Source organism: Curcuma longa, unplaced genomic scaffold (assembly GCF_044706935.1).
Source record: "Curcuma longa cultivar G26 ecotype Majalengka, Jawa Barat unplaced genomic scaffold, ITB_CL_G26_1.1 contig_11566, whole genome shotgun sequence".
In the NCBI taxonomy this organism is placed as follows: Eukaryota; Viridiplantae; Streptophyta; class Magnoliopsida; order Zingiberales; family Zingiberaceae; genus Curcuma; species Curcuma longa.
The window spans coordinates 1-135,783 of NW_027428906.1; the positions used below are offsets into that span (position 1 = coordinate 1).

At 37.7% G+C, this 135,783-nt stretch overlaps 22 protein-coding genes, 2 long non-coding RNA genes and 1 other non-coding gene across 29 annotated transcripts in view; 9 read left to right on the forward strand and 16 right to left on the reverse strand.

Annotated features, from left to right (window-relative positions):
* Positions 1-4,629: 4,629 nt before the first annotated feature.
* Positions 4,630-5,207, reverse strand: LOC141815878 (uncharacterized). The gene has a single exon (XM_074703745.1). The coding sequence runs from the start codon at positions 5,172-5,174 to the stop codon at positions 4,854-4,856; it is 321 nt and encodes a 106-aa protein (XP_074559846.1). The 5' UTR covers positions 5,175-5,207; the 3' UTR covers positions 4,630-4,853.
* Positions 5,208-7,566: 2,359 nt separating this feature from the next.
* LOC141815881 (protein IQ-DOMAIN 3-like) lies at positions 7,567-10,753 on the reverse strand. Its single transcript, XM_074703749.1, has 6 exons — positions 10,537-10,753; positions 9,952-10,073; positions 9,640-9,855; positions 8,726-8,947; positions 8,482-8,601; positions 7,567-8,390 (listed from the first exon to the last, which is right to left on the reverse strand). Exons 2-6 carry the CDS (start codon positions 10,024-10,026, stop codon positions 7,728-7,730), a joined length of 1,296 nt encoding a protein of 431 aa, XP_074559850.1. The 5' UTR covers positions 10,027-10,073; positions 10,537-10,753; the 3' UTR covers positions 7,567-7,727.
* Positions 10,754-11,700: 947 nt separating this feature from the next.
* On the forward strand, positions 11,701-16,911 carry LOC141815874 (2-methoxy-6-polyprenyl-1,4-benzoquinol methylase, mitochondrial). Of its 2 annotated transcripts, none has more exons than XM_074703740.1 (9): positions 11,701-11,774; positions 12,541-12,666; positions 14,906-15,032; positions 15,125-15,186; positions 15,521-15,676; positions 15,765-15,909; positions 16,167-16,238; positions 16,441-16,549; positions 16,725-16,911. In XM_074703740.1, the coding sequence occupies exons 2-9, from the start codon at positions 12,570-12,572 to the stop codon at positions 16,824-16,826; spliced, it is 870 nt and encodes a 289-aa protein (XP_074559841.1). In that variant the 5' UTR covers positions 11,701-11,774; positions 12,541-12,569; the 3' UTR covers positions 16,827-16,911. The 2 variants fall into 2 exon arrangements, with proteins under 2 accessions (XP_074559841.1, XP_074559842.1); XM_074703741.1 differs by having other exon boundaries at positions 11,742-11,774; positions 12,552-12,666.
* Positions 16,912-18,676: 1,765 nt separating this feature from the next.
* LOC141815853 (uncharacterized) lies at positions 18,677-20,051 on the reverse strand. The gene is made up of 2 exons (XR_012600621.1): positions 19,856-20,051; positions 18,677-19,029 (listed from the first exon to the last, which is right to left on the reverse strand). It is a non-coding gene; the product is annotated as an uncharacterized LOC141815853 (long non-coding RNA).
* A 2,464-nt stretch (positions 20,052-22,515) lies between these two features.
* Positions 22,516-22,596, reverse strand: TRNAL-AAG (transfer RNA leucine (anticodon AAG)). Its single transcript has one exon. It is a non-coding gene; the product is annotated as a tRNA-Leu (tRNA).
* Positions 22,597-24,090: 1,494 nt separating this feature from the next.
* LOC141815873 (uncharacterized) lies at positions 24,091-29,620 on the reverse strand. The gene is made up of 7 exons (XM_074703739.1): positions 29,536-29,620; positions 27,166-28,870; positions 26,795-27,040; positions 25,684-25,764; positions 24,942-25,080; positions 24,418-24,848; positions 24,091-24,276 (listed from the first exon to the last, which is right to left on the reverse strand). Exons 2-7 carry the CDS (start codon positions 28,417-28,419, stop codon positions 24,220-24,222), a joined length of 2,208 nt encoding a protein of 735 aa, XP_074559840.1. The 5' UTR covers positions 28,420-28,870; positions 29,536-29,620; the 3' UTR covers positions 24,091-24,219.
* Positions 29,621-32,072: 2,452 nt separating this feature from the next.
* Positions 32,073-41,155, forward strand: LOC141815854 (uncharacterized). Its single transcript, XM_074703718.1, has 8 exons — positions 32,073-32,293; positions 33,263-33,357; positions 35,579-35,671; positions 36,139-36,386; positions 37,418-37,564; positions 39,862-39,897; positions 40,372-40,399; positions 40,504-41,155. Exons 1-8 carry the CDS (start codon positions 32,073-32,075, stop codon positions 41,070-41,072), a joined length of 1,437 nt encoding a protein of 478 aa, XP_074559819.1. The 3' UTR covers positions 41,073-41,155.
* Positions 41,156-41,643: 488 nt separating this feature from the next.
* LOC141815852 (uncharacterized) lies at positions 41,644-42,300 on the reverse strand. The gene is made up of 3 exons (XR_012600620.1): positions 42,206-42,300; positions 42,075-42,134; positions 41,644-41,998 (listed from the first exon to the last, which is right to left on the reverse strand). It is a non-coding gene; the product is annotated as an uncharacterized LOC141815852 (long non-coding RNA).
* A 1,846-nt stretch (positions 42,301-44,146) lies between these two features.
* LOC141815871 (uncharacterized) lies at positions 44,147-48,304 on the forward strand. Its single transcript, XM_074703737.1, has 6 exons — positions 44,147-44,251; positions 45,830-46,101; positions 46,202-46,308; positions 46,426-46,558; positions 46,837-47,031; positions 47,776-48,304. The coding sequence occupies exons 2-6, from the start codon at positions 45,844-45,846 to the stop codon at positions 48,049-48,051; spliced, it is 969 nt and encodes a 322-aa protein (XP_074559838.1). The 5' UTR covers positions 44,147-44,251; positions 45,830-45,843; the 3' UTR covers positions 48,052-48,304.
* A 220-nt stretch (positions 48,305-48,524) lies between these two features.
* On the forward strand, positions 48,525-49,614 carry LOC141815862 (non-specific lipid transfer protein GPI-anchored 1-like). The gene is made up of 3 exons (XM_074703727.1): positions 48,525-48,917; positions 49,191-49,250; positions 49,337-49,614. The coding sequence occupies exons 1-3, from the start codon at positions 48,578-48,580 to the stop codon at positions 49,471-49,473; spliced, it is 537 nt and encodes a 178-aa protein (XP_074559828.1). The 5' UTR covers positions 48,525-48,577; the 3' UTR covers positions 49,474-49,614.
* On the reverse strand, positions 49,585-55,889 carry LOC141815861 (CBS domain-containing protein CBSCBSPB1-like). Its single transcript, XM_074703726.1, has 14 exons — positions 55,632-55,889; positions 53,740-53,908; positions 53,511-53,643; positions 53,257-53,427; positions 53,037-53,115; positions 52,804-52,917; positions 52,652-52,718; positions 52,117-52,222; positions 51,982-52,040; positions 50,835-50,938; positions 50,621-50,757; positions 50,460-50,545; positions 50,285-50,374; positions 49,585-50,025 (listed from the first exon to the last, which is right to left on the reverse strand). Exons 1-14 carry the CDS (start codon positions 55,757-55,759, stop codon positions 49,837-49,839), a joined length of 1,632 nt encoding a protein of 543 aa, XP_074559827.1. The 5' UTR covers positions 55,760-55,889; the 3' UTR covers positions 49,585-49,836.
* Positions 55,890-56,637: 748 nt separating this feature from the next.
* LOC141815859 (C-type lectin receptor-like tyrosine-protein kinase At1g52310) lies at positions 56,638-60,529 on the reverse strand. Of its 2 annotated transcripts, none has more exons than XM_074703723.1 (4): positions 60,213-60,529; positions 58,918-59,343; positions 58,255-58,825; positions 56,638-57,410 (listed from the first exon to the last, which is right to left on the reverse strand). In XM_074703723.1, exons 1-4 carry the CDS (start codon positions 60,322-60,324, stop codon positions 56,831-56,833), a joined length of 1,689 nt encoding a protein of 562 aa, XP_074559824.1. In that variant the 5' UTR covers positions 60,325-60,529; the 3' UTR covers positions 56,638-56,830. The 2 variants fall into 2 exon arrangements, with proteins under 2 accessions (XP_074559824.1, XP_074559823.1); XM_074703722.1 differs by having other exon boundaries at positions 58,255-58,828.
* A 3,738-nt stretch (positions 60,530-64,267) lies between these two features.
* Positions 64,268-66,546, forward strand: LOC141815860 (uncharacterized). The gene is made up of 7 exons (XM_074703725.1): positions 64,268-65,087; positions 65,158-65,355; positions 65,428-65,493; positions 65,561-65,629; positions 65,721-65,795; positions 65,883-66,107; positions 66,197-66,546. Exons 1-7 carry the CDS (start codon positions 64,581-64,583, stop codon positions 66,257-66,259), a joined length of 1,203 nt encoding a protein of 400 aa, XP_074559826.1. The 5' UTR covers positions 64,268-64,580; the 3' UTR covers positions 66,260-66,546.
* A 1,460-nt stretch (positions 66,547-68,006) lies between these two features.
* Positions 68,007-85,470, reverse strand: LOC141815863 (MAP3K epsilon protein kinase 1-like). Its single transcript, XM_074703728.1, has 24 exons — positions 85,324-85,470; positions 85,106-85,240; positions 83,612-83,632; positions 81,950-82,023; positions 81,767-81,857; positions 81,603-81,686; positions 80,390-80,491; positions 79,728-79,859; positions 77,192-77,263; positions 76,989-77,095; positions 75,204-75,312; positions 74,764-75,057; positions 74,096-74,374; positions 73,795-73,839; positions 72,709-72,888; positions 72,491-72,574; positions 72,317-72,408; positions 72,157-72,240; positions 71,266-72,080; positions 69,579-69,973; positions 69,351-69,485; positions 68,834-69,240; positions 68,627-68,741; positions 68,007-68,306 (listed from the first exon to the last, which is right to left on the reverse strand). The coding sequence occupies exons 1-24, from the start codon at positions 85,381-85,383 to the stop codon at positions 68,130-68,132; spliced, it is 4,089 nt and encodes a 1,362-aa protein (XP_074559829.1). The 5' UTR covers positions 85,384-85,470; the 3' UTR covers positions 68,007-68,129.
* A 1,460-nt stretch (positions 85,471-86,930) lies between these two features.
* On the forward strand, positions 86,931-93,436 carry LOC141815879 (uncharacterized). Its single transcript, XM_074703746.1, has 8 exons — positions 86,931-87,000; positions 87,400-87,423; positions 87,557-87,662; positions 89,145-89,213; positions 90,713-91,206; positions 91,649-91,910; positions 92,516-92,724; positions 93,183-93,436. The coding sequence occupies exons 1-8, from the start codon at positions 86,996-86,998 to the stop codon at positions 93,247-93,249; spliced, it is 1,236 nt and encodes a 411-aa protein (XP_074559847.1). The 5' UTR covers positions 86,931-86,995; the 3' UTR covers positions 93,250-93,436.
* A 1,066-nt stretch (positions 93,437-94,502) lies between these two features.
* On the reverse strand, positions 94,503-95,220 carry LOC141815877 (photosystem II reaction center proteins PsbY, chloroplastic-like). Its single transcript, XM_074703744.1, has one exon. It carries the CDS (start codon positions 95,130-95,132, stop codon positions 94,572-94,574), a length of 561 nt encoding a protein of 186 aa, XP_074559845.1. The 5' UTR covers positions 95,133-95,220; the 3' UTR covers positions 94,503-94,571.
* A 955-nt stretch (positions 95,221-96,175) lies between these two features.
* Positions 96,176-100,549, reverse strand: LOC141815865 (E3 ubiquitin-protein ligase RGLG2-like). Its single transcript, XM_074703730.1, has 11 exons — positions 100,125-100,549; positions 98,748-98,832; positions 98,517-98,657; positions 98,324-98,437; positions 98,140-98,237; positions 97,622-97,701; positions 97,359-97,464; positions 97,159-97,286; positions 96,872-97,061; positions 96,681-96,737; positions 96,176-96,452 (listed from the first exon to the last, which is right to left on the reverse strand). Exons 1-11 carry the CDS (start codon positions 100,437-100,439, stop codon positions 96,372-96,374), a joined length of 1,395 nt encoding a protein of 464 aa, XP_074559831.1. The 5' UTR covers positions 100,440-100,549; the 3' UTR covers positions 96,176-96,371.
* A 3,922-nt stretch (positions 100,550-104,471) lies between these two features.
* LOC141815866 (uncharacterized) lies at positions 104,472-105,589 on the reverse strand. The gene is made up of 2 exons (XM_074703731.1): positions 105,076-105,589; positions 104,472-104,891 (listed from the first exon to the last, which is right to left on the reverse strand). The coding sequence occupies exons 1-2, from the start codon at positions 105,587-105,589 to the stop codon at positions 104,812-104,814; spliced, it is 594 nt and encodes a 197-aa protein (XP_074559832.1). The 3' UTR covers positions 104,472-104,811.
* Positions 105,590-106,963: 1,374 nt separating this feature from the next.
* LOC141815864 (uncharacterized) lies at positions 106,964-110,139 on the reverse strand. The gene is made up of 4 exons (XM_074703729.1): positions 109,917-110,139; positions 108,965-109,473; positions 107,445-108,341; positions 106,964-107,379 (listed from the first exon to the last, which is right to left on the reverse strand). The coding sequence occupies exons 1-4, from the start codon at positions 110,094-110,096 to the stop codon at positions 107,097-107,099; spliced, it is 1,869 nt and encodes a 622-aa protein (XP_074559830.1). The 5' UTR covers positions 110,097-110,139; the 3' UTR covers positions 106,964-107,096.
* Positions 110,140-110,443: 304 nt separating this feature from the next.
* On the forward strand, positions 110,444-114,274 carry LOC141815875 (uncharacterized). Of its 2 annotated transcripts, none has more exons than XM_074703742.1 (8): positions 110,444-110,550; positions 110,828-110,940; positions 111,812-111,855; positions 111,924-112,006; positions 112,189-112,297; positions 113,156-113,169; positions 113,857-113,958; positions 114,086-114,274. In XM_074703742.1, exons 1-8 carry the CDS (start codon positions 110,506-110,508, stop codon positions 114,218-114,220), a joined length of 645 nt encoding a protein of 214 aa, XP_074559843.1. In that variant the 5' UTR covers positions 110,444-110,505; the 3' UTR covers positions 114,221-114,274. The 2 variants fall into 2 exon arrangements, with proteins under 2 accessions (XP_074559843.1, XP_074559844.1); XM_074703743.1 differs by having other exon boundaries at positions 114,091-114,274.
* An 801-nt stretch (positions 114,275-115,075) lies between these two features.
* LOC141815872 (tryptophan--tRNA ligase, cytoplasmic-like) lies at positions 115,076-121,166 on the forward strand. The gene is made up of 12 exons (XM_074703738.1): positions 115,076-115,341; positions 115,416-115,535; positions 116,065-116,250; positions 117,097-117,148; positions 117,278-117,343; positions 117,457-117,543; positions 117,770-117,862; positions 118,357-118,437; positions 119,282-119,353; positions 120,013-120,081; positions 120,310-120,420; positions 120,974-121,166. Exons 1-12 carry the CDS (start codon positions 115,130-115,132, stop codon positions 121,022-121,024), a joined length of 1,200 nt encoding a protein of 399 aa, XP_074559839.1. The 5' UTR covers positions 115,076-115,129; the 3' UTR covers positions 121,025-121,166.
* Positions 121,167-121,668: 502 nt separating this feature from the next.
* LOC141815870 (large ribosomal subunit protein uL18-like) lies at positions 121,669-125,206 on the forward strand. The gene is made up of 9 exons (XM_074703735.1): positions 121,669-121,763; positions 122,504-122,573; positions 122,651-122,742; positions 122,848-122,974; positions 123,043-123,122; positions 123,204-123,320; positions 123,978-124,112; positions 124,618-124,787; positions 124,883-125,206. The coding sequence occupies exons 1-9, from the start codon at positions 121,761-121,763 to the stop codon at positions 124,992-124,994; spliced, it is 906 nt and encodes a 301-aa protein (XP_074559836.1). The 5' UTR covers positions 121,669-121,760; the 3' UTR covers positions 124,995-125,206.
* Positions 125,207-125,576: 370 nt separating this feature from the next.
* Positions 125,577-129,630, reverse strand: LOC141815869 (ribonuclease 2). Its single transcript, XM_074703734.1, is given in 10 exon segments — positions 125,577-125,703; positions 125,832-125,928; positions 126,627-126,788; positions 126,890-126,981; positions 127,849-127,852; positions 127,964-128,065; positions 128,280-128,353; positions 129,200-129,228; positions 129,465-129,585; positions 129,588-129,630. Coding segments are annotated over 10 exon segments (786 nt in total). The 3' UTR covers positions 125,577-125,641.
* A 1,314-nt stretch (positions 129,631-130,944) lies between these two features.
* On the reverse strand, positions 130,945-132,740 carry LOC141815868 (uncharacterized). Of its 2 annotated transcripts, none has more exons than XM_074703733.1 (3): positions 132,488-132,740; positions 132,124-132,401; positions 130,945-131,712 (listed from the first exon to the last, which is right to left on the reverse strand). In XM_074703733.1, the coding sequence occupies exons 1-3, from the start codon at positions 132,738-132,740 to the stop codon at positions 131,107-131,109; spliced, it is 1,137 nt and encodes a 378-aa protein (XP_074559834.1). In that variant the 3' UTR covers positions 130,945-131,106. The 2 variants fall into 2 exon arrangements, with proteins under 2 accessions (XP_074559834.1, XP_074559833.1); XM_074703732.1 differs by having other exon boundaries at positions 130,945-131,715.
* Positions 132,741-134,779: 2,039 nt separating this feature from the next.
* Positions 134,780-135,783, reverse strand: part of LOC141815856 (2-C-methyl-D-erythritol 4-phosphate cytidylyltransferase, chloroplastic-like) — a 4,888-nt gene continuing 3,884 nt past the window's right edge. The window contains 2 exon segments of the mRNA XM_074703720.1: positions 134,780-134,998; positions 135,115-135,205. Coding sequence (XP_074559821.1) covers positions 134,930-134,998; positions 135,115-135,205 — 160 coding nt within the window. The 3' untranslated portion in view covers positions 134,780-134,929.

The following is a 135,783-nucleotide window of genomic DNA, read 5'->3' on the forward strand; positions in this document are numbered from 1 at the left end:
AGATGACTAGAAAAATAGATGGGATGCTGAGACTGCCCTTCTTGTTTTACCAGAACAGAGCTGGCGGCAGCTTTAGAAGCCGACAGGTACATCATTAGCGGCTCGCCTGGGGAAGGCTTAGCGAGCCTGGGGAGCTGGGACAGGTATTCCTTAAGCTCAGCAAACGCCTTGTCACAGTCTTCATTCCACTCAAACCTCTGCGCTCTCTTCAACACTTTGAGGAAGGGAAGGCTGCGCTCTGCTGATCTGGAAATGAATCGGGAAAGAGAGGTGATCCGGCCCATCAACTTTTGTGCTTCTCTGAGATTGCGAGGCGGGGACATCTGAGCCAATGCTTTCACCTTTTCTGGATTGGCTTCTATGCCTTCTTCCGTAACTATGTACCCCAGGAATTTACCCACTCGGACTCCGAATAGACATTTGGAGGGATTCAGCTTCAGACCGGCCTGGCGCAAAGTGATGCAGGTTTCTTCTATGTCGGCGATGAGAGAGCTTCCTCTTCGGACTTAATTAGTATGTCATCAACATATACTTCAATATTACGCCCTTGCTGATGGCGGAATATTTTGTCCATCAGCCGTTGATAGGTTGCTCCTGCATTTTTTAGTCCAAACGGCATAACATTGTAACAAAAGGTTCCGTCTGCTGTTACGAAACTGACCTTATCCTGGTCATCTACAGAGAGGGGGATTTGATGATACCCCTGATAAGCGTCTAGCATACATATATATTCGCACCCAGCGGTGGAATCTACTAACTGGTCTATTCTAGGCAAGGGATAACAATCTTTCGGACAGGCCTTGTTTAAATCCCGAAAATCTACACATACACGCCATTTGTTGCCGGGCTTTGGCACCAGCACCACATTGGATAGCCAGGTAGGGAAGTGTACTTCTCTGATGTATCCTGCCTTCAACAGTTTTTGCACCTCTTCTCTGATCACTTTGTTCTGTTCGGGGCCGAAGTGCCGTCGTTTCTGCTTGACGGGGCGAGCACCTGGCTGGACATTGAGGCGATGAACGGCTATGTCTGGTGCAACTCCCGTGAGGTTAGTCGGGTCCCAGGCAAAGACGTCCTGGTTACGGTGAAGGCATTCGGCCAGTGCCGCCTTCAGTTCTGCTGGCAGCTCTGCGGCAACGTGTACGGTTGTCTCCGACCGGTCAGGACATACTTGCAGGAGTTCTTTCCCGGCCATGGCGCGAAGATTCGGCACTTCTTGAACGGCATGCACTTCAGCTCCTAGTGTCCGCTGCATCTTCCTGGCTTCAGTCCGGACCGTATCCACGTAGCATCGTCGCGCCACCAGTTGGTTACCCTTCGCCTCCCCCACCAGACTTCCTACCGGGAACTTGATCTTCTGATGGTGGGTGGAAGCGACCGCCGAGAAGGCACCAAGTGTAGGCCGCCCTAGTATCACGTTATAAGAAGACGGCGCATCAACTATAGTGAAATAGCAGTACCTGGTCCTTCGGGCTGGTTCCTCGCCAAGGGAGATAGCGAGGCGAGCCTGTCCTAAGGGGCGGACTTCATTTCCTGTAAATCCATACAGAGCAGTGGCCATCGGCTCCAGACCACCTTCCTCAATGTGCATCTGCTCGAAGGCCTTCTTGAAGATGATGTTGACGGAGCTGCCAATATCTACCAACACCCGCCTTATATCATAGTTAGCGATGGTGGCGGTGATTACCAATGCGTCGTAATGAGGAGTATCTACTCCCTCCAAGTCCTGCGGTCCGAACCCGATGGTGGGTCCATCTTCTCGGTTTCCGGTGGTTACGCCGCAAACCTCCAGTTGCCTGGCGTACGCCTTCCTTGCCCGGTTGGAATCTCCGTCAGTGGTGCCTCCTGTGATCATGAAAATGTTGCCCCTAGGGGCGTTGTCTTGGTTGCCGGCTTGAGGATCACGGGTACCGGATCCCTGTCCTTGATCTCCTTCCTTATGTGTTGGGGCGGCGCGTTCTCTGGGGGAACGGTGACGCTCGTAAGCGGCACGAGGAGAAAGAGGCGGTGGGGGAGGCAGAGCTTGGTTTTGTCGCGGTTGGGGGACCGGTGCCGCCCTTCCTTGGCGCTGCCCTTCTGTTCCCCTGAGGACTCGGGCGTACTGATAACAATCCTGGGTGTCATGTGTCCGTGACTTGTGATAAGCGCAGAAACGAGGCACCCATCGCGAAGGCCCTGAGGACTGCGTTGATCTGGAGTTTACTGCTTGTATCACCCGGGGGCCTGCTTCTGGCCTGACATGATGTTCCAGCTCTGGTCTTCGTAATGGCTGAGGCGGCGGACGGCGTTCAGTCCGAGCTGCTGGGGCCGACTGTTGACCCGAACCTCCAGGCTGTTGGGAATCGACGTTGATGCGCCGAGCCGACTGGGCCTCCTCCACATGTATGTATTTGTCGGCTCGAGTAAGCAATATGTCAAAGTTCTCGGGCGGCTTCTTAATGAGAGATCGGAAAAAGTCTCCTTCAATCAACCCCTGAGAGAAGGCGCTTATGAGGACTTCCGATTGAGCCGCCGGGACCTCCCTCGCCTCCTGATTGAATCGGCGGACATACTGCTTGAGTGATTCTTTGGACTTTTGCTTGACAGAGAACAGATCCATGACAGTCTTCCGATAGGCTCTGCTGGTGGCGAACTGCCTCAAAAAGGCACTCCTGAAATCACCGAAAGAACAGACGGAGGCCGGCGGTAAGTGGTTAAACCATCGAACTGCGGCGCCCGCCAGAGTGGTGAGAAAAACTCTACATTTGATGGCGTCAGTATATTGATGCAGGGTGGCAACATTTTCGAACTTCCCCAAATGGTCCTCTGGGTCAGTCGTTCCAGTGTAATCCCCCAGTTGGGGCCCCCGAAAATGGCGAGGGAGCTCTTCCTCCAAAATCCATGGAGCAAAAGGGGATTTATTAGAACTGCTACCCTCACCGGGGTACAGGCCCTTTCCCTTCGAGCGGCGATGAAGTGGAGCTCGAGCCGCGGCAGACTCTACGGACATTCCTCCGTAGTCTTCGTACTGCTGAGGTTGAGTTTGACCGGGACCTTGAGGGGCGGGTGCTCTGTAACCCGGAGTATGATGAGCCGGGTCTTGCTGGGCCTGAGAGTAATGGGCCTGATGATGATGAAATTGATGGGCCTGATGGGCCTGAGAAGGATGGGCCTGTTGATGATGAACCGGATGGGCCTGATGGGCTTGAGAAGGATGGGCCTGCTGATGATGAACTTGATGGGCCTGATGGGCTTGAGAAGGATGGGCCTGCTGATGATGAACTTGATGGGCCTGATGGGCTTGAGAAGGATGGGCCTGCTGATGATGAACTTGATGGGCCTGATGGGCTTGAGAAGGATGGGCCTCTGCGGGCCCAAACAGTTGGCGTGCCGGCGGTGAGGGGGCTTCGCCGGAGATAGATTGAGGACGTGAGGGACCAGCTAGTACCTGCGGCGGTTGCCTGGAAACGGCTAAAACGGCAGCGGCGGCGGCTACAGCTGCGTCAAACTCCTCCTGCGTCATGGTGATGAGGCGAGGCTGAGGAGGTTCGTCCGTCGGCATCTCAAATCCGGGTAGCAATGTGTTCCCACAGACGGCGCCAAAATATGTTCCGGTTGAGAATGGCTCCTGGACACGTCACCGGACCTAGCTCGCCGTGGAGTCGAACAAGTGGAGAAGAAGAACTGGAGAAGAGCTTCGAGAGGCCTCTGAGACTTCCGGACCTGCGAACACAGAAGACGTCAGTTGGACGGCCGGAGGTTGCCCCGGCGCGACCACTCCGACGCTCAAGTCAGGAGCAGAAAGAGAGGAGGAAGAAGATGAACAGTAGGAGGACTTGAGCGTGTATAAAGAGTAGAGGTTTTCAGGGTTCGAGAGAGAGCAAACCTATACGCCGGAGTGGCTTTTAAAGAGAAGGTGAGCGTGCGCGTGTGTCACGTCACCATTAAAGAATGTCTTATCGCGATTAATGAGATGTCAGAGCCACTTGAGTTTTTTATCTTGTCGCTGTAAAAGTATTATCCTGTCAGCCTCAGCACATAGGCATCAGAGAGATAACATTAATGAGGGGGGGGCGTGGGCTTGTCAGAAGTCATGATAAGGTGAGCCGAGGTGTCACCGAATGGTGCGGGAAATGTCATGCTCGAATAGGTAGTCGGCTAAGGTTATGCCCGAATGAGGGTTCGGCTAAAGGTGGTGGCCGAATGACTACGCGGCTAAGGTAGTGACCGAATAACTATTCGGCTAGTGTGGCGGCCGGCTGGTTGTTCGGCGGAAGGAGGAGGCTGGATGGTCCCTTGACTGAGGAAGTGGCCGAATGGTCATTCGGCTGAAGGAGGGGCCGAATGACTATTCGGCCGAAAGGTATGCCCGAGTGGTTATTCAGCTAATGGGGCGGCCGGACGACCAATCGGCTATGACTTGCCTAAAGGGAGACGCGAAGTCTTTTGCTGGCCCAGATGAAGCTACAGTGAAGGGGTGGCTTGGGCTTACGGAGCGGATCCGGGCCAAGCCGGGATCAGACTCGAGCTCCGGCTGACGTCATCAGGGATATATACCGGAACAGGAGGAGTTATTGACATTTAAACCGAGTTGTAAAACTGAATTCAGTTCAATTATTGCGAGGAATAAAGAGCTGATTAGCGAAGTGCTAATGCAAAAAAGATTAAAGAGTACAAGATTCTTATCACAGAATTTTGCAAAACACTCTTCCTTCAAACCCTAATTTCAAAGCAACAGCATACTTGATCGATCAATAAATAGAGGGGAACCAAACAACGATTACAGCATGTTGAAAAAAAAAGGAGAAAGAGATCGTGAAATTTTACTTGATTTTCCCGTTTTCAGCTTGATTCCCTAGATCGAAGATGGCGGATCAAGAACCGCCGGCGGATCGGAAGCGGTAAAGCTTACCGAAGACGTGGAGGGCGGTGACGAAGCCGATGAAGCAGAGGCTCATCGCCAGGACGACCGTGGGGGTCATCTTGAGCCCGGGCGCATCGTCGGTGTAGAAGCGCAACATGTTGCTCCCCCCACCGCCGAACCCCCCAGCCGAGCCGCCCCCGCCCCCACCGCCGAGTCTCCGCCTCCGCATCCCGGCAGCCGCCGCTGGCGTCCCCCGCGGCCCCACCGTAGTCGGCCGCCCTGCGCCCCCCGACGACGCCGCCGCCTGCGACTGCGAACTTCCTCTAGCCATCCTCCTCCAAATCGACGATGGATCGACGAAGAAGCGACAATCAACTCTTTTTTCTCATATACTTTTCGTTTCTTCTTCAGCGTGAGGCAAAAATCCACACAATATTATGAAAATAAGTTACTCTCAATAGTTCACACAAACTTATACCTAGTAATTTATTGCCATTTAAGATTTAGTAGGCCCCACAACAATCTTTGATCGATCTCCCAGGCAGGCTGGTAATTTTCGGAGTACGTTTGGCAAGTCTGATATCCAGCTACGCACTTTATTGTTCAAATATCGTAATAATTCTCTAAACACTTAAATTTGGAAATATTTTAATAATCTTTTAATTCTTAAAATCAGCCCCAATATAAATATATATATATATATAATTGATATTCTGCGCGACACAGTCGTCCTCCGCTGCTTCCGGCCGACCTCGTCGCGCCGTCCGATCACCGCCGACCATCGGACCGGGCCTGATCAACGCGCCACTCACCGGCGTATCGGCCGGCGTCGGATTTCAATCAGATTGTGGTCAGAATCCAGCGCAATTCGGTCGGAACACGGCCGACAGTGGCATGCGACGTTTCCAGCCAAATCGAGGTCGGATTCTGACCAAATCGCGATCGGAGACCGGCCGGAGAAGGCCAAATTGCGCCAGATTCTGGCCACAATCTGGTAGGAATCCGACGCCTTTCGACGCGCTGGCGAGTGGCACGTCGATCGAGCCTGATCCGACTGCCGACGGTGATCAGACGGCGAGGCGAGAGTGGCTGGAAGCGGCGGGGTCAGGCGGATAGATCACCGTGCATTCCTACATTTGGACGGTTAAATCTAACTCCCGATAGCATGATGGATGGTGGATCGCGAGTCGCGCACGAGGCAGTCACGCAAAATATCAAAATCATGTATATATATATATATATATATATATATATATATATATATATATATATATATATATATATATATATATATATATAGAGTTCGTCTACGCTGAGCACCCATTCCTACGCACCCGTGAGCACCGACCGCCGACCTCCACGCGCTTCCGCCGTCCGTTCATCGCCGTCCGACCACCGATCACTGCCGGACCGGACCCGTTGGAACCGCAACTCGCCGGCGCACATTCCGGCATCGAATTCCGGCCGGATTGGGCCGGAATCCGGCCGGAATTCCGGCCGAAACAAGGCAACAGTGCCTGGCGCCACTGTCGGCCGTGATTTCGACGCGCCGGCGCCGGGCGCGTCGACCGCGGCCGGTCTCCGGCCGTGATTTGGCCGGCCGATTTCGGCCGGAATCGGACAACAGTGTCTGTTGGCCGATTCCGGCCGAAATCCGGCCGGATTCCGGCCAAATCGCGGCCGGAATCCAGCCACCGCCGGACCGCCGGCGAGTTGCGGTTCCAACGGGCCCGGTCCGGCGGCCGACGGTGGTCGGACGGCGATGAACGGGCGGCGAGAAGCGGCGGAGGTCCGAGGAGAAACACTGTGCAAGGGACGGCTGAGATTGAACGCGCGATCGGATGAACGGTCGGGATTCCGGTGCTCACGGGTGCTCAGGACGACGGTGCTCAGGATAGCCGTTTCGTATATGAGTTCGTCTACGCTGAGCACCCATTCCTACGCACCCGTGAGCACCGACCGCCGACCTCCACGCGCTTCCGCCGTCCGTTCATCGCCGTCCGACCACCGATCACTGCCGGACCGGACCCGTTGGAACCGCAACTCGCCGGCGCACATTCCGGCATCGAATTCCGGCCGGATTGGGCCGGAATCCGGCCGGAATTCCGGCCGAAACAAGGCAACAGTGCCTGGCGCCACTGTCGGCCGGCATTCGGCCGGATTCCGGCCAAATCACGGCCGGAGACCGGCCGCGGTCGACGCGCCGGCGCCGGGCGCGTCGACCGCGGCCGGTCTCCGGCCGTGATTTGGCCGGAATCCGGCCGATTTCGGCCGGAATCGGACAACAGTGTCTGTTGGCCGATTCCGGCCGAAATCCGGCCGGATTCCGGCCAAATCGCGGCCGGAATCCAGCCACCGCCGGACCGCCGGCGAGTTGCGGTTCCAACGGGCCCGGTCCGGCGGCCGACGGTGGTCGGACGGCGATGAACGGGCGGCGAGAAGCGGCGGAGGTCCGAGGAGAAACACTGTGCAAGGGACGGCTGAGATTGAACGCGCGATCGGATGAACGGTCGGGATTCCGGTGCTCACGGGTGCTCAGGACGACGGTGCTCAGGATAGCCGTTTCGTATATATATATATATATATATATATAATTTAATAACTATTGGTCATATTTAATCTTTTTTTAGCCACTGAAACAGGTCACTAGGCAATAAAAGAGTTTACATTAACAACATTTGTACGAGCAATCCTCTAAAGTTGTAGTTTTTATTCTCTTGAGGTTTATGGAAGGGTTAACTATGAAAGAGAGGCAAAGATCGAGCACAGTCCACAAACATACACAACAAAACACAGCAGACAAGCCGCAACAAACCACACACAAACCACACAAAATTAGTAGCTAAGTTTCATTTAAGCACATCGCCAACTGCCTCTCTGGTTGCTAGTTCATGCTTGTACTGGCTGTTACTTGTTCCTGGCCGATGGCAGCTTCATCCTTCAATGGAGAAATGCCTGCCTCTGGAGGCCCTGAAAGGCGCCTAGCGTTTGCTGCATATATGCTGCTGTTGATGCAGTCGACTGATGAAAAGGAGAGCTGTCTCTTAGCCCTGCGAGTCGATCCCTTCTCAGGGGTTTGAACCTTGTTGCATACTGGGCTGGGGGACCGCGATTTGGCTCTAGATGACACTGTAGATGCCATGTAGTTGGGAAGGGTGAATGAGCTCGCTAGGCTTTCATCATCTCCGATTGATGCGATGCTGCGTCTCCTCGGCCGCTCAGATTGGACACTGAACATGCTCCTGGAATCGCAATCGATAGAGGACCGACGACCTCTCGGGCTCTCTGATTTCTTTCTGCTCACTGTTGGTGATTGCTGCCACCTTGATTTCCAAGCTGCTGATGGTGTGCATTCCAGGCTATGTTTTGTTGTACTAGCAATGGAAGAGCCACTGATGCTCTTCATGGAAGCATGACCCTTAGTTTCCTTTGAGCTTTGTTTATCCCATGGCTTTGCAGGCGTCCGGCGTTCCAACCAGCTCCAACCCCATTGTGGATTGCTTGGGTCTATGAATGTCGGAACTATGGATCTGGAAGTGCTCCTCCACTGAGAAACGAAAAGGGAACAATAACAACGGTGAGTTTCAAACTAGTCGACAATGCTAATGCCAAAAGAAAGGAGTAGCAATATGCATCACCTGATGAGTAAATGCATAAGCTAGTGCTCTTTCTCTTCTTATGGCAGCTTCCTGTTTATTCCAGAGGTTCGATTCAAATTTCTCTTTGGACTGAAGACTTGCCTCCCATTGCTCAGCAATCTGTCATGGGGGAACAAGAAGGCCAGGTCTCAGATACCGAAACTCAATTGAAGTCATGTGGTTCAAAAATCTTCAGTCTCAAATTAAGATAGCAGTTCTTCAAACCCTTATAAGATGCACACACCTTTACATTCTCTAGTTCCTTTCCATGCTTGCGTTGCAGATGCCTCTGAAGCGCCTGGTTTTCCTCGATCATTCTCACCCGCCTTGAAGGTATGAGCGCTTGCAGTCGAGCCAACGTTTGCATGCATTTCAATGTGTTGGTAGTTTGAGATTTGACAGCATTTCCATCGAGCATTCTCTTCAACCTAACCAGTCCCCTCAAAGTTCTCAATTTTCTTCTTGCCTTGGCAAAATTGTCAAAAAGATGATACATTCAACCATAGGAAACAAAAGACCAACCAACAGAAGAAATGTGAAGATAAAGAGTGCAGTAACATAAGGACTTCATTTATTCAGAAACTACGACATGAATGTGAGAATTTATGCCTCCGGAAAAAATCAGTCTTCACAGCAAAAGTTGCAAGGCGTATTGTTCTATTATATGGGGGTAGTGAACACTTATGTAGCTTCCTCTTTGTTTATTTGCACAATTTCTAGAAGGTTTGGTAAGTACCGAAAGCGAGCATTTGCTTATGATACTCATTGCATCAAAACATCTTTTTCCATCCATCAAATTGTTTCACCAAAGAGGTTGATAAATAACATTTACTATCAAAATTGTGCTAGCCTAAATGATACTGATACATTTAAACATGGGCACAAACCCTCAAAAATGTAGAATTGATAAATTTTAGACATCAAGTTGTTTTGCCAACAATTTGATGAGTAAGATTTTGTATCAAAACTGTACTAAAATTAACCTAGATGATACAATATACTCAGACGAAGGCATTGGCTAATTTTGATAAGACAATTAACAGAGCTTATTGTTTTGATCAAGAATTGTTTGACCATACAAATGGTAGATGTCTATGGAGAAACTGAGAGAGTAATAAAAAAGGAAAGCAGGAAAATAAATGAAGGTGTAAACTATACCTGATATCCTCGGTATGCAGTCTGAATCTTGACAGCTGCAATCTCTTCTCTTGATTCAACTGTGTGCCTAGTTGCAGAAGTGGCAAGGTGAGCAACCTCCGCTGCAGCCTGAGCTGCGATAACTGCAGCTTCGGCATCAGGGGCACTGGCAAGTGCTGCCGAGTCGGCATGCTTCCTCTGTTCGTCCCCTTTCTCTATCAGCTTGGACTCCTGAACCTGAGCAAGAAGCAAAGGTTGATCAACACTCACAGCAGTGGTTTCCACTATTTTTGTGGGAAGTCAGTGTGAAGCTTTTGAATTATCAAGCCTCACCTTTGGATTCCCTTGACAGCAGTGGGGGATGAAGGCTCTCTTGACAGCTCCAAACCGCTTTCCTTTTCTTCCCATCTCCACCTTCTTCCTCTTACACAGCTCTGTTCGTTGTTAAATCACTCCTGTGAAAGGAACCACAAAAAATAAGCAGCAAAAGAAGAAGAAGAAGAAGAAGAAGCAAGGATAAACCCTAACTCCCATGTCCTACCGTAAATCGAGTATTTAAGAAGTTTTTACATGGACGGGAACAAAAGCAAAAGAAAAGGAACAAAGATGAAACCAAATATGTGTTTCCAATTTACAGTTTCAAGGACACACCTACGACAAAAAAAATCATTTTTAATACAAAAGATCAACTCTGAGGAAAGCTGAAGCAAGTATTGAAAATAGCAAATGATGAACGACAAGGTTCTGAAAACCTCGAGGAGGAGAAGCCTGCAAATTTCTCTTACAACTGCGAAGAAAAATATCAACAACTCCAAAACGACGACTTTAAAGCAGCAGAGGTGGGAACAGAAAGTGGGAGGCAAAAAGGAAAGGGGAGTCGTATTGGCAGCAGCAAAGTGAGAAGCTTTCTATCATTACCCTGGTAGTCCTTGCGAAATGGGAGGCAGAAGCAACAAAGGTCCTCGCTTTCTTTCGCAAAATGAAGCCAAAGAAAAAGAAGAGGTCCAAAGTGGGAGGATTGGACGCAGAATCACGGCAAAGACCTCAGATAGCCTTTTTTTACCCTCGCTCCACTTCCTTTTCCACCGCCCATCGGACGAGAGGAAGAAATCGGAGCCCCCCAAAGGGTCATGATCTCGCCTCGGCGACGGGAATGACGTAGAGGCGGCTGCTTCGCTCGCGACCACCATCGCCACGCCCCTCCCCTCACTGTCCGCCGGGTCCCACTTTGGCGGAAAAGTTGGGGCCCCGCCTCCATCGTCCTTTTCTTCTTCCTCGGTCCTTCGAGTTATCCACTTCGATTGCGTTGCGATCGATGCCATTCCATTCCTCGTTCGCTTGATCGATTTCTTCCTTCCGTCGATTCCACGTCTTGATCTCGTCGGATGAACCGCCGATGCTTAGGTTCGAACTGGCAACGGGAGTGGGGTCACGTCTCAGGTACGATCGGGTCAACTCTCACGAGGTGCGGTTCAGAAAAACAAAAATATTTTACAAAATGCACCATCAATAATTCGTTTTACCAAAAGGCCCTCGCTCCAGTATCAGTTTTTTTACCAAATAATACACCTTTACAATTTTTTTCACCTTAAAAATTTAAATTAATACCTTTCACATATTTAAGAGAATTACAGGCACATAATATATATATATATATATATATATATATTAATTTAACTATATCTTGGTAAATTAATTAATTTAATTATATCTTGGTAAATTAATTTGTAGTTATTTTATCACATAACATCTTAATTTATTTATTCACATATTTGAGATAATTATAATCATTTGTATTGATTTTCAACTAATTTTAAAAACAACTCAATTTTTTTATAAATTAATTTACAGTTATTCAAGTGTATAATGTGCAAATTAGTGACGTGAAATTTAAATTAGCTTGAGATCTAAAATTGTAAATTAATAATAAATCTGTGTAAGGGTGTTTTAAGTAGAAAAATAAAAAATTAGAATTTTTACGGAAAGTAAAATAATATTGGGTGTCTTTTTGTAAAAACATTCTACTCTTTCCTTTACCTAGGTCGATACTGTAACCTCGTCAGCTTTCTCTCCCAGATTACCGTCGCCGCTGCCGCCGCCGCCGCCGCCGCCGCCGCCGCGATACTGTATCGAGAAAGTTCGCCCCCGCAGCCCAGGTGGGACTCTCTTTCTTGTTTTCGTGTTCTTCTTCCAGTATTCCTCTTCTCGGTCATTTGATGCGCCTTCTCCTGATTCTCCTTCTGTTAAAAGCTATTCTTTCTCTCCATGTCCCTTCAATCACTCAAGAGACTAATATAAAAAGAATAATTTCGAATGGCATCTGATTTGCCACCATTTTCACAACGCATAACCGATTTTCATAGCTCTTACTACGTTTTCATGACAATTATCTGTCATTTGTGTTATGGTAAGTCGTGTAGACTTAAAAATTACACCGTCTGACTCCTATCGCAAGTTGATATTTACTTGGTTCAATGATCATAAATTCAATATAGCCTGGCAACTTCTCATTTATTTACAGACACTGTGCTTCTGTGAAATTGTATGGCATCTAATTCAATTATGCTGTGTGATAGACAATTTTATGGATTTTCCTTCTTCCCTAGGTAGGAAAGTTTAACGTACATTAGTTCATTTGAGTATATTCGCAGGATTGGCATGTTGGGTCTGCTTTACTTGTAAATATGCATGCTGTCCAAAAATTGTAACCCTGAGACAAACGAGAAGAAAACATGATTTGTGTGTGTGTGTGTGTGTGTTTTAACCTTGTCCAAAGCAAGAAAAATATGTTGTTGTTTTGGTAGTTTTATCTTTTCCATACAGTAGAGCACATTCCTATCAGTCATATACTTCTTTGTTTACAGATCTACTGTTTTTGGAGAGAATAATTGTCTCATTGTTTTCTTGTTTCATCATTTGAAGAGGGATAATAGAGTGGCAAAAATCATATCATGGCATTGCAAAGGACCATCAGAAAACTAATCAACAGTCAAAATTACCTCCTTCCTCGAGGGGCTGCATTTCTCCATTCACATGCAACCAGCTTTGGTATCAATCAAACAAGCTTTTATTACTTCTCTATTTCCATTCTTAACTCAATGTATGTGCTTAAATTTTATGTTCAATTCTGCAATTTCAATGATCACGAAATACAAAATTTTACAAAGATATCTCAATTTTTTTGATTTGTTATTTGTTTTGAGGCACATCTTTCTTAATCTTTACAGCATGACTTCTTTTCCCCGGGTATTGTCTGACAGGATTGTGGTTAAGTTAATGTGTGACCATACAGTTCTGAACCCTAAACTTTGCGCGGCTATAGGATCTGTAAGCTTCACTCATGTTGTACGTTTAAAGAGATTAATTTGAGAATAATGTCTATGGCAAATGATGGTTTGTTGTGGGTGTGACAACCAAAGTCTAAAACTATGGATGCTTATCATCCAGTTGCTGAATGCTTGATGTGCTAAGAGGTAAGGGTTTAGTATTTTTCCTGTGTTCATTAAAAATTCTCTCCGCTCATCTTTGTTGAGGACCTTGAGGTTATGGTGAGTTAGGTGGCCTCTTTGTGATTAACTCATAATTTTAGTAAAAAGTGCAGTTCTTTAGTATGGAAATAGCTTAGCCAATGTTGCTAATAAAAACAATAAGAAAGGTTCTCATTACTGAAAATCCAAATTTGTAAGAGTTAACTAAATACTGGTCAAAATCAAATGACAAAGCATTGGAAAGATTTTTGAAGCAAATTGTTCTAATTTATCAATTAGAAGTAGCATGTCTACTCAAAAGAGATTGTCTATGAAACACCTTTATGGACAATTCTGGAACACTAACAACTTAAAAAGATGCTTGTCTTGATCATGCTTTCACGCTTGCTTTCCAAAGCTGATGGATTTTACAATGTCCATTGTGATACTTAGCTGGATAGACTTGTGAAATTTTCTTATTTGATTGCTCTCCTTCCATGGTAATTAAAAAGTAAGTTGGAATTATGAAACCCTTGAATTATTCTGTTCTTATTTGCCTCTTGTTGATCTGCACTCTTATGATGCTTGGTGTGATACAGACATACAGTAAATCAATGAGATGTGTTACTTTATTTTACATGCTATAAATTAAAAAAAGATCAAGTTTTTGAAGATTTTAACAAATCATAGTCTTTGTCAATTAGAATTTGTGGACCTTCTGAAAACATATTCAGTACGCTGCGCATTTCAGAAGAATGATACAAGAAACTGTAGGATCTGTATTGTTAATCCAACGATCTGAACCTTATATTGCTGGAATGGTATAACTTATAATACAGTCAAACTTAATTGATTTTTCAGTACATGTGTGGGCAAATTTATCTCAACCGCTTTGGCACTACTAGTTGTTCATAGTTAATTGTTTATCAACTTCTTCCACCTCTATGTTTTCTCCATACTAGTTGATGAGTCAATATTCTTAAACTAGCTCATGTTTTAAAAGAATCTAAATGACCTGTCTTCTAATATCATCAATCTATGTGCTTATTCTTATGTACTCCCTATTGGCTAAGCCTGATGCATCAAAGTTTGTCTAGAAGTATGCACATTTATTTAGGGAGATGAATTGATTCTATGCTCTATTCCACTTGTCTTCATGACTGCTTAAACATGATCTGCTGTAATGTTGATCAATTGAGACATCAATGTTTTCATGACATGTAATGAAGCATGTGCATATTGGCAGCAACTATTGCCTTATCCATATTCTGATTTTAGTACTATTGTGTCACAACTGCAAAAGAAATGCATCACCATCTTATCAAATTAACACAATCAAGTTCATGTGATATTTAAGGTGGCATTCTATCTACGATTATAGGAAACAAAATGAAAGAAATGCATCTTAGTACTGATATCTACATTGATGGTAGTAAGCATTTTTCCATCATTTGCTTCATTTTTCAGACTAAAGGCATTAAAGCTTCCTCCGATATCCACTTCTTGATGTATAGGATTTGTTTGAGATTTTAGCTTCACCAAGTCTGAATTCATCTAACTTGCAAGAATTTATTCTTTCAAGGTGGAAGGAATAAATAAATAGTTCATGCATCCTCTTCGTTTCTTTGAAAGCTCAAAAATTACCAACGCACATGCCCATGGAAACAGGAAGAAATCATTTCAGAAGTATCATATTTCAAAGATACATATTTTGTAATTTTCCCACTTATCATATTAGTCAACGCAAATAACTCAATTTTTTTTATGAAACTGACCTTATGATTTTTTTTCTTTTGTTAATAATGTGGTATCTAATGCAGGATTTACAGAAGTCAACGAAGAAGAAAAAAGAAAATTGGTCGGCAATGTCTTTAGTAGTGTGGCTTCTAATTATGATCTGATGAATGATTTGATGAGTGTGGGATTGCACAGATTGTGGAAAGATAGGTTGGGGTCGTTGGACAACTTTTCATTTGATTTATGATCCTGAAATTAGATTCTTCTTAACTGAGCAATGCATTCTTTTGAGGAAAATTAAGATTGATTTCAAAGCTGGGTCCTTTTCCCGGGATGAAGCATCTTGATGTAGCTGGTGGCACAGGTAATTGCTGATGTTACCAACATAAATGCATTAAACTAAGCTGAGAGTAAGGAACTATTCTTTATGACTAACAAACACTACCACCATGAGCTCCTGAGCCTTTCCTACCACTGAGGCAATGGCAATACTAAAGCAAAGATTGTTCTCGAACAATGACTGTAAATTTTTTATATAGATTTATATAATATATATTGTATTTTACATTATTGGCATTTTTCTTCATTTTAGAATATGCATAACTAATGTATGTTGATCTCGGAACTGTATATCTCGACTCTTCTTTAGTTGGCATGAGAAATTGTAGGCCTTAGTATGCTTGTTGCTTCTTATGCAGGGGATATAGCTTTCCGCGTGTTGGAAAGCATTAGAGGTGCCAGTCATAAAGCCATACATGAAAATTTTGCTGAAACAGAAGGACAAACACAAATCTTTATATGTGACATTAACCCAAATATGTTGAATGTTGGCAAGAAGCGTGCTACTGAGAGAGGTATGCATACCATGTTATTGGAGCTTGTTTTATAAACTGCTTTGTTACTATCTCTTCCTTTTACCACATACTTATTTTCTTTATGTAGGATATACAAAAGGCAGTTATCTGCATTGGGTGGAAGGAGATGCAGAAGCATTGAGTTTTGAGGATGGGTCGATGGATGGTTACACGATTGGATTTGGTATTAGAAATGTAACACACATTGAGAAAGCTCTTGCAGAAGCCTATAGGTGCGTTTTTGAAGCTACATATAGTACTCAATATAAGCATTTCTTTTAAAATCATCCAAGTTTTTGGTGGAGACAGACGTTTGTTGAGAAATGGATCTATTCTGTAGTTCTTAAATGTCAATTTTTAGTGGAATAATGAAATGATCACTTACATGAAAAAATTGTATCAATGATGTTCAAAATGGATTGTTTGCTCACAATAGAAGTATTCCTCTGATGACATGTTTACTAATAATATCATTTTCTATGCTCTCAAGGGTACTAAAACAAGGAGGCAGGTTCTTATGCCTGGAATTAAGCCATGTTGAGTTGCCCATCTTCAAAGAGCTGTAAGTAACAACAGTCGAATTACTTTTATCAAGTTTCTCCACAAGTTGTGGATTTCCTTTCAAATGCAATCTACTTTTGTGCACCAAGTTAATGACTACCAAAATGTAGATTGTCTTCTTTGTTAAGATGAAGATAAAACTTATTTTTAATGATTTTCATATTCTGGTCTGTTTGCTTGACTCAAAGAATCCCCTTTTGCAGATATGACTATTATTCTTTTTCGATAATTCCTGCTATGGGAGAACTTGTAGCTGGTGACAAAGAGTCTTACCAATACCTAGTTGAGAGCATCCGACGGTTTCCGAAACAAGTAATTTTTTTTCCTAAGCAATTCATATTCACAAATGCCATGAAAGTAGTGTGAAATCCCCCACATTGTCGAGTGTGTGATACGTAAAGCTAAAAAAGAAGAGTTCAAAATCAAAATGAATGATCAAACTCGTCTTGTTTGATGGATGATATTTACCAAATTCCTGTTTGTGCAGGATGTATTTGCTCAGATGATCGTGGATGCCGGCTTCCAGGCAGTGGAGTATGAGAATCTAGTTGGTGGTGTGGTGGCCATTCACTCTGGTTTGAAGTTGTAAACCACAGAGCTGACAACATTTTAGTAAAATTTACTGAATCAGTTGAAAACAAGTAAACCAGGAAATAAAAACACGTTCTTCCATATTTGCTTTGTTAAAAACGATCTTCTACTTCAATTGATCTTGCTAGTTATTTTTCTTGACTAATCTGTCAGTATCTTGCCACATTCATTCCAAATTCTCTTCATATAATATTATGGTGTTATACAATTTGTTGGTGCCCATTGTGTTATATTTATTTCCTTGTGAATACTTAAATATACAAGTACATGCTTTTAATATATTTTTTTCTTTCGTTCCTTTTGTGAATAGTGAGAGACGAAGACAACTATGAGAAGCTCACCGTTCGTCTAGAGCTCAAACTCAATTTATTTATTTATTTTCAAAATATTCTTGAATTTCTATATATTTTTAAAACATTGATAAAATTCTGACATATTAAAACAAAAAACAAAAAGACAAAAATAAAAGACAAAGAAAGTTTATCTTACCGTTAAAATTGTATCGAAGTCCTGCAAATTGTTATAATTCATACAATTTAAACAGCATTCTCTAAACAAAACTCTTTAATCTTACCAATAGTTATCACTCAATTATTGAAGACAGAAATAGTTGAAGCTGCCTTGAAACATCGAAAGGCTTCTTTCTGATCTTAATAGAGCTACGTTCTGGAGCACTTCAGGATACAGAATTTTCTTTCTGATCTTAATCGAGCTATGTTCTAAGATTGAGAATAATAGTTGAGAAGGCTGGGTTATGGAAATCACTACTTCACATTGGAATATTATGCGTCACCTTCGCAGGTCCCTAGAATGCATACAGCAAAAAAGTGTTGCGAAAAGAAAATTACAAGTTGCATTATCTGAAGAAAAAAACACCAGAAGAAACTAAAAGCAGCAGCATGTGATAATAAAATTAGCCACCCACTAGAAAAAAAAACTAGCCACTCGCTGGAGAAAATATTCAATGGTTGATTTCAAGACAATTAAAATTGAGAACAAGCAACAAATACCAAGACCCCAAAAAATACATGATGTTAGATTTCAAGTGGACCGACCGTGAGAAATCAAATTCAACATATTAGTATGTATTCATCAATATATGATAATAGAACTTGCATAAAATTATATGACAAGCCATCAAACAAGATCAATTGAAGTGGTATGATCTATACAGCTCGATTATATATGAATAGAACCTTGATACATACAAAATCAAGAAACATAGTAAAAGAGGGGGATAAAATATAAAAATGAATGCCATCTAGTGTACCCTCCATGAAATTAATTGCTTTCAAAGAGGGATAGCGAGTGGCAATGGTTTCTATAGCTTATGCTATTGTTATGTGCTGATGAGCCTGTTTCAGATCAACACTTGACCGTCCATAAGCACATTACTTTTTTAATTATCCAACAAATAAAGAAGAACCATTAGAAACTATTTTTTTGCACAAAAACATGACAGAGAAACAGAAAAAAAAATATAAAAATTATAAGTGACACGGAGGAAAAAGAAAACAAATGGCAGGGATCAAAATCAACTTAGCAATGTTGCAAGTAACCTATGGATATATGAGCATTTTAAATGACTACCACAAGTGCACTTTCAAAATTTATTAGTTTCTTGAAGGGCTGGCAAGTTGTTGTGGGGTTTGTGCGTTGATGTGTGCCTATTTTGTATCAACATTTGATCATTCATTAGCACTTACGTACACACCCATTTCCAAAAAAAATATATTTGGAGTCCATTAAAAAAAGCATAAAGATTTAATATAAAGTAAAAAATATGAAATAACTTGTTCAAAACATCTTAGTAAGAAAAACGGCAGGGATCAGAATTAACTTAGGTGATCTTCCAAAAAGGCCTAGGATATATGAGCTATGGTTAATTCATTTCACAGTTAGTCATTAAAATGGTATCAATCTCCTAAGCTAGCTCCCAACAAGATTTAAACCCACCCTATCTGTACAAAATCCAGGAAAAATGTCACAATGATAAGATAAAAGAACCAAGTAGCAGAAAAAATAACACTAAAATGAACACCACCAAGTGTATCTTCTTGACATTGATTGCTTTCAAGGAGGGATTATAAGTGGCAGATGGTTTCTTTAGCTTATGATATTGTGGTGTGCTGATGTGTCTGTTTCAGATCAGCACTTGACCTTCCATAAGCACACTCCCTTAATTCCTAATGAATAAGCATCTGCAGTAAAAAAAAAATACATAGAACATTAACATGAACATAATGATGAAAAATGAAAAATATTAAATATGAACTTCGAGTATCTTTGTGAGGAAAAAAATGGCAGAGATAAAAAATAACTTAAGCAATATTTCCCAATAACCAGGATTTCGGGTGGACTCTTAGAAATTGATTTGTTTCAAAAAAGATTTTGAGTGGCAAATGATTTCTTTAGTTAATGGTATTGTTACATTTTTGATGTGCTTGTTTTAGATTTCCCAAAATCTTGTAGGGAAGTCCATCAATTTTTTTTAATAAAAGGTTACATAAACATCTACCAAAAATTAGAAAAATTAAGCTTCCCCAATCAACCAGGATCAGCTAAATTATACTCACATTACAAAATTAAAAAAAAACAAGAGCCATAAACTGAAGTTAAAATGAATGCCACCAAGTGTAATCTCCTTGAAATTGATTGCTTTCAAGGAGGGATTGTGAGTGGCAAATGGTTTCTTTTGCTTATGATTGTGTTATGTGCTGATGTGCAAGTTCGGATCAGCATCTGACCGTCCATAAGCGCATTTGCATTTTCCCTTAACTTCTCAATTCTAATCCATTTAAGATCATAAACAAAAAATAAATAAATCTAAGTATCCTTGCATAAAGAAAAAGAAATAACTGCCTGGAATCAGATCAACCAATCAAGCTATCATCTCTAGCAGAAGAACATACCGATCAAGCATCGAAATACTGTAAATAATAACTTCATAAAACCGCATCATGTCCTCCATGAAACACCCTCGACACGAAGAAATAAGACGAGAATAAGAGTAGAGAATAGCATTACCACGGCAATCTCAAAGCCGAAGATTTTTGCGGCCACCGAATCTGCAGGTTGGTTTCTGCTATTTATAGGGAAGGCGAGCGAGGAAGGAGATGACGGCTAAATTAGGGCAACAGGAGATCGGACACACAGACGTATATCGTGCGGTGTGATTCGTGTGAACGTAATCCAACGGTCAAGATGAGTCCTTGAGTCTCACTTTGCCCCCTGAAGTTTAGATTATTTAAATTCTCTAAGTTTCACACCCATTGAAATTTTTTATATATATAATCAATCAAATATAAGAATCACTATTATTCCATAAAAATAAAATATTCCCCAATAATGCTTTTAATTTTTCCTACTTTTCTATATTTTTCTACGTTCACCGTTTCAAACACAAGATCTTGCAGCAAAATCCATCAAGCTTCTGTCACAATCCTCTTTATTTATAGATTAACTTGCAGTCATCCAAGATATTTCCACAAAACCACATTGTGTAACCAATAGGTTACGTGCAGATCGACATGAAGGAAAGTTCATTTGTTCTGGTCGGCAAGCAAAGCAAATAATAACATGAATAAAGTCATCATCAATCAATTTCAAACACGATACGATACGACAAGCAGCTAGCTGCCTTCTGAATAAGAATAAGATGATATTATGGAAACATGTTTCTTTTACATATTTACACCATTCACAAACAATCGGAGAAGTTTCAGGTGGATCTATGTTTGTAGGAAAATTGTGTACACTGGTATAGGAAAGCTACGGAGAGGGCTAACTATAGATCATGACCAAGCTGTCTGTTCTTTTATCAAACGACGAACTGCATGATCGGGGGCTTTGTTCTACTCTAGCTTGAGTCCTTGATTGATGGATTGTTGTTGGAGGACTAAATCCAATGTTTTCTTTAGCAAAGAAAGCATCCCACACTATAGGATTTGTCGTTCTTACAGGAGGCGAGCCGCAGAAAAAAACAGTTTGATCGTCTGCAGCTTCATCCTGAATAAATCGATCAATTTTGTTATCAGTGACACCAGTTGGAAGAATGCATTGGGAAGAGAAAGAGAGGGAGGTAGATAGCATACCTTATCCAAAAATGCATCGAAGAAATCAAGGTTGTTATGGTCTTCTTGCCGAACAGGTAGAACGCTGTGAAAGTAAGGAAGAATAATTATCAGCCACAGTTTCCATGGAAACTAAATAAGAACTACAAATATAGCATTCAATGTGCAGTCATCTGTACAACAAAGAAATGGTTATACGCATTAGTAGAAAGGATTCCCATGATAGTTGATGCTGCATAGTCTAATATCGTTAGATGCTCTAGAGATGTGCAGTCATCTGTAAGATTTTGTGCTTAAATATTTGCCAATCTCATCCATTTATAAATAGAAGTCTCAGCAAGAGACACAACTAACAAACACAGAATAGAACTAGTGTATCTTCACTTGCAGACCCTGTAAAACTCGTCCTCAGTTCAAAGTCATGACAAGCATAAGAACCATCATGAACGACAGAAAGGATTATTGCTTAAGAAAATAAAGAAAACGTTCTTCAAGCAAAAAAAGAACATATGCAGCAATCTTTAATCTCAGAAGGTGGTAACTCACCACTTTGTCGTGGACGGCAAACTGCCTGCACAATCTAACATGGTAGGTACTTTCACTGCACGGCGAGGTTGAGGATAGATAACTTCTACTCTTGGAACTCTTGCATCGGGAAAGAATTCAGTAAACAACTGCCCAATGCTGAGTGGCCGACTCTCCATCTTGTATGCCTCCTGCAAGACATTCAAAATACATTTGATTAGCATTTCAAGTAGCTGAGTTGGGAGAAAAAAGCATGAAGCAACAGGTCAGATATTAAGATAATGAAAGCATATGCCAGAGAACTACAGTGCTCAGCAAGATCTGTTCTTGAAACAATAGAATCAGCAATAATGTCATCTGAACATTAAAAAAAAGTTCCCTTTTTGTGAAAATGCATACAGGGAACGAGCCTCCACTGTATTCTGAACAAGTATTTGGCACTGAATTGCTTATAAGGAGGTTGGATGATTGACAAGATGGGCGGAATAATTTAAACCACAATTTGCCAAACAGCAAGAGCCAAGAAGACGGGGAATACACAAATTTTGGGAAAATATAAATATATTTTTCGACCTGAGCACGAGGGAGATAAACACGAAGATCCCCATTGTGCAATCCGAAAAAACAGCACTTTTTTAACCGCTAAACAACAACCACAGCAACAACGACACGATGATGTCAGGAAGAAGCGACAGTTAGCGGAGGAGGGGGTCAACTCTCACCTACCCTGGAGATTAACCGTCTCGATCTGTGACGAACTGGGCCAGATTCAGGCGGCGCGATCGTATTCGAGGTATCGGCTCCAGCAAAAGGAGAAGGGACACGGGAGCGTCAGCGATCTGCAGAAGCGGAAGACCCGGGGAGAGAGAGGGATTTGCGGTGGCGGCGTCGCCCACGCTACCGCTTTCCTTCTCTTCTCCTCGCGGCGGCGGCGGCGGCCGCGGTCATCATCCTCCCACTATTTATAGTTCAGCCGAGATTTTTTTTTTAAAAAAAAAAAGATACAGGCAGCCCACGGGCGACCCATTGGGCCGAGCATGGAGTTTTTTTTATTATTAACGTTTTAAAATTATAAAAACATGATTAAATTGTTGAGAGTGGGATTTGAACCCACGCCCTTTCGGACCAGAACCTTAATCTGGCGCCTTAGACCAACTCGGCCATCTCAACTGATGAAAATTAACTTTAACTTTTTCTTAATAGACAAATCTAAAAAAAAACCATCTTTAAAATCAATCAAATGTAATAGTGAATTCAGTAGTATGAAATGGCAAGGGAGGAAAATACATATATATCACAACGATCTCGTGTATGATGTACGGTGCACGACTACGTGTAGGTAGAATTTTTTTTTATTTTTTTTAATTTATAATTAAATTATTTAAGATTTTATTTTGAAGGTTAAGGATTGAATTTTAATATTAAAAAATTAGGGATCTACAAGATAACATTCTCTATATTTTATATAAAATATTGATTTGATCTTATAAACATATAAATTTAGAAGCGTAGTGAATCTTAAAATTTCTTAAATATAATATATTTTAGTAAGATTTGAATCTTCGTTATAAAAATATTGTTTCTGGAAGTAACTTTTTTTTTTTGACATATTCTGGTAATTTCATAGGAAGATAAATGTGCTGATTTATAAGCATTAGAACTGACACATTTGTGATGTGATCAGTGATGTGATGTTGATAAATTTCATTATTGTTTTTCCTCAAATATTAATAAAAATCAAGTTATATATTTCACGTTCTCATTCTAGAAAGTAATGTCGAACTTGATATCTACCCTGTAAAAAACAGTGGAATAAAAATTGAAAATTATGAATGATAAACAAGAAAGTAAATAAATAAGTTTATTCCATATTTGATTTTTATTTTTATTTTTTTAAAAACTGAAATTATAGATGGATAGGTAAGATGATTGCCATTATTTTTTTTAATCCAATTTGAATGGATCAGCACGCAATAAATACAATTAAATTTTCCTACCTAAATGTCTCTCAAAAAGTTTTCCATTTTGCCAAGGATTGATTCATTGAGTGTTTAAATGTTAAAGTTGAGTTTTTTTTTTACTTGGAGAAAAAAAAAGGACAAGAAATTGTCGGTTTCTTTATTTCATTTGATAGGAAGGAAGAATTTAAAGAGGTAATAGTTTAATGTTATTTAAAATATGATGAGAAAAAGAGGGGTATATTTTTATTTATTTATTTGTATAATTTTCATTGATATCTAACTGCAATATAGAAGAATCTAAAATGGATCGATCCTCTAGGAGATGTTTAACATTGAATTTAATAGATAAAACTCAGGTTGAGCGGCCATGAACTGAAGTACCTATGGATGAATAAAATCCACGAGTTTACTTTCACGAATAGAGTACTGATTCACGACGAACTTACATGGATGGAAAAAACCATGAGGGTGGATTGCCGAAGCTGCGCTTTCAAGATTTATTCTTGAGGACCGATGAAAACTTCTATAGAACCGGACCGACCGTCTTCGAAATTAATGAGAGAGTCATAAGAACTAGAAACCTAGGTTATAAAAAAAACATTGATGAGAGAGTAGACAAATATTCTTCGATTTGCTCCTCCATTTTTCACAAATCGGATTTCTTTTGCCTTTGATGAAGAGCAGGACCACGAGCAGTTGAGAATTTTGAAGATTAATTACAAATTTATTTACTAGGAAATGAAAAATATGTACAAGTAGCATTAGAGAAGCACAAGCGTAAGGTGAGTGTTATGTACAATTTGTGGGGGCACAAATGAGCCCTGTGCCCCAGTCAATTGCTCAAGTCGAAGTACTTTGGATCGGCAGGGAAGTGGTGATCCACCCGCAACTGAAACAAGAAATTCGATAGAAACATCGGTCAGAAACCAATGTAAGCAATCAATCCACGACAAAATATAGCATTCCTAGTGTTTTGAGATTCAAATAACTAGAGAGGTAATAGAACATGCACCATGTTCTGAGTTCATACCTTGCCCTCATCTGTATCTGAGTGCCGTTGTGGAAACACAACCCGGAGATCATTGTACAAGTAGAAACGACGCCCTTCCATTGCATCGGCTTGTGTTTCGGGAACAGAGTCAGGGTTAGATTTGCACCTGTTCAATGACCTGGTTGATTTCTTAGTAGCAGGGCATAGAAAGCGCAGATGAAGTGCATATCGGAGAGCACCAGCAGAGTTATCATTGATCTTTGAAGAGATATGAACAGACTTTTTGCTAGCGAGGGGGCAAAGATCTATCTTAGAGTTATCATCTTCAACTGTTCTAGGATTTATAGTATAACTAAAATCATTTGGAAATCCATGACGGTCATCAAGAGGGGCAAACTCTGAGTTTTTTCTTCCTTCTGGTGGATTAGCAGTTGGATCGTAACTGTCAATATCATCTTTGAGCACGCAACCTGAAAGGCAAAAGAAGTATTGATCTTAGCATTCAATTCTACATCTTTTCATCTACGAAACAACGAAGGTAAACTTAAATGGATGAACTCTACCGTAACACTCTCTCCGGCTATTGTCATTGGATTTCAGTTCAGTTGTAGAAGCAACTTTTGTATCTTGTTCCTCAATACCTTTCGCTGAATTATTTGGGGATCCATGAGATGCCAGAGTGGCCTTCTGGCGTAAGAATGTCTGTTTCAAATCCATAAACAAAGGCAATGTATATCACTAATCATTTTGAATGCTGTAAAAATTAACTGCAGATCAACATATTAACCAAAGGAACCATGCTAATACATTTTCAAAATGCCTAAAGCCTAAATTAGCTGACTATTTTTTGACAAAAATAGGCACAATAAAAAAAAGAAACAATGACAAATAGTTGAGAGTTGCAGTCATCTTCTTGTTCCTAATTTACTGAAATAATGTGTCATGACACCATGGGAATGGGTCAAAACAAATAATAGTAAAAGGCAACCTGGAAGTGAAAGTAAGAATTGTTAACTTCCTGCATCACACAACACCACACCACAATCATACAATCATAAATATCAGATTTGTAATAAATTCTCATATCCCTGACCTTATCCATACAAAACAAATAGCTATCCTTATGTTCTGATGCTAGTGCAATTAAGCAACTGATCCAGACGAGATGGTGTAAACATTTTGGTCATATAGCCATAGCTGTAGCTATTGCTATGTTTTAATGGTTATTGCTAACCTCGCTAATATTTACAGAAGAGCAAGTTTTCAATGACAGCGTTAGATAGCAAGAGTTTCCAATCTTCATACCTTTGTACCTGGCGGCATGTCACTCAAATCATAATTGCACAAAAACGTGTGGAGTGGGGTCATCTCAGGATTGCTAAGAAGCTGTTAAAAACACATATCAGGAATCCAGTTGCAAGAAAAATAACAATCTTTCTTTTCAGATAGTAAATTATCAATATTTGTCTTGGATGGGCACAAGCACACCGCTGGTGGAACAGCAAAAGCGGTAACAAAGAATATTTATGAGAGAAGTCAATGACTACAAATACTAACATAAGGCTGATCAGTGAAAACTTTTACTTGCGAAAAAACTCCATCTCAAAAAGCATATTTCAAGATGAATATATGTGCAATATCAGGGTCAATACAAGTTTTTTTTTTTAACAATTAGATCAACTATTTTGTTTGCTTGAGCACAAGTACCAATATATCCATTTTTCATTTAATCTCATAAAACTATCTATATGAGCACATCAGCACAATACTCTCAGGCAGAGTTCGAGTAATGTTCCACCCTAGTTTTATTAATACAGGAAGGAAAAGGCAGAACATCTGCCTTGTCTATTTTCAATCTAATAGACAGTATTAACTACCATTTTATTTTTACTGTAAATGTCTTGCTAGTTATCAAATTAAACAATATTTCAAAGTAGGACCAAATTGACAATGATGGGTTGGTAGATAATACACCAGAATTGTATATTTATCCAGCTTGACAAATTAATATCAATAAGCACAATCATAGAGTAGTTAATAAAATTTGAAAGGTAAAGAGAAAAGTTCCCATAACCTTTGTGTCCCACCAGGTATGCCCAGGATGAGAACCTCCAGTTTGTTTTTTTTTTTTTTCATAACTCAGTTGCAACGATTCATGAATGAATAGGAACTATGAATACACAATTCTTCCCTTGAAGTAGTAATTTATATCAAAAGCCTATTTCCATATTGCAAACAGCATACCATATGACTGAAAAAATAAGTATATTTGCATAAATGTTAGCCACGATACTAACAATGATACCAAGCCAATCTTTTATGTTGGTAATAAAAGTAGCCTCAACATCATATCAAGTTTAACAGACCTAACTTGTTTGAACATCAACAATAATTTTAAGTCTAGGAAATCCAATACCAGTTGTATGCAGCCTTTCATCGGAATGCGCAACCGACTTTTGACAACTCCAGAGTCATTGCTCAAACTTCTAGTCAATTTTGGGCCTCTACCCTTATTAGATTGCATGGTGCCAGCAATATCAATTGATGCATAGTACAATAATGATATATCATCAACACTGGTCACTGAGAAAGGAAGCTTCTGAGATTTTGGTGAAAAGGTACCACCAGTTACATTTAGTACAGCCAAAAAACCATCAAAGGCCTGTCAATATTTAGAAGCAAAAAAGGTAAATAGTCAAATGCAATAACAATGTGATCTCTATCTGAAACTTAGAATGCTCTAGTTTAAGGCATCAGCTGAATGAAGTAGAAATCTGATCTAGGTACCTGACAGACTTTTCCAGATGAGAATCGACCAGATAAGAGAGACTCTTCAAATGAGCCAACCAAAGACCTCCGCAAATGAGGCACAGTTGAGCCTCTAACATGATTCATGCAGTGGGTTACAGGAATGGACTGAGGATCATCATTTAAGCTCTTATGGCCCCTGCAAACAAGAGAAAATGTATCCATTTCATCATGCAATATGCTAGGTTCCTCAAATATTTTGTGCATCTTAGAACCAATCTCTTCATGCAGGGACATTGTTTTGGTTTCATTTACACAATTTGATCCATGAAATGCCTGTGAATCAAAGAAGTTACTTTCCATGTCCTTTTTTATGTCCCTTTGTGCTTCCTTAATTCTCATTCTTTCAGACCATCTAGGACCCAGAGGAGATAGGGAAATTGGTGTTGAATTTACCTTCTCTGGAGAAATAGCTAATGTACCAGTGGAAAGTCTTAGCTTATTCCTATGGTTACTAGGATTAACCTCCCATCTATGATGAGAATGAGAAAAAGTTTCCTTGTCAAGGACAGGTCCATCAGTGAAAAGATTGCTCCTCAATGTACTACTATCTGAAGTATTCGGAATATCAGAATTTCTTGAGAAGGGACAATCTGAAATAAGTTGAGAAACCCCAACATTTAATTTCTTAAGATCTTGTGAGGGCAAGAGACTATAATTCCTGATAAATTCACATGCTTGAGAATCAACAGCATCAATATTTAGCAAATCACCATGGAATTGTGTCCTAAGCACACTATTCAGAGGAGACAACAATCGCTTGCGTGGTTGGGATCCTTGGGAATAGATTGAAATGTTCAAATTTATAGAAGAATGGTGACTTTGGTCCACTGTCACATTCTCAAAGCCACTAGCAGAGGAACTCAACTGGCTTGATTCAAAGCCAACCACCCTAAATGCAGGTTTCTGGACAACATGCCGGAAATTAGGTAATAACCTATCATTTGAATCATTAGACTCGATCTTCAGGTCTTGAAGGTCTGCAGCTTCAATGATAGCATTTTTGTATTCAAACATCCAATTTGTTTTTTCTGGATCCGAGATGGATTTCCTCCGAATATCGCTAGGTGAAGATGAAAATTCTCCAACATCATCATAATTTGTGCTTTCTGCATGTACTCCATCCAAATTGCAATTGCAAAAACTAATACAGTGAGGTGGGGTTGACTCAAATGCATTCGCCAATCTCCTACCTTCATCAGCCTCTTCTAACTGTACTTGAGGCAAGCCCATTGAAATAACTAATAAGGTCAAAGCCTACTTCCACTACCTTCTGCCCTTGTTTCCCTTGTGCAATTTTGCAAGTCAATACTATCTCCAGATAGTAGCATGATTTTTCCTCCAGTCATAAAATTTAATCCATTTTCCTTGTGCCTTTCTGAACTAATCTAATTCCACAATGTTACCAGGCGAAAGCAAAGATCATTAGGCACTGAAAAATAATCCAAGACCTCACCTCAGCTAATCAGGAATAGCTAAATTACTGTATACATAATGCCTAGGCTGCAATAAGTTAGCACGCACCATCTCTAACTTAGTGCCAACGATAATGAAGCCCATGCAGAATTAGCAAGTAAAACTTGTAAAAGACTTGTTAATTCGAGGGAATCAAGAAAGGAGAACTGACTTAAAGTCAGCAACAAGATATGTTGATGAGCATCTATACAAGATTGCAACTGATACCCTGAAAGGCAAAAGAAAGAGAAATGGATCATCAAAGAGTACATATTTAGAAGAATCATGTTAAATAATGCAAAAGAGGAGAATATATACGGATGAAATAATTGAGGGGAAAACAGCTTTTTGCCTTAAGTTTTACTACACCTACTTCCAAAAAATACGAATACTGAGAATTTGGTACCAACGATAGGAACCAAATTGTCAGAAAACTCTCGATATATTCTTGTAAATCAAATAGTAGAAGAGTGAAAACGCGTGAACAGTGCAAAAGATGAAAAAATCATCAACAAAAATGAAATTTTGCCAAAAAAGGCAAACATATGAGGGAAGAAGAAACAAACTTCACTTCAACGCTGGAACAGAAAATGAAAAAAAAAATGCCAAAAAACTAAAAACCTCATGAATGCCAAATAACAGCTTCTTACATACTCCAAATACGAGAAAGAAAGGGGAAGAGGAACAATTGCAAAATATAAGGCGATGAAACCATCCTGTAGAAATCAAACAGGTGCCTTTCACGGCACACATTCCTCCTCTCTTAATCCCACGCCATGTCCGACACAGAAGCAGAAACTGAGCCGACGATCGGGAAAAAGAATAACGCAAAAATCCAGAGATCAAAGAAAAAAATCCAGAAACCTAGTGGTCAGAGACGAATTGTGCTCTCACCACCAAAAGTCCGATTCAATCACGAGAAAGCAGATTAAATTCCTCATCCAAAGAAGCCCCAAACCAATTGCGCTCTCTCTCTCTCTCTCCTTCTCTCTTCCATCCTTCCCTATTATCTCACACATACATATATATAATTTCGTGAAATTACCACTCTACCCCCGTGAGTAATTATATTAACCGGTCGATATAATTAGATAATTATCTTAATATTCTAATAAATGATAAAAAGGGAATACTTTATCGCCCCGGCGCACACTTTACTTGTTTTCTTCACCTTCCATATGATTGGTGACGTCGGTCGCACAATCCGGGCCCAGTAAAAGATCCAGGCCACGAAGCGCCACATACATCTGGGTAACAAGATGGGTTACAACTTAGCTGGTTCATTAGACCGCTAATCCTCGCTGAGTTGCTAATTGGGCAAGGATTTAACGAACGCTACTCGTTTCCTTTACCTTCCCTGCGATTGCTGGCGTAAAGGTTGGGCCCACTCCAAGATCCAGCCACAGTCAGACGCGTGCGCGACGCGACGTCCAGGTAACAAGCAACGCTAGCGGAAAAGATGCGATATCCGACCGGTTCACTAAACCGGCAACACTCTCTCATCCACAAATATAGCTGCCTTGCCAATCGGACCGGGTCCAGTAACCGTTTCCGTATCGTGTCCTCCGCCTTCCCTTCCCTGCGATTGGCCGTGCCGCTCGCATAGTTATGTGGGCCCCACTCAGAAATCAAGTCCGCAGAGACTGATGGGTCACAAACGATGTGCGGAAAAATGGTGGGCTCCCGGCTCCTCAACGCTTCCGCATCCACCACCATGGACGATTATTCTCAGAATATGTTTTGATGGAAATTTATTTATCTAAAATAATTTATGAGAAAAGCTTTTACATGAGCAAATATATTATTTTTTAATTTATTTTACATTAATATTAAAATTATTTGTGTAGCAGTTCTACGTAATGATGGAGATCAATGTGTTAGTGTACAATTTGTCTTCTTCTTCCCAATTAATGAATGGGTTCCGTGACCTAATTCCACTTTTGTTTAAATTATGACAGAAAATTAATTGACCACTTCTAATTGTTTATATGTCAGAGCATTATTTCTTTTCAAAAAATTATTAAAAATAGCAGATTACTTGTAATTGTTACTTGAAATACCTCTTTTATTCCATCAATTTTAATTAAATTGTATAAATATAGATAAAAATATGATAGAAGATTCCAACAATATAAAAAAAATCTATATACTTAATCTCATTTAGTAAAACAAATGTTTGATTATTATGGTTGCATCTTTTCTCTCATCCATTAACTTAATCAATGATTGCATCTCAATTGCTAACTAATAAAATGAGTAATTTGAGAAGAGTAGATATTCAAATTATAAGACTGTTTTAACTATTGTAAAGGTTTAGAATGTTTTTTTTAAATGATTAATTGTTGCGCCTAAATTAGGATCGTAAATTAGTCAAGTTATGTGTTGTTTAAATTTATTTGATAAGATAATTTAATTAAATCAAGTTTAAAATGAATCAAATTATTGAAATGATCATTCAAAATTTCTTTTTTATGAGTTTGAATTTGATTCAAGTTTAATTTGAGTTTGATTCATTTAGATATTATCAAGCTCTAAATTTAAATCTTTTTTAATTATTTAAATATTTATATTTTAAATTTATTTAGTTGATTATTGCATTTGATAATACAAACATATTTATTCATTTTAAAAAATTACTTATTTATTTTACATATTGATAAGAGTTTTATTGATAAACATGAACATTGTGCATGAATGTTGTTCTCAAATATTATTTATAAATATTATTCATGAATATTAATAAATTAAACATATATGTGTTAAAATTTATTCGTTTAGTTTAATGAGTTATTTAAGCTTGTGCATTTAATTGATATTATATGTATTAAACGAATATAAATAAATGGTTATCAAATTGAATATCAAATTTATTCATGCCTAAATGATTTTTTTTACTTAAGTAGCATTGTTTTGAGGAAGAATTGCCATTAATTTGTTAACCGCAATTGTGCATACCTTAATTAATAATATGAATAATATTATTTGCTAAATCTTTAAATACGATCAATAAACTACTATTAGTAAATTCTAATGGCATGCCGTGTGGCTTCCTAAGAAAGCATACACTATTAATAATTTTCCAAAAAGTGTTAAAGTTTCATTAAATAAAAACATCCATAATATTTATATTTTACTAAATATCCTTTTAAGGCTAATATATATGTTTTATTATTTAAAATTAGTATTCAAATTATTTTTTTATTAATGAAGGGAAACACACTGATGAAAAAATAAAATTAAAAGTGTTAAGGGTATTTTTATAATTTTGATGGGGGCATTTCAAAGAGCTGCTAAACCTTTGGGGGCGGTTTGAAATCTACCCCCGATTTACTAGTTGAACCGGGAGGCCTAAGCCGGTCTATTTTCAAACCCTGGTTGGATCGGTCAGTTGACCTTCTCTTTCGCCACGGTAGTTGCTGGTTACTCTTCCGATGACGAACTCCCAAATCCCAACTGCAAAGCCGAAACCCTTCGCCTTCGCCTTCCTTCTCTTCCCCAGAGCAAGCGAGAGATCTGGCGGGGAAAGGAGGCAAAACGAGCTGCCAGGAGGCGGAAACACTAGCCCCCATTCGTCGCGCATCAACTATGCGAAGGATGATGCGGCGCTTGCGGAAGCAAGGAGAAGAACCCTAATAACAAATCGGTCGCAGCGGTTAGATTCTTTTCCTCTCTCACACGGAACATTACCTTTTGTTTTCACCATCGTATAAACGCATCGTGCACCGCTGGAGGAGATAAGTGGAAATCCTTGTCGGAAGAAGTAATCTATCGCAACGCTTGCTTTACCAGGTTCGAATACCCTTTTACAAACTGTCTTTGCATCTGGATTTAGCCAAGGCAGCAAGTGTTCTTCCTTTATTTTTACGCTTTTTTTTCATGTTCAAATGGGGAGTTTTATTTACTATTTCATTTTATTTAACTCTAAAATTCGACTTTTTTGTTGCTCTCTGTTTGTTAGTTTCGGGATTGCCTTTGCTTTACTCGCGTGACAACTTGAGATGGCATGCAATTAGTTTGGAACTCACATTCTACAGAAATTGCACTGGCAGAGAGAGCAGACTGTCTTAAGGACTCCCCGTAGTTCAAGATGTGTTTTTATTTATTGTCAGATATCATAATAGTTTGTTGTATTATTGTTACTTATTAGCTATAAGTAGGTGTTAGTATCAAAATAACTTTGATTTTTGTAATGCTTATAATTATTTGATTTAATCATTATGTGTTAGTCTTAGCCACATGGATGTTAGATATCTAAAACTACTTTCTATTATATTAACTTATATTTTCTTTTGTCTTTAACCATTATTTACATTTTTATTCTAAATAGTTAAAAACTTATCTATTTGTATAATCCATTGATCGTTTTTGAACATATTTATACCATCTAGACGTATTTTCGTTTATTTTTTCTATTTGAGATACACAATTATAGCCTTGTAGTGTTTCAATGATATGAAACACCTGATTGGTTATTTGTCTAAACTAGGCAATCTTTCCCAATACCAATAAGGAAATTACACACTGAATCTTTACCTTAAGATAACCGTAATTAATGGCTCTCTAATCTCCAAAGGCCAATCTTAGGAAATCATGATTGACTCCTACTTCAATAATGGCATAGGAAGGGAATTAGGCAAGTGAGAAATGGTTCAATCACTACACCCAAATTGGGGAGGAGTGCAAGTGCTTGCATCACCTCATCAAGTGGTGGCATCAGTAATCTCTTTCCTTCCATGGGATGAAGGCATTTGGTTGATATTTCCAATATTGATTCGATGGCTTTCCCAGACTATGCTTACAAGCATACTAGGATTGATGATACCTACACAATAGAGAAGAAAAAATTGATCACTCAAACTATATGCCATTTTCTTCTATTTCAATTGAATTCCCCCTATGCGACAAACAGTATGTACATGGTAGCATGGTTTCCAACATCCAAAAGGTTGGTATCTAACATCCGAATGTGTATGAATTATCATGTCTTATCTAAAGGAACAAGTGAAAGAGATTAGAACATGCATCCTATCATGCAAGAAGTAATGGGGTGTATTGTGGTTACGTTGACTTATGGTAGTTGGAGGACATATGCAGATGAGCATTATCAACTTTTTACTATACTGAAATAGAAATGTGAGATATTTCACATATCCGATGCAATTGCATAATATCATGGTATTTTGTCATATGTCACCTAATGCATAGTAGAGCTTGGGAGATGATGTAGAACATATAGTGTGGATTGTCATTGACAATAGTGTCAATTTTATGTGGGCTAGAGAGTTGTTAGAGCAAGAACATCACATTATTTTGGACACCATGTGACAAAGTGCGTTTGTTTGGCAATGATGGACATTAGTAAACTATAGTGAAGAAGGTAGTGAAAATGGGCCAATAGTTAACAATATTTTTTATATAACTGTTGCATTCCTGGATCAATCAGTAAATTATTGACAGAAAGATTCTACTATTTGAAGGAACTAGGTTTGCAAGTCACTTCCTCATGTTGAGTTGTTTTCTTGGATAAAAGAATTGAAAGTCATATTCACTTATGGCGATTGGGAAGCCTCAATATTCTAGCACTACAAAGGATATAGATGCATAAAAAATTGATAAGTATGCTAGATTTTGTAACTACATTGCAAGATTCTTATGACAATATTGATTCTTAAGACTGATGTTTTTATCCTAGTTGGTTTCAATATTGATATCAACCAAGGACGGATCCACGAAAAGGAAGTGGGCTGGGCTTTGGGTGTGGAAGGGGTGGGCTAAGTAAAAAAACTTTTTTATAAAAAGAACCAATGTGTAATAAATCTAATAGCAAAAACTTTTTTACACTTTTTTTACAATAGGTAATAAAAAAAATCTTTGGGGTGGGCTAGAGCCCAAGACAACCCTTAAGAAGATTGTCTTTGATAACCTTGTGAACTATGATAAAATGAAAGAAGATAGAGATAATTGGGAATATTGAACTTCTTACTAATTGTTCTTTTTTAGAGTGCCTTTGGAGAATTTTTCTATTTTACTTGGACTCATCTACAAGTATTTGATATAGGCATATATTCAATTGCCCTACATAGTTCTTTCTAAAATATTTTACTCTTGAGTGACAAGGGTATCATGTGTCCTCTCAAAGTGTTGATGTCCGAGTTTTGTTGTTTGACAAAATGTAGATGGGTAAGATCATGAATATGGTTATTCACTCGTCAATACAAGACAACCAAAAGTTGCTAGCAATATGTTTGTAGTTTTGCCAAATGTAAATACTGAAGGTGTGGTAGGTACATCCCCTTATGATTGTCTACCAATGTGCATAAAAGTTTCTTTTTATGTGGTGCATTGTATTTTCTCCAGACAAGAGCTTTATGGAAGCAAATTGGCTTGTTTGGGAACTCATGAATGCGACGGTCGTGGCAAATAAAAAAAGCGCATATATATTAAAATAAAAAATACACGTACGTTTTTAGAATAAGGAGACTCGACATTCTATTTCTATCTCCCCCTTCAATGATTGCCACAATCTAAATTCCTGTTGTGCGAAACCGTCACTCTCGACAACCCTTGATTTTGTTTGTCACAGTTTTGTGAGAAACTTCCTTAGCAGGTATGCTACTCCTTTGGTGAAAATATTCTTCAACAATCTATCTTACCTAAAACGATTAATGATTTCATTTGCAATTTGGTCATCTAAGTTCATATGTCACCACTGTTAAATTCTCGGATATTTGTTTATACGGATTGGTATTTCACATGCTATTTTGATTTGTTCTGTTCTTTTTTTTTTATGTTCTTCTCATTGTGTTGTTCTCAGTCTGTCTCTGATTAGTTTATTTTTGTAGTTGTTGTGGTTGTTTGTTGTCGTCTTCAACTTGTCTTCGACATCGAATTGGTCATATATATCTTCTTTGAATCATCACTTTGTTTTGATCCTGAGATTTTAATCAGGAAAAAATGGAAGGTTCTTTCAACCAACAGATTTTGGCGGATGAACTTGCAAAGCTCTACAACTCACAGAGGCAAATTGATGGTATCCTTCATTTAGGTCATATAAGTTAGTATGGTAAGGTTGGGCTGTTGAGAATATGGTTAGATTAGCATGCCATTTTTGGAGAAAGGAAACATTTTAAGTTTTAATATTATTTTTATGGATCAATCTCAAAAGTCTTTTTTGATAATTGATCTATAGGGACCGTGATGAAACGGACTTTAGTCAAAGTTTTCTATTTCATGTGTCCTTTATGCTTGCTCTATATGTTCTTTTATCCATATTCATGGTGAAATGCACTGATATGAAGCCTTTTCTTCCATACCATCTCAGTTATTCCTTAAGTAACAAAAGTAGGAACTTTAACATAACTGCAACCTCGAGATCTAATACTTTTTTCTGCAACTCCTATTTAATGACTAAAGAATTAAACCTGTCTGAAAGTAAACTTAAACGGTTTTTCTCAATAATATGTTGAGGTTGAAGTTACATGCTTAACTCCAAACAAGATTTATCAAGTTGGTGCATTGGCTATAAGCAAAATGCGAAACAAGTTGTTGAAATATGGCTTCGACAATTACTTAGTTGCCCAAGAGAACAAAAGATAGTAGCTTTTCTGTATCTTGCTAATGAGGTTTTGCGAAAGAGCGGGAAAAATGGTATAGAATTCATTAATGAATTCTGGAAAGTTCTTCCCAAGGCTTTAAGTTTTGCTTTGGGTAAAGGAGATGAGTCTGCAAAAGCTGTACTAAAATTGGTAACTTTTCTTCAGCTTTAAATTTCTTGTTCATTTTTTATTGTCTGCAAAAGCCATCATAACATAACATGATTTTTTTATAGAAATATTGCATTCATTCAGTAGATTTCCAAATTTATACCTAATATTTTTGGATGCTGTTGATTAGATCTGCATAAAACCATGATTACTAAATTTGATATGTCTTAGTCTAGATATTAGGTTGTAAGTCATGCATGGATTTATGTTTTTGCCTATTGCATCAGTAGTTTTTTGTGTGGTCATTAATGACATAACTATAGAAGAACTAAACCAAATTAGGTTTGTATGTTGTAACGTCATCATAACAAATTGTCTTTAATTCTTAAGAGAGCTCCGTTTTTTTTTTTTTGGAATTGGGTCTTCTTCTGCAAAAAATGTGGAATCCGCCACCTTAGCGGCCCCACACGGTCGGCCCCACGACCATCTGTGAGGAGGAAAGTACGGTTAAAGAGTTGCAATTTGGAACATACCAAGAATACTTGCTTTCTACTACATATCTGTCTATGCAGGGTTAAATTATTATTTTCTTGCTTGGGGTCCTAATAGACAAATGTGTTCCATCATAAGCTACAAGGGATGGAGATCTCAAAGGGAAAGAATTTTTTTCTGTCAAAATGAGCAGCGTATGCTACATAAGTGAATGAAAGATGTGAAATCTCTAGGTTGTTTATTCTTTCATCAGATCATTGTTCCAACGCCCAACTTAATTTTCAACTCAATACTTGTAAGTTGTAACCATCTTATCTAACTTGGAACAATAAGTTAACAATTCGAGATCTGAGATTTTAGACATGGTTGTGCTGCTTTGTAGTATAAGATTATTAGTGTTTACTGGAATAGGTCTACTATTTTATAAAGTACCCTTTTATGCTGGAACTACTTGAGAGATTCATAAATTTGTTTGCTCTGTCATCTAGTATTTATCAATTTTTCTTGGTTTTAGGTCTTTTTCAGTGATCAACAGCCACCTTGATATTTTTCAGAGTTATCTAAATTACTAAGTTTTCCAGGTTTGCATATGGGAGGAACATCAATTTTTTGGTTCTAAAAGCAAGCAACTCAGAGAAAAAATTGCCATGATCATCTCTGAAACAAGAAAGATGGATGAAAAGGCTAAGTTGGAAGATGCAAGAAAGATTAATGAAAAGACTAAGTTGGTATGGAACTTTAATGCTTCCTAAATTGTTTGTGCATGTTCTTCACAGTTCGCATTATAAACACATATGAAGCATTTGTATGTTTGACATGTTCAGGAGCATTCCAATGGGGGGCTTTTACAGAAAATAATTTATGGTTATTTTCATGTTTATGATGAAGATGCTTGGGTTAGAAAATGCCAAGCTGCTATTATAATCATTGATAAAATAGAAAAGGAACTTGGGACTGCCAATGGTAGTAAATCAGGTAGACAGCACAATTTTTTTTTAATCTGGTTTGAAGTTAGTAGGTCAAACATTTGTTCATGTCGATAATATAGATCAGCTATGCTGCAAATTAGCTAACTTTATGTGACCAAGGATTAAAACAATGCGTATTGCATGGTTTGACTAAAATTAGCTAACTTTTACAAATTAGTTAACTTGACATATTGACCATTTTTTTGTTGTTCAGTGATATTAAAATAGCAGTTCACCTTTTGACTAAAGGATTATTAAACATCCTCTGGTTTAGCCACTTTAAGCTTTATTTCATTTTCTTATCTTAAATAGCTGACCTTATTAAGAAATTTCTTGAAGCTGTGGCATCATTGTTTTATTAGATCATAAATTGCATATCATTATTTCACTTATATTTTAAGCATTATATTGTAAAATGAGAAATAACATAAGTTGCCAACCAAGGAAACAAGATATGAACGACATTTATGTGATCCTACATTTCTCTTATCATAGTGATTTCATTTTGGTTAATTATTTACACAGTTTAAACTTTGACTTTGTAACACTTATATAACCAAAATCAAGAATTATAACTTTTACATAACTTTATGAAATGTAATAATTAGCATCATTCCATCAATTATTTTGTGGTCTTATGTGATTTTGATTGTGAAATAAAGCCACATGGGCATGCCATTTGGACAAGTTAACAAATCTCTTTGCTTGTTTTCAGCGTGATTAGAATTAAATCCATACTAATACTAGTTGCGGTACTCCATCTAGATAAGAAAATTGACACTTTCTTAGGACCACCTTTGTCCTCAAATGCTTAAGACAAAGTCACTAATAATACATACATCTAAGCTTGTAACCTCCTTGAGTACATAGCTCTCTGCGTGGTATTAAATTGGAGAATCATAGTCTATGTGAAAATCTCCTCATATGAGGCTTGATGTCCTTTTCAAGTCCTAAATTCTATCTGACAGCCTAGTATCATTCATTGGCAGCATTTGAGATCCAACGTTGAATCTACTCTAAACACCTAACCTAAAATTGTGTATTAGACTCAATTTGTTTCCAATTTTTAATACTCCAAGAGAATTGACTAGTTAACTTTCTTAGGCACAATGCGCCCAAAATTCTTAAGCCCAAACTAACTAATAGTAATGTTACTCATCAAGCTTACAATGATATAATACCTTTCAGTAGCTCATAGCTCTTTTCATGTGAGACTAAATTGGAGTGCCATGATTATTTTGAGACTAAACTTGCTTGATATCATTATTATGAAACATCCAAACTTGGTTAACTCATATCTGGTCCATAAGACTCTTTATTTGGGTCACTCTGAAAACTTAAACTCATTCTAACACAAGGTTCAGATGGCAATTGAAATTATGACCATTAACTTCTTAAAACAAAACCTATACAATTAAGTTGCAAAATCAAGATGCACTTCTTCTTCATTGGTGGCATGGAGCCCAAGTTGATTGCTGATGTGGCAAAGAGACAAAATAATTATATATTTATTTTTCATACTGATAAATAACTCTATTTTCTAGTGTGTGTTTTTATATTACTTGCTTTTAAGCTTTGTTATATCATCGTCATATCATGTTGTATGACTCTGTTGCTATACTGCTTCCATGTCTATGCTTTGTAAATATGTATGGACTATGTTGTCTTTGTTGTTCTCTACATGCATCTTCATAAATCAAAGCTTTGTCTGCTCATTTTTTTCACATATATCTATATGTTAGTTGCTTTTGCATATGCTTCATTTCTCCATAGAACTTTCAAATGACTCTAGTGGGTGATTAGGTACCATAGTCGCACACAGAGTTCGAGAAGTGTTGCAGATGCAACATGATAGTCTAGAGGAATGCATAGGACAAATAAAAACAACTAAATCCTCAAGAAAAATTTTTGTAACTTTAATTAAACAAGCCCTGCAAGAACAGGTGTGTTGATAGTGGCATTTATTCTAGAAGATGCTTAATTTTTTTTTCCCATTTTGATATATATATATATATATCTGCACATATATCAGTTTTTCCATTTTGAATGTATTTCAGGAAATGAAGACTGCACAATTTCATCATCTCCTCGAGGTACACTTGTCAGTATCATAATTTCTGCATGATCATAAATTGATATTTTTTTTCAATGTAGAAATCTTCTAAGTATGAATATGGGTGGGTTATTGTGTTGACAATGTAGTGTGCACCTGAAGTAGTTATAGATAACATAATTGTATGCTAATTAAGTAAACATACTTTTAGTGGTGAGGTTGATATAGATATGAGATTCTTGTCCAAAAAGATTGATCAAATCAATCGGGGGAGGGCATGATGAATCAACTTAGGTTTGACATAATTCCATTGCATGCTAGTCAAATCTATTTTAGCACTACAATGCAGGCTCACTCCTGATTTCTAGTTCTCTACACTACCATAATGAAAGTGCTAAGTGATAGAAATAAGCTAATTCTCAAATCTTTCATTTTCTTTTGGAATCCTGGAAAATTGATTGCCATAAGCATTTGGTATTGAAACTCAGCATCCTTGTTTCTCTATGTTTTCTAGGCTGCCGTATCTCGACAGATGAAAACAGGTATTGTCTCTTCAATACTCAAACATTGAATTACTGCTAATTGAGCAGAAACCCAAGGAATCTTTATTTGAAGCCTCTGATACTGTTATTGTTTGCTCCAAAAGGTACTGGTATCTCAGCTGAAATGGAAGCAAAGCCCACATCCTCTAGGTCCTCTGCCAAGTTGCAGAATCTGCTCTTTTCTCTTGTCTCAGCTGGCGTCATTGGTCTAGGAGAATCTCCTGCTGCTAAGAAGAAACTTAAAACAGACTCTAACACTTCTTCTCAAGTGCCGACCTCTGAACCCCTGCCGCAGCCACCAGTGCAACTGGTTTCGCATCTTCAAAATTCTAGAATGGAGTTACCACCGCTGCCTCCACTTCCATTTCCATCTACTAAACCAATAGCTTCATCAACCCAAACTTTGTTGATTCAGACCTCTGCTGGGTCTTCTAAGGGTGTACCTTCCCGCTATAACTCATCTCCTTCACCCCTCTCAAACTATCCAACAATGGGCAAGCATTCAGATCCATATTCTCTGAACTCACACCACAGTTTTCTAGTAATGGAGGGGCACAATCTTTCTGTTCAGCCACCATCACAAATGGTACCGCCTCTGCCTCTGTTGGCACGGGAAGAACGGATTTGTTACCTGAAATCATTAGTGGCTAACTATGGTAGAATGCCAAAATGATTGTTTGCTAGTTATTCAACTCATTATAATCAGTCATATACAGCAACCTGAACTTTTTTCTATACAATATTCCAGCAATTTGTCTCACATTCAAGTACAAACATTTGCCAGCAACTTACTCAAAGCTTTTTCTTTTTCTGAATAAGTTGGAAGACATCATTTTACAGGTTTTTGATTTATAGAATAAGATACTATGATTTTCTGCAGTTACTTGCAATCCTCGTGCTCATGATGAGATGTGTTTGAGTTATTTACTTGACCATAGTTATTTGAGCTCAATATAAATTTGGTGGCCATACTCATCTTATACTTTTAATGGAAAAACACTTAAATGCTGAACTAGTTCAATTCCTTGTATATCATGTAGACTGTTTTAAACGAGCTAACCAGATCAAGGTTTGGCTAACACTAATGCATCGGACCGACCGACTTGCTAGTTTGAACTTGCCACACCAACTTGGCACACACTGGGGCAGCAGCCATAGTTTCTGCTGCATTGACTTCACATCCAAAAACCAACAAAACTATTTATATCAACATGTTTCAAAAAACTCCAAGACATGATCCCATAATTCATGCAATAAGAGCCACGAACTGATCTCAATCTCTGACTCGAAGTCTCACAACTCTGCAAACTTAATTGTTTGAACTTCCTTGGGATTGAAGTGAAGGAAGAAGAAAGCAAGCAATTTGCTGCATAAATCATGCAACGAATTGAAGTGAAGGAAGAAGAAAGTAAGCAATCTGCTGCATAAATCATGCAACGAGCACGTATTCCAAGAAACGTTGAACAGTCGAACCTTGCCCTTCAAGTCAACCACTCTACAAAACATCTCCTCTCCTGCCATTTGCGGGCAGCCAATTCCTTCTGGGAGCATAAACCAATGAGGCATGCCATGGCAGTGGCTCTGCTTCTTTTGCTCGTTCTGCAACCAGTCATAAGAGCTAAAGGTATAGTGCTAAAACAGAGGGAGGAGCTGTTCAAGTGTAGTAGTAACTCACACTTTGCTATCTTTTTCTTGGCAGGAGGAAGAAGCTGCACAACTCGGCCATTCTTTGCACCTGAAACAGATTCGACGACTCGAGCAAATGATGCTGGGAGAAGAGGAGAAATGATGCAGAGGGAGGTGCACCTGGACTACTCTCCTGCAAGCAGATGGTCTCCCATCCATAACTGACATGTTCAACTTCTCATGGAGGCTATAAGAGACAGATTTCAGAGTAGAACTACAAGTTATTAGGAAGAGGAGAAAATAAATGTGTGCTTGAACAAATTTTGTCTGTTCATGGGGGAAGAATACTAGAGTCATTGAACATGAAAAATTTAGGCCAAACAGTTAAACTATATTGTACCAAACTTTGGAAATCCTAACCTTAATAATTTCTCCATTAATATCATGAACTGCTATCAGAGTAAGTTCTACTAAGCCATCTTTGATGAAGATGACTGAGACAAGGCAACAAACTCAGTGGTTGGCAACGAGTCAGAGCGGTTGGCTTTCCCTCATCATTTCCTGGCCCAGCACCATCAAATGGACACAATTTATTTATCTGAGTTTGGATTCTAATTCTGATATTTGGCGAGCCAAATGTTGCCTTGGATGTTTCTTGAGCAGTGGCATCCATTGTCAAGTGGTAGCTGGTGAGTCTCTCTTCTCTTCTTCCATATTTATTTTGTTTTTTTATCGTAAAATTGTTGGATCCGGTAGCTCCGGAAGGATGGAGGAGTGCAAAATGTGCCGACAAAGCGCTCATTACACGCGTGACGAGTGGCAAGCCGCGGGCTCACAGGTGCAAGCTCGCACCTGCTCGTCTGTAAGAAGAGAATACATGAGCTTTTTGTGTCAACTTCATTAACACTGTAACATTAATAAGGAAGGAAAGTCCATCGAAATTCTCCGATGTGGGATTATTCCTCATGCACTTCCTTATATAACATTAATTAATAATTAATTATTATTTTGTACCAACTTTAAATAAATAATTTCTCAATCATCTTTAATGGATTTTAAGCAAATTAATAGTATAAGTCTATCTACGCGAAACGTAGATTTTGATTTTAAAATCAATTATGACTTTCATCAATTGCTGGTATTTCAATTTTTTATAAAATCGTATGGGTCTTTTTAAGATCTTAATATCCAATAAAAATCTCTCACTTCATAATAATAATAATAATTCAGTAGCAAGAATTGCAGGTCTTGCCATATGCTTCAGTTCGGTACGTGAGCCAGCAAAGTTTAGCTGGTAGCTGGTGGTTACTGCTCATCATACGCTACACAAGCAACCGAAACCATAAATAAATAAATAAATAAATAAAACAAAAAATAGTTTTAAAAAACATAAATGCGACCGGAAAAATACAAAGCATGCAGCAGCAGCAGGCTTCCGTATCGCCGCCCCACCGCCACGACGCACGGGTTACTCGCCTTTTCTACCTGCTTTTCAGTTCGCCAGAGCCATGCGGGGCCCGCCGCCTGCTGCGGTGGCCTGTCCGAACGCGAGGCGGCGGCTTTCGCCGTTTGGCCCCGGACGCTGGGAGCAACCGCGCACCTACAGAGCGACACGTCAACTCGTTTTGATTGGCGCACCCAACTTGAGGAGGACTCGTTCGACGTCTTGGGTATATTTGTGAGTATGTTTCTGAGTACGTCCACATACCTCGAGGAGACAGGAAAGCCAGGCGGTCGCAGTCGCGAAAGGAGGAATGACAATTGTTTTAAGGAAAATAAGTCATAGATAAATATTTGAACTTTTATTAATTTTTATGATTTTTAAAATGATATTATATTAATTTAAAATAAATTGTAGAGTTGTAAATGGATAAAATTTATTGCGTTTACTAAGCCTACTATTTTTATTATGTCGAAAATAAAAAAAATATTTAGGAAAACTAATTGGTCCGGGTACCTCGGTGGCCCTTTGCTTTCCACTGGGGAATCCTTCGGGACCCACGGCGCCTTAACTGGGTAAGAAACTGGGTGGTTTGAAGTAGCAATGGCACTCATAATTTGATATTTATTTAATTGCCAGTTGCCACACCGAAGCATTAAATAGTACGAAAAATACACTGCAGGCATTTCCCGACCTATCGGCGAATCCTCCTCCTCCTCCGCTGCTTCTTCTTCTTCTTCTCGCTCTGCCGGCTTCACTTCGACCGGACCTCCTCCGGCGGCCAGGTAATATTCGCCATCGCTCGCTCTTCTCTGCATGGAAGGAACTCTGTTGTGGTTTTTGATTCGACATCTGTTGAAAATTTTGGTTTTTGGCGCAGATTTGTGCTTTGGATGTGTGCTTCGACGTGATCTTTGACCCATTTGCTCATTGCTCTTTTTGAATCGAAATGCTTCTAGTGATCCGGTACTGTAGTTTTCCTTTCGATTCGCGTTCGATGTTTGTTGTTATTTTGGGCGAAGGGTTTGATCTTGTTTTTGGGACTCTGTTGGCTGTAAACCTAGTGGGAGAACGGTTATTGTTTTTGCGCTTCATTTGTACGCTGGGTTTTTTTTTTTGGCTCATATTTCCGATGGGCGTGTTCCAGTCAAAGTTGTGATCTTGCTGTACAGAACTCATTGTCGGTGGAATTTTGTTTGTACGTTAATTAGTTTTGGATCTCAAAAGAAATGTGAAAAATTTTCTTTTGAAATTGTTCATGTTGCTCATAGTGTATGCTCCGGTAAGCGAAGTGGTTTTGGTCCCTTAGATTACCTTTTGCGTGGGATACAGGGGTCGTTGTGCTGATTTATTATCTTTCTAGGTTTTGTAAAACTGTGCCGCTACTTTGTTGGCTACTTTGTGTTCTGGAAAGTAATGAATCACCATCTAGCGAAGCTATTCTAGACCAAACAGCTGCTTGCTATCGTTACAGAAAAAAAATGGAATTAGACCTAAATAGACGATGAATGCCTAGTGATGAATTTCATATGACGTGTTTTTTGTTTTTTCCGCTGTTAATGACAGTTTTATCTTATCTAAAGTACATTTGAAGAATGCTGCCATTAAAACACATAGTAGGGAGTTTGAATATCAAGGTTGTACGAGTCTTTGATTAACTACCTGGGTACATAGTGCTCTGTCAAATTATGCATGTTTTATATCTTATATTTGGAGTGCATTATTTTTTTGATGAGAATATAATGTTTCATGCATCATCCATCTATTAACTATTTGACAGCAGTACCCTACCAGTAATGTAAATTTCTCAGAGTGGTGCTTCTTGAGAAAAAAAAACAATCGTTGCTTTTAGTTTGGTTCATTTTCCCATGCTTGAGTTCTTGATATTAAAATCTAGGGATATCATAGTTTTCTACTTTCTATCTTCTTAGAGGTCTTCCAAATTGGGATGGATAAGTTTTACCTTTAGATTGATCAAAAAGTTCCTCCATAGTGTTAATTTGTATGATGTGGTGGTTATTACATTCTGTAATGATTCGGTCTGACCTTTTTGTAGATTTAATGGCTTGCATACCCAGTGGTTAAGATGTGACATTTCTACAAACATTTCACCTTTTCCAAGTTCTTCTCTGAGAAAACTGTAGATTAATAGTTTAGAGTTTGATGTAGATGTAAATTTAGATATTTTGTAGCGCATATTGCTTTGAATTTTATTCTAAGATTGACTAATAAATAGAGTTTGTATTAAATGAAAACTTTGAAATTCTGTTTCACATATCATCGTGAACTTTATCAATGGATAAGATAATTTGTTTTTGATGTGTTACCCTCCTCGTCTTATGTTTTTCTTTTTCTTTATTCAGATTTATAGGTGAGGATGTCTACCAAATCCCTCAGGGATTTTAATATAATTCCCGCATCCGGATTGGATAAGACTATTGATAGCAAAGGAACTTTAACAAAGTTGTACACTGAGAATGGATCTGAATTCCAGAAGAAAACTCCTCCCCTCTGTTCTGTTCCAGCAATTAAAGTTGATATGGGGACAACCGTAGCAGAGACAGGAAATGCAGAAGTTGAGTACATAGAATCTGAGAATTTGGGTGATGTACCAGAATTGGATGCATGTTTTAATGTATGTTTTTATTCCTCAACATGTTCTTCCCATCCAACAGCATGTTAAACTTTTACCTATCAAAGCACATTTATCTCATTTCCTTTTTTTCCTGGTGCAGACACTGTTTAGCAGGTTAGACTCAAAGGACTGGGTTTCTGTATGTGAAGCCCTTAATAATGTGCGCCAGTTGTCGATATATCATGAAGAAAAGCTTCTCGAGATCTTGTCAGTTATCTGCTCTTATTTTTCTTCAGTGTGTTTCACATAATTAAGTCATTAGCCGTTTCTCAACTGACATTTATTATCTTCTTTGTTATTTCTTTCTCAAACCTTTTATCGTAGAGGATCTGTGATTCCGTTGATCGTGAAGTCACTGAAAAGCCCTAGAAGTGCTGTTTGCAAAACTGCAATTATGGCATCTGCTGACATATTTAAGGCTTACAATGATAAAGTCATTGACTCAATTGATTCTCTGGTAAATTTTTGAGCATTTAACTAAAAGGCATTCTTTATAATTGATATTTACCAAAACACGTCTTTATAAGTTTTATTTTTTAAATCAAACAGCTTCTCCACTCTAGATTTTTTTTTTCATAATTCACCTAGTTATGATTATTTCCTCCAAACAATTTTTGGACTTGCAATTGCAAATACTAAGACTCAGAAATGTTCTAAACTTTTTATCGATCGTGTAATATCAATTATGTTAGTTCTTCTACCAGATACTAAGGCCCTGGATTTTCCATTCTTCAGCTTGTCCAATTGCTACTGAAGTCCTCACAAGACAAGCGGTTTGTATGTGAAGCTGCTTTGGCTGCTCTCATAGCTATGACCACTTCAGTCTCTCCTACACTGCTGTTGCCAAAGTTGCTGCCTTATCTCACTGATAAAAATCCGCGGATACGAGCAAAAGCATCTATATGTTTTAGCAAGAGTGTGCCTCGACTTGTAAGTTTCCTTCCTCTTCAGAGTGACGATTTCTTCTCTTTTATTTTTTCATCCATATCAAATATATTCTGGGAATTCATGTTTCAATACATTATGGTTTTTTTCTTAAGAAGCACGAGAGGGGTTATTTTTGGTTCCTTTCTACTAATTTCTTTTGCACCAGATTCTGATTGGATGTTGGAGGCTTCAGCTAATTTTGATTCTAAATCCATTTAAATTATGTCGGGATGGTAAATATTCCTCAAAATCCCTTCCACATGTGCCTTGCTAAACTGGAGCTGATTTGGTTTTGTATAACCCCCAAATCTCTCCCACCCATGTCTTCAATTGCCTCCTTCATGTCCAAGCTCCACCTCTGGTCTCTCTCTCTCTCTCTAATGCCCACCTTCCCATGGTTCCCTAACTGAAGGTGTTGCAGGGGAGGATGTCAACTGGAGCAGCCTTGGTTTGGTATATCACCAAAACCCCTATCACTCGTGCCTTGGATTGCCTCTCTGACGCCCAGAAGGGTTTATCTTCCATGCTTTTTAATTCATTTTGAAACAAATAAGTTTCAAAATTACTTTCCTATCTAATTTTAGCATCCATACAAACAAGTTAACAATCAAATCAAATTTTACACCAAACACATCTTCATTATTTGTTGGTTCGTTTGATGATTCACATGAATTACCTTTTACATTCTGCTCCAAGTATCATCTTTGCTGATTGTAATATATTACATTAATCACATTTTAATTATAGGGAACAGAAGGAATCAAAGCTTATGGAATCGACAAGCTCCTTCAAATTGCAGCATCCCAGCTGAGCGACCAGCTTCCTGAATCGCGAGAGGCTGCTCGAAGACTTGCAGTAGAACTGCAAACCGTTTATGTGAACTCCCAAGCATCCTTCCCCCGAAACGAAGACTCTCTCGACCCAACGGATTCCGAGTCCTGGGAGGCCTTTTGCCATGCGAAGCTGACACCTCTACGTGCTCACGCGATTCTCCGTGTTACATCGACTCCAAAAGAGGCCTAGCTCATGTGGTTCAGCTACTTATTGTCTATTTAAGCTATTCCACTGCTTATATACTATGCGGCATTCGATATTTTTGTACATGCTATAATGATAGGAAATATATGATCGGGCACTTGTAAAATTGATCTATTTCTTACGATTTGAGTTGTTTTCTGGCATCTAGGATGAAGTACAGGGACAATTAATCTCTGCAGTAAATGCTGCAGACAGAAGTTTGGTGTGGTCTCTGTCTGAACATTAATGTTATCACAGGAGCCAATTCTCATCTAAAGTTTAAATAAAATTTCTTCTAATGGGACTATGGCTGGCTCTCACAAAACCTGCCACACCTACTCAACATTTAACGCATCTCCCAGCTCATGAAAACCAGATCGATGGCTGGGCAGCCATTACTGCTATTAAATGCTCACGCGCCTCCCCGCCCTCATATTTCACCAGCTCGGGCCTTTCAAGGCAACTGAGCAGCACATCGATCGAACCCTCCTCCTCCTCCTCCTCCTCCTCCCTTCGACAGTTCGACGTGGCCATGGCTGGCGCCGACACTGCTTTCCTGCTCGCTTTCCTCGCCTCGGCGGCAGCGTTCGCGGCCGGGCAGGACTCGTCCATGCAGCAGAAGTGCGGGCAGGAGTTCACCAAGGTGACCTCCTGCCTGAACTACGCCACCGCCAAGGCCGACGCCCCCACGGCCCAGTGCTGCAGCGCCGTGACGGACATCAGGAACACTGACGCGGCCTGCCTCTGCTTCATCATCCAGCAGACGCACTCCGGCTCGCCCGCCGTCAAAAGCCTCGGCCTGCAGTTCGATAGACTCCTCCAGCTTCCGGACGCCTGCAAGCTTGCCAATTCCAGCGTCAGTAACTGCCCAAGTAAGTCGACCACTTTCTAGTGCCATTCAGTCGTTGAGAAAATAGCAAGTGATCCACTTTCTGTTAGAACAGATATGGATGGTAGTTGGATACTTGTATCATGGCTCTTTTAGTCAGTCAGTCATTAAGCATATTTATGATTGGTTGACTGCAACACAACTTAATGGTATTTTGTCACACTAAGATGGGCTCTTCCTTCCGACAGATTGGTAGAGAATCTATAAATGTTTAAACGAGCTTTTCTTACCTTCCACTTAATGACTTGTTTGACAGAGCTTCTAAAACTGTCTCCTAACTCGCCTGACTATGCCATTTTCACCAACTCCACAAAAGGTTAGAAGTTCCTCTTCCTTTTGGCGTGTATGTTTTCTCGATGGCTTTAAACTTGGCACAGATTGAAGTTGATTCTTTGTGTGCAGTTGCTTCCACTTCCATATCCAACGAAACAGCAACTGTGAGCAATAGCAACACTCCGAATGGGGCCACGCATCAGGTCGACGCTGTGATTGGCCTCGTTTTCACGATCGTCTTCTCCATTTTCTCAGTTGGAGCTTGAAGGAACTCCGGCGGGGCGGTTCGCATCTCATTCTGTGCAAAACAATGTCTGTATGAATGGAAGTCGATGAATGAGGAATAAATGTATGGGACATTCTTCAATTTCCATGTGGGGACTCTGTTAAATATCTTCTTAACATTATATGAGTTCGTACCAAATATCTTCTCAACGTTTCTGTTTTATCCTGAGGATTCATCGAGAGTAAAACTTGTGTAACGACAATCATCAAACACCTTTCCTGTCTTCAGGATAAATAATCACAAGTACGTGCCTGGTGCTTTATTATCGCACTCTTCCATCTGTCGAACTCTTTTCTTTATGGTTACAAGAGTTTGTGATTGATCTGGATGTTTAGTTTTTCATCTACGATGCTGACCTCTTCAAGTAGGCCATGACTCCGATGCCTGCAATTAGTGCTGCTCCAGCAGCCACTGTGCTGTATGCGCTGGCCCATGCATCCTTCTGTGCGTACTCCAGATTCCCAGTGCCCGATCCACCACGACCTTTCTTCCTCTGGCCGATGCCAGCGTAATCCAAATGCAACCTCAAACTCTGCAAGATAAATGGAGCTCACGATGAGAACCTGACCTGTTTGTTCAAAAATGATATGATAAAGGGGAAATGGTCTGGAGAAACACAATGGCAAGGTTTAGGGTATCTTTGAAATTTCAAGTGTATTCTATTGGATGGAAGCATAGGTCCTCGTAGCATCCTCATTAATACCAAAATAAATGTATTCAAGTATGATGTAGACGACGACAACGGAGAGAGCGAGAGAGAGTCTAGACATCTCAAACAGCATGATTTTTACCTTCCAACCAGCTTGTCTTGCATGGTCCACTGCTGCCGCAAGGTCACCATCCGATGCAAGAATAACTTGGTCGTGGTCCTCGTCTTCATACTAGGTCGATCAAGGAAAAGATTCTTATCGACCAATATGTTTGATTGTTACGATTAGCTAAGGAGTAAAGAATCCTAAATGGTACCAGTATCTGTGGTAGATGGTTTTTATCAATATCGCCACCAACCCTCTGGAGTATGCAAGCTATAAGGTCTGCCAAGCTTTGTGTTTCTGCAGTAGGCAACAAGTTCGGTATAAGTTTTTCCAGAGTGAAACTGTTTCTTTAATTTTGATCAAAGTGCTTACCGCAGTTAAATCTATGCATTCTTCCCTGTTTATCTTGTAGCTTAAAGCCAAAGGTCGTTGACAAGCTTGAAGGTGGGTAGAAAGCAGATGATCTAACTGTATCTTCGGTTTCGGATGTAAATTTTAGAGATCCTTCACTAAAATACAGACAAGGTATAAGTTATGATGACAGACAATGGAATGGGTAAAATAACATGGATGGAAATTTGTATACCTTCGAGAATCATCTTCATCCAAAGGTCCGAGAGACAAAGCAGAATCCCAGAATTTCTGCATCACGGCACTTGTGGTTTCATTTGCTGCACCTGTGCTTCCAGCCTACACAGGATTCAAACAAAAGAAAACTAAATAATGGAAATCATATTAGCAGAAGTTTGGATGAAAGGCAACAAGATGAAGAAAGTGGGAATCCTCCATAAGCACCTGGCTAACCAAATGAACATTTCCAACAGTTCAGCCAGGCTGTAAGACTGCTACTTAAAAGAGTAAAGTAACAAAACAAAAGTTAAGCTAATCATCCATGGACTAAAGAACTAAAATTAATATTCATTTGCTTTTGTTAATTTGTAATATATATTTAGCCATCCAAAAGATTTAAATCCATCATTCATGCAACTACTGGACCAATTTGATAGTTATCTAGATGAATCAGCTAAGTAAATAGTTGAAAATATCAATATATTTAAACAAGAGACGATAATAGATTGAAGCATTCAAACACATTTAAGAACCAACATGCTCAGATTGCATGAGGAAATATTTCTGAGAATCATGGCTAGTCGAAACTGCAAACCTTTGAATACCACTCAAACAATTTTCAGCAAAATTTAATAAAAACATATGCTGATGGTAGTCTATTTACTCAATGAGTTCTCTAATAAACTGAATTTGTTTATTTGAGCTGGTTTAAACAGACTTCGATAAATATTAAATGATATATAGTAATAAATGTAAAATAAACAGGTTTGATCGTACTCAGATACAATTTGACCTATGAAATTCGAATCCAGCAACTAAAATTTGGTTTGTTTAAATGAGTGAGACCACAGTATAATATTTAATATCAGGGGAAAAGATTGAACTTGACCTTTTCCAGGCAATGTAAAAGCCCACTACTACAATCCATGACCATAGATAACCATGATCTATTCATGGACCAAAAAAATAGGACGGGAGAGGGACCAGTGGGACTTGGCATTTAAGTAGATACTAGATAGTGATATCTCACTTCCGCTTATTTAGTAAAACTCAGCATCTAAGTAGTCAAATCTAAGAAAAATAAACATGACTAAAAAGGATATCATAAGAAATATAAACACGACTAAAAAGGATATCTCGAAAAAGGTTCATAAACAACTTACAGTGGCTATTGCAGCATGGGCAATATGAATAACATCAAGAACTGCAACAATATCCCCATCTGCTCAACAAGACAAACTATATCAGTTAAAATCAAGGGTAACACAACAACATTTGATTTTCATGGGTAATTATACCTTTATCGACAACAGGTAAATGTAAAAATTTCCCGTCATGCATGGTATGAAGAGCATCAAGAATTGTTGTGTCAACATTTGCACATTCAGGATTTGGAGTCATGACCTGAATGTAAAGATTAACAAATTCGTTAAATACATCTTCAGCAGATTTACTCTTTTGTGGCGATGAAGAATAAGAAAGAACAGATTGAAGCAAAGAAAGGTAAAAGCAAAACGATTAGAATTAGGTTCCCTTAAAAATCTGAAGTAACAAACAATTCAAAAAGTCAAAGCTTGATCAGTTCAATAAAATTATTTTATCATCTATTCTTTACTGGCATTTGTAGCATTTGCAAGTGGCAAAAAAAGTACAAGGTCTTATGAAAAATTTGGACCTGCATTAAACATATTTTAGGACAAAAGAAGACTACAAATGGCAAACTAGAGGACAGAGCGAGAACATAGCCAACAAAAAAAAAACAAATAAAAGATCACAGGCAATTGAAACATATGAAAACTAAAAATAAGAAAAAACATGTGACCGATGAGATACCTTTTCCACAGGGGTGGATTCTGGTGAAAGATTCTGGGCAACTAAGCGCATTAAAATGTCTCTTGGACTGATAAAAAGAAAGAAAGAAAACAAATTCAGAAAAAAATAAAAAAACACAACCGAACAAAAAAGTTAAATTCATAACAACATACGTTAGAATTCCCTGGGGTTTATTTTCAATTGTCACAACTGCTGAACTTATTTTGAACTCAAGCATCTTCTGGGTTGCAGTTAACACTGAATCAGTAGGTGAGACGGTAACAATCCTAGAAAAAGATTCCACTATCAGCTAATTGACAACATTTCATCTGCTTACTCGGCTACTTGCAAATGAATGTCACATTTCCTTAAAAGAAAGTAAATTTTGAAAAAGAATATTACCTACTTTGAATTCTCTTGAATGATGGTTGACAAAGATGGCTTAAACATCCGCTCTCGAAGAGTTTCAATAAATGTATTGGGACCTAATAGAACAGATTAAAGATATTGACAAGCATATCCATATTAGTTTCTTGAGAAATGACAATATGAACAAGAATACTTTATTTGAGACCAGCTATAATGAGAAAAATATCCAATTGCTATAGGAAACAGAAACTGCGCACCAGAAACAGAAGTCCCCCAATGCTTTTCTACCCCTTCAACTGCGGCTGCAATGGCCTTTCCCTTTTCAGCTGCCCTTTCCATTCGTGCTATCGCATCATATAGACATTTTGCAATGTCAAGCAAAGCAATGACTTCACCTTTGTCTACAACTGGCAAATGCCTGAACTTTCCTACAAGTAGCAAGGTTGAAAGTGTAAATACAATTTTAACATATAACGTCAAAGGTGCCAATCAAATTTTGAGGATCACACACCTTGTACCATCTTCTGTAATGCTTCCACAGCGAGTGTGTCAGAAAGAACAAACATCGGATTTCTGGTCATAACTTTTGACACCGGAGTTTCATCAAGTTTTAGCTCCTTGGCAATGACTCTTGTCGTAATATCCTTTAACAAAGTAAACAAAATATAAACAAAAAGCAATAATATGAACTCTGATATATTCCCTTGGTTTTCTAAAACTCATGCTTATAATGGATGGACCTTGTCTGTAAGAATACCACACAATAGTGCATTTGAATCTGTCAACAAGACAGCATCAACCCTTCGTGTAGCCATCCTACGACAAGCTTCATAGACAGTTGTACTTTCAGGGATAGTCAAAGCCTTGGACAAACGTAATCTCTTAACTGTTCTTTCTCCACTCATAGTTCTGCCATCAGGTTCGAATTTCAAAACAAGGTAGGAAGGTATTTTATATCAAAATTATGTAAAGACAATATACACAATTAGTAAGATCTACAAAGTACAATGCACATTTTTATGTAAATGTCTCAGAAGTTCTTTTGATATTTAAGATAGAGGAAATGCTTTGCAATATAAAACATTTTGTAACAAACTTTAGTATAATGGAAAACAAATCTTGTTTATTTCGTACACTATGGTTTCACCTTCAGAGTAAAGGAAAAAAAAGTTAGTTGTTCTAGATGATCCAAAGCGCGATTTGCCATGGATCGTCATTAACAGCCCAGCCGCGTGAGGCAACCGAACACTATTTGCCAATGGAATTGGGAGATGGTATGATACTTCCTTTATGGAAGGATAAATAGGTAGTTCACAACAGTCTTGGCGATAGAAATAATGAACAGTTCGAGCACTGTTATACCTACTGCAACACGTTGTCACTGTTATACCTACTGCAACACGTTATCAGGTTATAGCAATTGGCTGAGGCATTACCTCCAAGGATCAAACCCCTTTAGTTAAGCTACTACAAATGCATTGAGACACTGGACTACTTGATACCTCCTCTAATGATGAACTGCACTGGCTCATTGAGATAGAAGAATGGATAATAGGCACATTCTTCTTACTTCTTGTTAAACACAAGGGATTGATGTTTCATGAAGAAACTAAATGCAAACAAATGCCACTATGACATATAGTTCAAGATACCACTTGTACAGTTGTTTGCTGTGGTAGTGATCCACCATGAGGATTATATTCTATTTACCGCACATGTTTGCACCCACCAGCCTTAGCATGCCTTCCATCCTCTACAAATTATGTATGGGCTAATTCATCAGTTACATGAGCTACTGAATCGACAACATACTCAGGAAAACATTTGCTTTGGTTGGCTCTAGGAAATTGTGTGGATGTGATTCTAGGATCTCTTACAGATGGCGTAGAACTCCCTCAGAAGTGTCCCATTGGCTTTCCCTGATTATATCTAACCTTTTTATGTATATTTATAATCATTCAGTTCATCTTTAATATATCCAATACGAAACTTCCCTATGATGGAAACATATTTTAGGCCTAGACGCACTGTCCTGTAAACTATTTCTCTACTTTAATTCAAAGGTTGGCAAGAAAATGTTATCTCTTGGTAAATTATAATACTCTTTCACTCAGGAGTTGGACTTTCAATAACCAGTATCTCACCATTTCTGCTTTGTTTACTGTTTTGCTGATTTCATCTATCAATTAAAACATGCGGGCGTACAACAAAAGATGGGGAAATGGATGGATGAAAAAGTGAAAGAATGAGTTATAAAAGGAAGTATATTTTCACTATCCCTACTAATTTGAAGATGTAACCGACGTAAAAACTTGAAACTTCAACGGTTCAATGCACGGACAAAAGAAACTCGCTTTAGTCATTTAACATCAAGTTGACAAAATAACGAATTACAACAGTGTCTATATGTATGACAAGAACTGCCATGAAAGATTTTTTTTTTTCTCCAAGGCAATAATCATATAGTCCCAGATCATGAAGAGAATTCAACATTATCAGGCGCAAACGAAAGTACAAGACGAAATCCATCGAAAACATCCGCCGTAAGCTACTAGAAGATGAAATCAACTGAAAAAAAAAAAGAATCTATCGAGAAGAAATCTAGATCTAAATGAGGGAACAAGAAACGCACGGAGGTCGAGATACAGAACTCCGCCGTCCAGAGTCCGAGCCGTTCTCCGTAGTCTTCTTCCTTCCCAAGGAACCCGTCCCCGATACGCCCCTCCTAATCGACCCGCCCCCGACGCTGTGCCCGTCCATATGCTCCAAAGATCAACCCGGCCGACTCTTAACCTCTCCCTTTCCTCGCCCTTTCCGGCAGCTCCGGCGTTGTATCTCGAAGAACACTCCTGCACTCCTTCCCGCGAGCCGACTCGGATCGCCAGCGGCCGAGAGATCGGACTCGCGATGCCGGCAGAAGCGATAAGTCTCGCGATCTCCTCCGCCTCCCAATTTGACGGGAGGTTAACCTTCCTTATACAACGGACTGATCCGTTGGGCCCGCCTGCTGGCCAATCGAAGCAAGGGTACGTAACATTTAACAAAAGTAACTATTATAATGCCGACACTAACTGAGGAAGGGAATTGGCCGTCGTTATTTTGAAATGCCACCGTAGTCATCGGGGCCCATTGGTAGTCCACAGTATAGAGCGACGACGAGCGTGCGGGTAGGAAATTGGTAAGATTCGATTGGGTAACGATAAAGTATTGCAACGTATTTAACTGTCCCCCAATTTACTACCGTTTACCTTTAAAATTCTAAATATCTAGATTATTATAAAAATCACAATTTGTTCATCCAGAAGTGAGCTTGCAACCCTTCCCTTCTTTTTCATGCATTAAATCTGTTCTAAACAAGTTTCCAATAGATTTTCCCCTCTAAAATATAATCGATTAAGACAGAATTGATATTCTGCGCGCCGCTAAAATCACCGTCCATCACGCGTGATTGCGCAATCCGATCATCCAAAAGTGGGAATGCACAGTGCTGCACCCGAACTGTTCTCGCCGCTGCCGCTTCGCCGTCCGACCACCGGACCGAGCCCAATCGACGCGCCACTCGTCTCTAAAATACATCGACCGAGCTAAATCCGGCAGCCGGCGGTGGCCGGACGGCAAAGCGGCAGAAATCGGTTAAGTTAAGATAATACAAACAGCATAAGATACTTACTACTATCATACTTGAAGCACTGCAACATAAGAGTAACTTCTAAGGAAGCTTGTACGCGACGATAAGAAGTCTTAAGTTATTATAAGCACTATGTAAATTATCCTCGGCTAGGTGACACGCCATTAACTTCTAAGGCAGCAGCTTTAAGCGATCAATTAACTTCAGCGAGGATACTCCACCTCCAACGGCAACATTGGCGACGTTGCGCTGGTGCTGGTGCCGCTCCTTGGCTGCTCGCAGAGTGCTCTCAGACCCAACTGCTGCAGTTGATGCACGACGTGCGACATCCTTGGCCGAACTGAGGGGACGAGTTGGGTGCATGAGTATACAAGATCCACAGCCTTCTGTATCACCCCGACCTCTGGGATGTCGGATATGAAAGGATCGAGGAGTTCGATGTATCTGTGGGACTGAACTAGCGGGGTCGCCCATTCAAATATCGTCTGCCAGCCCACAGATTCGACGGCCTGGCTTGGTCGTCGGCCGCTGATGATTTCCAGCAGCAGCACACCGAAACTATAGACATCACTTTTCGTTGTCAATTCATTCCTGTACATGAACTCTGGAGCAAGATATCCATAGGTTCCCGCTGTCTTTGTTCTTTCATGCATGACTTCCCATGGCACAAACTTGGAGAGGCCTACGCCCATCAGATGAGACCCAAACTCTTCGTCGAGAAGGACATTGCTAGCTCGTATATCGCGGTGTACAACTTGGGGTTTCACCTTGTCATGCAGGAACCTGAATTTGAGAATATCAGTTAGTATGAGTATGAACTGAGTTCAACAAAGCATCATCAACAAGCCATGATTTGAAGTCTAATTAGGTGGATCTTATCCTGCTATATCCTATAGCATTTGACATGCCAGACGTCGATCAATTATATCCTTAATCCTAACTGGTCTTTCGCACCTTCACCACATTCTGTAGCCATAACTAGAATGTGAATAAGCCCAAGAAGAACAGATGTGGAATTCTGTAGAAAAACTCTACAATTTAAATCAAGGAAAAGGACTAAAGAGTTCTTCCTATCATGGTAGTTCAATAAATCAAACATTGGAGAATTAAAGACTCTGATACTTGGCCTCTTCATTTCCTCCTTTTGTACCCAGTACTCCCATTTTGATTAGGTGAAACAATCATGTCAGACACAGATTTGCATCCATGTTGGATATTCATACCGAAATCAGTGTGAGATATAGATTCACACCCCTATGTTGAATATTCGTACTTAATCCAAGTAGCATAGAATAAAGAGACCATTTCACAACTGGAAAAAAAATCATGAGCTTCATTGATGGTTACGTTGGCATTCAAGATTGTAGTGACTACCCCTGAATCACTTGAACAAGAGGTACTACAAATCTCACTCTTATAGTAACTATTTTTTCTGATATCTAGATTTTTTTATATATCTAAAGAAATTTTAAATTACTATCCTTCATAATTTGTAATTCGCACAAGAGAATTGTCTTATAAATTAAGAGAACACTATGTAGGCACCAAATGGCAAAACAAAAATACAATGGTAAGAAATGATTATATGCATATGCTTATCTTGATATTCATTTTCTATTATACTTACGCAATTCCTTGAGCAAGAGTTGTAGCAACTCTCATCCTCATGGCCCAATCTAAGCTTCGACCACCTCTTGGCATGTGGTGCAGCCATCGATCCAATGGCCCATTGGCAACAAATTCATAGATAATATAGCGATCACCATGATCATAGCAACAGCCTTTTACAGCAACTAGATTAGGATGATGAAGTTTGGCAACCCTTCCAATCTCGAAATAAAATTCCTTCTTCCTTTGAAGGCTATACCTCTTCAGTCTCTTAACAACCACTCTTGAGCCATCAGGCAAGAAACCATTATAAGTTCCACCAGTTTTGGCATCACCAAGAAGTCTGTTTCCTTCACTAAAGTTCTTTGTAATTGATCTCAACTCGTCGCTGGTGAATACTTTCCATAATGGAGGAACTAATGCAGCTGATGAAGGACTAGAAATTTTGCGAGACCGTCTGCGCTTCTTGTTTCGCCTATATACTAGCAGCCATATGACAACAACCAAAGTGATGAAAAGGATTAATCCACTGACAGCTGCAAGGGCGATCATATACTCCATATGGCAAAGCTTGTGGGAACATTTGTTTTCTGCTGCAAATCAAAATTATCACTTGGCTATAAAATAATGCCAAATTTAGGAACTTGATAAAGTGAAGGATCATTAAAAAGTCATCTAGTACCTCGAGCAACCATGCAAATATATTCATGTGATGTATTGCAGCTGTCAGCAACGAGAGCCACATGGCTATTAGGTACCAATGTACACAGATCAGGTGGGCTCATTCTGTTGCACGAAGCACTTGAACAATTGAAATGAAAAGGTTTGTCAGGGAAAACAGATTCGTTCCATCTCGAAATATTGTCAGACCATTTCCAACGAAATCCAAGAGAAGAATTATAACCTCGTCCTCCCACCCAGCAACCTCTAATGCTTCCAGCGCATAAGCTTTGTGCAAAACTCAACTCATCAACTGAAGTGAGGGCTGCCAAATAACCACTAAAATTCTGGCAGACTGTCTCTGACTGAACCCAAGGTAGAGAGCCAGTCATATGCATAAAGCATTTGTTCTTACTGGGATTGACATGCCAACCATCAGGGCAGGATGCTATCGAAAGAAAGAATATATTAAAAACATGTAAATCTACAGAAAAGAAAGGGTAGACAATAATAAAAATGCAGGCATTCTCTTGTTAATGATAATGCCCTAAAAAATTGAATTGTAAAAGAAATCACTGTAAATATAATTGTATTATTCATTTATTTACAATCTTGTTATCTTGCGTGTAAGTGTAACTAACACATTCTAATAAAAGGTACTAATAATATTGTTGCTTCAATGACGGATTGAATAAGATATGAGACAATCTGAAAGCATGGGACGATAATATTAAAAAATATCTACAATATTTTTATTATGTAATAATAGCAGATGATCTCACACCTATAAAAAAGGAGACCTCACAGCTATATAGACATGCCAATGTCTAAACAAGTGCATATGTGAAATTGTTAGAGAATTCAATTGTTAACTTACCATCATAGGTGAATAAGTATATAAGTGAAATTCTTGCACGCCTGTTTCCATATGCTAATTGTTGACCTACCATCGTATCCTTATGAGAAGTAAAATAAAGATAATTAATTCATAAAGCATGCGTCTTTCACTGATTAGCGCTACGTGGACGGATCAATTCTTTAGGGGAAAAAAACATTTTTTCGAAACAATATAAAATTCATTTTAAAGAAGCACAAGAATTACCACTGCGCTATACTTCCCTAGCACTTATATCACGCTTCAAATTCTACAAATATCGATCATACCTACAGAACCAGCAAAAAACACTCCCAACTCCAAAATTCAAGCAAAACCCTACACCGATCTACAACTAAAGAAGCGCTGCAATCATTTTCCAGCATCACGTAGCAAAAACTCAACTGGAATAAAAAAAAAAATTGGTTAGGGTTACAACTCACGGTCTTGAGCTGAGACGACAGCAAGGAAGAAGCAGATGAGAAAGGAGGAGAGGAAGGCACCACCCCTAGCTCTACCGCCACCAACACTGCCACTACCTCCTCCCTCCTCCATAGCGAAACGCGCTTCCCCTTCTAAATTTCCAAATTCCGCCACCGCTCCCGCAGACGAACCCCAAACCCACAGGCAATCTGGTAGCAGAGGGCGACAACGACGGAATGCGCAGAGAGAGGAGAAGCGAGGAGATCGCCTGCTCGGCCTCTTCGCTTCTCTGCTCCTCTTCGACTCTTCTCCGATCGCGATGTCTATTCCCAAGTCAAGGGAGACAGTGATGGTCCGGACCAATCAACTGCTACAGTAACAAATTTCCACAAAGAAGTTAATGAATAATAGTAGTATTCATTAATTTAGCAATTAATATCAATTTGAAATGGTTAATTACGAAATTTATTTTAACAGACTTATTATAATAAATCACATAAATTCCAATTTTATAATAAATTTATCGCAAAAATTTAAAATTCTTTTACATGAATTCGACATGTGAACGAACGCAAAGGCATTGGAGGTGGCGTCACTTTCAACGTTCATGTGACCATAACTCTCACAGGGCTCTCCCGTTGCTGCCTCTCGTGGCCTCGCTTTCTCACCTCATCCTCCTCCTCCTCCTCCTCTTCCTCCTCAAATGCAAAGTAGTTGGATAAGTTCTTGACTAGCTTTTGAAACCCCAAAGAGAGGTCGGGCCTTGGGAATGAAAGATTGCTGAAGGAGCTCTTCGGCTTCCCAGTCGCCTGTCCCTTAGCATCTCCACCTTCGAAACAATTATAGGTAAGGCAGATCGAAGGCTCTAAAGTGGATGACTCTCATGATAACAGCAAAGAATAAACGAGTGTTACTAGACGATGTCGCTGGGAATGCTTCAGCTTGTGCTCTCTTTAGTCGATTTTCATGAACCGCAACGCTCGAATGGGAGGCACAACCAACAGAGAAGGGAGGACGGCAAACCGAGCCACCCACTTGTCTCTCATTGCATCATCAACGAGAAAGAACAGATGTATTTAAGGTTGCTCAAGGGCATAAGAATGAATCATTTCAGGTGTAGGAATTACAGGCAAGGCAATCATGGATTGGATTGAGTAGCTTGGTTCCATAGCTTATACAGCCAAGCCAGTGCTCCAATATGTAGAAGAAACTTCAGGTCCACAATCTGCTTGACATCCTGTGACCAGTTGCAACTTCCATTTCCCTGCAGGACCAAGAGGCAACTTGAGCATGTTACTAGAAAACAATCATGTCCTAATAATAATAATAATTTATTAAAAAAATATCTCCGAATTTGTTTTTTCATGGCTGCAAATAAATTAGTTTAATTTGCAGTAGAATTTATGGCCAAGAGAATGTAGATATATTAACTTAAAAGTCAAGGATGTAAAGGTATCTCTATAATGGATCGATCTCACCTTCACTTTGTGTTGATAGCTAGATCAACAAAGTCAAACCATTCAAAAATTTGATCTAGAAACTTGAGTGATGACTTTACTGCATCTTCATACTGCTTTAAGCAAGCTGTGGTGATGGGTTTATCAGTGAGCTACTTTATAGTAGTTTGAGACCAAATTAAGTTTACTAGTAGTCTAGGGAAGTAAAGTTTTTCTCTTTTTCAACATGAATGAATTCACCAAGGCTTGCAACATGCATGAGATGCTTAAACCACTGGTTGTGGAACTTATACCATATGAGAAATGTATACAGAATGACAGAATTGATTCATGAATATGTGCTTCAAGCCAGTTTAGCTATGCCATTCATTCAAGCCAGTTTAGCTTGCAACATTCATCCTGCTTGATTCTATCATTAAATTGAGATTTGATTTTCTAAATCTTAGACATAGAGATATGAATGTCACCTCAATTTCACACACTAAAGTTAACATCAACTATTAATTATCATAAATGAGTCGATTCAAAATATTAATATTAATTTTGTAAATTTAAAAACCAATTTTATGTACCTTAAAATTATTTATTTATTTTTAAAAAAAAGGCATTATTCAGATTATGCCATATTTGAATTTTGTCTTATACTGTCAATCTTAGTAAAATTAACAGTACAGTTAAAATTTAATATTACATGTAATGGAATTTATGCGAAGTGAGGTTCCTGGAACAGCCCAAACAGCAGATCCCAGAAATTAGCGATGAATCAAGGTTGGTGCCTTTCCTCCTGACAGCAATTAGTTTTGATTTTTTTTTTTTTTTTGGAATAGGGTGTTCTTTATTTTTATTTTTTTTTAAATCAAAAGGACTCTATCCCATTAGCCCCTTTGTACGATAATATAATTATCGTGAATTTCTATCACTCATATAATTCAATCTTGAATTGATTGGATATATTATAGTAGTTGTGAAATCGTAGTTAATATAATAATAGTTATAATAGTTATGATTTCGTAATTGCTAGAGCGTGAATGATAAATAAATATGATTAAATACGTCTTATAGTAATTTAAACTATAATTATTATAATATTTTTTGAACAAGTTAAGTATGTATTGTAACAATTATGATATTGTAACTGTTATAATTAATATATATGTGTAAGGGTGTGAAAGCTAATGTTAGCTTACTTGAGCTTTAGCTTAAGGCCCGAAGATAACAACGACCAATGTTGTTAGAAAATAAAAGATTTTAATTGCATAAGTTATAAAAACTTAATCAGTTCAGAATTTTTTTTCATCAAATCAATCTAGTAGATTATAATTTTTGATTCTACTACTAAATATGTTATAACAGTTATGAAATTGTATATGGACGATCGTTTTATAGCTACTATAATATATTTCTAAACGATTTATATAATTTAATATGTATGATGAATGATAATAATAAGAATAAGATAAACGTTCTTTTTAATAGAAAATAAAAAAACGAGCGTCACTCCCAAAAAAAAAAATGCCCATTAGTTTATATTGAAACCCGACAACCACCGGGTTTCCTGGAATCGTTGTTGGCAAGATAATTAAGTAGTGATCCAATGCAATGATTGATTCACGATGTGTAAAACTATTCCTTTTTTCTTATTTTATTTTTAAACCCATCCAAACATATTTTAATATAATTTTGATTTAATATAAATTAATTATGTTGTCTTAAAACTTTGAAAAATTAAATTCCTATTCATATTAGAGCCAATACTATCCATTATTTACTTCCCATGTGGGACTAATTTTTTTAATCACTTTTTAAATAAAATCCATATATATATAAGCTAATTTAATAAAGTATTAAAATTATTTATATGAACATAAATAAATTATAAATATTGAATTCGTTTACACCCTACTTGCTTGGATTGCTTGGATAGAATGTTTCATCATCCAATGTGTAATTGAATTGAGAAAAGTACTCATGGGAAGAAAAATACAAATATTTGTTCTTGTCCTAATAAAGTACTTTTGAACTTTAAGATTTAAATAGTATAACAATAAGGATTAGTAGGAAAAATAAGTCTTCGGGACATGCTGAGTTGGTTATAACGAAGTAAAGTTGCAGAAGTAGTAGGATTTTGACGAAATCGAAATAATGTGTCAACTGTAATTTTTAATCTAGGGATCAAGGAGATGCAATGGAGAAAAAGACTAATATTTTTGAAGAAAAAGAAAAAAAAAGGTTAATAACATGAAGAACTGTGGAAGCCCACCTTCCTAATTAAATTAAAAAAAAAAAAGATTCCAAGAGGCAGCATGTGAGAGGCAGCAGCAATCCCAAGGCTGCAAATAGAATAAAATTGGGGATTAGAAAGTAAATTATTTGTATTATTAGATTGAAAAGTAATTAATTAATTGGTTTGGTGACAACTACTTTACCTACTGGATATTTAATTAACACATTCAAATGAAGAAAAACACTAGAAATTATATTTTGTGATGTGTTGTGTATTTTATTTTATTTTTTAAAAAATATATATAAATTGACAGTGTGAATAGAGTTCTGGTTTGAGATAATTAAAAATTGATAAATACTGCTTTATCCTTTCATGGGCAAAACCTTGACAGCTTAAGGCTTTCCTTGCTTTCTTCTTCTTCTTCTCGTCTTCCCTTTTCAAAAACCTCTCCTTTCTCCCCTTCCTTTTCCCGTCGTCTCCTGGATTTTCTTGCTCGGTGTTGCCGCAAAGCTCCCTCCTTTCTTCGTCTTTGTAGCTTTTGATCCTTTTGCCTTGCCAAAGGAGAGTTTTAGCTTTGTTTTCCTCACTACTTTGCTGTGCCTCGCCGGAAAGACTGACCATTTCTGGGCAAGCATACTTTCTCGGCGTTTCTGATTGCTTTTGGGGCGATTTTCTTCCGGAAAGGAGCGATTTTTACCTCGCCGGAGATGTTCCGCGGTCGGCCGGAGCAGCCTCTCGACCTGAACTGGAACCACGGAGCGGACCCGACCGGTGGCCGCCTCGTGAACGCATCGGCCGACGCCGTTGCCTTCCACAAGCTCGTAGGGGGAGAGTTAACCGGCGACGATGCGGCGTCCCGGAAGCAATCACGCCCGGTGGGCGTTCGACTTAATTCCCCAACCAAACTCAATCGGTTCCTCCACCAGCCGCAGGCCGCGGCAGGCGGGCTTCCTTTGTCTGGAATTCCAGTGCCGGCGGCACATTTGGAGCAGCGGTTCTCCGACGGCCGGACGTACGGCCATCTCCCCGCCCAGTTTAGGCTGCCGGAGGGAAGAATGGAAGCCTCGGCAGAGGGCGGATTACAGTTTGAGAATAATGGTGAATTGGTGTGTGGAAGGGCCGAATCCTCTGTGTCTGATCCATCTGCAAGTGGAGAAGCAAGTTTAGGGGCCCCTGCAAAGAAACGGAGATCAGCTCAGAAAGGCAAAGTAAAGGTAAAACTGTTCTTATTCATTCAAGTTTGAGAATTTGCTGTATAAACTGCTGAAGAAAGTGCAACTTCAGTTGACAGAGGAAGAGAATTCAAGCGCAAAGCGAAGTCGATCGACAGAGAACAGAACCGAAACTGATTCAGTCAAACCAAAGGTAGAGAAGAATGAAGGGAAAAGTAGTAATTCAAAGTCTCCTGAGCCTCCTAAGGATTACATCCATGTCAGGGCAAGAAGAGGCCAAGCAACAGATAGTCATAGCCTTGCTGAGAGGGTATGAGCACATTGTTTGTAATTGCTTCATTTCGCGCGGCCTGTTCATCGATATCTCATTCCTTGTCATTAGGTTAGAAGAGAGAAGATAAGCCAGAGGATGAAGTTGCTACAAGATCTTGTTCCCGGCTGCAACAAGGTATCAGATAGTGATGGACTCCTCAGATTTGTTTGCTTAGAAACCTGTCTCATTTTAAAATGTGTAGGTCACCGGAAAGGCGGTCATGCTCGATGAGATTATCAACTATGTGCAGTCGTTACAGTGCCAAGTTGAGGTATATTTGCCGTGGATACATTTAGCATGTCTATGGAAGAATACTTGAAAAGGTTTAGGATCTAAATTCTCTACAATTTAAATGTGAATAGTTCCTATCAATGAAGCTGGCCACTGTGAATCCACAATTGGATTTCAACAATTTGGCAAGTTGCCTTCCTAAGGATGTAAGTTGCAAACAATTCTATTTTCTTCATGATGCATAAGATCGATATATTAGAATCCATACCAAAACAAGAATTTTGGAAATTCAGATGCATCGAGCTTGCGGAACTATGCCAAACTCAGTTTACTCGATGGAGACTTCAGAGGTGCCGGCACCATATATTAACCATCCTGCACAAGGAAATCCTATGCATTGTGTCTTGCCTAATGGCATGGAAACACAGAGCTCGATCGATATGCTAGACTTGGCGTTCCACCACAATCTCAGCACACACCACCCTTTCATTGCAGGATTTGAGAGTGCATCGTCTCAGGTAAGCAAGAACACATTCTTTGATACAATCTCTTCTATCGTAGATTCCAGTAGTCGTGTTTTGACACGAGAGGATTATCAAACTTTCAGCTAGGCACTTTCTGGGAGGATGATCTACAAAATGTTACTCACATGGACACAGGACACGACTAGGAGAATTCCATTTTCCCCTGATGCTTTTGTACATAACTCAAGGAGAATCCCTGCCAGAGATTAATTGGTTCATCTCTGAGAAGATTGCCATTTATTTATTTTCATGGTGTAATTTGATGAAGTTGAGAGATTTAGGATCCTAATGTTGTTCTACCACTATCAATAACTCATTTAGCTTCTGATCAATTTGTATTATTGTTATTATTGTCATTCATTGTTCAAAACACTCCCTATGTGCATTAGCTAATTGTCCATGACACTGAACTGTTTTGGTGCCAATAATAATATGGTGTGCTTTGCTTACCTTTTGGATTGAAGTGTAATGCGTCTCCCTTGGAAAATTTCAAGAGCACTTTAGATTCTGTGACACTAAGGTTGTGTTTACATGAAGTGTAAGCTCTCCCTTCCCTTGATCTCCCCGCGAGCAAATGGTTGTGTTTACATGGAGGGTGTAATGGAATTCCTTTGAAACTCATGAGTCCAGCTACCTCTCAGCTCGGCATCTCTTTCCTTTCCCCTACTTTGAAAGAAAGCTGAGTGAGGTCCATTATTATGGCACCAAAGATGAAGTAACATATCCAAGAGGCAAACTGATATCCTGACCTGGACATGAGCAGCCATGGCATCCTTTCCCTGCCAATCGTTGTCAATTACTGGGATGAGATTGGGACGAGGGACCACGATCTTCTGGCCATTATTTCTGAGCATTTGAGGATGATAAGTTTGGTGATCACAATAAAATATGAAGGGCCAGAAGATGGTCTACAGCTCGTGGGGTTTGGAAGAAAATATCTATTGAAATCAATCACCAGGCTGGCTCTGTGCTCATCCTCAGCTGGCAATGGCATCCAGATTAACACACCTTTTTTCTCCTAGTCCAAGAACCTTTAGTCGACACCGATAAGGATATGACAAGACATGATAAGCTATTCTACTAGTCCAGAATCAAAACGTTCTCGCCATTTGCCTGAATCCAAAATTAAAGGCTCAGATTTGTCATACAACTGGCTTATGATATCTTTGTCTGGTTTGGTGGCCCGTCGCCTCATTTACTTTTTGCCTTCTGCAAACTAAATTAGGACAAGGAAAACGGATGAGATTCAATCCAAGTGACAGTGTTCTAAAAGCAAATCTATTATTAAATTAGGCTTGCAATTTCAGTCAAAAAAAGAAAAGGAAGAAAACAAATACCATTAATCAGCAGACATCAGGCTCAAGCAATTCAGTAGAAGTCAAAGTGCTTGATCAAGATAAAAAAAATAAATTCAATTCAGTGAAATGTAGAGAAAAGCATAAATATTGCAATTTTGTGGATTATAATAAGCATTGCTTAAAGTTTTTAACTCAGACAATGAATGGAACTCACCGTATTCCATTTGTCAACCGAACGGCCATGGATTCACCGAGGTCAACAGCTCTGCTCTGCTGGCTAGCAAAAGCTCCTGGAGGGATCCAGCAAGGCTCAGAGCACGTTGTTATTCCTTCTTCCTCCTTCAATTCCTATTAATGCTGGCCAGCACCACCTAGGTGCTTCTAGGTGGTCACCACCGACACAAATCACCAAAAACTCTTGAATATGATAAATACTGAGCAATGCACTGACTGCAACAGGAAGGATGTTCTTAGGCATCAATTGAGTCTAGGAACATAAATAAAATAAAGGTTTATATGTACACCAACAAATATAGAAATACAAACTACTTCTCGCAAGATTGTAGCGGGGAAAAAAATATCAGCATAACTAAAAATACAAAAATAAAATAGCTCACCTCTAAAACCTTACTTAAGGAAAAAGGAGATGAAAAAACTAACAATATTATGTTACAATTCTTTTGGAATTCGAAGTTGAGTGTATATGTGGATGGAATATCTACAAAACAGTGTTGATATAAAGAGCTTTTAGTAAAGCAGTCGCCATTTGCTTGACTAGGACTTGGCCTCCGGATGTCTGATCATCTCTGCGTTCTTCGATCAGATTTTGAAGCTTCTGAGGCAGATCATTCTCCACAATCAGTTGCTTTGGTCTAGGATGGTGCTCGTAAACAGCCTAAAACAGTAAGAACAAAATGAATAAAAGGTGAAAACATCTCATGTCATAAGCTATGTCTTCCTCCACCTAAGTCTCCTCTCTCACATGCCACAATAATGGACATACTCCTGACGATGCCACCATCCCTGATAGGGTGCATGAAGGATACCACCCGCTAAGAATTCATATGTAGGTTTCCAGTTAACCACTAGTTTTATCACATTATTTTTTGGTTCCCCTTGTGTTCATGGCTCAGCTGTTGTTGTAAAACTCACTGAATGATAGTTTGGATAGCGATGCCAACTTTAATTAAAAAAAAAAAGGCTGAGAAAGATTACCTTTATTAGTTTTAGAAGACTAAGTCGTGCAATTGCATCTTGATGTTCAAGTCGTGCAACTAGCAATGTTGTCAGACCATTGGTAGCCATAGCCGTATTAATTCGGGGTGATTTCCTGAGTAGTATTTGCAAATTCAGCGTTAGAAACCAGGACATCATGAGCTGATTCAAACAGACAACTAGGACAAATACATTTCATTCTCTTACGTAATTATCTTCAAGAAAGGCTCCAAAATGTGCGCGAAATATTGCTCCGGGCAGTTGCAGAAGTACTTCACTAATTTATGAATTGATTCCTTCTTCAACAGTGTTTGTTCTACTTTTCTCTGCTCATTATCATGAGCCAAACAGACAGCAATTGAATCTAAAGCTATACCAGCCCAAGCTTCATCCTCCAACAGGTTCAAGTACACATCCAATCCACCGTGAGCTCGCAGCTGCTCCCTTGAGTTTCGAGAAGCATGAGCCATATCACATAGCAGAGGCAATGCATATTGTTTGAGTGGTGAATCCGAAATGATAAACTTCATCAAGTGTGGAATAATTCCATTTTCTGCAGCCTGTTCCTGTCTCCTCTTGTTGATCTTGCAAAGGTTGAATAGTGTCTTGAGGACCTTCCAAAGATGAACAAATTTAATTAGCCACATTGAGTGAACAAATCTTGTACAAAAGAGAAAACAAATTTAGAAGAGATAACAAAAAAATATCTATGAAGGTTACTCACTTCATTATGTATCTGTGAAACAAGAGATCCTTCACTGAGGTCAAGGTTTGGAATCAAATATTTGATTACATTGGCACGCTGAAGACTTTCTAAGCAATTTGGATCCATGGACAAATGGTTGATGCACTTCAGGGTCTGCACTTGGCAATAGAGAACAAAAACGAATGATTGCACTTGTAGCCTAGATGAGAAAAGGTGTTATAAACCAATGAAGGAGTACCAATATACCTTCAAGAGAATAGGTAGCTCCATCTTATTGAACATCTGAAAAAGGCGAGCAAGCAAGCTCTGGCCACACATGTAGGATTTAACCAGAGTGTGAGCTTGTGCAAAAACTAATAGAAGATCTGCAACTTTCTCAAGATATTCCCTTGTCACATCAACATTTGACGAAGACACCATCTGCAACAGCAATCCAGATGACGTAGTGCTACCAGATCTTGCATTCAGTACACCAGATCCAGATAAAATACCAGTTGTGTTCTGTGAGGCTAATCCTGATGTGGAAGCTCCATCATTTGAATTTGTTGATCCCATTGTAAGCAAAGCCTTCTTACTTGCTTTGATTGAAAGTTTCATATTACAATCCATGCTGCCATTTTCTCGCTCATGTCTTGACATCTCTGCCATCACCCAAGCCCATCCAAAATAAAGTAAGCAAATGCAAACGAGGAAGGTAAATGCAAATCCCTAACTTACAATTTCCCTACATCATCATGATTTCAAAGCCTAACAGTCAACCCTAGTCCTTTTGAAATTTGTCACTCAGAGTTGGTACAAGTATCAGAAACAAAAGTGAATCAAAGTTGTCACTCAGAGTTGGTACAAGTATCAGAAACAAAAGCGAATCTAAGTGTCTGAAATGTTTTTTTTTGCAGGTGAACAATAGAGATCTCCAATATTTGGCTCATCCTAGGTCAACTCAGACTCAGAAAGTCAGTCTTTTTAACCATATGGAGAGGGCATATGAAGAGTTCAAATATTCATGCTCACGACTACACACATAGGAAGCACCTTCTTATTTCCATGAATGAAGTTCAAACAAACTAAACCTCTTCAGTAAAACATCAATCATTGGCTGGAAAAACATTCTACAACTAACAAAGAACCATATACTAATAATAATAGCAAACTTTTTGAGATGTCCAATTCCTAATTATTAATATTATATTCAGTGATATAACATATCCACACAATACAAGCTAGCAGGTGCTGTGGGTGAAGTGCTTGAGATGAACAGGCTGTGAAACCTTTTGGCAATTCATTTTTTTCATGAAGTTTCTTATAGAACGGTTTGGACCATCACACTGTTTATACTCTGAATTTGTAATAAGCATGCCAAATAGAGTAAAGAAAGTTATAATTATCCAAATATTTGTATACAAGCTATCATCAGCAAGTTGCAGTAACAAAACAATGTAAACGTAAAGGAAGGAAAATTAACACATATTTCACTTATAGCTAAACTCTAAAAATTTAATAGTTCAACATTTTCAAAATACAACAGAATCATGAAGGACCATGTTACAAGGAAATAATAACTGATACAAAAGAATCTCCATCTTCAAGCAAAACACATTATAAATAAGCAAACCATAACTTTTTGAAATATTGGAATTACACCATAATGCATAAGCATTATGAGCATGACTCATGAAACTCTTCCTCCTATACAAATGCTATAAGCTATAGTTTAACAGACTGTACGTAGTTGCACTCTTGATCATGTTTGATAAAGTGGAATTCACAGTTGTAGATTTCATCTAGAATGATTCATAAGAGTGAATTTCTATATCTTTAACTCTGACTAATTCATACAGAAAGGATTAATCAATTAGCTTTAACTAACTTGGGTCGGATTTTTAAACTATAAAAATAATTATTGACCATATGCGCAGGAGAATCAGAAGTTAACCTGCAAATTCTGCCATAAGAAAATCAAGTTCACCATTTGTCCTCTTCTCATTTGATGCATGCAATAGTGGCAATATACTTTCATGTCTTTCTAGTCCAGAAATATGACGAACATAATCAAGTTGTCCTGAAACATGTCGAGATGGTGGTTCCTTTTCCAGAAAGCTTAAAAGCGGTCGAATTTGTTCATTCTGAGATGTTAATTGAATTGCACCGCCCGAATGACCATTTGATGCAAATTCCATATGCTTTTGTGGCTTATCAGTAGAAGTTCTACTAGCAGAATTCTTACTAAGATGCCTTGGCAAGTCAGCATCCCCACAAGAAGGCTCATGATCCCACATTCTATGGTGTTCATTCTCCTTTGAAACTTCCAATATAGCATGGTTAGGGTAGACCTTATCTCCACCAAAAAATTGCTTGTCCAACTGGGTTGCATCCATCTGTTGAGAATGAGAAGCTGGATTTTGTGTTTTCTCTAATGCTCTAGATGAAAAAGGATGGTCAAGCCTAATCTTTGAAGTGTCAATTTGACCCATGTGTGAAATTGGTGATTCACCCTGCCTGACAGAAGGCTGACTGAGAGGGTCTAAAGGACCAGATCTTGGTTTTAGCGCCAACCTATTTTGTATAATGGATAAACCCCCACCAGCTACAGAAGCCAGACGAGTTGCTTCATTCAAGCTATACAGAGTGTTAACGAGTCTAATAAGTATGCCTTTCTTCGCAGCAATTCGACAAAAGTCATTCTTTGGGGTTGAGTGCTGAAGCTTAAAAACTTGCCACATGCCATCTATGGCAAGATGAACCATTTCCCTGATAACAGAAGCAAACTCAGCAGATAGGGAAAGTCACTTGGGGAATGCATCAACTGACAGGATAGACAACCAACCTGTACTTTCCATAGTCAGCCTCAAGGAAGCCCACCAGGACTGGTATTCCTTGACATGCAATGAACATTTGCAGTGTCCAAGTACTAGATGTAAGTATACCATTAGTTTGAAAAAAAATTTGAAAACTATAAGGTACAAGAGATAAATATAAGCCTAAACCTGGATTGGCAAAGCTGTTGGAGGAAAAATGCAGCTTGCATGCGGACCTCCCTTGGCCAATCAGGCACTGCAAAGTTCATTACAACTGGAATCTGTACCCCCAGTTTCATCAACTTCCAGACTACTAGAAAATCACTATAAAGTTGTAGAAGCCTTTAAGAGGTGTGAACTTACAAGGCCAACAAGACAAGCATTTTCTTGGAAACCAGTATTGTCCCTGATTATATGATTGATAATTTCGAGTACTGAGCATATAACCTGCATAAGATTTAAAAGTTCAATATTTATTAAGGATATAAATAGATTATTTTTATGAAGCTTTATGCTTCTGCATCATATTATTCAAGACTTAGTGAAGTACAAAATCCCAACAAAATGAGTAAGCAAACTACCCTGTTTTTTGGGTTGTCAAGAAGTTCCATCAGTGGAAGAAAACCATGTTGTGACATATAAACATGTTTCTGCCTAGGGCATTGAGTGAAAAACGCCAGAAGCTTCTGACATGATGTCAGTAGTACATCTTCTGATGCTTCAGGCTTTAACAAGCTGATTAGTTTGCTAAATTCAACAGACTACATAGAAAAAGAATTAATTATAACAAATTCTACACTATTAGAAATTTCAGTTAGAAAAAGAAGTCAAATAATGCAATCTAAAAGTTCAGCCGGAAATAAAATTCATAAAGTTACATGACTAAACTATAAGGTTAAGGAAGAACAGAAAGGCCAATTGAAGGCATCACTTTTATTCAGAAAGACTAAAGGAATGGCAGTAAGTTGAACAAAGTCTCACAAATCAAGTCAATAGATGCCAGAATGCATTTATCCTAGAAAGAAATAGGTGAGTAACCATGGTTCTGATTTCTGTCTAATACAAGTACCACAATCTAAGCTTAGATTGGTGTGGCTTTGATTCAACGAGAAATCTACTACGTGAATCACATCATAAAATCAAGGAGCTGACAATAAGATGCCAAAGACCACTAGAAAGATCAAGTTACCAACAAACGACAACAAAGAGTATCAGACTGCAAGAGTGTGCATTACATGACTGCAATAGTTCAAATTATGAGAAACAAATAAAGAACCTAACAATCATAAAGGCAGCAGAACATGAAAATTTTGGTAAAAAAGAGACAAGTTAGAGCATCCTAAAAAGACCAATAAGTTAGCTTTGTAGAGTGATATGCACCAAGTCATCCTTACAAATATACCGAAATATTCAATTTTTCAATACGTGATGGAACAACTGATATAGACAGCCAGACATGCCACCTAATTCCAATGACATAAGGAGCATCCTTTACGCAAACATGGACTTGAAATGCATTGAATTTCTTCCAAGAAAATCACATAAAAAGGTAGAGAGATAAATGGACGAATTTAAATAATCATATCATACGATAGAATTGATTAAAGCATCAAGAAAGAATAAATTATCTACATCTGTAGTAAAAATCTCCAGAAAGAAATGTGCACCTGAAGAGGGAAAAGATTATCTGGTGGAAGGTTTTCGTCAAAGACCTGAAGAAAGATATAATACAACTATTAGCAAGCAAATCTTATAGAAAAGTGGAGTGAGAAAAAGGAAGAGAGGGAGATAAAAGGAGTAGATGGAGATCAAAGGAAATTTTAGTCAATAAAAAAAATAATTTTAGTTATTTGAATATATGACTGATATAGCCTTGCATGGATAGATAAGGGTCCATGTAGTCGGCCCTAATGGTTGGCATAAGCACGAATTGATAACTATAAAATATACTTGATGTCAATAGCTTACTGAACCATCAATATCAATCATGTCATCTTGCAAATTCATAACAATTTCTAAAAGCTTCCCGCTGTTGCTCTGTTCGGTTTCTAATTGCTTTTGAGCCATCCTAGCTTTGAGCTCTTTTGCCAAATCATTTCGTTGACCAGCAGAAGATGATGAAGCTTCAGCACCTTGATTTCTCTGTCTATCTAGCGGCTGGAATAAATCCTCCAAGCAAGCATCTTTTGGAGTGTCACTAAACCTACTGAATCCACCATCGCCATTATCATTGGAGTGTTGTGCGACCTTTAAAAAAATAAAAGACGAGAAGCAAAATTAATAAAAATGCATAATCATCATGCCCATAAAATAGATAGCCAGTCTTATAAAGGATCAATTTTCTAATGAAGAGGCTGTCCATAAGTTCATATGGAAAATAAAGGCCAGCCAGAAGAAAAAATACAGTTGCCAATAAATATGTGTGATGTATCTACAACTAAATACTCGTAACCTGATCTTCAACTTGATGAGATATACAAATGCAACCAAAACAAACAAATTACATGAATGGAACATGACAAATGCCTTCAAAATCTAATATTAAGTTATTAACATTATCTAGACCTCATCAAATGATGAAGAAAGTTAATGGAGATGCAAAGCAGAATATATCATAAAATAAAAAACCAACTCACCTTCTGAATAATGTTTCTCTCAGTTCTAGTTCCAAATGAGAACCTGTTGCTTTCATTAAAATTTAAACCCCCTTGGGCTTCTGGGGTGGGACTGCTTAAAACTGCTCCAGCAGAAGATTTGAAAGATAGTTTGTCATGGATAGCTATGGTAGGATCTTTAGCAGATGGCCCATCGTCTTGCTTAGTTTCTACACCATTGGATAAGGTATGCTGTAGAGGAATAGACTTTTGGTCCTCATTAGCACTTTTAATATGAGATAAATCAGTGGCAAAATGTTCCTTTTTATATTCATCCTGAAACATGGGGAAAAAAGTATTTCTGAGACAACCAAAAGTCAACTCCTGTAAGTCATCATGTTGAACTTAGAATGAAGCTTTTTACTTAACAATCGGCAACATTCAATACAAATGAATAATTGTTTATGAAAACAAGGAGATACTTGTTCAGGATCAGAAGTGCTGCTCTTTCTCTTCTCTGTTGATGGGCTTTCACTCCCATTATCTACATTTGAGTTGTCATTTTCTGGTGTAGAATCATCCTCAATGTACCTAAATTTTGTACGGGAATTGTCCAAAACATAACAATGTCAACAGAGCTATGATGAAAGAGAATAGTGAAGCTCAGGCAATCTAGTACTGAAGCGTACGTCCAAGAATCAGGTATCCAGCAAAAGAAGTCACATATTAGAGAACTGAAATAACTACTTGATACCTTAATGTCAAATATCACAATTTAGTCAAACTATATTGGTTCACTGGTGTGTCAATTGCTAGTCTGCATTGGAAACTTTTTTTTTTTTTTGCTTATACAAGTTTCACGAATATGATAGAAAACAAGTATACAGTAAAATCTGAAAAATAAAAGGTTCATATTATCATAATAATTATGTTATCTTCTGACCAGCACAGGCAATATCTACCATTTTGCTCATTTTGAAACCAAGCAGCACAAGCAAGAATTACAAATTTCACTCATTTTGACCCCCCACATTCTCCTATATTGGACGACACAATTCTCAGTTTTCTGCCTGTATCAAGTGGAAGAAATTTAAAGCCTACAGAAACCAATTTAAGTCATTTATAACTAATCTTGATCCAATCCCAACTAGCTACTCAACTAAACACATTTGGGACAATTAAAGGCTTTGATATGACATTATATATTATATTAAGTAATCAATAAAAGCATGAGAGCTTGTCTTAAACCTAGAATTGAAGTTCATCACACTCACAAACCTTCTTCAATTATGGTTTTGGCACATCATGTCATCAATGGACCTACTTATGTTCATAACATTGGCATGTTTGTTCCAGTTCTAGTTACTAGTCACAATTTAAGTTGTGAAGAAAAAATATTGATAGACGTGGATAACCAATGTAAATAGAAAAGGTCTAGGGAACAGTATTTAATCAGGGCGACAAAAAATTTATGGTCTTGATTTCACTCGAGCTGTACAGACTACAAACCAATGATCTCATTCAATGCAAGATACTCATTCAGGTATTAGCAGAAACTCCTAGATATATGGCATTAGATGTTTGTTATGCACTTTAAAGTTGTTTCTATGAAAATTTTATATCAATTAGCTATGAAGACCAATATCAAAATTTTAAACCTTGGATCTGTTAACAATGGTAGAGGCATAGAGGCACTAGTATGAAAACCTGGAAGTAGAGTAGTTATTCCATTCCTTTATCTACTTCATTCAAGGAACCAAATGCATATGAAGCCTTGATAAGCAATTATGGTGCACTAAAACTAGAAGAAACACCAACAGTGATCAAGTTTTGGACCAGCATCTACTGAATCCACTATATTCAGATTGAAGTAGATAGATTCTGGTAAAATGTAAATAAAAAACCTAATACGCTAAACTAAAGTATAATGTGCAATGGTCAAACCAAATTGATTGTGTTGTCTTTCTGAATTAGTCCACCTAATTGTGCACAGGTTGTTATTATTGAACTTATTCCAAGACTGTATTAGCCATGAAAATTGAATTGTTGCCAGTGTCTGTGTCTGCTATTACAATGATTCAAACGTACAAGTAAAGCAGAAATAGTCAATTTTGAAGTTTTTCGGTGTTGGCTTGTGCACCTATCAACATTTGAAGGAATATTGAAAACATGAAAGCCTAATTACTGCAGACTGACTATCATGCATAGAGATTGCTAAATCACATATTGGAAGAATAGGCCATGAACTTAATGGATAGCACTCTTACTTAAACGATCCACCATTTTGTCGTAGTGAGGACTGCAAAGCACGCCTTGAATTTTGGATCCATGGGTGCAATAACAGCGTTTTAGCATCTGGTCTCTGCATTGCATCCTGAAAAGTTCTTCAAGTACTGTTACTAAATAGAGGACAAGTAATGCAAGTGAAATAAGTGTCTGCAATAATTACCAGAAATGGCAAATAATTTACCTTCTTAAAACATTGAAGAAGAAAATCAGTAATATCAAGTGAAAGACCCTCAGGTATAGGAGGATGCTCATCCTAAAAAAAGAAAATTACATCAAATCATACATCCTGGCTATTTTCCAGAGGCAAACTACAAAAACTCTTGACGTATTACATAAAGGAGCAATGATAAAGTTTAGTTATATAATAATAAATAAATAAATAAAGATTAATCATATCCTATACTATCAACAAAATATAAAAGTGCTTATATGTACACTAAATTTTCTCCTATGAAGAACACTGTTTTGGGCAATACTGCTTGTCAATATAATAGCAGTATCAATTCTTCATTCCTTAGAATTTAATTTGGATATGTTCTGACTGCTGAGAACTCCCATCCCACTATGAGGTCTCGGGTTCAGCTCCAGGATAGCCCAGCATCTTCAGGTTTAATCGAGAGCTCTTTGCATATCAACAGTTTGTTGGACATCTTTCAACATGTTATGACATTTAATATATTTTTTATTATTTTATATTATGGAGCTACAGATCAACTATTGCAGAGTAGTAACATTTTTGTTTTATCATTCTACATAACCTCAAATATTCACCTTAACATTCTTATCTCTATTATGCAATTTCCTGCATATGTTGTTTCCTAACTGCACAATAATCTGACTGATAAATATGATTGGTTGTGCCACAATATATAAAATTCGCCATAACACAAGACTTTAGAAGCTTATTTCCTTTTCGTAACGCACACTTAGCTTCATCAATATCTCATTGTTGAATAGTATACTCAAGACATAATATTAAAAAGAATTTCTTGTTCATAAAAGCATCCTCTTACTTCATTTCTTATTGAAATTAAATTTTGTATATTTAGTTGTAGTTCTACTTCTTCTAAAGTTTTTAGTTTCTAAAATTTCTCTTCGCACTTCAAAGTTCTAGTTTATTTTACCTAGACTTTCTTTCATTAGCATAATAATGTATGCCATATCATATACAATATGGGTCCAACTTTTGTATTAGGGGATGTGTATAATTCTGAATTGTGTGAACTTGATCCACCCTAAGTTGAAAAAGTCACTGGTTAATAATTGGCTTTTCAATGTTGGACAGAGATGAAGATGGTGGAATCTTCATGGTTCAATGAAGGCTAGGTGAGATGAAGTGAGCCAACAGTGAGAAGGTCAGCAAGTGCAACTTGGACTTCAAGCAGCAAGCAATCATCTTCCAATTGAGATTAATTGATTTGCTATGGATGGGGATTCAACTCTCTGTAATGGCGCTGAAAGAATAACAGAAGTAATAAGGAGACTGCTAGCAGTAACAGATTGGGTAAATATGTGGTATGTGGTAAATGTGAATGAAGGTGAAGCACAATGGGGCTGTGTAAACAACGAAAGCAACAGAAGCAGAATCTTGTGGCATCCTATTTGGATAATGATAAAGGCAACATTCAGTGAGGACAAAGCAGGCAATGTGCATTCCGTAGTAGAGAGGCATGAAGTTGGAGGGTAGATCTTAAATAAGCAACAACATTGCAAGCAACTTCGAGCAATGTTTGACATAGAAAGGGAGTGAGAGAGAGCTAGTATGAGGGAGGTTTTTGGGTGGGTGGTTGTCATATGTGAAAGGAGAATGGGAGAGGATGGGCAAGAGAAAGAAAAGGGGCAATAAAGAAACTGCAATCTTTTATCTTGGAAAAAGGAGTTTATGTCCCACCCAATGAATCTCGTAACAAGTGCCCATCGGCGAATCTTGTAAGTTCCATCCCCCCACTATGCAACACGACTTAACTTTAGCTTTGAAAGCACGAACAAAAGTCACACATCTCAGATCAAACGCTGATACAGAGAGAGAGAGAGAGAGAGGCCCAATATTAATACAACCCATAGTTTGTAACCATTCCTTAAATGTCAAGGCATGAAGGCCTTATGTCGTAAAACCCTTCACGCCAAAATACAAAAATGGATGCCTAATATGGAATAATGTAAAAACAACCAAATTAAGAAAATGAAACACCTAAATAAACAATTAATTGAGCCCATAATACAAGTACACAATACAAATTTAAAAAACTAATGCGATTATATAAGTTATCTTTTTTCATGAACCAAAACAAGGTGCAAAGGTCACAGAGCAACCATGTGGTAGTATCCAGACATACCCTCCTTATATGCTTGAATGTTTATAACTGATTGCTTGTTAATACAAGATGTTCCTTTACCCAAAAAATTGCCCTTAAAGTTTTCATGAGTTTGACATGCCTTAATTAGTATAAAAAATGTTATGCAATAAAATTTACAAATCATAGCAAGTACCTAATTGAATTGCCTTAACATGAATTATCTTGGCCTTTGTTAATGCATAATTTTACTTTTATATTAGTTCATTTTGGTTCTTCCCCGGAATACATGTTTCATTCCTTTTTCTCTTCCAACTTGTTCAGTAACAAAGATCTCATGGATGCAGATAGAAAGAGTTCATGAAGCCACAAATGAAAACACAATATTCCCCTTCAAAGCTATTTAAATGTAGCTTTCTGTACCTGAACTATTCGAAAAAGTGCAGGCATTGGTTGTAGATCACTATATGGCGGTACACAGGTTAACAACTCTATGACTGTGCAACCAACACTCCAGATGTCTGATGCAGCTGAAACACCAGACATTTCAATAACCTGAAAACATTTAAGTAGGTATAAGACAAAAAGATTTCCAGGATACCCCTTGTATCATTACTCTAAAAAGTAATATGGAAAAACCTAATAGTTACAGATAGGATAACAAATGATAACTGAAACCTCCACTTGTTATTTGTATTATGAGAACTCAATGAGTTGTCTTCCTATGAGACAAAGCAGAAGAGACTATTAAGACAGTGAATTGTGAAATTTTATGTTCAGCAATATATTAGAACAAGATTCTCTTTTCATTTTTTTCCTCCCTAATTAGCATTTTAACTAGATTATACATATATAGCTCACTATCAATCTCCACTTTCCCAAGTTGAACTTTTAACATGACAGTTATTGTTTACTTAACATTTGCGTCAACAAACATGATTATCAGAGAGAACACATTGCTTTAATACCAACCTCTTAATAACATACTATTAACACTAAGAAAGAGATTATAGATAAGTCTCTTGCCAATGCAAATAGTGTAGATATACAAAATTATAAAAGAGCAGTTTTATATGGCTGGTTACCTCAGGAGCCATCCAATATGGTGTCCCAAATACCGAATGTGCATTGACATCTGCTTCTGTGAGTTTTGTCGCGACACCAAAGTCAGCAAGTTTAACAAGGCCCTATAGATAATTATTGGCAATACCATAAGAATCACAAGCAAAATGTTGACATCAAAATCAAGTGAAATGTAGTTGAAATCTATTGACCCAACTGAGCATATAGGTCCTATGAATTATCTCATGAAATTGAATCAAAAAGAAGTTTAGTTTAACAATAAGATGGCTTGGTTTTTAGAAAATGTTACAGAAAGATAACTAAGGAACATGAAACTCCCATATCCAAATGTTGACAGGCATAGCTTAGAATGGAATACTTGCAGATGAGTATAAACAGGTGGAGTTTATGGAAAAAAATATATATCACAGTGAATGATTCTAATACATAGAAAAACTCGATCTAGTAAGAGATAGAATATTTTGATTTCATATAGTGACGAAAAGACATGCAAATGGCCACTTGTCAAGATGTTACTACAACAACAACTAACAACAACAACAACAACCAAGCCTTATCCCACTAGGTGGAGTCGGCTACCGTCGTGTTACTACAACAACAACTAATAATAATAATTAATATACTAATAAAGGTTCTATGTGAATGCTGGAATGTTATGCATGATGGCCAATGGCAAATGTCTATTTCCAACCTTGGCTCACTGAAGTATGTTGATATGTCCAAGTTGGGGAGTCCAAACGTCATAGGAAACAAAGCAAAATAATTTTTATTAAAGAGAGATCGAATGTGAGCAATAAGTAACGATCATGGCACAAGAATCTTAGTACTATTGAGCTTATGGTTCCAGGATCAGATGTCACTAGGCTCATGTCAAAGATGAGTAGCTACAAATGCCTGCCCACACAACCTGAGCATGGGTGTATAACATGTTAAATCATACACAATAAAATAATATATGTTCTAATTTCATATATAATACATTAAATTTCAAAGATAAACTTTTTTCAAACTGTGATACACCTATCGAGGAAAGACATGGCACGTGTGAAGAGTGAAGAAGCATTAATGTGACATCAGAGAAAAACTATCGAACAATGCCATGAAAGGTGATTTTTCATGACAGAACCTTAAGGGAAAAGTGACAGAGACTCATCATTTGGAGAAATTAGAAGTTGTATTACAATTAAAAGGACAAGGAAGGGTGGTCGTGATTACCTCCTTTGTGGTCAAGATGTTGGCACCCTTGATATCTCGATGAATAACACCTTGCTCATGCAAATAGACCAACCCCTCCAAGACCTTTTCATAATCATAACACAAGAAGTCATATGACCAATATAATAAAGCAAGAGATATATTCTATGAAATCACAAGCAAACCTGAGCAATATAGACAGCCACCAATGGTTCAGGGAATGGTCCAAATTTATTAGGTTTGATGATGTTAGCAAGAGAACCAATGTCCACGTACCTGTAAGACCTCCATCAAGTAAATGTGGGTGTGACTAAGAAAGTCTACTATAATAAATGCTACACATAAAAGGAGGTTAAATAGGACAATACTCTAGAACAATGTGTAGATGAGTCTTTGTCTTGATGGACCCAAGATATTTCACGATGTTTTTGTGATTGAGATTCTACAAGAAAAAAAATAAACTTGAACAAGATCACTTGCAACAAGATTGTAAATACCCAATTTAGTATCAAAATGAAATTGTGGGCTAACTAAGAAGATTTATAAGGCTTATTTGAGTCTACTATTATTAATTTGGACTAACCATTTTGGATCTTGAAGCACATCAAGTTAAATGGACAAATCTCCCAAATAAGTCAGGCTGTAACATATAGTATTGGACAGACTTGGTCCTAAGCTTGATGAGATCATCCAATGAGAAAGGAATATCTATAATGCTAACATTGTTATTAGGCTCGCATGCCACCAACCAGGATTTTTGGACCTCAACAAGATCATCAAGCCTTAAGTGGTAAATATTGTGATAACCCAATTTAATTTCACATCACAAGTTGTGGAATAACTAATTTGATTTATAAACCATAGATGAAACTGCTACAGTTAAATTAGGCTTAAGCATCTTGATTCAAGGTCTGACCCAATGGAGTTAACGGGATATAAGTCCCTCATCAATGTTGAGGTCTGACAAAATGATAGTAGAGATTGAGGCTTGATGAGATGATCCAATTAGACAGTGTTGCATATGATGGTAGAACCTCCATCTATCCACATGCAAGCCCTAAATGGAAGAGATAGTGAAAATCTAATTCAGTTAGATATTGAAAATAGAAATGTTATAGGAAAATTTACAAGGCTTAGATGAGTCTAATACCCTTAACTTGGGACCAATTCAGGCCAGTGGTTTTAGTTGATTAAGTTAATGAGATAGTCTCTCATTCAAGCTGAGCCGAGACACGTTGTTTACTTGACAAAAGTTAGTGTGCACACTTCACCAACTAAGAAAATTTTAAATTTTCTTTCTGAATTACTACATATACTAGTAAACATCAATTTGAAATACAACTTCCTGAATTAATGAGAATCCAATAGGTTATTTGTTTAAACAGTGTTCTTCCTAGCTATCAGTGAATAAGTAGAATTGATAATGCATCAATAGCATTTGTGATGATTGCTATCTAAATTCTTTCTACTTATTGGTCCAAACTTATACAATATACAAGAATCTATTTTGCTGGATGGCTATGTGAATTCACATGGAAGTGTTGTCACCTGATACAAGATGACAAATTCACATATCCACACTGTATATCCAACCAGTTAGACTTTGCAAAATGATATTGTTGATTACCAGGGTTGTACTAAGCTAGCAACTACAATGCAAAATTATCTTACCCGCTCATAAAATGCAAAAAATGCTGCATAGGGACAGCGAATTAGAAAGAGGTAAAGGCATAGAGAAGACAAGAGACAATAGCAAGCATAAGTGTATTGGGAAGAAATGACGAGCTAAAAAAAAGCCTAAAATGCAAGGAACAAAAACTGATAGTGACTTGAGAAATAGATGACAAAATGTCCAAGACCTGTACTCGATGGGTCAGATAAGGCTTTCTAGCAATCACAATGAGTGACATAAAAAAATCATTTAATGCCAATAATTAGGAATAGTACCCTTGTTGCAGTAGCTTACTCAAATTTCAACATTCAATGACTTGAAACTTTTAAATACTACAAATCTTCAAAAGAATAGTTACCTTTAGTAGATCAATTTCTTGCTGGATCATGATTTGTGATGATGGAGAGACAATTTGCAAAGAAAAAGAAAACATTAGTTGAAACCAAGCAAAAAAGCCTATTGTGTAATTTTAAGAAATTCCATAAAAACGTACAGGAAGACAATTCATAGATTCATTGTCACAACTAATAAAGCATTATCACTACTCATACTAAGTTAATTCTATGCTGCAAGTGTACTTTAATCAATCAACGGACAGTATGTGTAGAAAACAATCTTAAGTAGTCTCATCTTCTAAACCAATTAAAGCAACAAAGGTAAGCAACATAACTAGAAATAATTGGCATTACAACTAAAAATGGATTGAGAAGAAATTTGTTGTACAACACTAGTAAATATTGTCTTGACAACTTACCCTACCAAAAAATAGGAGTAATCCAATATTAACCGCTTTGAAAGGGAGAAGGACCTCAATGATAGGACATTTTTTAATTATGCAACCACAATGTCGCACTGCACTTTCCCTAAATCCGTGAATACAACTTGAAAAACCCCACCCCCAATAATGCTCTGTTTCGGAGGAGGTGAGGGAAGGGGAGGGGAGGGTAAATAAGGGGAAGGAGAATTTTGATTCTTGTTTAGGATGCAATGAGTTAAGGAAGGAAATGGATGAGAATAGTAAGCTTTACCCTAGCATGGTCATGAATCGCTACAATTTCTTACTCTTTGATTTGAGGTGTAAGGAATTAGAAGAGGAACTCAAAAATATTTTATTCCAATTTTATCCCTATTTTAAAATATTAATTCTCAAATTAACTGATCTATTTAAGTATCTCGTCTTTGCGTCGTCGCTCCTCACATAATGTGCGTCATCACCGCCCAGTATCCAATCGCTCGCACTCCACAACGTCAGTGTCGGCCCTCGTTGCAAATCTCTTCGAAGACAAAACTCAAGAGACAAAAACAGGTAACCCTAATCTTCTTCTTCTCCTCCAAGGACATGGACTTATCCAAAGATCATACGTTGTCTATTTTAGAACCTTCTATATCTCAGCTTCTACATGCAATACTAACAAAATTTTATAATTTCTCATCCGTCCTCTACATTCGTTCTCTTTTTTAAGAGGTGAGGGTATGTTTGTAACTTTATATACTTAACTTTCATTCCCCTTCCTTTCTTCCCAAATAAGGTAACACATGTTATATTAATGAACCTTCCATCCCTTCCAAACAAGGATAATATAAATATTTTACTTCCCCTCCCTTTCCCTTCCTTCCCCTATCTTCTTCCGTTTAATGAACTTTATCTCACCCCATCCAAACATAGCGTAAAAAAAATAAAAAATATAGAGTACATGTTGCATGGCAATAAACAGCGGCATATTATAGTACAGTATGAAACAATTGAGTCAAACTGTCAGAAGAACACTTAGAAATAGAACTCTCCAACGAGATTCAATGCTAAAGTTTAGTTTCACACTCAAGTGAAGCAAATAAGCATCCGAGAGCGAACCATGATAAAATTCAGATCCTCTTGCAGGATATTCTCCAAGGAGACCTGCTTGATCGCCACGAAGTCCACATTCTCCAGGTCAAGACCCCTGTACACTGTCCCATGCGCCCCTTTCCCGATTTTATCTCCGAGCATCTGAACCTCGCCACGAATGCAAAATTTAGAAGAAAAAACAAATAGAGAAGGACCTCGAGCCTCTTTTCGCTTAACGGACTCACGTATTTGTTGTCGAGTGTCTTGGACTTATGGAAATGCGCGGGGGTCGCCTGCCGAGACATCTTAGAGAGAAGGCCGCCCAACAACGCTAGTCGAGAGCGGAACCACGAGATCCAGCGCCGGGGATGGGATCCCGAGGGATATTACCTGCATTCACGGGGCTCCCCTCCTCCATCCTCCATCGGAGGGGCGAGTCCGGCAGCGAATCGGGATGCGGAAGCCGACGTCGTGTGGGAGAGGGAGGAGGAGAGTCGGAGAGAAGAGAAGGAATGGGCGACGTCGTGGGGTGTGGTTCAGTGGTAACTCTCATGGTGTGGAATGGAACTGGAAGGAATGTGAAGGTAGAACAGCTGGATTCCTACTTTTGTCTAGGAATTGCCAGTTAATGGCTCGTCGGGCCCGCCCGACCACGGCCGCAGTGAGCTCGAAAACTCAACGAATAAAATTTAATTTTATAATATATTTTGTGCTTAATATATAAAACTTTGAATTATAAAACTCATGAAATATTAAAAGTAACAAATATTATATGTTATTCATGAAATTAGCATAAATAAATAAAAATAACCATCGTAACTAAATATACTGGGTAGGATGTCTAATTGTCTACGTGGCATTTTCATTTTAGTACTTCTAGTTTTAGAATTTATTAAATTATTTTTTCAAAATTTTTATTTTTTTGTTACCACTAGCAATACTATCTAGTACAATTTACAAAGTTGTAAATTTAAGCTTACGATGCATACACTATTCATTTATAATAAACAAAATACTTCTGAAATTTAAAATTTAATGAGTTATAGTAAATAAAATGTGGCATATTTAATGAAGTTAGATTCTTTTTTAAATTTAAATCATAAATTAATTATTTTTAATTACGTAAACTTATGATACATTTTTAAAACTGCATATTATAATTTTACATTATCATTTTTAATTACATTTATAATTCATATATGTTACTATTAAAAAATAATCATATATTTATAAATGAATTTGTTATGATATATATTTATTTAACTCAAATTTAAACTAAATAAATGAATCCTATTAAATGAATTAATGGTGCTAATAATTAGAAGAAAAATGACAGGTTCAAAATTTTGTCAATGTTTTGAAGATAGGATAGCAATGGGTCAGATTTAAATGAGATTATATATCTTCAGTTTCATCCTTTTTATTATATCTATCTCTATCTTCATCCTCGGATATTTAATTTTTATTCCATCATCATATCCATTAATTATATTATATATATATACACGAAAATGCTGATGTCATTGGGTCATCCACGTATAACACATGTCATATTTTGTTACTTATGTCCGTATAATGGAGCGAGTAAATAATTCAAGTAGACATAATATAAATATATATAATTTAATAGATATTTAAATCGGATACGAATAAATAATTAATCGGATTAAAAAATTCTCCCATATATTCTTTTATTGGGATGGATATAATCCTTTTTTACTTTGAAGACCTTGAATTTTTTGTTTTTATTCTAAAAATGTAAACGCTAGGGGGCAAAATGGAAAATTTGCCGTCCAGCCTTCCGTGTCCGAATTGGGTATTTATTCGCGTCCCTGTGATGGGGAATGAGCATCATTTTCGCCCCTTCCACCTTCGCTAGCCGATCGAAGCCTTATCGCGGGATCCCTATCTTGGTTTATGAGGTATCTCTCCTTCTCCGTGCTTTGTGTTCTTCATTTCCTTTCGATTTGTTGCCTTTGAAGGTCGCTTCTGCTTTCTTCTCGAGATTTATGCAAGGAGATTAAACTCATGGTACTTGAATGCTAGATCGCGGTTTTTTGTTCGTTGTACAGTAGATCTTCCATTTTTATTGTAGATCTGCTTTTGCACAATATGAACATGGCGTCTCGATTAATCGCTTTATTATTTATTGTCATTTTGTGCGGAATTTCCTTTACTGTTGTCTGATCGGAATGTGATTTTGTTATGTTAGCTTTATGGATGGTGATTTCACGGTGCAAAAAAATAAAAAATAAAAAAATCATACTAAGGTCTGTGTTGATTTTTTTTTACTTGTCTAACGTATTGTTAATATTTTGCAGCTCGAAGGAGAAACCCACTCTAGGGTATGTTGATCGGCTTCCCTTCATTCAGACTGCTTTAGCTTTCTTAAATATGCTGCTGCGTGGTTTAGTTATGTTGCATGATACGTGGTTTAGAATGTCAGAAGTTATGATAACCATTCTTTTTCTAATGCAGTGGTACGCGGATAAAGACCCGCAAACGGAATATAGCCGCTCCTTTGGACCCTGCAGCTTTTGCAGATGCAGTGGTCCTGATATATCTGGAAAATGCTGGTGATCTGGTAAATTTTATTAGGAAATGTTACACAATCAGCCACCTTTTTTCTCAAAGTCAAGTTATGAAGATTGAAAAAAAATCATGCTTTTAATTGCTTATTAGATATAAGAGAATCAAGAGTTTTCATTTATATTTGTATATGTTGTCATTTGGAACCAAAACCCAGTTTGCTTCTGTGCTGACAACCTGCTTAAAAATTGCGGTTGTAGCTTGAATTGGTTATGGATATCACAAGTCAGAATTTTATGCACTCTAAAGACAGATGTTTTCAAGGAAAATTTCTCAAAAGACACATCTAAAGTTGGAATTTTCACACTCGATTTCAGAAATTTCCAACGGACGCATTTCCCTTATGAAATCCCAAAATATCCCTTAGTAGAACTACCCACTTTCCACCAACAACCCACTCATGCATAGGAGCCAACAAGAGCCACCAAGGTAGTTTGGCCAAAATCACTTTGATGAACCTTAACATGCCACAGTGCAAAAGTTAAACTATATTTGGAATCAACATTTTCTCACGAATACATCCATACTCTTTTATGGTTCATGCATGGAAATACCATCAACTTGGTTTGCTCAAACATTTTCATTGACCTAAACATCTTTAAAAAAAATAATCTCGATCTCACGAATCCAATGGTACACATATTTGTCCAAAACATCAATGTATAGATCCTCAAAAAATTCTGATGGGAAGTACATACTTTGGGAATGTCTAAAACTAGCTGCCCATGTTGAAAACATTTCAACTTTCGATGTGTCCTTTGGGAAATTTACCTATATTTTATGATTATACATGTACAAATGAAATTATTGATTTAGGATAATCTCCTCTGGCCGTGCAATGGCAGAACTAGAAAAGTAGAGAGGTAGGGAAGAAATTCAAGGGTGGCAGTATAAGAGAAATAGGGCTCCTGTCTAGAAAGGGAAAAAATATTAGTCAAATTCAAATACTCTAGAAGCCATCTTGGAACAGTTTAGGACCAAACTGCACTTCATTTGCTGAGGGACAGTTCATGACTTACGGAACCTGTATATTTTGTTTAATTGAATGTTATATAATTGATATTCAGTTTTTTCAACATTTCTTTCTTTGAGATTTAAGAATGTTTATTGTGCCTATGTGCTTGCTTAAGAAGTATTATCATATAGTATTCATCACTAGCTGTATGTCTATGCTGACCATGATTTACAAATTATTCTTGATTAAGAAGCATAAGCTTATTATACTCAACAGTAGCTCTATAACTATGCTAAACATGATTTACAAATCAACTATAGGTATGTAACTATACAAATTGTAGTTCAACACACACTAACCATAGAATTCATATTAGTATATTACAACAATGAGAACCATCTAATTTTATTCTCCTGTTTAATTGTACAATTACATATGTCATAGACTCTCAAAAATCTGTTGTAAAATGACACATGTTTGTTTAGAATTTTTATTGTCATTTTGAAATTCTTCACCTGCCAGGAACTTGTTGTAAAGAACGTTGAGGCTTCAGATCTTAACTTCTCAAGATATGGCGACACATTTTTTGAGGTAATTTGTTTATATTTTTTCTTTGACCAAGAACATTTCCATATTGTTTCTGCGCTGACACGACTTAGTCTATGTCGACTTTTCTCTGTTGGCCTATCTTGTTCCTTGTGTTTGCATGTTTAGTGATATGGAACAACTATACCCTTTTATTCTTGGTGAAAGGAGGTTGTAAAACTGACCTATTCATGTAATGCCAAAGCAACCCTTACAAAATTCTACTGTCTGAAGACATGCCCATAGCAAAAGGGGCAACATAAAGCTTCCCTTGCTCAACAATCAACACAAGCATTTTTCTTCCTTGTGCAGTGTAATCAGAATTATTTCCCAATCCCTTTTGAACAGCTCAGCAATATTATCGACAGTCCTCCAACAAGCAGCAGCTGGTCCTCAAGCACTAAGAGACTTCTCTGCAATCCATCTCAGCCTCTAGCTTCTTAAAGCCCAAAGTCATTGCAGCTTCCAGTCCTAACTCAATATTTTTGAGCTCCACATTCCTTGGGTATATTGGAGGAATTGTTTTGAAGAAGCGTCCTTTACACTCTCCTTCCACATTTCTGATTAAACTTCTAACACCAGTCTTTCCTAAAGGATGGTTTAGAACAGCATCAACATTAAGTTTACACTCATTTTACATTTCTGATCAAACCTCTCACTCCAGCCTCTTGGAAAGGAGGGTTTAGAGCAGCATCAACATTAAGTTTACACTTTCCTTTCAAATTCCTGATTAAACCTGTCATTCCAGCCTTTCCTAAAGGAAGGTTTATAGAAGCATCAACATTAAGTTTATTTCACTGGAGCTCACCATTTGATGTGTTCCGTTTTTCATCTCCCTCATCTTCCCCAAAATATCTTGCTTGGAATTCATCTACCAGGTTAAAAACAGCAAAATCTGGTCTTGAGAGTCTGACGGAAATCCTTATTAAAGTAGCTACAACTGTGCTACTGCCACAGGTACTAGCAGACTCTTCCAAACATTAGACTTCATCAATTCTATCCATCCCATTGCATCTGCAAGTCTGAGGAAGTTATCTTCTTTCCTCAGTACAACTCCTTCCCTGGTCATTGGATACAAACTCTCAATATATATGCATACATTAAATTTATTGTTAGACCTTTTCTATTCATTCTTTCCATATTCTTTACTTACCATTTGAAATTGATTACCTTTGACCAAGCTGGAAAACTGACCTAAAACTTCGGGTGGGGATTGTTAACAGAAAAACCAACCTGGCTGTACATATTATATATTGTATCTACATTTTAGTGTCTATCCTAATATAATATATTCTAAAATATCAGTCATTAAATCCATATTTAAAATTTATTATAGTGTATTCTATACAATAGTACATGGTATTAATATATAATATTTACTCTGTATTTATGCTTTATAACCCCAAAGAAATGTGGAACAAGAGGAACATGAAACCAGAACCAAACCGATCACAATGGATTCTGTTTTATCTTTTCCATATTTTCACTGATCTTTACTGCTTCAGGTTGTCTTCACTGGTGGTCGGACACAACCAGGTACAATAAAACCTGATGAGGGAGAGAGGCACCCTTATTCAGTTCTAGATTGCCAACCTAAACGTGAAGCCATCTTGCCTTCAGTTCTAAACATTCAGAAAATTTTGCGGAGAAAGCCCTTTTTGATCAAAAACCTTGAAAATGTTATGCAAAAGTTCCTCCAATCTTTGGAGCTTTTCGAGGAGAATGAAAGACAGAAACTTGCCATATTTACTGCCCTTGCATTTTCTCAGAAGTTATCAGGCCTCCAGCCTGAGACTGTGTTCCAATCATTGCTCAAGGACAATCTCGTTGCCAAGGGAATAGTGCTCTCCTTTGTTACAGTGTTCTTCAAGGAATATTTGGTCGAAAACAGTTTGGATGATCTTATATTGCTTTTGAAGAGAGGTAAAATGGATGATAAACTCCTTGATTGTTTTCCCATTGCCAGGCGCTCTGCAGAATGCTTTTCCGAGCATTTCACGTGAGTATATTTCTTCAACATCTTGATGCATAATAATTCAGAATATTTCCTAAGCTTTTAGTAGGGTTTTTTTTTTCTGGTGAATTCTTAGTATATTTTTGAGTGATTTCACATATGTTTAGGGTTCTAAACAGTTGTGCTACTGCACTATCTACAATGGATGATACGTGTGGGATTTTCCAATTTTTGTTGACATGAAAAAGCTTAACATATCTATAAGGCTGACAAGAAAAATTAATATGTTACAGCTCACATGGCTATTATCATACTATTATAAGTATTATTCTCTAGCACAAGGTCTTACAAGCTATTGTCATACTATTGTAAGTATTATGCTCCGGCACAAGGTCCTACCAGTTAGCAAAGGCCTTGCAACAACTTCCAACATTTTGCTTATCTCCATTGATAAAATTGTTGATTTTGTCTCTCTTGTAACTCCCAGTAAAGAAGGACTATTAGCTCTGGTTGAGTATAACGAGAAGAAAATATTTGAAGTGAAACTGAAGGAAATGAAAACAGCACTGACAACCCAGATTGCTGAAGAAACTGATATCTCTGAAGTTATACAAACTGCAAAACAGCATGTCAAAGATGCCAACTTACCTGATATTGAAGTTGTACGTATCTTGTGGGATATGCTAATGGATGCTGTTCAATGGTCTAGTAAAAACCAGCAGCAGAATGCAAATTCTGTGCTTCGTCAGGTAGTTTTTTTTTAAGCATTTTATTCATGTGTTTTGATCATCTTTAGCATATTCCGCACTTTGATTTCTCATGGATGTAAGTTCTGACCCTTCTGTGTTAGTTATTTGTGTAAATATGCAAATGCAATTCTTCATCTCTACATTCTTTCTCCAAAAGTTACTATTCATGTTACTTCAGTATCAACGGCATACATCTGGTTGTGCCTTTGGTAAATTAAGGGCCTGCATGATAAACAATAGTCTAGAACCAGAACCGCCACACCCTGTTGACCAATCTACCTATTGTACATTGAATCAGACCCAAAATATGACTGCCCAAAAAACTTCTATTTTTAGTTTGTGCCAGGTAGGTCTTCAATTTTCTTTCCCAAGGAGGAGAGGATCGAATTACTTCATGCTTTCATTTCTTTATGCTCACTATTTAAGTTATGTTGCTTGCTCTAAGCTTTCGTTTCCTTTTCCTGCTTTACTGGCACGGTAGTATTGGTTGACTCCATCTTTTACCTATAGTTTATGTGTCATTGATCTATTTTATGTTCTTATGAAATTCAATACACAGTTTAATTTACCATGATAACCCACGGGCCAATTTTCTACCTCATCAGGTGAAGACATGGTCCGGACTTCTGAATGCCTTTTGTACTAGTGGGAAGCTGGAACTAGAATTGATGTACAAAGTCCAGATCCAGTGCTACGAGGATGCCAAACTGATGAAGTTATTCCCTGACATTATAAGGTCCCTTTATGAGCAGGACGTGCTCGCCGAAGATTCCATTCTCCTTTGGTTCCGGAAGGGTGCAAACCCAAAGGGCAGGTATGCTGCTAACTTATCTTCCCTATCATTTGTTTGGATGTAAAAGATGCCTGTGAGAGTGGCTGTGTTTTTTTCCACCGATGTCATTCAGGTCGTATATAGTAGGGAATAGGGAAGGTAAAATAAAACAGAGTGGGCAGTAGTAAATGAGAAGAAAATATAGATGATGGTGAATGAGGAAGGATGAGAAAATAAAATTCTTACAACCTGTTTGTTTGACAAGATTGAAATGAGAAGAATTTGATAAAATCTTGTTTATTTGTGAAGATGGAAATGAGGATTTTCTGTAAATAATATTCTTTTTCTGACCTCTTCCACAGCCTGCTTCTCTTCCCTAATCTTCTGTCTTCGTCTACTGGAGAAATAGATAATTTTTTCCATAGAAATTGTTATTCCAGTCAGCATTCAACGAAATCACTTTCTATAAATTTTTTTTAATGGCCTTACAATTTTTGCAGGCAAACTTTCGTGAAAGCCCTGGAGTCATTTGTGAACTGGCTTGAGGAAGCTGAAGAGGAAGAATGATTAACAAACGGTGATTGCTTGGAACAGACTAATAGTTTATGGGTACTTCAGTTCATTACTCGTTTCATCTGCTAGCCACATTATGATGCTTAAAACACACCCCTATCTACATGTTCTGTAATTTATAAAACCTATATTTTTAAGCGAAACTATCTGAATTAATATGCCTCTCATCAGATTTCTTGAAGGATAAAAATGTTTCGGACTGTTTCTTCGTAGCTACGGCTGATTGACTGGGCTAGCTAGGTTAGGTGGTTGAGAGTCGATTGGGGGACGATGAGCTGAGTCAGAAAGATTTATTATTAAGTTGGATGAATTGAATGGTGTTTGGGTTGAAGAGTCGGGAAGAAATGGGCAAAATAAGCTAGAAGGCTAGGGTTGAGCTGCACTGCTTATGTTATTTAGATGGGGTGAGAGAATAGATGGAGTCACTAGGATGGTGGATTTCATCAGAATAGATAGGGTGAGAGAAAATTTATTAAATAAAAGAGAAGGGAGGAGAAGGGAAAAAAATAAAGTACTTATATTTTTATTATTTAAAATGGATGAAAAATTCATTGACGTAACATAATTTATTTGGGAGAAAAGAAAGGAAAATAATATTTTTAATTTTAAAAAAAGATAATACAGATAGAGGACGGATAAAAAATTATAAAATTTTATAATATTCCATATAGAAGTTGAGATATGGAAATTCTTTGAAGGAGAAGAAGAAATTATGATTATCTATTTTATCTTCTTTAAGTCTTATTTTCGAAGAGATTTGCGATAAGAGTTGACGTCGATGTCGTAGAATGTGAGCGGTTAGATATTGTGTAGTGACAGTGTGCATTGTCTGAAAAGTAACAACACAAATACGAGATATCTAATGAGTTAATTTAAGAATTAATATTTTAAATAAAAATAAAATTAATTTTTTTTAAAATTGGAGTGTAAGAAATTTCATGAGTGTAAAATTTATCTTTCTTAACTCATTTCATCTCAAATAAAGATAAACATTTTCTTTCTTTATTTATCTTTCCTTTTCTTTCCCTTACTCCCTCCGAAGTAAAGCGCTTAGAGGGTTATTAAATGTTTTTAAATTTTTATTAATGTTAAAATCTTTTTTGTAAAAGATAGAATCCGTCATCTTAACGGTCCTACATGATTGGTTACACGACCATCTATAGAGAGGTAAATCGAAAAACAATGTTAAAATCTCTTGAATGATCATGAAAGGGATCATATTGTTTGAATTTGAGCAGTGGTCACAGTTCGTTTCAACGCCTTGCAAAATACACTTTTAATTTTTAAACCTAGAATTACAAATATAAGATGGCAGATTACTCGGATCGCATCCGATTGAGCTGGTTCAACGCCGGCTGCAAGATGTTATACAAGACCCACGCGATGGCCGGTGCCACCACAAACAGCAGCAGCAGCCCTCTGTTATCTCCGGCCGCCGCATCGGCGATCATCGCCACCTCACCCGCCGAGGCGCTGGGCGGCGCCGCCATCATCCCCGCTGCTGCGGCAACGGCAGAGCCGATTCCGACCCCGACGACCACCCCCTTCTTGTTCGTCATCTGGTTGAGCTGGTTGAGGGCCGGCTGTAGGATGTTGTAGAGCACCCAGGCGAGGGCGGGCACGATGGGGAGCAGCAGCACGACGCCCCGGTTGTCGCTGCCCTCCGCCAGATCGGCCAGCTGCTGGGCGGCGAAGGCGGCGTCGGAGAGGCTCAGGGAGGAGAAGACGGCGCCGGCTATGATGGAAGCCGTCGGTGGGGTGGTGATGGTGGGGAGTGGGATGGAGACGGGCTTGCTGCGGATGGTAGGCTTGATGCGGGAGGCGGCGGCCATGGTTTGGGGCTTGACAAGGGACATGGTGGCAATGGTGGCGGCCATGGGAAACGGAACAAGTTCCCCTTCTTCTTCTCCTTCTCCTTCTTCTTAAGTCGTGTGGGGAGTTTGAAGCAAGTGAGAGTTTATAGTTAAAGGGTGTGATAGAGGTTCTCTTCTTATCCTCTTGGGGCGATAGGAACCTCATGTTACCTACCTTTATCAATATGCTTGGTCTGGAGAAGGGGGTAATCTAGACGACAATGCTGCCAGGTGCATTATTTGGTTGGAGGAGATGAACACTCAAACAGGGTAACAAATATAAAATCCCAAATATGTAAATGAACGAGATTGCTATGCTGCGCGACAACCCTTGCGCGACCTGTACGCGACTCCTTGATCCACTGCCGCTGTCGCCGCCCTCGCCGCGCCATCCGACAGCCGTTGGCCGCCGCCTCGGCAGCGATCGACGCGTCACTCACCGACGCTTCGGCCGGCGCCCAATTTCGATCGGATAGTTGTCGGAATCCGATGAATTTAATAAAAAATAGCCGCCCCCCACTGCGTCGGATGCTGATCCTTCCTCGGCCGATCTCCGACCGCAATTCGATCAGAATCCGACCCGATCACCGTCCACAGTGGGCGCGTCGTTTCCAACCAAATCGCGGTCGGATTCCGGAAACAGCGCTGCCACTGCCGACCCTGTTTCCGATCAAATTTCGCCGAATTCTGATCACTATCTGGCCGAAATCCAACGCCGGACGGAGCGCTGCAAACGGCACATCGATCGCGCCCGAGACAGCGACCAACGGTGGCCGAACGGTACAACGAGGGCAGCGGTAGTAGACGGTGGATCACAGAGTGTCGCCCATAGATCATAGATTTTCTTATAGCATTTCTCTGTAAATGAATCCCACGTATTCACAAAACAAATTGATAACTTTTTTTATATATATCTAACTTAAAATTAATTCTTTAGATAGTGATAGTTTAACAAAATTATTTTCTTAAAAAATTCGAATCACTTTTATAGAGTTTTGGATTGATCAAATTGATTCAATGCATGATCCGTTCATGATATGAGATGCCACATGGGTGAGATGATCAACTTGAACGAAAAATCAAGGACTAGCTGCTAGGTTCTATGTACAGAAGCACATATCAGTAACACCAAGAATAGATTACAGTACTTTTGAATCTAAGAAAGAACTAAATAGACCAGAAGGAAAGGAAAGAGTTCAATTTATGGACTGATCATTATCTTGCGCTCTGGTTGCAGCATGGAGTGTCTGAAACAATGCCACCTCAATAGAGCTTTATTCGGGTAGTGATTTGAGTTCGGCAGATCGGGCACGTCTCGAGACTAGGACCGCACTCGCAGCACGTCTGGTAGGAGACAAAGTTGGAGCAAGAAGATGTCAATTGTATCAAAAAGTTTCCATGTTTGATCAGGAAGAAATACAGTGACGAAACGACCAATAAGTTAATAGAAAATGAAAGCAGAGGCTAGATTTTGATACTAACCCAACTGAAAATTATAAGAGTAGCTCAAAAGATTCTGAAATATTACCATTACTGCAGAGAAAAACAAAAATCAGATAATGGAAACTTCACCTGGTGCCCACAGCCAAAAGCCATATCTTTTGCGTTTGCAAGGCAAATTGGACAAAGCTGCAAAAGGAAATAAAGTAATTTTGTAAGCAGCGGGAAGTAGAAACAGCTGAGAATCACAGTGAACAATAACAAGATATTATTATTATTATATCACACAATATGAAGTGCATACAAGGAATGAGAGAGCGTACATGATTATCGTAAGAAGAACTTGGTGCGGAAGGAGTTGCATTAGAAGCAGTTGAGGTCTCGTAGCTCGAGTATGTAGGTTCAGTCCGCTTGAAACTGGTTGATTTAAAACTGTTTGAACTGACAGAAGCTGCATACCCGCCAATTGGTGGAGGAAGAGGGACCCTTTCTGGTGACTTTGCAGTCCGACGACTGTTCAAGATCAATAATATAGAAGATAACATGGTTCGGCAATATGCAGTTCAGTATTATGAGTAAGAAGAAAATGAAAGACACTTCACATCTGTACCCTAAAATTCCGAGTTCAAGTGTTGCTTTATATTGTGAAGGTATTTCCATCAGTGCTCCAAGAGCAAATGCACTCTCTTTTCTAGCTTCGGGCATGTTCTTTGACATTATCTCGGTAAAATTTACAAACTAGGGGAAAAATACAGCTTAAGATAAAATAACCTAGTTTAAATTTATAAGAGGACATACAACAATGTTTACCTGGAAATTGTCAAAGGCTCGTGCAGGAATGTTATCATCAAATTCTTTCATCATGTCCCAAGGGCCATCTCCAACTCCAACCAGAACTATTGACAAAGGAAAATCACTGAAACCAAAGAATCGAGATATATAAGTTAGGCGTTATCCCTTTCCATCTCTTCCATACTGCTCAATCATACTTGTACTAACCAACATCACGAAAATAAATCATATTTGGATTTTGGAGTACCATATAGTTGAAAATTTTGAAGTGCAAATTTTACCTAGCTTTCACAATAGCCTCAACTGTCTTTTGTTCTTGGGAACTCAATTGTCCAAATTCAGTATCCACGCTCCTTGTAACCTGCGTTAAAATTTCCCATTAAAAAAAAACATGATTGTGAAGCGAACTACAGCAAACAAAGGATGTTTAAAAGGAAGAGAAGTATAGAGAATAGCTTGCCATGGCAGCAACAAGAAATATGGAGAAAATAGCGAAGACATGGATTCTTTTTCCAAAACTAAGAAAGTATATCGTATTCATCAGAGATGCATGTGATATTAAACAAGAATTAGCAAAAGAGAAAGAATTTGCACAATATTAATGAGAAAAGAGATAAATAGCCCATGAGTTGACCCAGAACAAGACACGAAAGTTCCAGAGCTGACAAAAAGGACTCTTCAAACTTGATGTCCAATCCATAATGGTGTCATTGACTCCGTTTTGTTTCTAGGTGTCTGTATCTGGATAGAATGATCCACCCAAATTTCCACAAAAAAAGAGGCACTACAGAAAGTATACCTGTCCATCAGCAATTATCAATAGAACATGGTACTGCCCTCCGCTCTCTTCCACAATGGTCACTGCCATTTCAATAATTGGAGCAAATGAGGTGGGACCTGGAGTAAATTAAGGTGGAAGTTTAATCGACCCAGAATAAATTGTTGGGCACTTACATCAGAAATAGTAAATGTAGCATATTTACCAGCTAATCTCAATTTTGGAACAAGTTCTTTATAACGATCTAGAGCCTCCGAAAATCCATTACATGGCCTCTCGTCAGGATAGAAACTAAATATATCCTGGTCATGAGTTGATGCTGAAATCATAAAAGTATTTAATATCAGTGTGGAAAAGAGAATTGCCTTTAAAAGCACCTCAAATCAGATGAAACTTACAGTCTCCAAACCCAAAGCACGGGATCAAGTTGTCCTCATCGAATGCTGATAAGGTTTGTCCAATAATAGAGATTGCTTGCTCATATGGGTTTGGAGAATCACCAATATGATGCAAACTGCGACCCATAAATGACCGTTTACCTGATTATCATATGATATCTTATGTCAGCATAGTTGATTTCAATTTGTAGCAAATAAGCAATAAAGGGCAATGCCCCAAGCAAAAATAACCAGTCCACTCGTTGCTCTTTGTGAAATCAATCCCAACAATAAGATTTGATGACTCGAGACCTGCTTGTGAAAGAGCTTCAGTAACCTGAAAATTGGAATTTCCAAACTATTTAAGTAGAGAGAAAAGAATAGAAAACATGCTGAAACAAAAGCTGTCACTGATACAACTAATATCTGTTAACTCATCATCCAAAAGCAACTAAGCTATTACATATCACTTATCAGAGAAAATTATGCTTCATGTAACTCATCGAAATGGGGAAGCATCAAGAGTCATTCAGTCACTTCCAAAGTTACTACTCTGCTAACAGTATATAGTATAAGCATAAAATTCAAAATAGAACAAAGTGATTGATTTAAAGGAAAGAATGATAAGTACGGCATCTTGAAGACAGGCCATTTGTAGCATGTGTTCAGAAAGCACCAAGAAGCCCAAAGCTTTGAACAAAATCAATACCATAATGTAAGAACTTGGTATGGTGTTGAGATTCAAGGCTTTAACAAAAGAATTAGAAATCTCTTAGCAGCAAGGGTTTCTTCAATGATCTAGAACATACAGGAAATCCTAGCTGCTGGCTAAATTTTAAACAACAATATGAAAGTGTACCAACATTTGTTGAAAGTACCGGCGGGTTAGTACCAAGTAGCAAATTTGTCATTGTAAAGTTAAATGTGCTAATCACTAGGGACAGATTATGTCAAAAACTAGAGACAGAGTATGTAGCACAATCACTAGGTCGTAAGGTAGTTTGGTTTCATAGAAGTGCCTCATGATAAATACAACAGGAAATTGCTACATCAATCTTAAAGTTGTCTCTTGCAGTTCTCTAATCAAGTGACTTACTAGTCGGGTTCTCCATTAGCAATTTCCTCAATCATTATGTGCACCTTTTTTGTTCATTTATGCTTTTTTCAGTCGCTGAAGTGATCCTTTCTCAAGGCTGGTCAATTATGAACTCTTGGAATTCAGCCAGGTTGTTTTCACATAAAAGTGGGAAAGGTAAAAAGGGAGGAAATGAACTTGAAAGATGGGACATGTTGAACGTTTATAGTTATGTAAATAAAGGCTCCCTATTGTAGGCAGCCTTATCCTGCTTTGCAAGAGGTTGTTTCCATGACTTAAACCCGTAACCTCCCGGTCCCTCGGTAATAACTTTCCGCAAGGCTCCCCTATAGATGACTAGCATAAAATTCAGTTGTTTAGAAAGTAAAGATCTGCTAATTAACTCACAAACTAAAACTATCCCTATCAATTTCAAAGATTATTCCAACTTCTTCACAATCTAAACACATGAACGAAATCTACCAGCTTGAACACTCAACAATTTTAGCTAATAAACTAAGCTTTCCGTAGATCTTCACCGAAATCAAATTTACCTCCGAAAGTGAGTTATATTGGTCGCTTATCCTCGAGTACCTCCGATCCAGCCTCGGCTTCGCGGAAGTCTGCAGCTCCGATGATTGCGTAGGGGTAGCGGCGAAGGTCCAGTGCGAAGGAGGAGCCGGGTTGTTGTTGTAGCTCTGCTCCCATGAAGGCGGCGCTGGCGGCCCTGGTGGCGCTGGCTGAGACTCAGAATATACGTCGTGGGCCGAAAAGCTGTTCTGCCCCCAAGCGTAGGGTTGCTCCCTCGAGAAGCTCCGTTCCGTGAACGATCTGCTGCTGCTCCGGGATCTCGAGCTCCCAATGCCCATCAGGCTCGCAACACCATTAACTACGACGACGATGACGACGACGACGACGACGACGACGACGACGACGACGACGAGGGATCGGAGCTCGGAATCGGAGATGCAAACTTTGCAAGAGGATGATGCAGCGCAGACCAGCCTTCGCTTGTCTTCTACTACGACACCTTTCTAGGGAGGCAAAATGATATTTTAGGAAATACGACTCCCTAAAAGTAAAAGGAGAAATTTCATCCTAATCCACACGCTTTTATCTCTTTTCTAAAATGCCCTCTCTAATATCTTTAATTACTTAATTGAATATACAAATATTATTTTATAATTTTTAAGAAAATGCCAAATTAAAAAAGGGTAAATGTTCTAAATAAATAAATAAATAAATGTGGGGAAGTTTGAAAGAGTAAAATGGATTATCTCCAAATTAAATTAACTTTGAATTTAGAACTGAGTTAAAATGTTTAAGCAAGGAGACCAGTATCCTGATTTTAAGGGAAAATTCCTATAAATAGCTGGGGATCGAACCGTTATGATTTATCTATACATTGCACCATTGCTCCCAAGAATAATTTATAATTTATAATTATAAAAGGAGGAGATTAATTAGATAAGATAAAAGGAGGAGTCATAATTTATAATTGATTTAAGAATGTCATAATTTATAATTGATTTAATTAAAAGGATAAAAACGATAAGGAATATAATAATACACAGAGTGGATGAATCACGTGTTTGTTTATTATTATTATTATTATTATTTTAACTTTGTTTTCTTGTTCATTTAAATGAGTTTTATAGTTTCGTTTACACATCAAAGTTATTTGGTCGTTTTATCAAATCACACTCCACGCGTTTAATTTACACCAAATCTCATCTTTCCTTACTTTGCAAGTTTTTTTAAGATTATAAAAGAATTTTACTTGTAAATTAATTTGGGGCATACTTTTTTTTTGAAAAATTGGTTTTGATAATCAATACATTAAATAAGAATAAGACAACTATTTCATGAGTGGGTCATCTTAAATTAATTTATCGAGTGGATAAGAAATTAATATCTAAGGAAGGGATGGTCCGATATAATCAAACTGAAGTTTTAACTCCTACACGATTTAGCTTTACGGATGCGATTACATTAAGGCTGACTATAATATGTATGAATATCAATCCACGTGGAACCATTAGAAGCGTAAAATTAAAATTAATTTTATTGATTGATTAAAAGATTAATCAGTGATTGTAATATTAATTAATTAATATTTATAATAGATTAATCATAGCTATAATATCAATTTAATTAATTAATATTATTGATTAATCAAATCAATTAATGATAATTGATAATATTTAAGTGAGAAGACACACCCCATATCTTTTGGAAGAAATCGTAATCGTTCATCTCTATAAAATACTCAATTCTCAAATTATGAAATCTCCTTTTGGGCGCTCTTATTTTGATAATATCTAAGGCTTTTAAAATTTGATAGGGCTCGAAATTTGGAGTGCTCTTGTTTTAAGACATAGGTCGTTGTATTTTGAGAGGTGATTGCTAATAAATTGTAAATATTTGAGTGAGGCAATATCGTCTTAAAAAAAAAATAACCTTCACCTCGATCTTAATACTCTTATCCATAGGAATAAGTTTATCTAAAGAGATATATTGATATCCGAAAAAGGGATAATTCAATGACCGACAAGATTAAGTTGGTAACGATGCATATATTATCCGAATGGATATTTTGATAATCGAAAGGACATGTGTCAAAAGTATAGACGAGACAAGATCCACGTTGCCATATCAAATTCCATTAGTTCAAACCAACGACTCATCATCAATCTGATTAATTGAACCCAACCGTTGGATCAACAACAATCCATCCATTTAAAGTACCAACAATTTCGGATTCAATATGTTAATTCCGATCCTTACAATAAGAAAACATCGTTATTACACCTACTTTAAATTGTTTTTCTTTATAATTTAGGGTTTTAATTGTTGACAAAGGCTCAAGTCCTAGGGTTGACCCCTTCTCTAAAATTTTGGTTTTTTAAAAAATATTTTAGTATTTTACCCCTCTTATATATATATTCACTACTTATTGTTTAGACATTTAACTTGTATTGTGAAAAAATAAGATTACTTAGTTAATATTATTAACACGATTAAAGAACTTGAAATTTATAATTAATTCTTAATCTATTTGTATTACTTTATATCCAAACAAGAATTAGGATTTGATATTTATATTTTAAAATGTTTACTTTGTCCTTTTTATAATACCATTTGAATTTATATAATTTATGTGACATGCCACTTTTACGTACCAAGTAAAGAAAGGATAAGTGTTTTAAAAATCTAAAAATATTTTTAATTATTTAAAAGTTCTAGGTAAAACTTTGAGAAGATGATTGTTTTTAGAGTGAAATGAAATTTAGCATTTTCCACTTAATTAGGATATGCATATTAAAGGTTGTTCACCTTTAATCATGTGAGAGAATATTGGGAAAGAGATATGAATATTGAGGGGCCCTCTTTTATTTTTTTATTTTGATGAAAAAAAAGTTTGCTCATACTTTAGTGCAGTGCAGTGATTCCTTGATCCTTTGTTTTTTATTTTTATATATAATGATTTGGAGAAAAGGACAAATAATTCTCAAGAATCTCAATCCGATCTCAAATAATATAGATAAACAAATAAATAAATTTGGGCTCAGCAACTTTTATATCTAGTAATATCTGTCATGAATTTAAATTAAAAAATATTTATATTAACCATTGATATTTTAACAAAAAAATTACTAAGTTTTAAAATTTTTGAAGAAACATTATTAAATTGTCATTTTGAGATTTTTAATTATATATATATATATAGTACTTTATTATTGACAAATTGACTCAACATTTTTAATTTATAATTTTTTAAGATTTATGATTTAGAATTTTAGATTTTCAATTCTCATGTAAATAAAATGAGAATTTAATAATTTTAACAGTAGATGTTCATGAGTTACCTATAGATGAGTGAGTAGTGTAAGATTGCTCTCTATATATTTAGGGATTAATTATTAATAATTCTTTGTTATTATCTATTAAAATTTATTTTCAAGCAAAACAGTGCATGTTGGGCAGCCTAATGGAACTTGTTCCAAAAACATGAACATGAACAAGATAATGAAAAGGAAGAATAAAGAAAAGATATCGTAATCAGAAACCAGGAGAGTATCAGGATCAAAAGGATACAAAGCACCCCAGCTAATTATCAGCTGTATATGCATAGCACAAGGGAATTTTCAGAAGAAATTCAAAGCTGTTTAATTTGTTGGGAAATTTGTTCCATTTTGTGATGTTTTTGGAAGGGAGATCAAACCACTCTCAATCCGACGTCTGTTGTAAACTCTTCTTGCAACAATGCTGAATTAAGAAATAAATATAAGCAAATCTGAAACAAAAACTCTCTTTTGAGTACAAATCTCGGCTAGTCAGCTCCATAATAATCAGTACAAGTATTCTCAAGTTAGCAAATGCATACATGATGAGAGTGCAAGCGCATGCATTGGATTGAATGGACTAGTCACTCAATGAATCTCCACATCAAGGAGTTCCTATTAAACACAGTCAAAGTAAATTCTCAAACAATCTTACTTGTCTTAGCTCATTGCACTGCTACACACACGTTGAAGCATCAATCTTGTGTGATAAAAGAAAACAAAGATGCAAACAGCTACTTGCAATAAACAGCAGCATATGAACAATGAAGTCCATGCACTATATTAGCATTTCGACTAACATAAGAGAACAAGGACATCAAAGCCATTAATTGAGTGATAAATACCTGGAGAATCAATGGGGCAGTGAGTTATGCTGGATATTGAGCAAACCATTCTGATAGCCAAACAAGCCACTGCATTTCACAAGTAATTTTACATGGTGAAGTAGCAAGACAGATATAGAAATGACAAATTGCAAGGTCACCTCATCCAGAAGTCAAGACACCAGTTATCCAATCCATCAGTATCATTTCTACAACATGGATGAACGAACACTTTAACTGAATCAACTTCTAGTATTATTTCCATGTCTTGTTACATCGATCAATCAATATTGACAATCTAACATTCCATACAAAACAAACAAACAAATATCCTATCTTTAAAAGTCTGTACTATTATAATTTGTTCGTCTGATCCAATACATCAGGACGTCAATGTTCAGCATTTAATTCTTTTAGCCTTCATGTCCCCTTCTTTGATGCCTCAGTTTGCAGTGTCGCGTATTTCCGTGGTGAGTTCGCTCCTCTCATAACCATAGCATCAAGCGTAGTATTCAATTGACCAATCAATCGGGGCATGGTTTCAATCACCGTAAGAACTCAAAATGCAATCTTTAATTGCATAATTTGATTGTGCAAGCCACAGCTTGGGCCCAATACTTCAGCCGTGCTTTAACTTCCTCCGGATCATCTCCTGGCGACAACACAAGGGAAAGAAGAATCAGATAATGCACAATTGTAACTCAAATTGTTAGATGACAGCTTTTCTGTAGGAGTTATAGTTCGCAAATCGCACAAAAAAAATTAAAATTTTGGTCGATTTTCTACGGTCCCCATACGACGATAAAATAAGCTCTTTTAAACAAATTTCATTTTACCTGGGCAAGAGATCTTCCAGTTGGCGATCGGAGGCGACGGCGGCGTCGGGCACAGATCGACTGATTCACCCGAAGAAGCGCGATCAAGCGACCCTTTCTGCTTCTCGTCGAAGAATCTCTGGCTCATCGAGTAGCAAAGCTCCAGCGCTGGGAGCGTGCTGCAGAGATCTGGAATCTCCTCGTAGCTGAACCCGAACCCTAGGTCGAGGCAACCTTTGAGATCTTCCAGATCCTCACCCGTCAGGCTTTTCGTCCTCCCGACACCTTCCTTTCCCTCCTCTCCACCGTCCTCCGCGTCGACGTACCCTTCCAGCATCACCTCGCCGCTCTTCCGCGGCCACGACTCTTCTACCCATCTTCCTCTCCACAGGATCACCTCCTCCTCCTCCTCCTCCACTGCCACCACCTTCGGCTCCTCCTCTTCTCGCCTCTCCTTGGAGAAGTCCGCTTCAAAGCAGTCGCTTCCCTTCTCTCTAATCGCCATCTCGTCTCTCTCTTGTGCTGCCACGAACATTTATGGGCCCTTTTAATGGAAAGGTTTCCGTGTGCCTGTCCATGTTAGCTAAACTTTAACTTTGCCCCCTAACATTTAACTATTTGCGGTCAAACTAACATGATGAAAATACATAAAATAATAAAATTAAATAACATATATTAATTTTAAAATATTAATAATTTTAATATCATGTAGTTTTAAATTGCCATATGATCATTTAATTAGACACGGTTCTAAACAAACTACGTCAAATCGATCTTTAAGAAGAAAGTAAATTTTGAGGAGCAAAATGATAATTTGCCAGATGGACAGATGGCATGAGCTGTCGTTTAGACCACAAAATTAACACGATCAATTATTTATCTTACTTGCTTCCACTTCGATACCCTCGTACCCTCTCATCCATTGGCCAGCAGTGCGGGTGCCGCAACCGTAGACGATTTGGGTAACGACGTACTAAACTTTGGCACCTGCGTCGCGTGTCGGGGAAGGAACTCGTTTGCGCCAGAAGGATCCAGACGCGTGGCGTGTGGATCACGTCGGCATCTCGCGGCCGCGTGATGATCCTGGACCGCGACCCTGCGGCGCGGACTGTGGCGTCGCTGACGTGGCAAGTAGGCGGATAAGTGAAATTCTGAGGAGTTAGGACCCACAACAAGTTCAATATTATCGGCATTTCCCACGTGTGCACACGTGGCGGGACAGCAACCATGAGATGTCCGTATAAAGTTGACTTATAATGCAAAGTCAATGGGCATTGAAGCAGCAAGTTCCTGAGTCAATGATAATTAAAATTATTGTTTTGCAGGTGTGAACACATAAGTGCCATAAATTATTGATAAAATTTCTGAATAATCCCATGGAACAAATTCGATTCTAGATTGATAGTTACGTGCCAACTTATACGAGCACTTAAAATATATTAATTAAAAGCATATTTATGCCCATTTAGGTTGCTTATTGTTAATTAAGAGGCATGTGATTATTTTAATTATGAGATACGAAAGCACTCTTCTTTGATAATTAATGCATGATTCACGTGAATTAAGTTATTATTATTTGGTCAACATAGTTGTATGGCACAAAATCTAGTAGATATTTTTTGTAGGATCATTCATAATTTCACATGGATTTTAATGCTATGTTGTTTCTTTTCGTGAGCAAATTGATCGAAACCAAAATTCATTTCAAGTGATTAAAAGATATTTAGAAGATATTGAGCTTATCTTTACCAATTCAAGATGATGGATCCAAGATGACTGTTAGACTAGATCACCATCTTCATCTTCGGATTTACCTTAATAGTCGATAAAATTTTTTTATGAGACCTCACCTCTAAATTAATTCGACTCAAAGGATTGGATAGCTGAAGCATGGTCGAGATCCACAAGATGCATGCAAACAAAAGTAAAAGGCAGGTATATAAAATTAAAGCATTTGAAGCATAGAAAAAGGGGGGAAACTCCTTTCGGGACACAAAACAAAGGAAAAAAAGGAAGATGAGATCACTGGCCACCAAACTGATCTACTGTTGATCTTGGCCGTGGTCATTTTGGTCATGGTCATGTGGTTCTCTGTTTCTGTCGACTCCATAGTCAGCCCAAGGTAACAGCGACTCGAGGAAGACGATTGCAGCATTGCGGCCAACGACCTCACGAGGAGCAGCACGGACACGCACAGGGATAGCCTCTCTTTCGGCATCTTGGATCTGATGCATCTGTGGAGGGCCAACCATGAAGTCTCGTATTTCTTCAGGGGGGATTGTCGGAATCACATCGGAGAAATCGGATACCATTAGATGTGAATACCTGTCATATGATGAGAAGGTCAAATAGAAACTTAGAAAAAAGTACACTGCAAGTGCAAAACTTACTCGTTCTTTTCAGAGGAGAAAGCTTCCTTCCTTACACAATCCCAGTCCCTGGCCTCACTACTATTTTCTTTAAGTGATTCGATCACTAGAAAAGCTGCATCCTTCAATAGTTTTTGCAGTTCCGGGAACCTCCACAAAATATAACTCCTTTCAACATATATATTGATCAGGTGCTCAAGTGAGGGGCTTCCTGCTTTTGCTGAACCAAAAAAGGGGTGTTTGAGTATTTGAGTCCATACTGCCTCCTTCATGGGTGCCTTGGCTACTAGTTTCTGAAGCACCAAAGGATGAAGCATCAACGCCTGTTTCATAAGATCGGTAGATGTGGCTTTATCACCACTAGCTTCGTCCTCATGCTCAAGATGGAGACGAGCTACAGCAAGAGCATATGAGAAATTAGGGAACAACCACAATGAGTTGTCGCATCTATACTCCTCAACAAACTGTTCCAACCATCGGTACTCTTGTGCTCTAATGGAGAAGTAATCAATACAAAATAGTGCTCCCTTCGGGTCATCAGAATCTAGTGAAAGTAGAAGTTTGCAAACCTCTAAAGCTGACCGATGACATCCACGTCTGTCCATGTTCCTCATGTGGCTGAAAAGGGTTAAAAATAATGGTTTGTTTGTATCATGGTTATATTTCAAGTGGCAATTAGCCTGCAGGGGAGTAAAGAGTGGATGCCAAGCACACTCTAATGCATATAAGCACTTTTCAATTGTCTCAGCAGACGTCTGATGTTCTCCAGAATACTTGAACAACTCAGCAAAGGTTAATAGAGCATCTACATGATAGGCATTGTGTGCCAAGACAGCGCCAATTGCATTTATGTCATTTGCAGCTTTTGCCATTTCAAATGCTTCTTGTGCAAATTTATAAGATGGGGAGTGCACATACCTGAATCACAAAAACATCGTAGGAAGGTTTAACATAAACGATTCACACAGTTCCACATAAAAAGTTCTAAAACTATGTATTGAGAACCAAATTGTAAATAAATCATAGCTCAATTGTACATGGATCAACCTGAGGGGAGGGAACTACATAGAGAAAATAACCCTAATAATTTCCCCATTACAGCCTTAGGGTTTAACCTAAAGAAAGTGAAAATTGAAAAAAATAAATTAACACTAGGTGCTCACGGATGGATGTGCAGGATAACATTTCACTATATATATATATAGAGAGAGAGAGAGAGTCTCATTCATGTAATGAATGAATTCACATAAATATGACAATAAGTTTCTGTTTCTTAAGGACATAGGATGCCTACCTAAATGATGTATTCATTGACATGGGTAGAGACGGACATATGCAATGCAAGTCCCTAATGTTTTTTTATATGCAATGATCTAAAATAAATAAAAAGAAGATAATGCATGAAACAATTTTGCGAATCTAATATTGGAATATACAAATCATTATAATAATTTAACTGAAAACCTTAACAAGGACACATGAAAATCCATGAGCTATGAAGGCACATTTAGTTATCTAAGAGGTGGATAACAAAAGAGTACCTAAAATATTGCACCCCATCCTTTGTCTCTAGGTACTCCATAGTTAAGGAATTATCCCATCGAGGCCAATGTCCTGATGGAGTAGCAAGAAATGTCTTCCTGAAATTATAGCTGGCACGTCTTCCACCATGTACTTGTCTTGAACTGCCAACACTGCGTTGGTTCTCAAAAGAGTTGACCACTTTAGAACCAAATATTTTTCGCAGCTCATTCTCAGCTTTTAGAAATTTTGGATCAACTACCAAGATCGAAGGCACACCATTCTTCTTGCCACTATAGTGAACTTCATTGGCATTTTCACGCAAACTATTATTGCCAGATGCTTTTGTATTGATCGAAAGCTCTTCTAGAATGGAATCGATCGACTCTTCTGCTTTTGAGCTCTGTTTGCTCTTTTTCTTCTTTTTCTTTGATTTCTGATTAGAAGACGGAACAGTCCCAGCAGGTTTCCTGTCTGCAGTTTCTTTTACAGTAGTATCATGCGACTGGTCTTGAAGTTGATCATCCTCCTGAAAATAAAATTTCATTAACAATTGCTGAATTTCGGTAGAGAAAACAGTATCAATTAAAACTTCACAAAGAAGATAAGTTACAGTGGCAATCAAACAAAAGGGAGAAGATATGAAACTAAAAACTGAAACAACTGCAACAGAGAGAACGTCTAGATAAATGAAGCCAACTAAAGCAGCTAGAGTCGTTCCAATCACTGTACAGCATTAAATGGCTTGAGTTCTTAGATTTTTTTAATGCACACAAGTCATAACATGCAGTATAGAGAAGAAAAAAAATTCCAATTTTCCCTTGCGAATCGCACGCAAACAATCAAATTCAACTAAATGAATTAAGAAGAGAAACTAAAACAGCAGTCAATTCCTATCTTTAACCAAAAGGAAAAAAATAATAAAAACACTAAAGAAGAATGCCCTAGAATTAGAGGTTAGCGACAGCCAACCTCGCCGTCGAGGAGATCGAAGGGATTTATGAGTCTGCCTCTCACAGCCGTGGAATTGGATTGCTCATCCTCATCCTCATCCTCATCGTCAACAGTGCTGGCTTCGGGGTAAGGATCGGGGAAGGCAAGCGTCTTCTCATCCTGCTCCTTCAGGACTCGCCTCAGCAAGCGACCCGACATGGCGGCGCCACCCTCTTCGCCCCAAATCGGCGAATCCAATTGATTCTGGGATCCAGTAAAACACCGGCTCCTCTTCTGGGCAAATTAGGACCCGGAAAGGGAAAAATGTTGAATATTTGGATTTCGGAGGTGGTTTAAGTAAATATATAAAACCTTGTAATAAAGTTTTCCAATTTTTCACTTAGGTCCTGATATTTTTTACTTTTAAATTTATAAAGTCCAAAAATTAAGGTCACGTGGTTCGATCTTGCGTCGTAACATTTATTTTATTTTAAGAAATTATAAATAACCAGAAAAAAAAAGGAGCCGCCACGTTGCGCCCTTAAACGACTCCAGCGGAACTCCATAAGAGCGATAGCTGATAGGGTTTGAGCTTTGGTTTCCGGAGGAGGAAGAAGAAAAGATCGAAATGGAGTTAGCTGTTCAAACCCTCTTCATTGAGCACAATCCTCAGGTGACGAACGCTTTCGAAGTTGCACCTCTTCTATCTGCTTGTTTGCTGCATCCATTTCTCCCTTGTACATTCTATACTTCTGTTGGTATCGTTTGTTGGTTGTTAAAGCGGAAATCATCCAACTTCCAGATGAGAATGAAGAAATTGTACGCGTGCGAGTGATTTTTTTTGTCTGTTTAAGTGCTTGTTGACGATCTGTGCTCAAAGCAGTTGTGTCCCCGACATATACTTGCTTGGTGTTTAACATCAGTTTGTGGCTGTTAATTTGTCTCTGTAGATAATTCTTCAAAAGCAGAGAAAGGTTTTCTGTTCTAGATTATTGACTTCACCGAGAATCAGAATATGTGCTTCAGTTAGTCTGAAACGTGTTGCTTCAGAAAATTTTAGAAGGTATATGCATTCTGTGAACTACTTGTTTGGCCTTTTTCATTTTCGATATTACTTTTTATCTTTTTTGTTTTTATTTTATTTGTGTACTCGTAATCTGCATGCTTGGTTTTAGGGTGCTGTCTGTCTCTTTTTTATGGTAGGATGAATAATTTTATTACATGATTTCAGATTATTTGTTTCGTCAGTTGCATCTACAAGTATCTTAAACAATCGCTGGAAGCAAAGATAATTATCTGATTGCTAGTAGATATATCCTAACAATGAAGGACCCACTTGAGACAGATTTATAATGAAATTCAAGTCAAAGGAAACTAGAATTTATTTTAATTTCCAGATGAGATTGGTCAAGCTGCTTGAGGTTTCCTCGCCAGATTTCAATAACAATTTTTGGTGGAAGAAAAGAAGAATAGAACATTTTGGTGGTAGTTCTCTAGTCCAATAGTGTAAACTCTCTCAGTCTATGAGTGTTGATATTTATAGGTTCAAAATGGCACATGCTAACCCATGGACACTTGTTGGCTCCCTAGTGAATTGGCCTGTGCTAGCTGAGGCAGCCTGTTATGCGCCCCATTTCCATTGACATGCTGAGTCAATCCCTGGCCATTATTTTCAAACCAAAATTTAGACTTGGTTGAATCGGCACCATGCTCATATTAGATATACACACATAAGGATGGTATTTTATGCTTGTACCACTTCCAATTTTTTTGAAGACCTTCCTATTCCAGCTGCAACTTCTGAAAAAAACTACAATTGTCTCTTGCTTTCATGTGTCATCCTTCCTTAATGCTTCTGCATTGTGCCATTTTATGAAGAAGCCCTAGTTTTATATTCCTTACTTTGTGTTATCAGTTAAACATTATTTGTGCAGGATTAGCTGCAGAATTCCCAATGCAATACTAGCAATATCCTCAGGTGTTAATCTACTGTACCTTACCCACTATCCAATTTGTTGTGACATCTATTATAAAATAGGAATGCAGATTTAGGTAATATTGGTGAATCATTGGCTACATTTGAGGACTTCACTGTTATAACTACAAACATTGGTGACCGAGAGATAAAGGTTAAGTTCATGGTCTTTTATTTCCTATGTGCACCTTTTTTTGGTGAAATTGCTTCTTTTATGGATTTATATTGTTTCCAAATTATTTGAGTGTCATATTTAATTTTTCATTTGCTTATCATGGTTGAGCTAATTGTTGGAGCATACAAACTCAGAATAAAATGATGTGACTTTGGAAGCAGATCAGAGTTGATGCATCTGGTGCTAGAACTCAGGCTATTTTTGATAATGTTTTCTCAAAGTTAGTTGCTGCTGCACAACCAATTCCTGGTTTTCGGAGAGTGAAAGGAGGTTAATATTCCATTACAAAATTTTTAATTGTTCATTTTATATCAATATTTGAGCTATTCTCTAATCTTGATTCACTTTATATCAATAGAAATCATTTTCTGCACTTGTTAGTTCTGCACTGGTGAATGCTTCTCTATTTTATCCCCTTCATTGTACCCTAGTCAATGAATTTTATTTTATTTTTAATTGGTGTTCATAACACAGTTATTACAAAAATCCTTTCTCTTTTGCCATTTTGCCTCTACTGGCATGTTTAATATGCACTTACCCACCTTGTTGATCATTGAATTTATAAGGATTGTTGGGTCATAATGACTGTGGCAGTTTTACCTTGGATATTTTTATTTGTTTAGCATAGTCAGAATAACCTCCAACCTTCATGGACATCACATTTTACTCTCTTCTTTCATTAACACCACATCTATATCTATTTCTGGTAGATTTAAATGCTTTATATTCACATTTGTTTGGCATTTTTGTTTAAGAGTAGAATTGTTATGAACATTTTAATATCCTGAGATGTTTATATTATAACACATTTAGATGCTTCTATCTCTTCATGTCCATAATCCCTTTTTAAGTATTGCAACTAGAAGTTCATTTAACTATTGAATAATAATATTCAATGCAAAATGCTTTGTCATATTTTTGACTTTCTTACCTACTTTGATTCAATAATGAAAATGCAAGACAAAATAAAAACTTATTTTCCTTTTAATCTTAGCACACATTTCCTTTTGTCTCATGCTTTATTTCAATTGCTTTTTGCCTAATGATCAAGTTAACAACATCACTGACTTGTATTCCTCTTGATTCTCATTGTTCATTGCTCCTGGGGAAAATGCTTCAAACTATTAGGGAAGACTCCTGATGTAAGTTAGTTATAACTTTTTATCTTTTTCATTGATGCAAGATTCTATTGGAGTAATCTGAGATGAAAAAATTAATAGCTTCTCTTCTGTATATAGGATGTCTTTTGCTTTTTTTTTTTGTATGGTTTTCACGTCATTCCCTGGCGGCTTTGGTTTTCACAGTTGAATTAGATTGGTTTGCAATTCCCTTTTTCTTTTGAATTAGATTGGTTTTCCCCTTCGCTATAAATGGCTTCTGGTGCCAACTCATTTTATGTTCTTAGTGAGCTTCTAAATTAGCCACTCCTGGTAAATTCAACATTGCCATAGTGTTCAGTGTTATAGATGTCTATAATTTAAGTTTTCTGGTCATAGAATAAATCAAATCATAGATATTCCCCTGTGGTTTTTCAAACTTGGAAGGAAGAAATTCTGTATTTATCATACTCTGAAACACTAGTCTCATACAACAAAGATTTGTTTTTGGTCTACATTGGAATCAATCCCTTGACATGGGGAAGAGAACAAAGGATTTGTTGTGCTGCTACAGTGATATTTTAAAGTTGATCCGATAAGCTTACTCGAGATATTTAAACTGATGAATGCCAGTAAACTTCTCAAATTCTTAAGATACTGCTACTTCTTTCATACCATTGTGTATTTTCTGATGATATATGGTTCAATTTAACTTCTACTCTTTCATTGTAGATACCAAAAGATGTTCTCTTGCACATCATCGGCCCTTCAAAAGTTAACAAACAGTCTATCAAGAAATTGATCAACACAACTGTTGCTGAATTTGTTGAAAAGGTATACTCACAGCTTGATATTTTACTTATCACACTATTTGGAGTAATTTCGTCAGCATTCCAAAGGTCGTTAATTAAGTATTTTTGGCTACAGCTTAATGTTTTTTTTTCTTATGCTTTTGTTGCAGAAAAGTTTGAAAGTCACAAAAGATCTGAGAGTTGAACAGAGCTTTGAGGAGCTTGAATCAAAATTCCAACCAGGAAACGACTTTGGATTTGATGCAACTTTACAGTTTCAAGAAACAAAAACAGCCCAAATTTGATTTATTCTCACTTGAACCCTGTTCAAGTAACTGAATTATTTTTATAAAACACAATGCAATATGATTTTACATTTCCTCTATTTTCTCTATATTCTTGTCCAGCAAAATCTTTATGCTCCAGCGTGTAGCATGCCCGGGGCCTTTGGGGCTTGGCCCAGACGGCAACCACGCCATCACAACGTAGCCTTGGCCAGCGCCCAGGCCTCGCTGCGTCTGCCTTCCAACTGCTCGACTAAATGACGGTGAGAAAAGCCACTGTGACAAGTAACATCAAGCAAGTCCCCTGAACCACCATTAAACGAAACTGGGTGAAGAACAACAGCTCGATGAAGAGTTGCAGAACTAAAGATTGTGAAGGAATAAATGGTTGGCATGTCGTCCAAGAGAAGGCGTGAAAGTGGTCAGACATGAGGAAGGGGTGTGTGTGTGATTGTCCGCAACTTTATTTTGGTGGTCATCAACTGGATGAAGAACAACAGCTCGATGTCCAGTTGGAGAATTAATTGTGAAGGAATAAATGGTTGGCATTCGTCCAAGAGAAGGCGTGAAAGTGGTCAGACATGAGGAAGGGGTGTGTGTGTGGCATTTCTTCAAATAGATGGGAGGCAGCTGTTGCAGCTGATGGGTGGGCATATATAAGTTGGGTTCGGTCAGATTTTACTTTTAGGGCTTACAATTTGTTTAAAAAAAATCAAAGAAATAAAAAAAAAAAGCCCGAAACTCTTCCACCAGTGAAAAGCGATTCCACAAATTACATCCAATAACAACTAGAGTGTAAAGTGGGTATGGGTAATTGAGATGTACGCTTATTTGTTGTTGGCGTTCCATATCGGTCTATGAACCGGTCCTCGGCTTGTCCTCTCCCGTTGGAACCCTGATCTCGTTCGCTTCTCTCTGTGGAAGTCTGTCATGGCGGAAGAGTCGACGACGGGCAGAGATGACGAGCAGGTTGTGAACCCGTGGGAGGTGACGGCGAAGGATGGCGGGAAGATCGACTATGACAAGTTGATCGAGAAGTTCGGGTGCCAGAGGCTGGAAGAATCGCTTGTGCAGCGCGTCGAGCGGCTCACCGGTCGCCCTGCCCACGTCTTCCTCCGCCGCGGAGTCTTCTTCGCCCATCGGTTTTACTCTTTTGACGAGCCTTTGTCAAGCTTTTCGTTGGCTATCGGGATCAAAGAAAGATTGGTTTTTGCAGGGATTTTAATGAGATACTTGATGTGTATGAGAGAGGCGAGAAGTTCTTCCTCTACACTGGGAGAGGTCCCTCTTCTGAGGCGTTGCATTTGGGACATTTGGTTCCCTTCATGTTCACCAAGTAGGTTTCGCAGGGAGATGTCTCATCTCCCTTCATTTATGATCTGATAGAGTATGTTCACTAGTTAGGTGTTTTGATGATTCCCTTTAAACGATATCAAACTCTGTTTCAGCCGGAAATTATCCGTGTGAGAAAATTCATGGTTTTACTTCCTTTTTCGCTTTTGCACCTGATGAGTTCAAGTAAACTAAGACTGGTGTATGATATGTAATTTTATCAAAAACAACATTAAAATTGAAATAATACTTGATAGGTTTAGGAGGTCCTAAAGAAAACTCACTCCCTTTAACCAAAGAAAAAGAAAACTCATTTTATGGAATTTTAAACGTCAAATAACTATGATATCACAAATGTTATGACCTTATGTAGTATGCCAGGATTTTGCTTTAAGAGCATATAACTTACATATACCTGTAAATTGTTTTTGAGTTTGTGAGTTTACATTGGGTTCATGTAGTTTAGCTATGTTAAATTTAGTCAGCTTCAAAATTCATGATCTTGGGTTTGTCTTAAATTACTGCTATGTTAGATACTTGCAGGATGCTTTCAAAGTTCCTCTTGTAATACAGCTAACTGATGATGAGAAGTGCATGTGGAAGAATTTAACTGTGGAAGAGAGTAAAAGGCTTGCTCGTGAGAATGCAAAAGATATAATTGCATGTGGATTTGACATAACAAGAACCTTCATTTTCTCAGATTTCAACTATGTTGGAGGGTAAAGTTTTTCCTTATGACTTGCATCTTGAACTGACATGATGCAGTCTAAATATGAACAAGGACTTGCATGCAACTATATCAAATGTATGCAAAGTTTGCACTTCTGCTTGCATTCTTGAGCTTTCTTCATAATATATATTTTTCACATTAACTTTTTTTTTTCTGTTTTATGTTATGTGTATATAATGAGCATATCCACTTGTATATCTAGATTAAGTCTTTCCTGATATTGGCTTTCTGGGTTCTTGTTCATTGAGGCATCTTTATGTTTTTCTCTAAATCAAAGATGGATAAGACCTTATTAATTTAGTTTGTAAGGTAATCATGAAATGGCTTAGTTAAATGAACTAGTTGAGTAGAAATTTAGCCTTGTGGTGTTTTTTTTTCCGGTCTCAGGAAAGGATTCTTGAAAAGTTTCAAAGTGGTAGTGTGAGAAGAGAGAAAGCGGACTATGCTCAGGAGCAGCTTCATTCTCTCTCTCTCTCTCTCTCTCATTTTTCATCTTGCAAAGATGATGCATTGAAACTTTCTCCTTATGTTAGTAGAACTTGATGAACTAAAGATATTCATGACTAACAATTCAGGTAAATAGTTTACAAACAGTCTCATTTGACATTCCTGAGACTCCATAGAGAACCTGTTAATGACTTTCATTTTGAGTTGACTAAATTCAAGCTGCTGGTTTAGAAAGATGAGACCAATAAACAGTACTTAATATGAATATTATGGATGCATTTGGTTTTATTATTGTAGAGTAAGAATTCAAATATCCAACCTTATAGTTGTAACTAACAATTTAGTATGTTCTACTATGGAATTCTAACGATTGGAGATGTGTATGCAGTGCCTTCTATGAGAATATGGTCAAAGTTGCAAAATGTGTCACCTTTAATAAGGTGATCATACTTTTTTGTTCTTTAGAGATACATTACTCTCCGTATGCATGTTATTCTATCTTCATAGGGAAATGATCATCCACATACATGCAAATACTTATTACACTCTATCATGTTTTATAAATTTAGGTCGTGGGGATATTTGGTTTCACGAATGAGGATCACATTGGTAAAATAAGTTTTCCAACTGTTCAGGTTCTTCCTCAATACCTTCCACTTTCAATATAAATTTCCTTTTGCTCAATATGAAACTTCAAGCAAAGTTGATGTACTTGAATCATCATAATTCTATTATCTGTTTCTTGCAGGCTGTTCCATCATTCCCTAGTTCATTTCCACATCTCTTCTCAGGCAATGACAATCTTCGTTGTTTGATACCATGTGCCATTGACCAGGTGATTGTTTCTTTATTTCTATTATTTGGTAGAAGTCAATTGGTAGCCTCAATAAAGGCTAACCTGGTAATGTTGATCTCCACTGGATACCCTTGATAACAGTTTTGGTTTTCAGTCAAGAATCATGTCATGCTTTCATTTTTTCTTGTCTCACAAATTTTGCATGTCTAAAGTGTTATCTACTTTTAGTAGTGACAATCTTGCTTGTTTCTTTGTGAACTTGTAGGATCCTTACTTCAGAATGACACGAGATGTTGCTCCTAGAATAGGCTATCAAAAACCTGCATTAATTGAGTCATCATTCTTCCCGGCTCTTCAGGTATATTTAACAGTTGACTAATATTAACCACTAGGCAAATTTAGTCTAAATTAAAATTAAAATTTTTTGTCTACCTTTTGTTTGTTGTAAAATGTTCCATTTGGTTTTGATAAAGTCTAATAGTTCTATGTTGTATTTAAGGGATTTTTTACCTTTAATGCCCATGAGGTTAATGTCCTTTGACTTGGGATGGAACCTTCAATATCTTAGACACAATTGTTTCTTCCTGTCGAGATAACTAGATGCAACATGATAAGGACATTAAATAAATATGTTCATTCTAGTCATCCATTTGATGATTAAAGAAGAAACTAGTATACATGCAAAAAAAAAAAAACTGATTGTTGTATTGAGACAGCCCCAATTCATGCCTATTTTCACTATTATTTATATCTTTATCCATGCACTTACTCTTCGAAGTATTGAGCGTGATGCTTCCATATACAATCACCTAATACAAATGTCTTTTTCTATATACTGCTGTATGCTTGAAGGGTGAGACAGGAAAGATGTCTGCTAGTGATCCAAATTCTGCTATATATGTGACAGATTCATCTAAAGACATAAAAAACAAGGTTTGTATGCTAATTCCAATAAACTGCTTTATTAATTCTAGCTTGCCAATTGTTTCTCTGCTTGCTAATGGTGCTAATCGAGTTTACCTTCATATTTATGCAACTGGATAGTTGCTTTATATAAACATCACCTTGTCTTTATAGTTACGATTTTATTGGTTTTGCTTCCTCCTGAATTGTTCTGTATCTATGATTATGCTGGTTTATATAAATAGCTAATAGATTATATGGCTTTAGTGTTGTTCTTCATGTCATTATATATACACATAATTCTTTAATTAATAAAACCCAATAAAGCTAATCTTGTTGCTGTATTTTCAATTGGCTTAGGGTTGTTTTGCTGAGACAACATAGGCTTTGGTTAGCTTCCTGGTTGAATTCAATCCTTTGCCAACATGATATTTCTCAATTGCCCGTTCACTCCATTTTGTTCAGTGGAAATTAGGGAGGGAAGTAAACGGGTGGGGAAATCTTTCTCTTGTTTGGTCTACATTTGCTTCCGACCAAAAAAGTGCTCTTCACATGCAATAAAGCTCAAATTTGACAAAAATTCAAATTATTAATATATATATTTTTTCAAATCTGTTTATTTTAGAAAATATTTGTAACAATTATTTTTTTTTAAACTCAAGTATTCCTTCCTCTTCTTCTCTACAAGAAGTGAAATTCTACTTCTTTCCTTCCATCCTAGATACAAACTGGGAAATATTTTTCTATTCTTTTCCTATGAGCTATTTTACCTACACTCGATGTTTCTCTAGATGTTTTCTTCCCTTTAGTGAACATGGACTTAGTGAAACTTGAAACTGGACTGTATTCTCATATTAAGCTGATTCACTTACAGGTTAACAGGTATGCATTCTCTGGTGGCCAAGACTCAATAGAGAACCACAGGAAATATGGAGCAAACCTGGAGGTATGTCTCCTGAATTATAAAGAGTGAATAGATGAAAAGGATTAGAATATGACAATTTGGAATTGGAAATATATGGTAAATGACCTTTTTAGTTGGGTATGCAACATCAGGAGTTTGGCACTCCACTACCAAGCTTATTGGTCTAGATGCCTTTACCTTTTTTTTTTCTTCTTTTTTTAAAAATCATGCAGTCTATTATCATACGTTCCTCATGAATTCCCCTGTACCTTCACAATTTGTAGAGCAGAAAGCCAGGACAAGAATCATTAGTACCTATTCCACTATGTATTCCCAGTTACCAAATTGGGGCCTAAATCACATTTGCTGTTCATAATTCTCATACCTACCAATCAATTGCCCTTTTCTAAGCACTGATTGAGTATTGAGAAACACAAGAAATCTTAAAATAAAATGTACTCAACATTCAGCATTCTTTTGAGGGATCATTGATTTTGTGGGGAGCCAAGTAAGCACACATCTCTAATGGGGTACCTATCTTTGCGAGTGATAATCCAAAACTAACAAGTTTTTTTTTTTACCCGTAATGGAAGATTTTTAAGTTGCAAATCTAGGTGATGCCCATAAAAGCAATTCAATTATTTCGGAATATCTGAAGTCTGTTCATTTGTGAAATGGTTCTATGGCTGTGTTTTTACCAGGTTGATATTCCTGTCAAGTACCTGAGTTTCTTTCTTGAAGATGATGCCAAACTGGATCACATAAAGAAGGTTCTTCTCGACATCTTACCCTGAACCTTGAACCTTGCTTTCTTTACTCGTGCTTGCGATGATTACGTTCACCCGTTAAGTTTGCCATCCATTGTGTTATTTGTGCCTGTGCAAGATTAGCATGCATGGGATGAGGAAATGATTGTGATCTTATATGCCTTGCTTGGGGGCAACTATTTCTTTTATTTCACTGAAGAACACATTTCATGATTTATTTTTTTATCTCAGGAATATGGAGCTGGACGAATGTTAACTGGTGAAGTAAAAAAGTGTCTCATAGAGGTTCTGTCTGAAATGGTAGAGAGGCATTGCAAGGCACGGGCATTGGTTACTGATGAGGTGAGGAATTGTTTTCATATTTAGTTTCCTTGATCAAAGGATACTCTACATTAAGATCAGACCCTGGGCTCATTTGGTAGGGTGCAACGGAATATGAATGGTTTATTATTTTAATGACTCAATTTAGATGTTTGGATGGACAATTTGACTCCATTTCAAGGAATGAGATCTTATTTCATCTAAGTGGATCTTCAATAGTGAAAAACATCCTTCCGCTTTTATCTAATATAAGATTGCTTATTAAGGTTATCATTCCTCTAGTTATGCCATTTTGTTGTTGTAACCAAACAAGAACTCATTTTAATCTATTCCTAATCCCATTTGGAGCCAAATGAATTCTTTTACCCAGACATACACAAATCAGTGAACAGAAACTCAAATTTTATTTCTCCTTGATATCCAGCAGTTTTAGAATTACCATAGAAACTCAGGTGCAGTTAGCTTCTTTTTAAATATAGGAAGAAGAACAATTCCATTTTGTTTGAGCAAGCTACTGTTAAAGCATAACCTTAGTCTTTTTTTTCTCCTTTAATTGTTATATTGTGTGTGGCAGGTAGTTGATGCCTTCATGGCTGTGAGACCTCTTCCCTATATGTTCAGCTAGAAAGGCTTTGTGAGACGAATTTTCACCAACAGCTGACATTAAATTGCATTTCGTTCCTTGAACTAACAATTATCCAATTTATGAAATGCAAGTGTTTATTGCTAGAACTTCTAGTGTTTGAATCGATCAGATCATTTCATTCATGCCAGTTCTGTCGAATATAAGTTCATTCTTATGGAAATAATTTAAGTCTAGAGTAGAAATGCGATCTCTTAATTCTGGCACACTTTTGCTTAAAAAAAAAAAAAATCAATGCGGGAAAAGAATAAAAATTCTAGTGCTTCTTAAATAATAAAGAATATTTAAGTTTTTTTAAAAAAAAATTGGTATATTCTTTAGATGCACGTACATCGTCACTCTTGTGCATTGGGACATTTTATTATTTTCAAATTTACAATTCTATTTGTCACCGCGTAAAAATATATCAAATGCTGTTTTAAAATATTAAAATAAAATTTATTTAACACACCCATTGCCTCGCTCCCTTCTTTCTACAGATCGTGGGTCCGAGAGCAAAACCGAGTCAACCGGTTCGGTTCAATTTGACCTGTTTGAACCTTCTCTGATTGATCTCGGTCGCCGTCCGATTTGGCCATTGGCTTGATGCGCTTTAGGGTTTTTTTTTCATCTCGGTCGCCGAGTAACCGTTTTCCCGGAGAGGATCCCTTTATAAACCCTTCGCCGCTTCGTCGTCGCTAGCCGGTAGCCGGGATAGCAGCAGAAGAGATCCCGACAAATGGTGAGATGCTCCCCGACTCCACTTCTAGTGGTTTTACTAGTTTGATATTATCATGCGCGATTGAGTGTTGTTCTGTTAGGTTTAATATCGTCGTCCAATCTGTCTGTTCGTTGGTTAGATTCGCTATTTGTTGAGATCCTACAATTTTGGTATGGGAATCAGGCGTTGTTTGTTCGTTGACTCGTTAGAAATATTCATTTTGCCGCTAGTTGGTGTGCATTTTGTTACGTTTCTCTGTGCTTAGATTTGCTATTTGTTCCGATCATACAGGTTTGGAAGCGGTGTCTGGCGTCCTTTGTTCTTTGACTTGTTAGCAAATTTCATATGCGGCTATTAATGTATATTTTATTTCTTTATGCAAATCGAAGTTCATTTTGATCTTCTCGTTATTAAATTATAGTGCGCTAAAGTTTGTAGGACATACTAAATGATCCATGGATCTCAGAGACACCCTTTCCCTCTTTATTTCTTGGTTGTTGTGATCGTCTTTACATGTCTATATGTTCATTCTTCTGATTGTTAATGTGCTTTATTGAGAAATCGGTAATTAATCACTCTCTTTCCAGTAATGGATGAAAGTACCATATAATTGGATTTTATGTATTTCCTTTTCAAATCCTCGTTGATGTTATATTTTATGTCAACTGCCTGAGTTTTGGGGCATCCAATCCTTCTTTATTATACCGAATTCATATGATGTGTTTATATTAGTCAGTTCATCGATGTTATCCATTTTTCAGGCCTTTGTTAAAGCCCAGAAGACAAAGGCTTACTCCAAACGGTTTCAAGTCAAGTTCAAGAGAAGGAGACGTACTACATTTATATTAGAATTATTTGCTTGTTTGGATGCTTCTGTTTGGTTAACATGTATCTTTCTTATTTTACAGAGGGGAGGACTGATTATCGTGCACGCATCAGGTTGATTAACCAGGACAAGAACAAATACAATACTCCCAAATACCGATTTGTAGTTAGATTTGTATCCTGGAAATTGCTTCTACTCTCATACTTGTTTCTTTCATTTTTCCTGGTTTATAATTTACCGGTAGCAATTATGGTGGGTACTTAATGAGATAATTGATAGACCAACAAGGACATCATTGCACAAATCACATCTGCAAGCATTGCTGGTGATCTGGTTCTGGCATCTGCTTATTCTCATGAACTCCCGCATTATGGACTTGAAGTTGGTTTAACTAACTATGCCGCAGGTAACCACTCACTCATCTTTCTTAATAGATGTTCTAGTTATTAAAAAGCCAAAGTTGCTGTTATATAGCCTATTGCACTGGACTTCTTTTGGCTCGACGAGTGTTAAAGAAGCTTGAGTTGGACAAAGAATATGAGGGGAATGTGGAGGTATACATTTTATCCTTTTGTGTAATTTCTTACTAGTATTTACCTACAGACTTGAACAACTTGTGTTAATCTCTTGGATAGGCTACTGGAGAAGACTTTTCTGTAGAACCCACTGAGAGCAGGAGGCCTTTCCGTGCCTTTCTTGATGTTGGTCTTGTGAGGACTACAACTGGCAACCGAGTGTTTGGCGCTCTCAAGGTATAGTGTGCTTTCTGAGTTATACTTTATTAGTGTTACTGTTTTTTGTATTGTCTTTGAGGGTTCTGTTTTCTAAATTTCCTTGTCTCCATAATTCATGGGTTTCTAAGTTACTAATTCTAGTTTTGATCTCATGAACCCCCAACAAATAATATTGCTATTGTTCATGAACTTGATAAAGGGAATTCTTATGCTCAATGTTGGTAAACATTGAGATTACATATTCCATTATGAGAATTGTTTAAAATGGGAGTTTTTTGTCTGAAAATGCACTAGCATTTAGTAGGGTTAAATGAATGTCTCTTCAATTTCAGATTTCAGTCGTGCTGCACTGTTATTCCAAAGCGTTGGCTGTAGTAGAACAGGGAAAGAGACCGAGATGTAGTGTTTGCAATTCTATTGGGAATTATCTTGACTTAGTTGTCATTATTTGGATATTGCTTATGAAATTTATGTCGAGATTTCTCTCTGACCTTCAAAATTGCTGGTTAGAATTATTCTCGCATTGATTATTTTCAGTAGAAAAATTGTGATACTTCTACCTGCTATTTTGTACATTTGGTTCTGAAACTTATTATATAGACTCACATATATAGTTTCTTTATTCTTGAATTTGAATCTTTGCATATTGGATTAATGGAAGACAATTGGATGTAGGGAGCATTGGATGGTGGCCTTGATATTCCTCACAGTGAGAAGAGGTTTGCTGGTTTTAAAAAAGATGAAAAGCAACTCGATGCAGAGGTTCATAGGAAATATATCTTCGGTGGTCATGTTGCATCCTACATGAGGGTTGAATTCTTTTTACTTTTCTCAAATTTTTTTTAGTTGTTTCATTTGTATTATCAGGTTATGTGCTTGTACAGTTTAATGCATGCTTGCAAATTGCAATTTCATAGGTTGAATTAAACATTGAATAACTAAACTATATTTTGTTTGTAGAAAGTTACACGGATCTCTCAGCATGAATTTAGTAGGCCCAATAGATTCTCCACTCCGCACTCTACCAGTCTTTTAGTCCAGTGGTTTGCTAGGCTCAATTTGCCTGTTTGACAGAGCTGACTAGACCAATCTGCATGACTAGTACAATTGCCATTGATATGAGAGGAAGCTATTATTGTTTGATTATCTTAGTTCAATTGATTTTCTCAGTCCACTTTACTCATTTACAACATATATTTAGAGACTTGAATTGAAGGAAGAGTATATGTATTCTTTGGAGAATTTTGTGCCATCGAATAGATTTAGTGAAGACGGAAATAATTCAATTGACTCTGTTGAACTGTGTTCTTTTCAGATTCTAAGTGAGGACGAACCTGAAAAGTACCAATCCCACTTCAGCGAATACATCAAAGGAGGGATCGAACCGGATAACATGGAAGAACTGTACAAGAAAGTTCATGCTGCCATTCGAGCTGACCCAACACCTGTGCAATCTGCAAAGCAACCACCTATGGAGCACAAGAGGTAGATCCATAAAGAAAATTAATATTCAGCTGCTAGAATCATGATAATAACTCACAAGCTTATGATGTTCTGATGCGGTAAACTGTGGCCTGCAGATATAATTTGAAGAAGCTCACCTATGAGGAAAGGAAGGCAAAGCTCATTGAACGGTTGAATGCCCTTAATGTATCTGCCGGTGACCTGGATGATGATGAAGATGACGAGTGAACACATGGTCGCATGCCAGCATGATAAACTTGTTGAACCAGCAGTTTTGTTTTGCTGAATTCTATTCCCTGTGCTCCTTTTTGCCCCTCTTTTTGCTAAGTAATTAGTGAAGTTGCACTGAGTTTCAAACAACTAACTTTTCTTAAGTCTTAGTACGGTTCGTTCATGAATACCACCAAATTTGCTGATGCGATTGAAGATGTTCAACGTGAAATTAATTTATGCGTTTGTGTTTTTGTTTTCTTTGGCATTGTGCTTAGTCTCTCGGTCGAGATACGTTCTTAGTCTTTTAAGGGATTATGACTGTTTTTTTTCTCTCTTTCTGAGTTATTTTAATTCGTTGGGTAGCCCACATTTAATTACAGGTTTTAAGACATCGATGCATTATAATGTTTTTTATAACAATTGTAATTATAACTTTATTAAACATAATAAAGGTTGTCTATTTCGATGATATATAATTTATCTTTCATTCAAAAAAAATTAAATCCATCATCAAATTCACAAATTATGTTGTTTTTATATTTGATGTGACATTCTACATTTGCATTAACTTTGCGTTGAACCAAATACTTTGGTGCATGAGGAAGGAAAAAAAAAACTTTTCTATACTTTTTCTTTGTTGCACATCAAGTTCATATTCTCATTCAAGCTGCACTTAGGGGGTTGTATGTGGCCAGGCCAATTGACTCGTTGAAATCCATAAGCCCTGAAATTGAACTCCCCCCAAAAAAGAAGTGAGAATAAGCACAAGAACTGCTGCAGCAGCTGCATTTCTAGTTGGCAAATTTAACAAAGAAAAAGGTTAATTGATTTAATAGCATTGAGGAAACTTACCAGGAGTATATGTTGGTAGGCTGACGTATTTAGGACAGTTGTTTTGTTTGTTCGCCGTGCCAATCAGAACGTCAGCACCATCAACACAGTCTCTTGGCTGAGAAATGAAGAAACGAAACAATATATATATGTACATATGATCAATAGTTTCTATAGTTCGTATAAATTGAATCGTGAAGTGTGTGAGTAGAGGAGATCAATGAAAACTCTGAACTGGTTAACATAACTAAAGATCTAAGATATCTTAAAATTGGTAGCCTGGTTTTAAAATTGCTTTGCGTCAATCGACTGGTGGTGAATGGCTAGGCTTCATCAATGTAGCTTTGACGAGCAACTTGAATGAAGCTTCAACAAATGACCACTTCTTTCGCGACAAGACTTCCGTGAGGGATCTGATATAGACACATTTCCTTCGTCTTCTCTTTTTCTTGCTTCTCTTCCTCCTTGGTTTTGGCATCACAGGTCAGTATACTCAGAATGGCACCAATACCATATTGTTTCGACGGGGAATTGAAAACCCAATTTGGAACAATATTTTAAATCATGATTGGTAGTGATGCAGTGAAGGAATAATATGTCTAACTTGGCCCTACATATTTGGGACTCACATAGATCATAGTCATGATTTATCGATGTGCACTGTGCAGTCAGCTTAACTTGACCATGGAAATAGAATAAAATGCTGTTAGCATCTAAGTCTAGAATATATAACCATGGAAACAAAACAAAATATTCAGAATCAAGTGATATGTTGTAGAGTAACACCAGACAGAGATGCATAAATGCCGAACTGACCTTGAAATCTTTGTAAAAGCACAATCTAAGTTCGTCAAGTGCACCATGCCTGCAAACTAGCTGTGGTGTTGCACCAAAGGCCCTTGTAATGATTGCCACAAGGTCTTTCAATGGATATTTTTCGTCGTTCGTTGCCAGAATACCAGCACTAGTCAGAACTTCCTAGAATGATAAAATCCTTAACATATAAAGCTTAAAATTCTAGGATAACATTACTGCATGAGAAGCCCAATAATGCACCAAATCACATTCAATGTGCTTACCGTCATGTTGTATTTGAAGTACAGATCTAAGGCTTTGGAGAAGTAGCTATATTCATCTTGTATTATTGGGGAGGAACAAGTCCCATGTTTTTCTGCAGGAAATCAGTGAATATCGAGAATAAAAAATCATCAAAAATATGGTAACGTTTTGGGAATAGAAACTGTATCATGGTATAGAAATATTCAGATGAAGATGAACATGATTAGAAGCCAAAACATGCAACACTCTTTTAGGTTATGCTTGTTTCATTCAGTAATTCACTTGAATGTTCACATTAGATGGCAAACCTTGGTACCACATTATGGTTTGAGATAGTACTAGTATACAACCTTGTATCTAGTCATTAAATTATGATCCATTCTAATTGTAAACTATGTCATTGCTGTTCTAATTTTAGGTGATACAGTCCATTTAGTTCAAGATATTTCACAGTATGCTAATTCCAAAATGGCGCAACAAAAAAAGTCAAGATTAGTTATACTAAACAGAATCAGAAAATATTTACTACAATAGCCACCACCATCTTTTAATCTAAACCAAAGGCACTCTTCACGTTGGTAGGAAAACTTCATTAGGTGAAACATTTTTCCCAACTATCCATATGTTATCGTTGTAATGTCTGTTACCTGGCACCACCACATGCGAGCATAGTGAGATATGAATAGCTGTAGTAGTTAAACCACTATTGTTCAATAGGAAAAAGAGCTTAAGAAAATATAACATAATATTAGGCCCTACAAAGTTCCAAATTACCACAGTCCAATCTAATGACTTAAGCACCAAAGCTGAGAGTAAACCACTAGACTGATGATGGAAATTAAATGTAGAACAAAACTAATGTTTTCTCTGAAAAACAATAGACACTCTTTCCCACGAAGTAGGTTGGTTGATATATGAGCAGTGAGAACAAAGAAACACCTTATTCATAAATTTGCAAGTAAACAAACAAGAATCTTACCCCACTGCGCACATCCAAACATCAATTCACATGCAAGAAAAAAGAAAAGAAAAGGAGATAAGTTATGCAAACTAGAAAAAAACAACAATAATTATTAATTCCAGAAAGTTGCTACCTCATGTGCCCAAAACAACCCTTTTCCACCAAAGCAAAGAGATGAAGAACTGCAGGATAAGGTTGGCCAATAATTTTCAAGAGTTGGCAATAGTGATGTAATCTGTGTAAAAGGAGAAAAGGAAATGCCATTATGTCCATTGTTACTTCCAAGTCAAGTAAGATTATTTTGAATTGGGCCAATACTTTTCAAGACTTGGAAATAGTGTTGTAATCTTGTAAAGGGAGAAAAGGAAATGACATTATGTCCATTGCTACTTCCAAGTCAAGTAAGATAGTTTTGGTTGTATTATTTTAACAATTTTGGATATACAAACCTTCTTTATGTCAAAATTAGAGTGACTACAGCATGCTGGCCATGTTCCATCATTGTAGTCTACCCACAGTCCATCTGCCATAAAGGTACAAAATTCATACCAGCTAAATTACACCAGACTGAAAAAAAAGCTTGCTAAAAATACGACAACAATTTATTATGTTTCTTAAGTTTTCTAAATAAAATTTACTTGCATGTAGATTTACATGAGGAAAAAGAATCAGGTGGCAGTGAGCCAACCTAATATTTGTTCAAGCTAAGACAGCTAGGCAGGTTGGTTCCAACCTAGTTCAAACTATGTCATCTCTGGCTAGAACAATTTGGTCAAACACATTGCCTTTAAAGATGCTAGAAGAAATTAGAAAGCAAAGAGGAGTAAGGCCAAGGCACAAGCACCCACGAAAAGGAGAGGTAAGAGGTGCACATTTTTAAAATATCAGCATAAGGAATTTGCATATCAGCAAATGCATTATATATGAATCAAGTAAATGAATGGCAACAATTTGATTTCAGAACAACTCAACATATGATCAACGTTATGCCATCCGATGCCAGCTAAAAATATTTTGGGTGTTAACAATTGTAAAATTATTACAACAACGTAAAAACTTTACCTATTTCAGTGCGATTCTACCTATAATTGTGTTATTACTGTGTTAGTATGTTCGCACCTATTTCCATAGTCTCATAATTTTTACATCTTTCAAATACATTTGTAGTATTAGAGAAGGTTCATTTTATTGTTGCAACATTTTTCAAATATTGACCTATTGAATTTCCTGAGAATTTTTACCACATGTAAATGACATTGAAGGTCGATGAGTCGGGATAACTTCATTGTTCATATATATATATAACAAAAAATGAGCAGAGAAATGGACGAAATATTCAAGAGGATTTCAAAAAATAGGATAGACTTACGGATTGTGAACTCCGGCAAAGGATTTGACCTGCAAAAACCAATAGAGATACAATCAGGACAACTTTACTCTAGGAATGACAGAACAGATAAAAAAAACAAAGATAATAGAAATTTTGACAGAATACGAATTCGAAAACCACATCATTAAACTCACAAAGAAGCCCTAAAGCAACCAACATATAACAGGCGTTACTTGAAATAGAAATCTCGGGGGGAAAGGATCAGAAATCGATGAACGGACAGAAAATAGCATCGACGGATTACCGGCAGCAGGCGTTGGCGGAGCAGCAATGGCGGGTGGCCGCGCAGCTGGTGCCCGGCCACAGCAGCGACAGCAAGAAGTAATCGAACTCCCGTTGCCCCGTCGCCTCGATACCGTGAACACAGCGAGGAGAAAGACCGATGCGAGAGACCTCAAGAGACTCGCCATCGCTAGCTCCTTCCTTCCTTCCTTCGCCGGACGGGGAGCCTAAAATAGAAGCGACGACGACACGGCACGAGAACCTCCCTTTATTGGATCAGCGAAAGGTACACTAACGCCTTCGAACCTGTTTGTTTACCTTATTAATGATTGGTAAATTCAATGGCCTACGAGTCCTATTATAAGTCTCTCAGCAAACATAATTCGGGTATGGTTTCGGGTGGATGTTCCGGTTTATGTAAATGAGAATTCTACAAATGCACGCATTGAACTGGCCTGGACCTTTAGATCTGTATTGAATTATTTTCACTTTTTTATTTCTATTAATTTATATTTGAATCTGTAGTAAATTTTTTATTATATTTAATGAGGGTTTCACCTAAAACTGGATTGCCATAAAAATGCTAGAATTGGGCTTAAAAGGCCAAGGCCCAATTATCGTGTCAAATGGAATAATTGGGCTGAGTCACTTCTTCTAAAAGGCCTTGGCCAATGCAAATTATCATATAACTTATCGTATTGATCTAATAAATAAAATTTATGTTGTATTTTATTATAAATAAATTGTCATATAACTTATCTTTGTCTTTAATTAATAAATATAAACTTATTGATATAAATATTCTATCAAATTTAGTTAGTATATATTATTCTAAATCAACACCTCCTAATATAACCCGTGGCCTATGATCACTACTATATTAATTAGTTTAATTCTTTTTTATGTTATCTCCTACTATTCATTATTTAAATATTATCTCTTACACTATAATCGATATATGTATAGTATATATCTCATCTTTATGGATTAAAATTAGAGTATATATATACATAGAGTTTGGGTGAAATGAAATAATCGAATCATGTTTGATATATGAACCCTAGCAAGGATCATTCAACTCTAACTAATGCATACATACATAGCTAAAGAAACAACAATTAATGGGACAAATAACTTTTAAATGAGCTGTGGATATGCTTTTTAAGTAAGGCTAGCTTCTCTATTTTATTCAAGTCATCTTGCAGAGGCTAACAAGTAATTACCAAGGAATTTTCCTTTCAAAATTCTATATATTTTTTAAAAATCTATGAAGAGTAAATTAAAGATCACCATATCGTTCCTTTAAAAAAAAGACAAATGGTACAATCACATGTCTGCAGTGTGTACTAAAGCTGATGAAAATTCTACGTCGACTCTTGGGGACAAGTTTCTCTGCAAGTCTTGCACCAATAATGGAAGAATGCACGCACACATGCACGCAACCATAATTGTCATCTCGATCATGCCCATGCTCCATTAATCCAATCGAACACACGAAGTACTGATCAGAAACTAAAATGTTTGATTGTGTCCTGCAAGATCTGTTTAGTACAATATTTTAACTTAGAACATGCTATCTCTCTCTCTCTCTATATATATATATATATATCATATGATTAACCATCCTTTTGCCCTTGCATGAATGGTATGTATGAATCAGTCCTTTACACATGATCAGTGTATAATCCATTACTCGCCATGATATGATTCCAATCCCAGAGCTTGTCCGAAACATTACCAGGCAGTGGCAGTGGCAGTAAAGCATTGGAAGGAAGCAGTTGGGTGGTTTGAGAAGGAAAGTGGAGAAACTGATTATTAGGGTTAGTGTTCATGTGATTCATCATCTGGTTGAACCCTGCCAAGCTATTCAACTCGCCCATCTTCTGAGCAAATGTCGAAGTGCTATTATCTTCTTCGTTGGATGTATTCGAAGCAACCGAGTTAGCACTGGACTCTCGGACAGCAATGGCTCTAGGTTTTGCAGCGAGCATGTAGTTGGAAGATGATGAAAGTAGAGTGGTACTGGTCGAGTTGCATCCGGTGCTTCGCTGTTTCTTCAGCGTGTTCTCGATAGGGTTCTTTGATGAATTCTGGTACCTGAACTGAGAGTTGTTAGGGTTTGGTGATGAATTCTCGCTGAATTGTGAATTGTTCGGCTGCGAGTTATCGGCGATTTTGCGGGAAGATGAGTGCTTAAGAGCTGTGCCGGGAGCTCGAGGATGGTCTTCAGCTCCAGGTCTTTTGTAGACACGGCAAAGACAGATCTCAACCTGCTTATAAAGAAATCAATTTTATTACAAATTAAACTGATCAGAGGGGTAAAGAGTAGTGAAGCAAGAAATTTAAGCCTCAATTTCTTGATTAATTATATTCTTGAAGTTGAAGGAAGAGAAACCCTAGCATTAATTAATCGTATGTATATATATATATATGTATGATCCCTTTTGAGAGGAGAAAGAAGAATAGGAGAATTAGTTGAAGAGAATTTATCTCAGCAGAAGAAGATCAAGAAATCAAAGATTGATTAAGGAGATCTATATATCGATCTACTTCTTTTTCCCTTAGATTTCTTAGGTGTAACTCACTGTATCAAATGACACCCTAATTCAGATTTAATTCCTGATAAAATTTAGAAGAGAAGATGGATCTAAATATATAATTTTGCAATTTAACTAACAAACCTTTGGGAAGTGATTGTTGGGATCATGAGCCAGTACTGGAAGCCGGTACTCATTCATGATCCAACTACTCCTGATCCCTTTGGGAGCCTTGCCGGAGTAGAACACCAGCGTCTTCTTCAGCCCGATCTGCCGGCCAGTTTCATTCTTTACCATCCGATCTGCGCCGGTGGCCTTCCAGTACCCCGACGTAGTCACCCGGTTAGGCCGGTCGCCGTTCCGGTACTTGCGGTCCCTAGGCACGTAGAAGAACCACTCCTTCTCTCCAATCGCAGCCAAAGCTATAAACATATATATTATGAAGAGATAGCTTGAGAGTACTGATTAAGGATTATGATAATTTAATTATATGCATATATATATATGCCTGGTAGTTCCCAAGGGTCGTAGCTGTAGAGATCGAGGAAGGAGATGAGCTCGACGTTGAAGCGCTTGCCCTCCACCTTGCGGCGGAGGTAGAAGTCGATGAGCTCCTCCTCGGTGGGGTGGAAGCGGAAGCCGGGCATCACCATGCTGTGGTCCTCATCTTCTCCGGTGCCGGTGCCGGTGCCGGTGCTGCTATTCATGGGTAGCTGCTGATGCTGCTGCAGCTGCCATGAGTCGACGTTGACTCCCTTCATCTCTTTCCACTACTCCTTCAGTTATTGGCATAAAAGAAGAAAACCAGTAGGCGTCCCACAAGCTTGTGAATATAAATGGTCCCTTCCATGTTAATTATACTTCAATTGGGGGAGGATGCTAATTAATTAATTAATTAATTAATCAGGTTTTGTGACATAATCTGATGTTAATCTTTCTTTTATTTACTAGGTTGTTTCTACAAGATCATACGACAATAACTCTATTATTACACTAAAGCTCTCATTCAATTCAATGTAGACTGGTTAGATAAATGATAAAAAATGATCCCGGGGAGATTTTAAGTATACCTACGGAAGACTTTAGCTTCAGAGATATTAAATATGAAGTCAATCAAAATTCTTCAGTCAAAAAAAATCTACGATATTCTACTGATCCCTTCTCTTCCATTCCTTTAGAAAAGTCAAAATCTTGATTTTTGACGGCGAATCAACATCTGACGAGTCAACATCGTCTGTAGAAACTTCTGAAACATCAAGCTAGCAGCCGCCTGCTCTTATTTATTCATTCATTCATCAGATAATTAAAATTTTAATTTTTCTTTTCTTTTCTTTTTAAAGAGAAGCTAGAAACCTTAAATAATTTGTTTCCCCTTGAAACATGTTCAGTTTGTCAGAGCTCAATATTATCAGAGACCTATCTGTTTGAGGTGGGGGCAAAAGCAAGCCGTCCGTGACCATGCACCACTGTCATCACAAACCTACAAAATACAAAAATAAATCAATAGAGAGAGTTTTATTTTTATTTTTTATTTTTAAATATCTGCCATGGTTAATTCTTACCTAGCTAGCTCACTATGAGTTTCAGCAACCCTTTTTGCATTTAATAGAGAAAACAAAAGCTTGATGATGATCTCTCTTGGCTGAATCCTAGTTTGGACCCTTCTCTTCCCTGTCCTCTCCACCACTCATGCATCCATCATGCTTCCTTGGCATGCATGGTGGCCTATAAGTTTTACCCATAAGGCGGCTCGATCGACTCAATGAGCTCGATTAAACTCGAATCAACTACTAGTCGACTGGAATTCAGCCTGCAGGCATCAGAGAGATGCAGTACTTCCAATAAAATTGTACTGATTTTCCACAAAATCTGAGAGTGAGAGTGAGATTTACCAAACTCTAGCTAGCTAACATCAATGGCAGGGCAGCACAGTTGTGTTCTTTTGTGTGATCACCAGAATATTAACTGTGCATGCACAGAATTATTTTGGCCAAATATTAAAAAAGTTAAGAGACCAGATCGAAACAAATTCCTGTCAGGTCAACTTTCGTACACTGCAACAGTAATCTCTGTCTCCAGGAACAATATTTAATGCTATACATCTTCTATTATATATGTATTTATTTCAGTGTTTAATTTAATTAATTACTTCATAAAATACTTGCCATATCAAACTGGTTAAATACATACATGCATATTTAAAGAGGCATCATTAGTTGCCTTTGGTCACTATCATCAATAATTCTCTTTTGATCGATTCTCAAGATGAGGCTCTCAGACGTTGCACACTCATCCGTCGTGAATTAAATCGTCGATGGACCACCATGATTGTTGGTGATTAGCTATTGTTGGTGAAAGAAATTATCATAACAGAGAGATTTAACAATAATTAGTATTGTGTTAATTGTAACCTGATGAAGAAGGTACAATGAAAGGCAAACATTCAATTCCTGCGGTGGAATGGTTCGCTTAATTAACGTATTATTGTTCTTTTTAAAGAGAAAAAAAAAGAATTAATTATTTTTATATTTATGTATCAGCGGTCGAGTTGGTACACTCGCCGCCCATCTTAATTGAACCATCCATTCCATTGATGGGTCATTAATTATCTGTGGTCTGATTGGATGAGCTGCTGGTGGGGCATCGTGGACCGTTGACTTCCAGCTCAACCCTCTGCGAGTCCCGTTGACCAGCAGACCATGCTCATCATTATTTGCTGCGGTATAAAGTTGCGATCTACCCTGCTGCTGGTCAATGGAAAGGAGAATTTTTTTTAATAAATAAATGCAAACCCAGATCATGGTAATTAAGGCACGATCTTAATAATGTAATGAATAGGATACAATAAACTTGACAATTGCAAGCAATTTCAAACTGGTTTGTAGATTTTGTTATTAGAAAACAATGAAATTTCTGGTCAAACAAAATTTGAATAACAATTTCCTTGTGATTAAGCAGGCACTCCAGCTTCCATGTTCAGTATCCTCTCTGCCAGTAAAAGATCGTCTGGGGTTGTAACCTGCATGAAGTACATAACAGAGCATTCAATTTGTTTCGAATATCACAAAATAAACAAATAAATTACTGACGTTGATTGTTCAAATTTACGACATCTTAACTGAAGAGGGAAGATACCTTGATGTTTGTATAAGAACCCTCTGTTATGTAGACAGGATGCTTAAGGTGTTCCACAATAGAGACATCATCAGTGACTTCAAGTCCATCTCTGATTCAGGGAACAAGTTGTAAATAAAAAGTTGCTAATTAGATAATATGTTAAATTGCTACAAAACTATGTTGAAATTGTAAGAATTTTTTTTAAAATATAATTTTCCTTTTTCAGACTCATTTAGGAGTGTTCACCATTTATGTTTTTATGAAAAACTAGAATTCCTAGCTAAATGAAAGTTTTCCAGCTGATATTATGTTCATCAAAATGATCGCAATTTGAAATCCACTACAAGATTTATAAACTAACAAAAGGCTGCCGTATCAAAAAAAAGAAGAAGAAAAAGTAGTGTTCAAAATTGGACTTGGTTGGCCAGTTCAACTAGTTGGATAATAACAAGTCAGACTGACAAAATCAAGTCCAATTAAATACAACAGAAACAACTGACAAATCAATTTAACATGGTCAAAAATGCAATCAAGAACAGCCAACAGGTAATGAATAGATTTTATGTGTGTGTGTGTGTGTGTGTCTAGGTAATAAAGTTGTTTTACAGCAATGAGTGCAAGATCATTTCTCTGGAACAACTTTGGTTCCTTGTTTATCATTTGTGAAGTTTGGCTTTAGGGTAGGTT

Excerpts from the sequence above, each read along its gene's own strand:
- LOC141815854 (XM_074703718.1), top strand. The coding sequence starts at position 32,073 with ATGACGAACTCCCAAATCCCAACTGCAAAGCCGAAACCCTTCGCCTTC. Across the intron at positions 35,672-36,138 it reads CTCACAGAGGCAAATTGATG|ATTTATCAAGTTGGTGCATT; the intron begins GTATCCTTCATT and ends ACTCCAAACAAG. Across the intron at positions 36,387-37,417 it reads CAAAAGCTGTACTAAAATTG|GTTTGCATATGGGAGGAACA; the intron begins GTAACTTTTCTT and ends TAAGTTTTCCAG.
- LOC141815868 (XM_074703732.1), bottom strand. The coding sequence starts at position 132,740 with ATGAAGGGAGTCAACGTCGACTCATGGCAGCTGCAGCAGCATCAGCAG. Across the intron at positions 132,402-132,487 it reads CGACCCTTGGGAACTACCAG|CTTTGGCTGCGATTGGAGAG; the intron begins GCATATATATAT and ends ATATGTTTATAG. Across the intron at positions 131,716-132,123 it reads CCAACAATCACTTCCCAAAG|CAGGTTGAGATCTGTCTTTG; the intron begins GTTTGTTAGTTA and ends TTTCTTTATAAG.
- LOC141815866 (XM_074703731.1), bottom strand. The coding sequence starts at position 105,589 with ATGTTCGTGGCAGCACAAGAGAGAGACGAGATGGCGATTAGAGAGAAG. Across the intron at positions 104,892-105,075 it reads CTGGAAGATCTCTTGCCCAG|GAGATGATCCGGAGGAAGTT; the intron begins GTAAAATGAAAT and ends TGTTGTCGCCAG.
- LOC141815860 (XM_074703725.1), top strand. The coding sequence starts at position 64,581 with ATGTTCCGCGGTCGGCCGGAGCAGCCTCTCGACCTGAACTGGAACCAC. Across the intron at positions 65,356-65,427 it reads GTCATAGCCTTGCTGAGAGG|GTTAGAAGAGAGAAGATAAG; the intron begins GTATGAGCACAT and ends CCTTGTCATTAG. Across the intron at positions 65,796-65,882 it reads CAAGTTGCCTTCCTAAGGAT|ATGCATCGAGCTTGCGGAAC; the intron begins GTAAGTTGCAAA and ends TTGGAAATTCAG.
- LOC141815862 (XM_074703727.1), top strand. The coding sequence starts at position 48,578 with ATGGCTGGCGCCGACACTGCTTTCCTGCTCGCTTTCCTCGCCTCGGCG. Across the intron at positions 48,918-49,190 it reads CAGCGTCAGTAACTGCCCAA|AGCTTCTAAAACTGTCTCCT; the intron begins GTAAGTCGACCA and ends CTTGTTTGACAG. Across the intron at positions 49,251-49,336 it reads TTTCACCAACTCCACAAAAG|TTGCTTCCACTTCCATATCC; the intron begins GTTAGAAGTTCC and ends CTTTGTGTGCAG.
- LOC141815870 (XM_074703735.1), top strand. Across the intron at positions 122,574-122,650 it reads CAAGTTCAAGAGAAGGAGAC|AGGGGAGGACTGATTATCGT; the intron begins GTACTACATTTA and ends CTTATTTTACAG. Across the intron at positions 124,788-124,882 it reads CCACCTATGGAGCACAAGAG|ATATAATTTGAAGAAGCTCA; the intron begins GTAGATCCATAA and ends TGTGGCCTGCAG.
- LOC141815874 (XM_074703740.1), top strand. The coding sequence starts at position 12,570 with ATGGCATTGCAAAGGACCATCAGAAAACTAATCAACAGTCAAAATTAC. Across the intron at positions 15,187-15,520 it reads TGATGTAGCTGGTGGCACAG|GGGATATAGCTTTCCGCGTG; the intron begins GTAATTGCTGAT and ends CTTCTTATGCAG. Across the intron at positions 16,239-16,440 it reads TTGCCCATCTTCAAAGAGCT|ATATGACTATTATTCTTTTT; the intron begins GTAAGTAACAAC and ends CCCCTTTTGCAG.
- LOC141815861 (XM_074703726.1), bottom strand. The coding sequence starts at position 55,759 with ATGGACGGGCACAGCGTCGGGGGCGGGTCGATTAGGAGGGGCGTATCG. Across the intron at positions 53,428-53,510 it reads ATTACAGAAGATGGTACAAG|GAAAGTTCAGGCATTTGCCA; the intron begins GTGTGTGATCCT and ends TGCTACTTGTAG. Across the intron at positions 50,026-50,284 it reads CAAGACAAGCTGGTTGGAAG|AGTTTGAGGTTGCATTTGGA; the intron begins GTAAAAATCATG and ends TTTATCTTGCAG.
- LOC141815877 (XM_074703744.1), bottom strand. The coding sequence starts at position 95,132 with ATGGCCGCCACCATTGCCACCATGTCCCTTGTCAAGCCCCAAACCATG.
- LOC141815875 (XM_074703742.1), top strand. The coding sequence starts at position 110,506 with ATGGAGTTAGCTGTTCAAACCCTCTTCATTGAGCACAATCCTCAG. Across the intron at positions 112,007-112,188 it reads TTGGTGACCGAGAGATAAAG|ATCAGAGTTGATGCATCTGG; the intron begins GTTAAGTTCATG and ends CTTTGGAAGCAG. Across the intron at positions 113,959-114,085 it reads TTGCTGAATTTGTTGAAAAG|AAAAGTTTGAAAGTCACAAA; the intron begins GTATACTCACAG and ends CTTTTGTTGCAG.
- LOC141815879 (XM_074703746.1), top strand. Across the intron at positions 91,207-91,648 it reads TGCTTTTCCGAGCATTTCAC|TAAAGAAGGACTATTAGCTC; the intron begins GTGAGTATATTT and ends TGTAACTCCCAG. Across the intron at positions 92,725-93,182 it reads GGTGCAAACCCAAAGGGCAG|GCAAACTTTCGTGAAAGCCC; the intron begins GTATGCTGCTAA and ends CAATTTTTGCAG.
- LOC141815881 (XM_074703749.1), bottom strand. The coding sequence starts at position 10,026 with ATGGGAAGAAAAGGAAAGCGGTTTGGAGCTGTCAAGAGAGCCTTCATC. Across the intron at positions 8,948-9,639 it reads CTGCATACCGAGGATATCAG|GCAAGAAGAAAATTGAGAAC; the intron begins GTATAGTTTACA and ends AATTTTGCCAAG. Across the intron at positions 8,391-8,481 it reads CTTATGCATTTACTCATCAG|TGGAGGAGCACTTCCAGATC; the intron begins GTGATGCATATT and ends TTCGTTTCTCAG.
- LOC141815859 (XM_074703722.1), bottom strand. The coding sequence starts at position 60,324 with ATGGAGGAGGGAGGAGGTAGTGGCAGTGTTGGTGGCGGTAGAGCTAGG. Across the intron at positions 59,344-60,212 it reads TGTCGTCTCAGCTCAAGACC|CATCCTGCCCTGATGGTTGG; the intron begins GTGAGTTGTAAC and ends TTCTTTCGATAG. Across the intron at positions 58,829-58,917 it reads TATTTGCATGGTTGCTCGAG|CAGAAAACAAATGTTCCCAC; the intron begins GTACTAGATGAC and ends TTTGATTTGCAG.
- LOC141815863 (XM_074703728.1), bottom strand. The coding sequence starts at position 85,383 with ATGTCTCGGCAGGCGACCCCCGCGCATTTCCATAAGTCCAAGACACTC. Across the intron at positions 81,858-81,949 it reads CATCTACACATTGTTCTAGA|GTACGTGGACATTGGTTCTC; the intron begins GTATTGTCCTAT and ends GAGGTCTTACAG. Across the intron at positions 75,313-76,988 it reads CAAAATGGTGGATCGTTTAA|GTACATTGAGGATGATTCTA; the intron begins GTAAGAGTGCTA and ends TACAAAATTTAG.
- LOC141815871 (XM_074703737.1), top strand. The coding sequence starts at position 45,844 with ATGTCTACCAAATCCCTCAGGGATTTTAATATAATTCCCGCATCCGGA. Across the intron at positions 46,102-46,201 it reads AATTGGATGCATGTTTTAAT|ACACTGTTTAGCAGGTTAGA; the intron begins GTATGTTTTTAT and ends TTCCTGGTGCAG. Across the intron at positions 47,032-47,775 it reads GCAAGAGTGTGCCTCGACTT|GGAACAGAAGGAATCAAAGC; the intron begins GTAAGTTTCCTT and ends TTTTAATTATAG.
- LOC141815865 (XM_074703730.1), bottom strand. The coding sequence starts at position 100,439 with ATGGGCATTGGGAGCTCGAGATCCCGGAGCAGCAGCAGATCGTTCACG. Across the intron at positions 98,658-98,747 it reads AAAGAGCAACGAGTGGACTG|GTAAACGGTCATTTATGGGT; the intron begins GTTATTTTTGCT and ends TATGATAATCAG. Across the intron at positions 97,287-97,358 it reads GAGCCTTTGACAATTTCCAG|TTTGTAAATTTTACCGAGAT; the intron begins GTAAACATTGTT and ends TTTTTCCCCTAG.
- LOC141815873 (XM_074703739.1), bottom strand. The coding sequence starts at position 28,419 with ATGGGCTTGCCTCAAGTACAGTTAGAAGAGGCTGATGAAGGTAGGAGA. Across the intron at positions 24,849-24,941 it reads TAGCCGGAGAGAGTGTTACG|GTTGCGTGCTCAAAGATGAT; the intron begins GTAGAGTTCATC and ends TTTGCCTTTCAG. Across the intron at positions 24,277-24,417 it reads CAGATACAGATGAGGGCAAG|TTGCGGGTGGATCACCACTT; the intron begins GTATGAACTCAG and ends TTCTTGTTTCAG.
- LOC141815872 (XM_074703738.1), top strand. The coding sequence starts at position 115,130 with ATGGCGGAAGAGTCGACGACGGGCAGAGATGACGAGCAGGTTGTGAAC. Across the intron at positions 117,344-117,456 it reads TAAGTTTTCCAACTGTTCAG|GCTGTTCCATCATTCCCTAG; the intron begins GTTCTTCCTCAA and ends TGTTTCTTGCAG. Across the intron at positions 117,863-118,356 it reads CATTCTTCCCGGCTCTTCAG|GGTGAGACAGGAAAGATGTC; the intron begins GTATATTTAACA and ends GTATGCTTGAAG.
- LOC141815878 (XM_074703745.1), bottom strand. The coding sequence starts at position 5,174 with ATGGCTAGAGGAAGTTCGCAGTCGCAGGCGGCGGCGTCGTCGGGGGGC.
- LOC141815864 (XM_074703729.1), bottom strand. The coding sequence starts at position 110,096 with ATGTCGGGTCGCTTGCTGAGGCGAGTCCTGAAGGAGCAGGATGAGAAG. Across the intron at positions 109,474-109,916 it reads TCGATCTCCTCGACGGCGAG|GAGGATGATCAACTTCAAGA; the intron begins GTTGGCTGTCGC and ends TTTTATTTTCAG. Across the intron at positions 108,342-108,964 it reads GATGGGGTGCAATATTTTAG|GTATGTGCACTCCCCATCTT; the intron begins GTACTCTTTTGT and ends TTTGTGATTCAG.